Source organism: Seriola aureovittata, chromosome 22, assembly GCF_021018895.1.
Source record: "Seriola aureovittata isolate HTS-2021-v1 ecotype China chromosome 22, ASM2101889v1, whole genome shotgun sequence".
NCBI lineage: Eukaryota > Metazoa > Chordata > Actinopteri > Carangiformes > Carangidae > Seriola > Seriola aureovittata.
In genome coordinates, this window is record NC_079385.1 from 17,839,100 (window position 1) to 17,982,425 (window position 143,326).

The 143,326-nt window shown below is 43.1% G+C and overlaps 6 protein-coding genes across 15 annotated transcripts in view; 2 read left to right on the top strand and 4 right to left on the bottom strand.

The window, feature by feature from the left end:
- Positions 1 to 4,689: 4,689 nt before the first annotated feature.
- th2 (tyrosine hydroxylase 2) lies at positions 4,690 to 10,803 on the bottom strand. Its single transcript, XM_056368099.1, has 12 exons — positions 9,745 to 10,803; positions 8,550 to 8,724; positions 8,239 to 8,327; positions 8,074 to 8,141; positions 7,938 to 7,988; positions 7,697 to 7,842; positions 6,898 to 7,033; positions 6,730 to 6,799; positions 6,583 to 6,639; positions 5,729 to 5,824; positions 5,491 to 5,624; positions 4,690 to 5,090 (listed from the first exon to the last, which is right to left on the bottom strand). The coding sequence occupies exons 1-12, from the start codon at positions 9,973 to 9,975 to the stop codon at positions 4,925 to 4,927; spliced, it is 1,419 nt and encodes a 472-aa protein (XP_056224074.1). The 5' UTR covers positions 9,976 to 10,803; the 3' UTR covers positions 4,690 to 4,924.
- A 149-nt stretch (positions 10,804 to 10,952) lies between these two features.
- pah (phenylalanine hydroxylase) lies at positions 10,953 to 24,695 on the bottom strand. The gene is made up of 13 exons (XM_056368100.1): positions 24,538 to 24,695; positions 23,024 to 23,143; positions 18,711 to 18,894; positions 16,636 to 16,724; positions 16,009 to 16,076; positions 15,012 to 15,208; positions 14,273 to 14,408; positions 14,112 to 14,181; positions 13,914 to 13,970; positions 12,823 to 12,918; positions 12,209 to 12,342; positions 11,999 to 12,114; positions 10,953 to 11,514 (listed from the first exon to the last, which is right to left on the bottom strand). The coding sequence occupies exons 1-13, from the start codon at positions 24,607 to 24,609 to the stop codon at positions 11,471 to 11,473; spliced, it is 1,383 nt and encodes a 460-aa protein (XP_056224075.1). The 5' UTR covers positions 24,610 to 24,695; the 3' UTR covers positions 10,953 to 11,470.
- A 2,403-nt stretch (positions 24,696 to 27,098) lies between these two features.
- LOC130163822 (uncharacterized) lies at positions 27,099 to 90,757 on the top strand. Of its 9 annotated transcripts, none has more exons than XM_056368239.1 (18): positions 27,099 to 27,212; positions 27,811 to 28,099; positions 33,760 to 33,915; positions 35,613 to 35,810; positions 45,525 to 45,590; positions 51,696 to 51,879; positions 53,771 to 54,223; positions 54,533 to 55,012; positions 58,772 to 58,924; positions 62,459 to 62,659; positions 64,709 to 64,785; positions 66,307 to 66,412; positions 72,617 to 72,832; positions 83,367 to 83,437; positions 84,087 to 84,197; positions 84,307 to 84,404; positions 87,526 to 87,595; positions 88,535 to 90,757. In XM_056368239.1, the coding sequence occupies exons 6-18, from the start codon at positions 51,750 to 51,752 to the stop codon at positions 88,805 to 88,807; spliced, it is 2,439 nt and encodes an 812-aa protein (XP_056224214.1). In that variant the 5' UTR covers positions 27,099 to 27,212; positions 27,811 to 28,099; positions 33,760 to 33,915; positions 35,613 to 35,810; positions 45,525 to 45,590; positions 51,696 to 51,749; the 3' UTR covers positions 88,808 to 90,757. The 9 variants fall into 9 exon arrangements, 8 of the variants coding, with proteins under 8 accessions (XP_056224214.1, XP_056224213.1, XP_056224215.1 ...); XM_056368238.1 differs by having other exon boundaries at positions 27,117 to 27,408; XM_056368240.1 differs by having other exon boundaries at positions 27,117 to 27,408; positions 35,616 to 35,810.
- A 2,818-nt stretch (positions 90,758 to 93,575) lies between these two features.
- Positions 93,576 to 94,212, bottom strand: ascl1a (achaete-scute family bHLH transcription factor 1a). Its single transcript, XM_056368047.1, has one exon. It carries the CDS (start codon positions 94,192 to 94,194, stop codon positions 93,589 to 93,591), a length of 606 nt encoding a protein of 201 aa, XP_056224022.1. The 5' UTR covers positions 94,195 to 94,212; the 3' UTR covers positions 93,576 to 93,588.
- A 160-nt stretch (positions 94,213 to 94,372) lies between these two features.
- On the top strand, positions 94,373 to 107,600 carry itfg2 (integrin alpha FG-GAP repeat containing 2). Of its 2 annotated transcripts, none has more exons than XM_056368045.1 (12): positions 94,373 to 94,508; positions 98,806 to 98,901; positions 98,997 to 99,038; positions 99,136 to 99,313; positions 99,437 to 99,576; positions 100,342 to 100,490; positions 100,572 to 100,666; positions 100,803 to 100,856; positions 102,004 to 102,095; positions 102,567 to 102,684; positions 103,596 to 103,769; positions 107,442 to 107,600. In XM_056368045.1, exons 1-12 carry the CDS (start codon positions 94,398 to 94,400, stop codon positions 107,507 to 107,509), a joined length of 1,317 nt encoding a protein of 438 aa, XP_056224020.1. In that variant the 5' UTR covers positions 94,373 to 94,397; the 3' UTR covers positions 107,510 to 107,600. The 2 variants fall into 2 exon arrangements, with proteins under 2 accessions (XP_056224020.1, XP_056224021.1); XM_056368046.1 differs by lacking the exon at positions 94,373 to 94,508 and adding an exon at positions 97,883 to 98,322.
- A 10,729-nt stretch (positions 107,601 to 118,329) lies between these two features.
- nrip2 (nuclear receptor interacting protein 2) overlaps positions 118,330 to 143,326 on the bottom strand; it is a 27,332-nt gene continuing 2,335 nt past the window's right edge. Inside the window, exons 2-6 of the mRNA XM_056367844.1 lie at positions 130,505 to 130,819; positions 125,582 to 125,664; positions 124,823 to 124,929; positions 122,299 to 122,351; positions 118,330 to 121,146 (exon numbers count right to left, since the gene is read on the bottom strand). Coding sequence (XP_056223819.1) covers positions 121,030 to 121,146; positions 122,299 to 122,351; positions 124,823 to 124,929; positions 125,582 to 125,664; positions 130,505 to 130,819 — 675 coding nt within the window. The 3' untranslated portion in view covers positions 118,330 to 121,029. The remainder of the gene's footprint in view (positions 121,147 to 122,298; positions 122,352 to 124,822; positions 124,930 to 125,581; positions 125,665 to 130,504; positions 130,820 to 143,326) is intronic.

Below are 143,326 nucleotides of genomic sequence, written 5' to 3' on the forward strand. Positions count from 1 at the left end.
AGGTTAACAGGGTTGTATGAAATGTAATCATAGGAAAAACCCTGGGAAGCATTGGGAGTCTGAGGCCATTTCAGGTCACCTGCCACTGCATGGCATGTGAACTGAGCGGTTGGTGAGGATGCAGGGAGAGGAGGAGATGCGCGTTACCTTACCTTGGAGGATAATTATCAATGCTCCACAGACCAAACATGGAAGACGAAGGGTGATTCGGCAGGAACTTGTAACATCCTCCGGTAAAACAAGGACTCATTGTACTGTCACAGGAAGGCCACGTGTGAGAAACCACCATCTCCACTTTCAGTCGTACGCCGGCTAAGCTGCACAGGGCACTCATTTAATTAACGTGATCATGAATCATCCGAGGTGACAGCTGATCACTTGTTTCCACAGATGTACTTAATCTTCAAGGGTGTAGCGTTGGATGAATGTGCATTCATACTTGAGTGTCTAACAGAGCCGTTTATTGTACTTTATTAATGTATATGTCAGACGAAACACTAGGTCGTATTGTGCAACGATGTCTCTGCACGACAGAACGGAGCGAGCACAGGCCGTAGAGACCTCCACTCTTTCAAACCAGTTCGTCAACCTTGTATATTTCTTGGACAGGGCGCGTTAACCGCCATCCACAAAGCATAACATGCTACCGCTCTCCTGGTCCACTCTTGTTTGAACAAGTCCAATGTGGTCTCCACTCCCTGCGTTTGCTGTGCTTAAGGTGCAAGTGGTGCTGGAGCAGCTGCATGTAACACGGGAGATGTCAGTGTCTGAGCAAGAGGCTGCCATTTTCATCTGTGCACACTCTGAGTGCTCTCCAAAGAGTATAAAAGCAGCCATAGAGGGCACTGGAATCGCTAACTGAGCCAGTTTCCTTTTGAGACATGCGTCATGAATCTCAGTGGCTTCACAAATCCCAGTGACTCAAGGACACCATCTGATGGCCGACGAGCAGAACTGCATGAAGATTTCAATCCATTTTATCTGTGAGGTGATTTCTGCAACATACGATCTGTCTTGGACCTCTTACAAACTCACCTCTTTCCTGGAAGCACGTCCGCAGATGTCACTGCCCCGGGCCTCGATGTTACCTTTGATGTAACCTGAATGAAGCTATTGTGCTTCACAAACAGTTTGATCTCTTGCGGTAGTGGTGTGTGTGGACTAATAACAAACTGTGAAATGGATGAAAGAGAGATCAGACCGCCTTAAAATCCTCACCAACTTTCTCCTAATCTCCCCCTCAGATAGTTCTTCTGCGGCCCTGCCAACTTTAAGCCCGGGGCTCAACAAAAAGAGAGCAAATAAAAATAATGAGGAGCATGATATGAGGGGAAACAAAGAAAGAGATTAGAGCTCTTTGAGGCCGGTGTTTGATTTAATCTCACGGCTGGTTTGTTTGCGATGCTTTCCCAGAATGAAGTGATTATGTTGATCTTGATGAGTGGAAGCGACTCGGCCCAAAAGTGCTCCATTACTACTCTCGGGTGGAGTCTGTTGATCATCTAAACAGTAGATTCGCTCGTCAAACACTTTTGGGGAAGTTGAAGGATGAACTAACTAAAACTATATAGATCAGTTGCAGGCTATTAATAAACGACTGCTGGTTCGCCGGGTGTTTATCCTTCCCCAGTATGACACCTGTTTGTGTAGTTACCCCTCCAACTGAGAAGAAACCCCTGAGGATTTATTAGTGACAGTCACTGAATGGTCTTCCTGATGAACTACATTGAAAGTGGTCATGTTGGAGGACATTAAACGGAGCTGAAGAAGTTAAAGAGATGGAAGAATAATCAAGAAGTATAAACACCATATGTTTGGAATAGTTCAACATTATATTAAATATGCTTATTTGCTTTTTCCCCCCTCAAACCTTAATGAAGGATGATGATTGATCTCCGTGTCTGTGCAAACGCTTTTAAACTGGAAACTAAAGTGTTTTGCCTGACGAGGTTAAACATCCAACCAAAGGGACTTTTCTCGATCTGGCAACCAATGATTTCTCACTAAGGGATAGTTCGTTTTCGGAAATATGCTCCATTGAATCTGTTTCCGAGACCGAGATTAGAGAAATGGTTTGATTCTCACGAATTATCGGGACGGATAGTCGAAGCGTGTCGAACCTAATTTACTAATACAGACCACCATCGATTCTAAAGCTGAATATATATTTAACACAACATTATCTCATTTGTTTAACTTGATGTGAAACTCGTGATTATATATTTATGATTTGCTGATAAACTTTCTTTTGGTCTCTCGTTTCTTGTCAGACTGAAGTCAGGATGTGCCGTGTGTTTGTCGGAGCTTAGTAAGACTGAAACCTCCAACACTACACCTTGTTTAACACCTTGTTTAACACCTTGTATCTTGTTTAAGCCTGAACTGCTGTGAAGTTAACGGTGTCTTTCTAGAGGAGCATCCACCATCCACTGATGGTTGTTCTTATTAAAGGAATATTTCTACTTTTTTTTAGGCTCACTCAAAAGAGAAGATTTATATCGAGCTCATGACTGTGCTCTGCAGAGCTGCAGTCAACACGTGTTTAGCCTAGCTTACCGTGAAAAGTGGAAAACAGCAAGTCTGGCTTTGTCCAAAGTGAAAAAACTCACATACCAACACCTCTTACTTGCTTACTCTTTTGTCCCCAGTGGGAGATAAAGCTGCAATAAGCTCCCTCCATCATTCCCTATCCTTGGCAAAAAAAAGTTCAGCCTCACCACCAGTTAAGTTCATCTTGGCTACCTCGTCAGTACCAGTTCTGTGCCAGGTCATTTTGGTCTTCCAGGTTTTATTTTGCCTGGAGGAGTCCGTCCCAGCGCAGCCTCTGGGATGAGATGTGCGTCCAGTCGAAGCACGTTGCCCAACCAGTCAGTCGACCCTGCCGCACCTCAGAGATGGATGTTCTTGCTTTTGTCGTTTCTGTGTAATTGCGCTGCTGTGATCTTTTCAGCCCACAATCCTTTTCACATCGCCCAGGTCTCCCGCCGGCTTTCAGAACCAAAACGATGGGACGGACTTGGTGTTATTCTTAACATAGATGGACCTTTGGTTCAGGCTGAAGTGCTTCGACTTCCAAATGTTGCAGAGCTGGGAAAACATCCTGGCCTAACCCCAATCTTGCTTTGTGCGCTTTGCCCTGAAGGCCGCCTCGTTATTACATTTGTTTAACGTGAACACGAACAAAAATGTTGCCAGCTGTTGGAAAACTCCCTCTAAAACTACAAATTGTCATATTTACATTTCTCTTTTTTGTGCAAGTTAAACCACACTCAGTCTGCCTCTTCTCACCTGTTCCCTCGAATGACTGAAGCTGTTATACAAAGCATTACCAAATGATTTGTCAGCCATTCGCAAAACTATTAGCTCCCTATCAGGCCTTAAATCTTCAGATTTGCTCACACCTCACAGAGTGTCTTTCCCTTTCTGAGTTCTTGGGCCTGAGGGCAAAGTGAACCCCGTGACCCTGCTTCCAGCTCGGAGGAGCCAACCAAGCCAGCGTAGGGATGGGATGGCCCTGACATCAATAAAGGAAACACTTATGGTTGGAGTCAGGATGATACAGCGTTTGGGATTTGCGGCGAGTACGCGAGGCACAAGAATCTAGCTGGATCCCTCACTGGTCGTCCTGTTGCCGTGGCGACCCGCTTTTGTTTAGCGCTCAGCAGATTCGGATCCTGGCGGTGGTTTCATGGGGATTTGTGGATTTGAGAGCGCTGGACGTAGAACGAGATACAAGGAATTATAAAGTGTTTGACTTTTGGTTGGAGAGAGAGTGTGCATGTATGTGTGCGCGCGTGTGTGTGTGTGTGTGTGTGTGTGTGTGTTTGTATGTCCGTGTGTGTTTGTGCATGTGTGTGTGTGTGTGTGTGTGTGTGTGTGTGTGTGTGTCCCGACTCACTTGTCAAGCAGTAGATCACTCTTTCCCTCCACTTGCTTTATCCTTCTCTCTCTCTCTTCACACACAATTTTTTCTACTCCGCAAACACAGGTTTTCCCAGGGAGGCTGAAGCGGGGCTTGATTTACTGTAGAGTGGAATTATGGGAAGGGAAAGCTTCCCGATACAAGGTGGCCGATGGGAGGGTTTGCCAGCCACCGTGCCGATGGTGTTGATGCTTTATGAGTCCTGCAGATGGAGATGATTTGTCTTTTTCGAGGGAAAGCTTTGACATGTGCGGCTCTGATATGCATTGTCGCCTGTGTGGAGATCAAAACGCTGGACGTCCGTCAAAAGAGCCCGAAAGCCAAATCCTCCAGTCGCACGGAGGAAGAGAAATGAAGAGAGAAGAGCATCTGTCAGCAACGCGGCCCTGCGGACCGTACTGTGGTCGGCTGTGAGGTTCTGGTGACCTGGCCCTACTGATGTGCTGGGCCTCAGTGCTGGCTCTGGCCTTGACCAGCAGAGGGAACATGATACTTAAATCATTCATAATTAGCTCCTTCCCTTTTGCTTAATAACACATGAAGATAAATGGGTTCCAAGAATTTTCCAAATGGAAATAGTCGGTTTGGAATTAAAAGCTAGAAAATGGCCTACAAGCCCTGCATTGTAGTGGTTCTCTCTCTCTCTCTCTCTCTCTCTCTCTCTCTCTCTTTCTCTCTCTCTCTCCTGTTCCTCCTGCAGGACAACACTTAGCACCTTAATTTAAAAAAATATATATTTTCTGTTTCTGGAATATAAAACGTTCACATTTTGAAAATAAACGTTTATTTCTTTTTACATGATCTGCACTTTTACATAATACATTATACACACAAATAAATGGCCCTGTGGAAACTCACAAACCTGACTACATTGTGATTCTCTTTATGTGCTGTTCATAATGGTCGATCTCATATACAACGTTTACACAGGCCAAATGTCTGTCCTTCGTGTTTGCAAGTGTCCGTCTGTCTTTATCTCTACAGGAAGTCCGGTCCTGGTCTTTAAGATGAGCTGAGCTTCTCCAAGGCGCCGTGCAGGGTCTTCAGGTCTTCTCTCATCTGGCTCAGAGCGTTTTGGATCTTGCCGGGTTGATCCAGAACCTCCAGGCTGCAGGTAAAGGGGTCATAGCGAACCGCAAAGGGACGCTTGATGGTTGTAGAGAACCTCCTGTGGGAGTGAATGAATGCACATGGATTAGTATTAAAAAAAGATCGATGCTCCTTTGCATAGATTCTGCAAGTCTTTGGATGTTTTCATGGTCATGAGCTCCAAAATCTCCCTGTGGTGTTCAACTGATTTTAACTGGTTGAAAGCTCCTAAAACTAGTAAGTGAGCCTTTGAGTTTACATATACTGTTCCTAAAGGTTAAGAATGAATTTCTCAGGTAGGAATATTAAGTAAAATATTTTAAATACAGGCATTTCTCCTAATTAAGTGAATGATTAGCATCAGGAGTAAGTTATTAATCAGTGGTTAAGGTTGATTAGAAACACATTTTGTTGTAATATAAGGGTGGAAAGTTTAACAAACAGATTTAATGTGATGTTTGTATGTAATGAGTAAATACCTCAACTTAATCTTTGCATCCTCAAAGCTCTCGGACACAAAGTAGACAGGCTGGAAGGTCTGGTCCTGGTACGGCTGCACCGCCGTCTCCTCTGGGTGGAACGGCTTGTACTCTGGCTCGTTGGACAGAGCGTACTGGAGGAACAGGTCAAAGGCCGTGAGCGCGCCAAGCAAATAAAACGAGGAGAACAAGCTGCAAGTAAAAATAATCTGTGTGTGAACGGAGAGATGGCACTTACAACCAGCTCTCCGTAGGACGACAGGAGTCCAGCGCCGTAAGCTTTCACTGCTCCGTTCTGCTTGCAGAGGCCAAATTCCACAGTGAACCAGTACAACTACAATAGGAGAACACAATAAAAAAAAGCAGATAAAATTATTTCCAGTCTGCCTGGACGAGGATCTGGTCTCTCTTTTGATCTGCGAACACACCGGGCATGTTTTATTTATAGTAACATCTTTTATAATTTATGTACAAGCTGAGAAAACCAGGTGAAAGTGGTGATGTAGAGATTTAACGCAGCATCTCTTTAATGTCTGTCGACCATAAAAACTGTTTTTTAATAAAATGTTAAACCTTTGAACTCAGTCATTAAAAGACTTTAAATGAAAAAGGCACAAAATTAAATTCGGTTTAAATCACTTTACATGTGAATAGACTGCTGTAGTTGTATTTCGTACATTTTTTCTGCCATATTCTTTTGTATAAATACAGAAATTATATTTTTCACACCCTCAAACTGTTCTATAATAATATCTTGAGAAATTATCACTCAGGATTTGTGCATTTTTATAGGTTTCAGTGTAATTTTTCTTGTCTTTTGGCAGCTTTATACTTGATAGGATAAATCAGATTATAGAGTAGTTTGTGCTGAAATTAGCACACCATGAATCACCGAAAATAAACCTGAACTCAAGGAGGGTCAACATAATGTGCAGTTATTAGCTTTAGCCACTAGATGGCACTGAATATCCATTAAAATGCACAAAGTGAGTCACTTCCAAATGTATACAAATGTAAATTCCTCTTAATTTACATGTAAATTTACTTATTTATGGCTGTAAATCTGCTTTTTAAAGGATAAATGAAACCTACTGTTGATAGTTTCTCAATGTCCTCATCTGAAGCTCCAAGTGAGGCAAGTCCAATCTCCTGTAAATGTTCAGATGAATTAGTATTAGAGGAAATACAACTAAATTAAAGAGAAATTAAAGAAGATACAGCGCAGCACAGTCCACCAACCTGCGAAAACTGGGCGAATTCTTTATCTGACAGCATGGGAATATGGCCGAGAAGTTCATGACAGCAGTCTCTGCCAGAGCAGATGGAACAGAGTCAATGAAAGGGGAAAGAGACTGAATACGTGCATCAATAAATACATTTAAAAAGAGTGGATAAACAGTGACTCACGGCTCAGGGGAGTGCATGGGTGCAGAGGAGTGTCGGATGTACTGTGTGCACTGAAACACCCTGAAGGCCAAACTGGCGAGGAAGTCTCTGGCCGACAAGAGGCCGGCGACCGGACGCAGCTGGAAACCCGTTTTCTCTGCAATGACCAGGGAGGAGAGAAAGTGTCGGTGCGAGAGTGATGGAGCTCAAAGGCTGAAGAGCTAAAAGATGAATGAAATATAGTCTAGTATCTAGAGTGTAACACTACAATGACCTCAGTGTGTGTTTAATGTCTGTCAGGCAGATTCTTTTTCAGGTTTTCAGACACCTCTAATTTATTATCGCTCTCTTTCTTTATAATAAAATTAATCTTATTTGCAACAAGTAGTCGATTATTTGATTCAGTCATTAGACAAAAAATAATCTGGCTACTTTAATAGTTTTTTAAAAGCAAAAAAGCCAAACACCTGCAGGTTGCTGCTTCTTAAATGTGAAGATTTAATGCTTTTGTTTGTCATTTATGACGGTAAACTGAATATCTTTGGGTTTCGGACGCTTGCTCAGACAAAACAAGACATTTTAAGATTATTATTTTAATTATTTTTTGATATTTTATAGACATATCAACTAATGGAGAAAATATTTGGCCTGAAATGATTGTTAGTTGCAGCACTATCTTCTGTCTTTTGAAGAGAGTAAGCTTTCTTAATTCTTCTTTTACTATCTCCGTAACTTTTCACTGTTAGATTTTATAGACCAAAATGTCTCATAATTTTACTTTATAAGTTTCTTTTCATTGTAGTGTGTCTGTATTTGTCACCTCTCAGGAAGGCAGACACCTCTCTGAGCTGAGGGATGCGGTCCTCTCCGTAGCCGCACTCTCTCTCCAGCTGCTGCAGCCCGTCCAGGAACTGACGACAGGCCAGACTCGGGTAAATACTCCGCAGCTGCTGGTAAACCTCCCTCCTTGAATTTAAAACACAGTCACACCGTGTTATCACACCGTTGCAGCCCTGAACCGTCGCCCACAATGCATCTGTAACTGTGCACTTCATTCTCACCATGTGGATACTTCTTCTGCTGTGTACTCCACCGTGGGTAACGGGTCCCCGCTGAAACAAAGACAATTCATTTATGACGGGATATTTTAATGATACTCAGAACACGGAGGGACTTTCTTTTTGAGATCCGACTCACTGTTTGTATCTGAAGGCGAGTTCGGAGATATAAGCCCGTCTTTTCCTGTATTCTGGATCACTGAATCCCTGCAACAACAAAAAAAAAAGGATGTTAAATGAACATGAATTGGCTGTAAATGTGAGTAAAACTGTGATATTTTGCAGCAGATTTATAAACACTCACCGGATGGTCCTGATCCATGTCTGGATCAAATTTGGTTATTAGCATGTTGCATCTGTCCAGGTCTTTTATCTGTCGGGGGAACCAGGGAACTGTGATGTTGATGGGAGGAAAAAAAAAAGAAATTAATTAGCGGTTTTGTAATCGGCCTGGTTGCATCTTATTATCATATGGAAACATTCAAAAGGAGTATTCAATGAATAAATGAGGCCAGGAACATCGCACACGATATACTCATCCGTACGTACCTCGCAAGGAACTGTAATAGTTGTAAAGACAAAACAGTGAGTGTGATAATAAAACCATGCACTTGCCTTTTTCCTCCGGTATGGAGCGAACGTCATCAACCACTCTCTTCAGGGAGTTGATGAAAACGTCCAGGTCAGAGCTGTGAACTTCACACTTCATGAAAAACTCCAGGTCCGTCGTGCTGTTCTTCGACTTCCTCCCCGGTCGACTCTCGATGTGGAGAAGTTTAGCTTCAAACGTCTGTGAAGAGCAAAAAAAAAAACAGACAAAAACAATCAAATACAATCACTCTTTCTGGTATTTTATTCTTTCTAACAGGTGATTTGCTGCTGAGGGGAAGTAGCTGCATCTTGTAGTTTAGTTTTTGTCATTAGTCTGAAGAACTTCATGCATTTTGTTTTAATTTCTTGAAATCCAAAGGCCTTATGGGAGATAAAATATTCTCTCTGCCTTTTATTTCACAACAGTTTTATCACCTGGATCAGTTAAGCAATATCTTGTTGATTGGCTTGTATTTTTGGATGTTAAAGCCTAAATTGATGCAAATTAGGGCCTTTTTTTTCTCCCCGACTCGTTCTTGAACCACATCCATAACCTGCATCCATAAAACAAGATTGGAGCTTTTAACTTTAAATGCAATTTCTAAAAATAGAAAACAGAAATCAGCGTTTTAGGGACTTTTTGTGCCTGTTTTCTCAGATGAAACCACATCTGGATAAAACACAGCTGTATATCATGCTCTGTTTTTCTAAAATTATGATCAGCTGAGACACAAATTGTTATTTTTTTGTAAATTAGCTTTCAGATTAATAATTTGCATATAAAATATATAATTAATTTACAAAATATTGTGAATTATACAGATTACAAACAGTGTATAAAATAGTTTAAATTAGCTTCGACTCGACTGGACATACACCAATGATAATGATCCAGTAACATAATAACACTGACAGTTACTTCACATTAGGAATTCACATGCAAAACATTTAATTATCTATATTCATTTTTTTTTAATTAGCTCCTCCATGTGACAGCATCAGTGGTAATAATAATAAAATATATAATATTTCACATTCACAAAGGCCATTTCCCCTCATAATTACTTTAACTTTTAATACTTTAACTAAGTTTAAAATAACATTAACTCAAGTAAAATCAGGAATGCGGAACAGAGTATTTCTACAGTGCAGCACAGTTCAGTTTTCCTGGAGTAAATGATCTGAATACTTCCTCCATCTTTGTTTATTTGGGGCTCACCTCGAATATTTTCCCGGTTTTGAAGAATCCCGCGTTTTTCTCGTTGCTGAGAGCGAACAGGACGTTCAGAGTGACCCTGCCGTCCTTCTCCTCGAACACGAAGCCGTCTCCGTACCTGGAGGGCCCCGGGGAGCCCGCGGAGCCGCTGCCGCGCTCCCTGCGAGCATCCTCGATCAGACTCTGCTTCCTCCCGCCGAACGGCGCGGCCTGCACCCCGCCTTCCGTCTTCATGTGTGCGCGCTCTGCTGGAGGCTTCACGGAGACTCCGGAGCCGACGGTGCGTGTGTGCCATCACCGGTGCAGTGGACAGGTTTAAATACCCTGTCATCTGAGGGGCTTTATGGAGATGAGTTGCGCAAGCACAGCACGTGTGTTTGGCTTTTTGTGGGGCATGTTTTGCGTCATGATATCACATCTATTTATGGGACAAAAACAGTGCTATTAGGAGGGAAAACAGCCCATAATAACAGTGGTTGCACAGAAAATGCATTAGGGATCGAAATTTTGTGAATGACAGATGCATTCAACCAAAAAAAGGTCATTATGAGTTACATAAATGTTACATGTCCTATTTATAAAAGAATACTCAATTCCCTGACCTCATTATCTGCTTTTTAGTATTTTGTTGATGATATATGATGGATTTCTAAATGTTTATCAGATGCTCTTTATCAATTAGAGTTGTGCAATAAGTATTCAGGTCACTTACTTTAGTAAAAATCCTGCATTCAGAATTAGATTTTCATTATTTTAATTTCCCAGGGTCAATGCACATTGACCAGCATCAATATAAATGTACCAGTGTTAGCCAAAAGATATTATATTAGCCTTTAAAACAACAACAAAACAAACAGCATGTGCAGTCCTAACAGCAGGAAGCAGCTGAACAGGATGAACTGAAGCAACAAAGCAAAAATAACTTACTTATGTGAGTATAAAAATGTCAGCCACTAAATGCACTTCAATTCTTGGATCAATATTATTGTTGCAACATGCAGGCAGCTGTTTAATATTATAGTTAATGCAGTTGAAAGAAAACTACTGTATGTATCGTCGGGTAGTTTAATGTTTAACAATGCATCCCGTCCTATTGTGTAAAATTGAAATAGAAAAAGTAACTCAAAATTGTAGAGCGCTGTTAATTTTGTAGAAGAATATTAATAGATATATGAAAAAGTGATCAGTAGGAAAGCATTAGAAGACAGAGCCAGAGGATGAAATATTCATTTATTTCACATTTCATGCGTATACAAAACAGCAAAATGAAAGCTTAAGTGACAAAAATGATCTCAATAGACTTTTAGGCTTGAAATGCATAGAAAAAAAATCACTTATTGCAGTTGTCTTGCATTATATTAGAAGCAAAATTGTATGTTTACATATTTGGATTTAAATTCATTGAGGTCACAGAGGAGATGTTGATTGTCAAAACCCTCTTATTTTGAAAAGCATGTATACATTTATACTGTAATAATGTCGTTAAAGAGACATTCCTTATTGTCCTGCATTAGCAACAGGCTACACTTTATTCACTTAACTAAAATACACAGAGAACGCATCTTACTAATTGGATAACAGTAATAAAGCCATTATTTGATTTGCATATTTGCTTTAATACAAAGAGAGCTAATTTGCAGGCATGCTAAGCGTAACAGTAAGAGGCCAGCAGTCTAATAAATGAACGACTGTTCCAATGAAAAAAAGATGCTTCAGATTACACGTGCAGTTACGCTAGTTTCCGCAGGGCTTCACACAGTTTCCCCATTTCACCTAAAACAAAAGAAAAAACAAGAGAAACAACCCTTTATTGTGATTCTTTGCTTCATTTCTTATTAAAACACGAGCATAACACGAGTGTAGACGAGCTTTTAAGAGCTGAAGGGGGTCACATGATAAATCTGAGAGGTGGCGAGAGGGTCAAAAGGACAGGGAGGCAGAAGTTAAACATTCATGCTACACAACTTATATTTATATTTTTAAACATTTCCATAATTTTTGCAGTTTTAGCTCTAAAAATTCAAAATAAACCAGTGTTTTTGTACTGTCTTGTTGTTTAATAATATAAAGGGGAAGTGCCGTCTAGTGACGACACTGATGACGAGATGCAGCGTTGTGCGTTTCTCTTTGCAGTAATCGCAGCAGCGAAAAGAAACAGAACCACTGCTTTCAAAATCAATACATTTAACCGAATTAAAGGGGATTGTGTCGTTCAGCTTTGTGCACAAAAAATAGCTGACGTGAGTGTGATACATACTACCAATGCTGTCGGCCAGGTTCTTGAGCTGCTGGGTGTTATCCAGCACTTCGATGCTCTGGGTGTAGGGGTTGTAGCGCACTGTGAAAGGCCTGGGGATGGTGCCTGCAAATTTCCTGTGGAGACAAAAGTTAAACAGGTTGAGTGTTAAAATAAAGTTATGGAACAGATACACTTCAAAATATGAGTAAGAAACAAAACATTTCTTACCTCACTTTCTCTTTGGCGTCTTCAAAGCTCTCAGCAACAAAGTAAACAGGCTGGTACTCTGTGATGGGGTATTTCTGGAGGCTGGTCTTGTCGGGGTCAAAGGGCTGGAGTCTGGGCTTGTCTGTCAAACTGTACTGGAAGAAAACAGCGTAAAAGAATATATTCAGGGATTTCAATTTCTCAATGAGTGTGTCTATTCCCGGCCGTCAGGACACAGGAAGTGCAGCAGGATTTGGGGCTCGGCTTCTTTCTCTGTTGATGTGACTCGGCAGAGTGCACATCCTCTGCTGACGGCGGCTGATGTAACTTGTGACCTCAATAACGAGCATGCTCGTCGTTCTCTCTGCCCCCACTTACCCAGTGAACCACTTTACCCACACCCCGCCGGGGCTGGCGGGCCGACTCCCCCAGTGACACATTAAACCTGAATCTGAGTGGACCACTAACCCACTGCCTGCACCGCTGCGGTTGTGCAACAAGGTGAACGTGTTATAACAACAGATATGGGGTGGGGGGGGTCAGCAGGAGGGTAGGCAGCACTAAAAGCGATGTACATATTGTTTCCCTGTCTTCACGGACTCAAACACTTGCATCAGCCCCCCTCCTCTCCTTACCTGCAGCTCTCCAAACGATGAAAGCAAGCCAGCTCCGTAAGCTTTGATCTCTGAGCCCTGCTTACACAGGCCAAACTCCACAGTGAACCAGTACACCTGAGGACATGAATAATACAATCACAGAAATATGATTCATGCAACAAACCCAGGCAAGAATTCACAGAGACAGTGATGGTTGATCAACAATCTCATGTACAAACCCTAAAACTGAAGGAGCTTCAGTGTCAGATCACCTATATAAAAATATAATATATATATTTTCTTGCGCTACGTTTCCCTGCATATAGTTTCTGTTTAATGCACAAAGGTTTTAACACACCTGTTTTAGAGATTACTGAGATCACAGCGTTAGCAGGTCACATTAAAAGTACAATCATTAGCTTATGGTGGCTAAGGCTAACAAACTTGAAGTAAATATTGCTGTATAATGGTTTGCTGACTTTTGCTTCTGTTACAGTAGCTTAGCATTTTAGCTTTAGCATTTTTCATTGTCTCCGAATTGTACTTTGCGGACGCCGTTCAGCAAAAGTAACATAGTGTCACGTCGTCTCACTTTAAAGGATCAGTGTGGAGGATTTAGTGGCATCTAGTGGTGAGGGTGCAGACTGCACCCAGCCGAACACCCCTCCCCTCGCCCCATTCAGGAAATGTAAAAAAAGCAAAAGCCTCTCTCTAGAGCCAGTGTTTGGTTTGTCCGCTCTGGGCTTCTATAGAAACATGTGGTTATACACTAATGAAAACATAATTATGAATGTTATATTATTAATTATATAATATTAAAATATGGAGCACCTTAACTATCCTGATGCTCGACGCCACAAGAGATAAGTGAGACTTTCTTTTCTTTTTTTTTTTTATTTGGGAGAAACAACCCTGTAAGACCCTTTAAAACCCTCTAATCCTACTTTGTAATTAAAATCCCCAAATTAATCACACAGATATTAAAAATACATCAAATACAATAATTTCAAAAGGAGTTTCTCTGGGCGTCCTTGACATGAAATCACCTATTCTGGTCTCATTGCAACTAAGTTAAAAATAAGAAAGTTCATATAGTGTTATTATTTCTCTCACAGTAGCACAGTACTCACAGTAGCAAGTTTCTCAATGTACTCATCAGGAGCACCAAGGGAGGCGAGTCCAATTTCCTATACAAGCAAATAATTCAGAAAAATAAAAGGTTACAGAATTTCATGCGTTACGTGGATATATTCAGGATTACGTAACTGAATAAAGCAAGTGCTGTTTTTAATTACTTTTAATTACGCTGTGACGGGACATTTTATTACCTGTGAGAACTGGGCAAAACTCGGGTCAGCAAACAAAGGAACATGTCCCAGGAGCTCATGGCAGATGTCCCTGTGTCAGAAACAAAAATTACACTTTAATTATATATAAGTTGTGTATTTTTCCTTCTTTCACAGATTGGGTTCAGACACTAAACACTCACGGCTCAGGTGTGTACGTGGGCTTGGAGCCGTGACGGATGTACTGCGTGGAATGGAAGACGCGGAAGGCGAGTCCGGCCAGGAAGTCCCGGGACGAGAGCAGGCCGGCCACCGGGCGGAGCCGGAAACCTGTGCACGCTGCAGGAGAGGGGCAGACAGGTGAAGGAGAAGAAGAAGAAGAGGGTGAGTGTTTGGTTGTGTTGAGTAACAGTGGTTGGAGAGAGGAGGGAGGGAGGAGGAGGAGGAAGAGGAGGAGGAGGAGGAGGAGGGAGGAAGTACAGTGTTTGAATAGATTCTGGACTCCTTCATTGGCACTGAGAGGTTTCCAAAATGAATAAGTAAATGTTTCATACAGTGTATCATGGCAGGAAGGTAAAAGGGACATAATAGTTTTTACTGTAAACAGGTGAGAGGTCTGTTGGCTTCTACTTGTCAGATGAGTGATGTGACTTTATTCGATACATGAAAATACAGAACACAATCCTGCATATGATCCTAGACTCATTTCCATTGCGGTCCTGAGGTTTCTGGACTAGGAGGCAGGCGAGAGGAGGAAGAGGAGTGACATGTATAAGCTATGAAATGAAACCAGTTACATGTTGTAAGTAGGCTCTGCTGTGGACTGTTAAAACATTCACATGTAATCCAATAAAATTAATCACAGCATAAGCACAGAGTTAAACAGTGTAACACATATTAACACATATAAATGTTGTAGGTCGATGACAGCGCAGCACTTACACTGCAGGAAGCGGGAGACGTCCTCCAGCTGTGGGATGTTGTCCTGCCTGTAGCCGCAGTATTTCTCCAGCAGGGGGAAGACGCGGTTGTGTTCGCGGCAGGCGTGGGTCGGGTACAGAGTCTTCAGCTCCTTGAACACTGTGCCCCACGTGGCCTTCTCCTCCGCTGTGTACTCCACTCGAGGGATGACTTGGCCACTGGGACAGAGACACGAGGTTGTTGTATGTTAGTATTAAGACCCTTCTGTCTCTGGCAGTGATCTATGCTTTAGACTTTCCCTAGAAATAAACATTAAATAAATAAGTTATATATTGTAATACTATATAAACAGTAAAAAGTGATGAAGGGTAAGTACACACATAAAGATGTATTTTCCCTTTGAGAACCAGGAAAATTGGATTAATGTGGTGAACAGCTCGTTAAAGCACCAATGTGCAGGATTTGAACGTTTCTGACTTTGGCGACTCCTAGTGGTCGTTTCAAAAATGACTGTTGCACTAATACACAAACTGTTTTCAACAGATATATTCATAATATTGTCTCATCACAGAAATAAAATTTACATATAAGGGCTTTAAATTTAAAAAGCTGTAATTGTTTACAGTGTATATAAATATGTTTTTATCGATATCTGTGACCTTTTATAACCTTTTTAATGTAGATTTGCCCTTTAAAAAGCTTATAATGCCCTTTATTTCCACACAGAATCACGTCCTTGTTTGTCAGTATTACACAGCGATGTAAATGCGTTTCACAGCTTGACGCTCTTTGTTGTGCCTGTGAACAATACTTTTCAATTACACACACAAAGACCAAGGTCCTTTAACTCCACCGTTGGCCTCTTGTAATTTGTTTATGATCGTTTTCAAAGGGGCAAAGGAAGGACAGAAATCAGCCAGAAAATCCACATTAATATTTAAAAGAAATTCCTGTTTTGACTTTTGTAAAAAAAAAAAAAGCAAAAAGGGGGAAAAAAGAGATTTTTAAGAAGAGTTACTGTCTGTAGTTGTAGGCGATGTCGGCGAACTCCTTCCTGCGGGCTCTGTAGACTGGATCTGTGAAGCCCTGAACACACACACACACACACACACACACACACACACACACACACACACACACACACACACACACACACACACACACACACACACACACACACACACACAAAGGAAAGCCATGTTAGATCTCATGATCGCAGCCTGGCCACTCTCAGCTAAATCAAAGAGAGGAAATCCTCTGCTCAGGCTAAACCCTGTGGCCTTTGACAGCATTATGCACTCCGTCTCTAATAAGAGCACGCAAATACATATTCAAATGAAGCCTTTGTAGAGTGTTTTTCAGCTTATGATGAATACATTTTGCTTTAATGGCGGTGGCAAAAGGGAGCAATTATCTATAATTATAGGGGCTCAATTAAAGCAATGACATCAATTTGTGTTTCTAGATAGTTTCCATTAGAATAGACGGCAGAGTGCGGCCTGTCATCTCTGCAGCCCCCGTCTTTAATAAGACGTGTGGGCGTGAGTGGACACGTATTCACACACAAACACACACACACACACACACACACACATGCAGAGGCAGGATGTGGCACACAGACAGTGATGGATGAGTCAGTCTTTACCGGGTGATCCGCATCCAGCTCGGAGCCGTAACTGAGGATCTGGTTGGCGAATCGGTCCAAGTCCTGGATGTCATTAGGGAACCATGGCACTGGAGGATAATAACAGTTATTAAACATCGATAATTTGTGTTTTTATTCAACATAGTGTTTATTCAGGTCAAATCAATTTAGCATTCATTCCACAAACACTGTCCAGAGGGAAGAACATGTAGAAATCATGGAAATTTCCAATGTTAGTAGAACAATAAAAGTATTTTAGGCTTGAGTTGGTGCTAATTTATCTATCCCATATTGTGCAGATCTGAAAAGATTAGGCGATTAAGTCACAATCAACAGAAAATTTTAATTATTTCGATGATTACTTAATCGCTACAGTATTTTTTCAAACAAAAATACCAACTGTTAATTAGTCCCAGTGATGCTTCTGTCTGTTTTATATCATTGCAAACTGAATCATTTTGGACTTTTAATCCAACAAACAAACAAGACACAGACGTCACTTTAAAGGCTGGTTTCATTATTGATTAATCTACTGATTTTTTTTTTTTGATTCATTGATTTAGGTGATGTCTTCAACTGCCTTGTTTTGTCTGATCATCAGTTCAAAGTTTATTTGAGTTACAATCATATAAAATAAAAAGAAAAGCAGCAAATCTTCATATTGGAGACGTAAAAAACAGATACATTTGTTTCTTTATTTCATCTTAAAAATGGACAAATGATCATTTGATTATCAAATTAGTTGCAGATTATTCTCAGATTATAATTTTTTACAGACCAATTAAAAATCTGTGTGAACTACATCCTGAATATTGTGACATTCGTGACTGAAATGAACGAGCAGATGATGTTTTGCCTATAGGATTTTGTCCCCAGTGCCGTGGCATGTTGACACTCAACAGAACAGTACACGAGGGGCATCTGCTAGTTCATATGGATTTATGACCCTCAAAAAAAACACTGGGGCCCAATCATTAATCTACATTTGTGCAGTGTGGTCTACCCCGAGGCCCCCGGGAAGACAATAGGCTCCTGCCAGGCTCCTCTATAAACAGGCTGTCTCCAAAACAGGCCGCGACTATCCCCTCGTCCACTTGACCCTGACCAGTAGACCTCGGTGTCTCTGTGGGGGTCAAAGGATGATCCATGGTGGCCCTGTCTGTCTCAGCCCGCCGTGACCTTGGCATGTTCTGCTTCCCCGTGTTAGTGTGCGGCCCAGACACAGGGCTCCTCTGTTCACGCCAGGCCTGTTGGTCCTCAGTAGCTAAACTAATGTCATTCTGGAAACAACTAATAAAGGGGATCTAGATGTGGGCGATGGGCCATCAGTCTCATCGGCGACACTGTCTGTCCATGACTAAGTCTGGCTGGGGGGTGTGGGGGGGGGGGGGGTTCATAAACCTCCAGCCAGCAGCCATCACTGTGCTCCGTTGATAAATGGATCGTTTCAGCTGCGTGTGCCTCTGGGGGGTGGCAGTGTCGGCCCACCACTTTGACCCAGACTGAAATATCTCCAAACTATACCTGCTAAACATGTTAGCATGCTGTTTTTAGCATTTGGCAATGAGCTGCTAGCATAGCTGCTAATTAAAAATATAAATCAGTGACATCAGCTTTATCAAAAATCCACTAAACCCTGAGGTATGAGTCTGAGGATCTAAAAACATTTCAATACTCCTAAAAGTTGAGGAACAATTTGGAACCAATTATTTGATGACAAGAAATTATTATTTGGTCAATATGATACATCAGATGAGATAAACTCTAAATGGACCAGTTTTTTTTATTTTTAAATGATGTTTAATTTGAGATGTGAGGACAGTTTTGCTTGATCCATGAACAGTGATGCAAAGTGTACGTTCAGCATTAGTTTAGCATTATCACGAAGAGGTAAGAAATGAGCAACGTGAGTGACATGTCACAATTATCCTCCTGTGTTTGAAAGCACAGACAATCGTTTCCAACTCTCCCCTCACCGCATGTGCAGCTGCCATTTCTACACATCTGGTGTTTGTATTATTTCGAGGTTTCATGCTTATCTTGTCCTCACTGCAGCTACACACACAATGTCTGACCTGTATCCTTCTCTTTGTTGCGTGACAGCTCGTGCACGTGGCCGCTGATTTGTGTGCGCAGGCCGTCAATGACCTCATCCAAGGCCTGGGAGCAGGTGGAGTCCACGCTGATGAAGAACTCGTACTGGTCTTTGTTCATCCGCGACGGACGGGACTCGATGTGCATCAGGTTGATGCCCTTGTCCTGCAGGGAACAGAGGCACAGAGGAGACTGTGGTGAGAGCCCAGTTGATGTTTGTTGTTTGGTTTTTGCAGAACTTATTTTGTCTTCTCTGTGTATATTTCAGGTAATTTTCCCGTCTGTCGAAGGCAGAAGGTTCAAAGTAAACAAAGATAGTGCAAGTGCAAATATTTTTTGCTGCAGCAATAACTTTGTTCCACCACTAGAGGGCGGTGTGAGGTTGTTAAATTGATAGTTATTATTTATCAGACTTAGTGCAGTCCACTCTGACCTTGGGTAAGAGCTGCCTTGAACTCTCTCTCTGCAAACTGACACTGAACTGCAGGGACAGGACTTGCATAGTAAAGGTATTCAGGACATATTGTACTGGTTCAGATAAATCCCCCTGCCCTGCCGGTGTTTAGCTCATTTCTCACTCTGCAGCATGAACACAGGACTTTTGGGAAGTTTCCAGATTTTTTTTTTTTTGTTTGGACGTGATTCCGATGTCCAACGTGATCGTTAAGTCGTAATTACCATCAAAAATGTGTTTTTGTTTATGTAACTTTTGGGGAGGGAGAGGGAGTGTGTTGTTCTCTGTCTACCATAGGCTAAGTAAAGAGGAGGGCGTGAGCAGCCCCCCCCCCCGTTTTCTCCCATCTGGATCCCATTCGATATATAACAGATTTTTTTAAGGCCCACGCTTCCCCCTGGGGGTGATCCAGACACGACCAAAGACAGTGTCCAGGTTGGCATTTGAAAGAAAAGATGAGTCGCTCTTTGTGATGTAATATCATCTTTTCACAGTCAGTGGATTTACTGTTGCTTTCTGAACATATTAAAGGAGAAACAACAATGTTTTCCAGTTGAACATTTCAGTTGTTTGCCTTCATTCCTGTAGCTATTCCCTATAAATTCAATATGATACATAAAACCGTTTTTAAGACCTACACTGAATATATTATGAAAACAGGTCTTTAAAAACTAATGAGGTGAGCTCAAGTAAAACCCATTATCCATTAATGATTTCCCTTTTAAGTTTTAAGTTTCAAAAGAGGAGATTTAGTCTAGATACAAATAATTAGACTAAACTTTGAGAGAATTACGACACACATGGTGCAAAAGGGGCTGCAGAAGATGCCTCCTAATATTTTGTGCATTCTTTGCATTAACATTTAAATTCTAATATGTTTGTACAGTCAAGTTTGTTCAGTGTCAGGTGATTTTTATTTATTTAACTTATATATATAAGTTTTGGAACCAAAATGTGCTTTTTCTGCACATATAACATAAATATTTCAACGTAGCTTAACATAGTCAACCATTAATCCTAAACCCAGTAACATGTAGGGGCCGTTTGGTCAGGTTCAGTACCCGTCTGAGCCGTCCCTCCACTGCAATGCAGGTGACATTAAACCCTTTCCGTCGCCCCGGCTGAGATGCGAGGTCAAGGTCGGCCCGTGGCTCTGACTCGTCACATGATAACCACGCTGCCGTGTCACATGCGTGCTTTGAGTCTCAGGCGGATAAACAGCGTGGTGGGCTTTTGGTTTGTGGCTTTCTGGATAAAATACAGAGATTTGACATTCACAAGATTTGACGACGAGCACATGATAGGTGCCACGGCTGCTAGGCTAAACTTTAGCACACGGTCGGAGAGCAACAGGGAGAACGTGCAGTGTGTTCTCTTCAGAGCTGTGTTGTCGGGGTGGGTGGGTGGGGTGGGGGGTCAGCTAATGTTACAGTGCCGTATGAGGGGTGTGCTGATGGTTTGGGGATCATTTAAACAGAAAGTCTGGAAATGAGAGGAGAGTAGAGGAAGGGGGGTGGGGGGGGTGGAGCAGGGGGAGGATCGGGAACGTGGGAGCTCATAGGTTCAAAGACGATCCTGATGTTTGCTGCTGCATTTGGTGAACAGCATTTGGCACATATTTGGTATTGATCACAGTCAACCCACTCACAATCTGCTCCTCCCCTTAAGAAACCCACATGACTGAGGAAAAGACTTTTTCTCTTTAATCTAAAACATTTTGTTTTGTTGTTGTGTTGCATGTTTTTTTGGGGGTTTTTCTTTTTGACTGTGTTCTTGAAAAATGTTCGGGAGTCATACTTTGCGCTTCGCCTGCAGGAGGAAGAGCAAACGCAAATCTTGATAGGGCGGCGATGTTGAAGATTAAACCGTTGGTGTTTACTTCGAGGCAGTCACGTACACACAGGTGGTTTAGATCGATGACACAGAATAAAACACATGACGCACACTGATACGTTGACCCTCTTGTGGTTGCAAACATTCAGATTCCAAAGAAGTGCAACAGGTACTTCACGTTTCACGTATCACTCAAGTTTTACCATGTAAGCAGCATTTTAAAGGGCAATAACATAACCCTAACGATGTCATAGTGATGTCATCAGGGTGCGCTCGACTCGGACTTGAGTCTTAAGTTGAAAACTTTACAAATCAAAAGCCTGTGTTACAAAGTCGAGGTGTAACATTTAGAAGATGTGGGCATTAATGAAAGACATTACTGAGTTGCATTATGGGAAACGTAGGACACACATACTAGCGACTAAAAGCCAGAATATCTCTGAATAGCTCTGTTGCTTCAATCTTTATTGTTCTTCTTTTAATCTGTTTCTTATGAGTCTCCCAACTTTATAAAAGTGCATTACTAAATAGCTGGAGTGGCCCTTTAATATTATAGAGGGTTATGGTGGGAATGTTGTAACTACTTTATATCCTATTGAGTTGTTTAATCTTTAGTAAAATCAATATTGTTTTAACATTATTTCTCGATACATCGATTAATCGTTTTATCTATGAAATGTCAGAAAATACAAAAAAAATCCGGAGAAACTTGGTAAAAAATTTAAAAATTGATATAAAAGAAATTGAAAGTTTAGCATTTTTTTGTTGGAAAAATGACGATTAATTGATCATCAAAATAGTTGCTTATTTATTTTCTGTTCCTCGACTAACTGATTGATCGACTAATCGTTGCAGCTCTATACTTAGTTCAATCAGTTCGCTGTTTCATTGCTGCGGGACACCTGGAGGAGCTGGGTTAGTGGATCAAAGAGCCACCTGTCATGTTTGCACACGACTGATACACAAACAGCCGAGATAAGCTCAGTTTGTTTAGTTCCCTTCTTCAAAGGGTCGAAAAAGGTTGTGAAAACTACACAAAAACAACTACAGATAAATCACGTATAAAACCTGCTTCCCTTCTGCCCGAACTCAGCTACGACTAAATGTAGTGACTATTAGAATTATAAACTAGATTTTGTGATGCTGCAATATATTAATATCAAAATGCTTTAAAATATTTCTGTATGTGGAGCTTGTTTAACGTTAATCAATAACTTTTTGAACCTGAAAGACCCGAGGAAGCTTGAGCCCCTCATCGTGTCATAAAAAAAAATTGCTCAACATTTTATATAATAAATTTTTCCTGAGGATTAAACAAAAGTTAGAGGTTCTGCTACATGGATTTTTATTTGCTTTTTTCTGAGCCACATCAGCCATTTACAGTCTTTATGCTAAGCTAAGCTAACTGGCTGCTGCATGTAGCCTTGTATTTTTTCCCAAAATGTTGAACCTATCCCTTTAAACATTCAGCCTGTTGTTTGTCATTTGTTTTGTGGATTCTTCTGATTCAAATGCATTTCAACTTTATTTAAAACATTGTTGTTTGGTTCCATAAACAAGTCAGTTTTAGTCATTTGAAGATGTGTTTCTGACCACAGCCTGGAGTAGTTAGTTTTACCACGTGAAGACTAAAACCACCCCAGCACTAAATTAACATTCCTACATTCTCTGGTTGTTAACTGCAGGAGGAACTGCTTGAATTTCTGCTCTCAACATCCTGAAGAAACGCAGTTTGCGCCGCATCACCTGGGGCCGACTGCGACTTATTTCATAGCCTGGAGAGGAAGAATAGATCTAATGATGATGGTTGAGGACATTAAAGTGTCATTTTAACTATGTGTGGGCCCAGACCAAGAGTAATGGCCGATAAAAAAAAACAGTCTCGTGCTGTGCGCTCATGACAGTCATGAGAAATTTTGCTGCTGATCGCTTGAAGATCGGGAGAAGCGTTAGGGCTGAAGGAGCGACTGCATGTTCGTGCGCTGTTACTGGAGAAATGGGGTTTACCTCAAAGAGCCGCAGGGCCTTGGCTAAAGCTCCGACCTCCTCTTTCAGGGAGAAGATGCAGGAGATCACCTCTGACTTCTTGTTGGTCTCCTCCTCCAGGTACATGGAGCCCCTTCTCTTCTGTGGAGAGAGACAGAGTAGAGGCTCAAAACAAAGGGCTTCAATGTGGATTTATGCTCAAGTTTATGGATTTTTAGATCGTCACACACGTAACGCTAACAAACCCACGCTAAGCTTTCATCACCTCACACCTGCACTTTCCTAATCAAGATGATCCGTAAATCTCAGATTTTCTTATCACTATATTGCTGTTTGATTTGGCCTTGGCTCTCCTTGTGTGTGTGTGTGTGTGTGTGTGTGTGTGTGTGTGTGTGTGTGTGTGTGTTTAAGCGCAGCCATATGTAAGAGAGAGAGCATGAAATCCATTTGAAAGCCACGACACTCTGCGTTTGAGGTGTCTGATCATAAAGCTTGAAGCCCCTCACACCTTTAACCTTTAGACGCGGACCCCGGCAGCGGTTGTAACGCTGGCGTGACCACATGCTCCGCACACCAGAGGATTTTTAACGAATAAGAGAATGAACATTAACACATGCAGACTTTTTTCTTTTTTTTCTGCAGGTGCGTCACAGAGGAGCAGAATATCTTACAGATGCAGAAATTCCTGCACAACCCGGACGGTTATTTATTAAATTTAAAGTTTTTTCTTGAAACAAATCCACTGACAAAAAACCTTAAATACTTTGTTTGTCTTGACTGCTCGAGTACGGTGAAGGAATTTCTTCATGTTTAAAACCAGAGGGCTTTTACAAGGGCTCCGGCTAATGATTAATTTCAGTATTGATTAACTGAATAAACGTTTTTTTTTTGTACAAAATATCAGAAAATATTGAAAACTGCACAACACAATTTCCCCAAACCCCAAATTAAATTAATTAATGAGCATTTTAGACAAACAAAGGCAGGAAATCCTCATATTTAAGAAGCTGGAACTCGATAATAGTTGGCTTTTCTGCATGAAAAATGACGCAAATTATCAAATTATTGATCAATCAAGTAATTATTTAATCTCTAGCTTTTATAAACATTTTAAATTTATATCCGTCTGTCCAAATACCTGTGTAGTAGTCATACCTATGACTGCACATATTGTCCATTTGGTCATTGACATCAGCTGTTTGTTGTTTTTGCCTTCTATTCACTGAGGCACCTTTGCGGTTCCCTGCTTTGTCTCCTGTTGTACCTGGAAAATTCCAGCTATGACTTTTCTTTGTTACTGTTGCTGCACTGATGTGATTCAGTAAATGAAAGATTACATGCAGTTATTTGCTTTTTCTGCTCACAGTGCTCATGTCATGACTAAAAACAACACAAATCAGTTGATGGATTTGCTCTCGAAAACAAAACAAGAAAAGTGTTGGGGAAAAAAAAAAAGCAAATGCAAAAATGCAAAGACAGTTATAAATGAATGAAGCAGATATAATAAGATGTCCAGAGTCAGAAAGCAGATTTACCCGGATGACTTGGTCGTCTGTCTCCGCCTCGGGGCCGTAGTTTCCATTGACTCTCTTGTACGCAGCTTCCATCTTCTCGCTCTTCAGGTAAACAACCTGTGTGCGCTGATGCTGAGCTGTGAGCTGTGGTGAAGTTTCTGGGAGCAGCTCCTGTCTATAAAAACCTCCCCGGTTTAACGTGGAGCCACGTGACACCACCACTCCCCCCCCCCCCCCCCCCCCCCCCCCCCCCGCACCGGTCTGTCACGGGATGCTCGTTGTGAAACTGATTCACAACGGCGCATCTGGTTCTTGTTGTGCACCGCTGGGTTGAGATTGCCCCCGGGTCTGCGAACTTTCTTTCTCTATTTGTTTGTGTTTGTGCGCTCGTGCTCGTGCTCGTGACAGACATGACAACAGGTAGATAAGCATAGAAAATGTGGGAAAACGCGCTGTTATCGTTGAATCGTTGAATCATTGGATTCTCGACACTGTAAAAAAAACGGTCAAATGACTGGCAGCAGCGGAAAGTAAAATATCCTAATTCAAATAAAGTGTAAAAACAATAAATTTATATAAAGTTTCATTAATATTTCTACAGAGAAAAACTGTTATTTTACAGATTTTTCACCTTTAATAAAGTGACTCCACTAAAGTTTTTTGCAGAGGAACTTTTTCCTAATAATAAAATTAAGTGTCAATCAATGAAATATTAACACATTCTTAATATTGTAAAGTAAACCTTTTGTTTTGGAAGAGAAAGTAAAAAATATGTGTTTAACAGATTAAATCATCTCAAACTTCAATTTACAGTATTTGTGTTAACATTGAATCTTTAAGTTTGTAAAGTAATGTTAAAACCTGAAGCACAATCTAAATACAATATTTAATGGTTCAGATTCAGATCAATTTTCTTACATTTCTTATAAAATATAATATACTCAAGAAATGCAAATTAAATTGTTAAGTCTCTGTATGTAGTCTTTTAACTAAAGTGGGGTTGGAAACTTAATTACAAATAACATACACACCACTATTGACTTTATAACACTTTTATTTAATATATTCAGATGTAAATTTACAATATCAACCAGTTATTCATAAATTCTTCAGAGCCCCGGGATGATCTGAAAAACTAAAACTGGCATTTCTCCATTGGTTTTCCTATAATGAGGAGGTGATGATGTCACCTCTGAAAGAGGGGGGCTGTGGAGCTGAGGGGGGGGTGGTCTGTTGTTTTTTAGCTTGTATCTTCCAATTCAGTTTTATTTTGTTTTCCACAGTATTCTCCATATAGTTCTGACAACATATGTGGAAAAACATTATACTATCTTTTATGTCAGAATCCCAACTATACAGTGTATTAATAAGTCAAATCAAAACATGCCACAAAGGTCAATGAATCTTTACCAGAAGTGACGGTGGAACGCAGCAGATGAAGAAAGATCCTCCTTCAAACTGCCAGTAATCAGCTGGATCCTTGGTGCATCTGGGGGGAAAAGAAATAAGATGTTGTTTAATACTTTTATCATTATTATTATCATCCCCATATAAGATGTTTTTCCCCTCATTCCAACAGATGTTTTGACTCCTGTCATCAATAATGAAATGAACTAGAGCTGAAAACTAGCCGACATAACACAACTTAATATGAACAAACACGGCACACACGTCCGCTGCTCTGCTCTTTAACAGCGCATCCAGACACAACAGTTCACTGTAATAACGGGATCGTTTAGTGACCGTGACTTACCGACATTGACAACCGCTGTCTCTGTTAACACTAAGTTTGGTGATGTCTCCTTTGCTTTGCAGAACTCATTTTAAAACACGTTATAACATGTTTTCCCTCGGTCTATGGTTTTAATACAAGCGGTTACACCACACAGTTAGCTTACACACAGTAACTTCAGCTAATATTACAAGCTTTCTCCTCATATATGTGATATTTACCAAATGTGGACATGCATGCAATTACTAAGATTATTTTAACACTAAGATAAAAAGTTTACCTCGAATTATGAATGCTAACTGTGTCAGCAGCGACTTTGCACCACGTATCCAGGAGCCTGCTGCGGTCAGGTAGCCGGTGTAGCCGGTGTAGGCGGCCGTGCATAGCAAAGACTCTCTCTACAGTTGTTCTTGTTATTACAGCCTGTTGCTGCTGATGGATTACTTGTCCTTGTTGGAGCAGAGAGGAGGAGCCTCCGACTCCACGGCTTCTCCTATTGGTGCAGCAATGACCCTGTCAGCCCTCACCACAGCTGCTGCCGTTTCAGCATCAGAGGAAGAAAGATTAAGAGCCCGGCCGCACATCATTAGTGGCGGCTGACATGATAGGCAGCTCGCCTATGTACCGCCTTTGTTAACATTTGTGTGTAATTTGTGATTTGGTTTGAGATGCTGGTAGTGATTGTTGGGGACTGGGCTAGGTTTAAAATTCTGATTGTGCATCACACCCTTAGAAAAAGACTGTTGGACACATTAGGAACAGGGGTGCTGCTTCTTGTGTTTCTGGGTTGGTTATTGCATTGGTTTTATGTTGCTTCCCTTTTCCCCTAGCTGGGTCGTAACATAAAGACTGCCGACATACGGTGACTGGGGAGACAGCTCCATGACTGCCATACCCAAGAACCAAGAAACCAACATGGCAGTAGTGAACTGAAACCTGGCTCTGTCAGTAAGTGAAATACTCGGTGAGTAAAATTTCCCGGGCTGTTGTATCTTTTTTGCTTGCAGAAATCAACTGCCTGGTACTGGATGTGAGTCTCACAGCGTCTGAGGTTTTACATACTCAGCAAAGTGGTTCCGCAAAGGGTTTATATCTTGATGCTTCGTGTGAATAGTGCAACATCTACTGGCCTGAATGCAAGTACAAACGTCAAATTGAATGTAAGTATAAGGGAAAGCATGATTGTCTTTTATATTCCAAGCATAGATTTATATACTGTAAAAGCAAATAAAAATGTTTTGTATGCATCAAATGTGTCAATATCAGTCAAATTAAGCTCAATGTCTTTGTTTTAAGTAAGTGTCAAAACTGTAAGTTAGTTTGCAATGTGGGCAAAGAACATGTAGCTTTACTTTTAAATGTCAGCTTTTGTGGTTGTGCTGTTAAGGTGCAATATAAGATCTGGCCAGAACTTTAGTTTTTAACACGATCAAGTGTGTGAAGCGGCTACAGTGATGATGTCAAGATTTCCATCTGTTGTATTTCAGTCATCTACTGAAATGCGCATGCGCACCGGCCATCACCGACCTGTCTTGTGTTGTAATACCACTTTGTGACGCTAGACGCTGTGTGAGTCAGTGGCGCGGCAAGTCTGCCCTCAGTCCCACGAAGAAGAACAACTTCCGGCAGCGCTTGAGGATAGCATCACAGAAACACAGGAATGGCTGAACCTCCTAAAAGGCGATATTCATCTGTATCCCGAAGGACCGCTCCCGACAAGAAACCACGTTCAACGGCAAAGAAAAGAAGCAACACGAGTAAATCTCGGTGTGGCTTTACGCCGCTGGAGACGGCTCCTGAGAGGAAAGAGATGCGGTTTGATGCCGAGCTCGCAACTTTCCTGTTAGCCCGGTGAGTAGCATCAATGTTAGCTCTTTAGCTAAAAGTATATTCAGTGCAACGATTGACAAACCGTACCGACAAACATTTCAGGTGGTGATATTGACGTTGTCGAAGGACGTTTTAGCGGTTAGTAGCGGTTGTGTCTGTTGCTCTCGGCTGTTGTACAGCTAGTGACGTCAGTGACTTTAGGCTCATTTTGTAACTGATGACTGTAACTTGAGATTGTATGGACCCAGTAGACCGAGTGAATACACGTCGATAACTTCACCATGTTGTAACCACTTTACATTACTGTAAGGAGATGAGCCATGATTGAAAGTGCACTAAGTCTTGACATTTCTCAGATTTCAGCATTCGTCTGTCTTTATCAGGACCTGAGCCAGTCATACTGCTGATTCTTAATAATGAATATACCACTGCCTATATTGGATATGTATTTTACAATATATCCGTATTTGTACTACTGAATTTGTTGGTTATATAGTGTGTGTACATTGATTTCTTATCACACCTCTAGTTGTTTACCCTTCTTTTTCTTGCATTTATCTCATAATATTCATATCTATCCTCATAATTTATTATATACACACACATAACAGTAATTATACATGTACCTAGGCTCAAATTAGGGTCAAAATGATTTTGAGCTTGTAAAGTGATGTTCACAAATAATTCTAATGTTTGTAGTTGTTAATCAACCTTTGTAAACCTGTAAGATAAATCTGCTTTAAAAAATTCAAGTTTGCATATGTGAAACAATTGCGCTTGTGTCAGAGAGATTTGTATTTGTTGAAAGTCTGAATCAAAACTCCACAAATGATCAGTGTTGAGGTCGAACAAAGACACTGTAAAAGAAGAAATGAATTTGTCAACATCTGTGTCGCGATACAGAGAAGAAAACTGTAAAACTCTGGTCAAAAGTTCCCACAGTGTGTCACACACTGGGAATGTTGCACACTGAGTTTTGCAGTTTTCTGCTTTTTATCTCTGTAGACAGACGTCCACAAAAGCATTTCTTCTTTCCCTGTGTCTTTGTTGTACCTTACCACTGATCATTTGTTCAGTTTTGATTCACACTGTCTCAACAAACACACATCTGTTTGTTTTCACATGCACAAACTTGAATTTCTCATGCAGATTTATTTTCCAGGTTTACAAAGTTATATTTACAACTACAAATATTGCTCAAAATCATTTTGAGCCTTATTTGAACCGGGGGCTAAGTCGTTCAGACAAGGCTGCAACTGGGGGCAAGAGCTAGCTGCCTGGCGGCTAGCTCTCGCCGTAAAGTCTAGGCAGGAAGACAACAGCAAGAAGCGCCTGGGTTCAGCTTCAACCCTGGTTCTTTCTTGCAGTGTTGCATGTTCTCCTCGTTTGTTCCAAGGACTCTGATTATTACTTGCTTCAGTGCCCTGCCCCTTTCACCAGATCTGAATCCAGTCGAACACCTTATATATGTGGTCGAACAGTAGATCCCCCAGCATGAATGTGCAGCTAAAAAATCTGCAGAAAAGATGCGATGTTATCATGTCACAGAATCCCAAAGGAATGTTTCCAATATGTTTTGGAATCCATGGCATGAAGAACTGAAGCTGTTTGAGAGCAAAGGGAGGAACTACTCAGCCTCAGTATAGTGTTCCTAATAAATTGATAATAATTAGTGCAGCCTGATGAAGCCTCAGTGGTCTTCAGGTGCCACAGACATCAGTGGTTAACGCATGACGGCAGCACTGCAGCAGTATGGTGTTAACCGACCACCTGACATTGTGTAACAGAGTTTCCTGATGTTCTGGGTGTTAAACAGCAAATTTCATTTATTTGAAATGTGAAAAATATGACAATAAGCAAAGGATTTAACTTTTTTTTTTTGTTGGTTTGTCAAAAATATCTTTGATCTTTGAACTTACTGACCTAACCCGCTTATCATTTTCCATTTTGTTATACTTGACAGAACAACCCACCAGTAAAAACGCATCAACCTGATTAACTTATTATAGTGCACCTCCAAGGTGTTCAATGCAATAACAGCAGTAATAAATATACTTTAAATATTGGTACGAATACATATGAGGAAATTGTAGAAGGAATTTAGTTTTTTTTCAAACTAACAATTATAACCAGGATCGTAGTCAACCAGATTTTTCACATTTTATAATTATATAAACTTACAGTTTGACCATAATGCAGTTCCAACTTCTCCACACTGAAAACTCTTCAATCTTCAAAACCCTTTGTGTCATTTAAATTTACCATGTATAGTTTGTGTGTAACATTACTGCGGCCATTAAAATCCTAAAGATACTGAAGTCATCACCTCGGTATCCTGAATCAACCTCCAACAAGCTGAACACATGACCAAACGAAAATCTGCCATAATAAACTGTTAATTAGAACTAATTAAGAATGAAATGGTCGTCAGTTTCAAGCAGCTTATCGTCTGTTCAGTCAGGCACAAATGACAGTGACGTGACCTTGTCTCAACAGGATCATGGGATGAAAAGACTCAAAATTATTCCAAAAACAATAATAACACCATTGATATAATAATAGTTTTTCAGTTTGATTGATTGATGCAGAGGGGAAACTCAGCGTCTGCCACTTCCAGACAGTTGTGGAGGCCACAGACGAGCAGTTCTGCCCTTTTTAGACTGTGAATTTACCCGTTTGTACCACAAGGTGTGGCCAAAATCCACTATGATCCAGGTGGTTTCATCAGTTTACGCTGAGTTCAGTCTGCAGCGTGTCTCTCATGCATCATCAATCCCAAACCTTAATCTGACGAATGCTTGTTGAGCTCTTACAATCAAAGTTACTTCTAGCAGCAGTTTTGTTAGAACATGTCGGCCATGTCATTTTGAAATACGAGGCTCACTGGGATCATGAGAGCCTGTTAAGTTCTTACACTGTCACTCATTGTTTATGGTGTTGTTGGTGTAGCTTGTGATTGTCAGTCTGAATTAACTCAGGAAGAGTAAATGCTGTGTATCTTGTGTAGCCTCCTCTGTGAGGTCGGTAATTATGCAGGTAATATTTAAAAAATACCTAATGTGAAAAAAATAAGTGAAGGAATGAAGCTGCTGCCATCATCACACCTGACAGTGAGAGGAATCCACAGGTGCCACATGAGGGCAGTGTAGGGTTGATAATACAGAGAGAACGTCACCAGTCCAACACACACACACACACACACACACACACACACACACACACACACACACACACACACACACACACACACACACACACACACACACACACACACACACACAGAGAGAGAGCAGCACTTTGAAACATCCAGCTGTTCGCCAGTTGAGAAAAAGATTTCTCCGAACAATCTCGTGACAGAAACTGATCGTAGCTGATGCGGTTAGATTGACTTTTTAATATCATCCTCAACTAGATACCTTACTAAAGTGATCCACACAGCACGTACTCTGCTCTACTCTCACAATCAAAAAGGTAAAAATTTAAAAAGAGAATATAAAAAAAAAAGATCTAAATAGACTTTTTGTTGTAAAACATGGTGATCTTAGTGAGCTCATTCAGTATGGACTTTCATACACCGTACATCAGGATATTAAGGAATCGAGTTTGACAACAAGTTTGTGTTCAACTTCTGGAATCCTTTTATAGGTCGTTCAGTATTTGCATATATTTTATATGGTGTGTCCTTCTGTTCTGCTGGGGGTGTTATTTAATGGACAATTAAAGCTGCACTAATCAATATTTTCTTATGTAATGTTTGTAGTGATGAAACCCCCCCCCCCCCCCCTTCCCGGAGAATTGTCACCTACTTCCTCTTCCTCTCTACAAAAACATTTGAGCATCTTTCAGCTAATTGTTGCCGGTCACAAAACCGACTCCAGATGAACGTTGCTCCGGGTTTCGCAGCTTGTCGCTCGGCCACAAGTTGCCTGCGAGCTGCCGCTAATTGAAATGCACACATACTGTAAGCGTACTGCAGCAGCCACCAGGGATTCATAGAGGTTTCCTGTGTTATGTGTCGTCTCCACTGCTCGGTATTTGTCAGATGGACCCCGTTTCGGGACGTGATGTCACGTGAAACTCCCAGGGTTCCTCAGTGTCGGACGGAGAGCTCCCCACTGCGTCATCTACTGTCATTAATGGCGATGGACACAATTGCTCATTTATCACAAGAAGTGGTGCAGTGTGCGTCCCACGATTGCTTTTCTCCGTCGGGCCTCCGTCTTATTCACACTCACACTGAAGGTCCATTCTCACTCTAATGACCAGCCAGATGCGAGTCACTCGCACTGTCTGATGTGTTCAGACTGCAAGGAATGAGCTCTTTTACATGCTGCAGCTGTCCTGGTTTAAAAAAAAATTATCTTTTTTTTTTTTTTTGCCTTTGTCATGATTATGCAACTCCAGTTTTTTTTTCCCCCCATCATTATTGAGAAGAAGTGCAGTTGGAGGAGGGAAGCGACTCCGGCACAGAGCAGGGCTGTGCAGGATGGAGTAGCAGGGGTGCTTAGAGATGATAATCGCTTATAGAGTTGTGAGGTTTCTAATTGTGCTTTCATGGGACATCGTTGATTAATGGACTAGTTGACGGACATCTTGTGATTGTTGTCCACATGTGCACTGTCCACAGGGGTGCTGAAGAATCCACTCCAGCCTTCCAGCAGCATTGTGGAGACTCTTTTCTGAGAGAGGAGAGCAAGAGAAGAGGGTGGGAGGGGGGGCAGAGGGAGAAGGAGTGGGAGCAGAGAAAAAGAGAATGAAACTTTGAGGCTTTCGGCAGTGCTGTTGTAAAGGGGAGTGAATGAGTGCGGGGGCCGTGCAGCCAGCCACATGGGCCGTTCTCACTCGGGATAATGGAGGCCTTTCTGTGGTTCTTAACCCCCTTGTCGCACGCTGGGAACGGGCAGCCGTCCGCCCCGTTGCTGACAACAGACACGCTCAGACACGCTCACCCGCTGGATAATTGAATTTTACACCCAGGAAAAAAGTCACCTCCCTTCCCCTGGCCGGGCCCCCCCCCCCCCCCCCCCTACACGTGGCCCTGACAGGAACTCTCCCAGGATCAACATCTCATCCAGGGGAAGAGCCGTAAATTGGGCCCCGGTGTCAGAGTGAGAGAGGGGAATATTAAGAGGTGTCATGACGTGAAGGCGCACTTCACACGTCATGTAGGGCTGGAGATGTTTGTCAGGTCAGTCCACCGGTTTCATCCAAACTGAAATAGCTCACTTAGTACTGGATCGACTGGCCAGGTGTCCAGAGGATGAACCCTGATTGGGTGATCACCTGACTTTTCCAGACATTCATACCCCCCCCCCCCCCCCCCCCCCAATTTAAATGTGATCTTATTTGATATTAACATGCTATAAATGCTCTTCTGGGGCGTCACAGCTGTTTCACCCTCTCTGCAGATTGTGGAACTCATAACAAGGAAGTGTAGTGTTACTGGCGAGTGACTGCTCTGTAATTGCCGTTGGGCTTCGGCTTATTGGTTTCCTACACAGCAAGATGAAGATTAGATTGGTGTGTTGTTTTCAAGAGTTTGTTTAAGGGGGAAGACCTGAGGCCCCTAACTGAAGGGGATTACATGTTAATGTGTTGGTGGTTGTGATGTAAAGAGACAGTGATCCTGACCCTCCCTCTCCCTCTCTCTCTCCCTGACGGCGGCTTCTCCGTCCCCTCAGGCTGATGATCTCGTCGGCGGGGGGACCCGGGTCACCGCCCTCCCCGGCTCTCTGACCAAACACAAAAGGTGTTTCCTCCCCGTGTCACCCTGGTCACTTTCACCTGTCACTCAGACTTTCTCCGTGTCACCCAGCGTCTGCGGAGGGCGGCTCCAGGTGAGCATCTGAGTGTGGCCGACGGCTCCTCGGGGCCACACCGAGTCCCGGGGGGGTATTTTGTCCTCACATCACCTGGAAGTGTCAGACGCCAGGGTAAGGGGCATACGTAGCTACAGGTTGCCCTAACCACCTGATGGGTGGAGCTTATTGTGGCCTTATGCAACCTGCAGGCTCCACTCATTAACATGCACTTTTGTGCTTTTGCATGTATGAACACGTCTGTGCGATTGTTGCATCTGCAGGTTGAAACTTACACGTTTCAATCCTGATTAAACATTTCATCTTGTGTAATTCCCGCCTTTGAAATTCAAATGTCCCGATTTCAATAGAGATTAAATTACTCTGGAGCACTGGAGTAAGTAGTGGAATATCTCTGGAAGGAACTCTAGTGTTTTTCTTTTCCTACAGTAGCCAACCCAAGAATTTACACGTAAACATTTTACCTCATCACTCAGTAAAACCTGTTAAAAGCGCTAAACCTGTTAAAACCCCCCCCGCCTCACTCATCAGGCGTGTTCCAACTCCCGTGTGTTTGCCTTTGAGAGCTGTCCTCAGGTGTGTGTTTACCCAGCCGTCACTGGCAGAATGTACAGTGCTGTGTAGGTGGAGGAACACGGAGACTTAATGAGAACTCTGCGACTGACTGACGTTCACGCTGCTGCCCGTCGCACGACACCTGATGTTCCTGTATGGACTGCTGAGAGCAAACACACACAGCACAGGACCGTCACTCTGCAGCTGCTAATCATGCTTGAGTTTGACGAGTCATTTCCTCACTGTAGATAAATGTTTTTTCTTTTTTTATGATGGATGATATGAATCTCACAGAGATGGTGAAGGAGGTAATAAATTCCTCTTTACGTCACAGAAATGAGTTTAGCTCATAAATCATGACCCCTACATGAAAATGTATTAGTCTCCTTTAATAGTAAAACATAACAGGTGTGAAGTTTAAATAACCAGGGTTCAAAGTCAAAGTATCCTCCAGTAAAATACTAAATCCCAGTTTTTTCCAGGACTTCCAAAATGTCACTTAACTGGCTCTTCTACCAGAGAAAACAACAAGAAAATAAAAGATTTTAACATTATTTTGATTTTACTTTACTTTTATAGTGAAGACAACAAAATGTAACGTGCAATAACAAGAGTAACGGCATGAAGAGACTCAAAGATGAACAATAATTCAGACACGATGTAATAAGATTTCTCCAAAACGAAAAAAACAATTTATGAAATATAAATGAAATGCACTTCCATAAAATGGTCAAAATTAAAGCAGCACATGACGAGATATCCTGATTTTATTTATTTTTTTGTCCCTGGTTTGGGTTTAAACTCCAAAGATACTGGATCAAACAATTCCCATAATGCACCTGGATAGCATTGTTTCATTAGACACCGTCCCTGCCTTCAAACCCCACTCACATTAAGCTGAAGCTGAGATGAACCTGATGAGTTATTGCAGCTGTTTTCGGAGTAAAGTGAACATCATGTGTTCAGTGCTCCTTTACAGACGTCTCCATCAACAGGTTGTATCGGAACCACTTCCTCCAAAACATATATTCCCTTTATTTAAAGTCCTCCTACGTAATATTTCTAAGTAAAATGTCAGTATGTCTTTTGTTTTATGTTGATGTGTATCTTCAGTACATGTTAAGTAATGGGCAAACCCCTGTTGTAACTCTCTCTGCCAGCAGAGGACGACATTCGCCTTTCTCCCATCAGCCCCTCTACCACCCCCCCCTCCTCCAGTCAACCTCCTCTCTGTCCCCAGCGACGGCCCCTCCCATCAAAGCCATAACCTCTCCTAATCCCCCCACCCCTTGTTGCCCTGGAGACGGCTCAGACGAGCAGGTGATGCATTGACAGGGAGCAGATGGTTCCCTGTGGAGGTAAGCATGGCTGAACAATGCTTCCATATTCATCATAAAGTCTCGCTAACTCTCTGTCTCTCCCTCCTTCAACTGCGAGCACACACATAACTTCAAAGCTGAATGAATCATGCTTTCACTGACGCAGGCACACAGATATTGATGATTGAAGCAAGCTAACAATCTTGATGGCTCTGTCAGTGCGGCGGGGGCTCGTGCACGCCGAGCGAGGTGATAACGTCGTGACAGGTTATGAGACAGAACTTGTGATAAATAGGCGCCGCTCCTTTCAGAGGAAGCTGGTTTACAGTAACTCGGACGGGAGGCGAGTAAAGTAAAGACAAACAATAGGGGGGTTCCTTGCCTCGGCCTCCCTGCGCTTGTCTTCTGCAGGTGTTTTCGGGCTTTTCGCCGCAGTAACTCACTCCTCTAAAGAAGCTCCTTCTTTAGCCCCTGTCTCCCCTGGAGATAAAGTACAGACACCCCACTCTCCCTGTCTTTCTTTCAGCTAACTCCTGAATAATCCAGCAACAATACAGGGCTCTGAGGCGGTGTGCAGCGATTCGCCGCAGGCCTGACTTGTTTTCGGGGTGCAGCAGGGGTGGGGGAATGGCATTATGGAGATCAGCTAATGCATGTAAAACACTGCATCCATTTTTTTTTTTTTTTTTTTGTGGAACAAGTGGTAAAGAAAAAGTGTGCAGCACAATAGAGGCTGTGGAGCGCTACGCTTAACCCACCACACCTGGAGCACACAACAGGGGGTGAGAGTGGCAGCCCACCTCTCTCTCTCTCTCTCTCTCTCTCTCCCCCACCCCAAACCCCTCTAACCCCGCCTGCCTCACCCATCATCAGCAGCACCACAGCACCTATCAATACAGGCTGTAAGGAGCTTGGTTGGGCTGCAGGAGGGGGGGGCTGCCTGTATTCACGGCCTGACTATGATAAAGACGCACAGTGAGGAGCCATTCAAGAGCCCTGTGCCCATAATGGAGTCACTAATAGGTGCCTATTCAGCAAGGAAAGTGTTTTCTGGGGGGAGAAAAAAAAGTTTGGGGGGAAGCAACAATCACTTTGTCTGCTGCCTTGTGTATGTAAAATTTATGCAGCGCTCCACCCCTCCACCCTTTTCCAACTCTTTTTGCTGTCTTTTTTTTCTTTCTTTAAAGAGCGTCACCAGTGAATAGACTACATGCATAGTTTGGAGTCTTCCTTTCATCCTTACTTGAAAATAAATTGAATGGTGTGTTCTCGAGTGAGTCCAGTCCAGCGGCAGGGATCACAAAACAGGAATACACACTCTCTCTCTCTCGCTCTTTCTTTTTCACCTCCCTCTCCTCCATGAAACTGTTGGCCATATGCACAGGTGACCAACTCTTACATACATCTGTATTCTTTAGCACATCTGCAAAATGCTGTATGCATTTGTGCTTGGATTTAACATCACACTGAGGTGGAAGTGCCATTAGTTTTTAAGTTTACTGGTATGTGTAGATAAAGGTACTGTGCAGAAATCTGAATGTAAAATTCAAAAGCAATTAATCAAAGTTAAAAGTTTGTAGTGAGGAGTTAAGTTTAACCAACACAGTAACATTTAAGACAGTTTTTGTATTGCTACATAGCTAACGTTAGCATTAACAGCTGTTTACTTTACCAGTCTTGCAGAGATCTTCAGCCGTCGCTGTGTTTACAATACAAGAGGTTATAATACGTCCACTGAGCTGCCACTTGTTCTGGGCAGACTGGATACTACAGTGACTCGGTATGGGAAAGTGACGGGCCGCGGCAGGCGGGTTACCATGCCGTCTTAGAAGCAAAACAAAAGGGTGGTTTTCCTTCTCTGGTGACAGCTCTTGGTGAGTAAAGGAAGAAGGAAGTTTGAAGTTTAATGCTGAAATCGCAATTGTTCTAGACTGGTAAATCAACAGCTGTTAATGCTAACGTTAGCTATATGTAGCGATAGCAAAGACTTAGAAATAGCTTCTTTAATTATAAGCACTTCAGCTGTAAATATGCACAAGTAGCACTTCTAATTCAATCACAATAGGAGGCTACGGATCTGAAAGAACAAACAAACATCTCAACCTTTCATCTGTGTCAGAAAAAACCTGGTGCAGGTTCAGCAGCTTTCACAGACATTTTCCAACTTGGTCAGACTCTCAACGCTGTGAGAACTTGTTGCCTGGACGATACATTTTTGTAAAAAAATTTTTAGGCGTGTGCAGGTCTGTCATAAAATCTATCAATACACCGCACCAGAAAAATAATGAATCGATATCTATATCAGGATGATGTAATGAAGTTTGATATGTAGGAGCCCAAAGATACAGCAGGTGTGGCCCTTGGCATTACATCCATACAACTCTTAATAATAGTGAAAGTAATGATTTATTACTTGTTACTTGCTAATGTTGTTACACGCACATATAAGTACATTTTCAGTATCTGTCAAACTATTAATTTTAATGTGCAAAGATTTAAAATACATCTCTGGCTGATGATCAGGCCTGAACACTCCTATCGCCGATAGCAACTGTATTTGCTGCTGACCCCCTCCCTTGGTGCCGAGGCACCAGGGGAGCAGACCTCTTGGATGAGCTGACTAATCATGAAATGCTGGGACCATATTGAAAAGAGGGGACATGAACTGAGAAATGCTGGGACCATATTGTGCTGCGTGTCAAAGGGCTTAGCTGACAGATTGATGAGATGCGGAAATAGCGGAGGTAACTGGGGGGTGGGAGGGGGGGGGGGGGGGGTCCCAGCATGGCATGGCAACCAGTAACTGGAGTCAGAGCAGGACTGCCTGCAGGCCTACCGGGCAGAGCCGGCGCAGGTCAACGCTCTTTGATTCTGGGTCCCGCAGCCGACAAAGGGCAGCACGCAGTGGGCAGGGCTGCTTTCCTTAGAACAGCATGAAAGCCCTTGTAATGGTATTTTTATGTGTTTTGTGAGAAGCTTTGTCAGCTTTGTGTGCTGATGTATGTGTTTATTTGTGTGTGTGTGTGTGTGTGTGTGTGTGTGTGTTTGTGCTTTTGCAGATGTGTACCATCCAAATTAACCTTTCTTGACTATTTTTTAGTCTAATTGAGAAAAAAGCTTGAAATTAAAACAAAAAAAATTCATCTTTAAAGTGTTTTAATTTTATTTTAACAGAAATATTCACTGTGTTAGCCAGGTGTTTTTATCAGTTGTAAGTTTTTACTTTTTTCTTCTTCTCTAATAGAGAGAGAAGATAAAAAATTATATCATATTAAGAAATAATCATGATCAATCTACTTGTATGTGAAAGCTGTTGCTTATAGTGATGAAACCACAGAAGATTTTCAGCAGCGTTAGTGTTTTCGGCTCATTGTTTTGGTTTTCCAGCCCACAGCTTTACTGTTATGATTCACCGCTGTCATAGTGTGATTTTTTATTTTTTTAATGTTCAGCAGGCGCCGGAAAAGCTCTAAAAATCTAGATATTTCCATTAGTTTTTATCGTACTGATTATCCAATGCTGTAAACAGACGTGTATTAAACATGTTGTAAAAGATACAAAGGGATTGAAACAAGGATCCACTGACTGACTCTAAAAGAAAAAAAAAAAAAATTCACAAAATACTGCGATTTTCAACCATATACTTCCGCTCACACAATGCATTTTCTGGCAGTGTCTTAGCAACTGTTATTGTGGCATCTGGATTACCCAAAGTGCACTGCAGGGCCCCCGTAGAGTCGAACAGAGGGAGATCTCAGGCAGAGTGTGCTTCAGGAAGGGAGGAGGTCATGTCACAAGTTGTGTTGCTATAGTCGGTGGATTTTCAGAATAATTTAATTAAAGAAGGCGCTTTGTTTTTGCAAATTTTGCAGAAGACAAATGTCACAGGATTTAAAAAAAAAAAAGGGGAAAAAAAGAAGTTGAAAGTAGTAGATGTAGTAGAAGTGGGGCATGGGTTGTGTGGGGGTGGCTGCCAAGTGTTTGGTCTGGTCACCATGGAAAACACTGACTGACTGCTCCTTGGTTAATGTTACACCAAGAGCATATTTACTAAGATTTTCCAGAACTACAAATCTGAGGATGAAGAACCTCAGAACCAAGACACACTCTAGATAATGAGCTTTGATGGCAGATACAGATAGAGGGCTGTTCAGAACATGCACACAGTAGTGAGGTCTGATTTGTGGAATTGATTGGGTCCATTGTTTCCACAGCACTTGCCACTATATGCCCTGTAATGTAATTAGGGCCATGAGATTTATGCTGCTGTATAGCAGCCCAGAACCTGATCCATGTTGTGTCTGGAAGTCGGGCTGAAAAGCCTTCTCTCTGTCCAGCTGGTCCTGATTTCTGCTCTGGCCTCTGTCACTGTGTGGGGCTACAGTGCTGTTCACTCCTTAATTGAAAGCTTTGGTTTGTTGAAGGCCTTGTTTTCATGTTGCATCTGGAAGAAATATGGAAGTTGATGTTCATTATTTGCCTGAAAATTTGTAGCAAACTCAGATGGGAATCTTGTTCTGTGCTTCTGTGTTTGCCAAGGAATCGATGTGCATGAGAGACTTGCACCAGTTTAGCAGGATGGTAATTATTAACAGCCATAAGCTGTTTAAATAGACTGCATTTTTTTTGCCTCCCACAGAGAGGCATTGCCCAGTTCCTCTACCCTTAAATCACTCAGCTACAAAGACTGAAGGTATACAGCAGAAAACGTGGAGACTTCAGGATTTTACTGGTGAAAATGAGTGAAATGAAAGACTAGAGCTCGTTGAATATGTCTGCTGTCGACAGAACAGGAGCACTGGAGCGTCATTGGGAAAACAGACGTTCCAGAAATCAGGATTTCAAGCGTCCTTTGAGACTTCTGGCTCGGCCCAGGCATCCCGTCAGCACGAGCACCTGGTCGCCTGACGGCCCCCGTTCTGCACAGCACGCGCACAGGGTGAGTCCCTCCATGCCCACCCAGCTCTTCCTAAATCCACAGCTGATGGGGCCTACTGCCGCCACCGCCCACAACTCCAATATCCCAAATGAAAGACACGTCAAACGCTGCTGAATGAGCCCCATGTAGAGAACATGAGAGAGAAGATCCGTAAGACCCGGAGCATCTGTCCACCTCTCTGACACTAATGAATGTTAAGTAGGTTAGCTGCTGGTGTGTCACTGTCCCACAGGTCATTGTGACTGGTGGTGGCAGCGGGGCTGTGCTTTTGTCAGGGTGCGCCAACCCCCTGTGAGACGTCTAAAATGGCTGGGCCGCTTACTCCTACACACAATCCCAGCGCCAATAGTTGCCATATTGATCCTTCTTGCTTGCAGATTAAAGCATAAAAGGAGCTCTGTCCTATCAGCAGGGATCCCCACTGACTCCCAGAGCTCATTTCAGGGTCACAGAGTCCTTGCAGCCCCCTGACCCGGACCCCAATATGAACACACACAAACACCGGTGCATGGCAGGAACGAAACCTTTCCAGGGATGAACTCCATTAAACAGGATTGGTCGGATGCTCACATTCATGGCTCATTATAGCTGACCCCGGGCTTTCTCTTTCTCAATCTGGGTGCTCTCCTATTCTGTGTCTGACTCTAACCTGGCCAAAGACATGCTGAGGTGGTCACCCTCGCCTTTTGTTTGCCATTGATAGCTCGGCCGTTTGCTTGATTGTCTTCTGAACTGGATCTCCTCATCCGTTGTGTTGCGCTGCATTGCCGAGTTCCTGTGGTGTGCTTTTAAAGTTTTGTCTCCGCTTTAGGAACTGTGTCGCTCTTTTGTCTCAATCTTAGTTGGTTTATAGACGAATCCGGTGGCTGGTCAAGTGGTGCTGCCATTGCTGTGGTGGCAGAGTCCAACCGAACACATTAACATTTGGGTTATCGTGGTCGGCTGTCGTCGTCCCCCCCCCCCCCCCCGAAAGTTCAGGATAGTCCTTGTGAATGTGGGAGTTAAACATTCTCGTTTTTAAAAATTAGTGATGATATAGACTTGGGGAAAAAAAACATCACTATGTATTAAATGACAACGTGACAATGTGAAAAGGGGGACGCTTGTAGTGATGACTCCGCAGATTTATTATCTGAATCTGCAGCTGATCTCAGCTATACAGAGGTTTCCATGCCCTCATAGCGTCAGTTTCAACTGCAGGAAGTAGCTGGTTTCAGTAAAAACAACGATAATTATGTGCAGAATTAGCGAGTAGTTCGAGACTAGCTGGTGAACATAGTTTAGCATTTAGCTAGAGAGCCAGATGTTTCTTCTCAGGACTTGGTAGAGACCAGAAAAAACAGAGAGCGAATCCTGGACTAAACATTCATCAGGTGGTTAGAAACTCCACTCCACACGTATGGCAATGTTTCTCTGTAACTGCTTGGTGTGTAATATATTTCAACATTTAAGGGCTTAAAAAGTAGAGGCAGCTTGTTTACTTCTGTTTGTTACCCGGATTGATCTGCATGATGTGTGTTAGTGCGTCCTTGGTGCTGACCTCACCAGGATGGAGCTCTGATCTCCGGCTCCCTGCTCCCTCAATTAAACGTTGATTAAATGCCTTTTAATGTGCCCTGACTCACAGACAGGGTGTAATCAGGTGAAACAGAATTAATAAAGCATCCAGTGTCGTGCTCAGGAGAGAGGGAAGAGCTCCCCTGAGAAAGACAGACAGATGGCGGCAGGAATCACCAGAGAGAGGAGAAAGCAGAATGGGAGAGGGGATAAAGCAAAGACCAGCCACCACTTTGGTGATTAGCTCCAAATTGGTAATTTGATCCAGCCCCTCCCACCTACTCTTTATTGATAAGAAAGGCCATATTTGACCATATTTCCCCCTGCTGGCTCAGACCAGCAGCACAGCACTTCCTGTCCTCTTTGGTCCCGCCAGCCCACGCCGTTCTGCGCTCAATGGATCTGACAGGAAGTACCCTGAGGTGGAGTTTGCGTGGAAAAGGGGGGACACACGCCGTCGACACATGCACTCTGGAAAGCCCATCTGCCAGGAATCTGCCTAATCTCATCATCTGAATTGAACAAGGAAAAGAGGAGCAGCAATCACTTTAGACAAACCCTCTATGGGATTATGTGTTGTATTTGTGATGATGGGTCAAACCATGACATCAAAGGCAGAGCGAGGCCATTGACTGATGCAATTTTGTTTGAGCTAATGGAGCAGCAGCTTTATTATTGGCCTGGCTTTTTGTTGTATATTCATGTGTCATCAAACTAACACAATCATACTGTATCTGTTGAGATTGAAAGTTGAAAGTCTTGACATTTGAAACAGAAGTTGAAACATCTGGATCTTCATCAGCAAATGGGGTTTTTCCCAGTTGTAATTGCAGATGTTCAGATTTCCATTTCTTATGAGCACGCTGAGGACTTTTCTTCTATGTGGGCGGAAAAACTGAGACTGAAAGTTCCCTTTTGATCTTGGAAACAGTAGTTTTTAGAGATTTGCGATATTTAATCTTACATGTTCAATTTTACATGAGCATTTTTTTTTCTTTTTTAACTTCTCGGAAAAATGCTGCAACAAACAAGAAGTCAGCATCTTAAAATAAAGCAAACCCCTATATGCTGAGGTAGATGGTGTGATGAGATAGAAAGCTCCAGTAAGTAGACCTAAAATAAACCTTTTGATGAAATTGTTTTGTCAAATACAATAGCTAGTTTCACAATGTGTAATTGACAGTTAGGCCTGTAATCACAGTACTGTTATGGTTACTGCTACGTCTCTCAAGCTTTCTGTTCTCACATGGCACATATGCAGTTGCCATTTATAACGGCAGCAGATCAAAGACACAATGTCGTTGTTGATTTCAGAAACAGGTGGGCAAAAGCAGTCCTCTCATCTCTAGCTGGCAGCCATCAACTTTGTTGGCTGAAATGATGATTACAGGTAGCAGATTTTATAATTTCACTCTTTAGCTGCTTAGCTTACATACTTGGACAAGCAAGACAGAGGTTAGATTTATACTTTTTATATTATTATTATGTCGTTGGTTTCATTTTAAACAGTAAAAGAGAAAATATCTATCTTGTGTAAGGAGTGTGGTTGCAGTTACTAGAGTGTAAACTTGTCTAAAGAGCAGACCAGTGCAGCTAACGTTAGCCTACACTCAGATAGCATCCAGTGCTAGCTTCCACATGGTAAAAGAAATGCTACACAGTGGATGAGTTTTCAGTAAGGGGAAGGTTTTTTAAATTTATTTAATCTGTTGTCAAACAAAATGTAGTTTGGTAATAAAGAGTTCCTTAGGCATGGCCGTAACGCTTACTTAGACTACGACTGTAGGTAGCAAGCTAGTTAGCAGGGCATGCTAATGTTTGCAACTTAGTGGAGAAATAGCCTACAAATGGGTTTAGCAAATTGTCAACTGAAAGTTGCAAGTGTAGAGTTGCAGTTCACAATAGTGAAAATATAATACTTAAAAAACATTTTTTTTGATTAAAAATTTACGCAACGCTTTTCTCCTTAATTTCCTCATTCATTTGAATTTTGCCCTTTTTTCTTTTGCCTTATTTTCTGTTTCACTTCCCATAATTTCTCTACTTTGTTTCCACAGGCCGACCCAACCCCCAGCCACTTCATCCTCTACTGTCTGAAAATGTACTTGATTTCACATTCAGCATATAATTAGTAACAACAAGGTCACTGGGCCACAAGCACCCATGATTTGCAGGGAAATTGGTTGCTGTTCCCTGACGGTTCATTATTGGGCTGCAATTAAGTCTTCTATTAAGGATGGAGAGCTTGTGAGGTTTTTCCGCCATAATGTGCATAATCATACGTGATGTGCTTTGTTAAATACAACAGGTACGGCCTAAACGCAGCCAGCAGACAAAGGCGGTGAGATGGCCAGACCTGATGCTGGCCTCTAGCCTCTCATAGTGGCACTGAATGGGTTTGAGAGTCTGGCACAAGCTGGCAAAAAGCTTCACACCAGTGCACTCCAAAGGAAAGGGAAACACACACACGTATACACACATCAAGCTCCATTGTCCTCTCACCCTGCGAGCCCATTTTGCCCCCTGTCACCCACTCTGGTCTGGGGTTACAGCCCATGAATGAAGGGTGAGTCCTGGGAGGATCTGCTCTCTTGCTCCCTGGAGTGGACGGGCTCTCGAGCTGACTCGGTGCTTCTGGGAGCTGAGAGATGGATGAGCTGCTGTGCTGACTGCTGTCTACTGGCCGGTGAAGTGTCTCCATTGATTGATGAGTTAACACAGTGACCCCCCCCCAACCCCCCAACCCCCTGCTCCGCGGGTCAAACTGATGCACCCTGACCATAGGACCACCACACTCCTGAGGAAGCTACATGTTAAGAAGAAAAGGGGGAAGAGATAAGGAACAGACGTGTGTGTACACTGAGCAGATGTTGGAAAGTGGCTGCGTGGGAGAGCACACTCCATCATCGAGTCCTCGGCCTCGGCTGCAGGAGCTCAAACCACTGGAGGTGTTTCACAGCAGCTCAGTAATCAAGACAGAGGGGTTATTAATGCAGTGGTGGGGGTTTAAATGTCTCTGGAGAGCCCTCTCACTGTGTGGCTTTATGTTTGTTGTGCCAGGATTCAGTCATTGTTCCCAGCCTGGCGGCCCACGGAGCAGGAGATTGAGCTACTGAAAGCAGTTCATCTATGAACTCTTTTGACTGATCAATCTCAATCTGGCTCCAATAGATCTGTTTTTAAATTCCCATCTGTAATCAATAACTTTTTTTTTTTTTTTTTTTGTACTTATTCGGCTTCTTTTCTGTTTCTTGCAGAGACCCGTTTATGTGTCTTTTGTCAACAAGGCCATCTTGTGGGATAGAGGACTCTGCCACTTCACCGTGAGTGCTCAAATTAATTCAACAACATTTTCCTTTTTTCATTCTCATCTTAAATCTCTCTAAACATTTTTCTGTGAGGTTTGTATGTACGAGTTCTCCCAAACACGAGCGACCAAACTCTCTGGACTGAATAAACCTTTTGTTTTGACCTGATACGCATCACCTGGTTTGATATAATGTTGGATGTTTTCCATGTCATGGATCATAAAGGAGAGGAGACCTCCCGTGACAGGTGATGACCCACTGTCAGGTGTTATAACAGAGGATGTTCACCTGCATAAAGATCCTGAGCCTGTTGTTTTTACATAGATTTATATTATTTAATGTTTTTTATTTTAGTTGATCTTAGTAACATTTAAAATCCAGATTTATAAAGCTTTATTATTGCTATGTCAAACAAGTGTGTTTCCCTTGACTTATAACAGATCTAGATCTCTTATGATTTGACTTTGTACCCAAGAGAAACAGCTGAAGACGAGAAAACTGATGAATGATACAAGTTTTCTTAAATCACTCGTACGAACCCCTTAAGAACAAATCTCTTTGTACTAATGATTTTTGCACGAGGCCCATCGCATTTAGTTTCATGGATTGATCCATGCAAACTCCCAGAGCAGTCAAAGGGTTGCAACAAGTCCGTCAGATATATTTACAATTACTGATTAATCACTGATAACACTTTATTTTAAACACCCCCCTATTTAGCATTTATAAACAGGTTATAAACATTTCATTAATGATTAATATATGACACAGTATAATGTAGCTGTAGGCAGCTAAGTGTTTATCAGTTAGTAGTTAACAACTAAAACGCCTCCTGTGGGAACAATAACCGATAAACAATGAATGACAATATAGTAACACACATTTGTAATAACATAAAACTAAAGTTGTAAATAAATGTATGTAAACAAATAAATAAATGTGAACAAATGTAAATAAATACTGTACATTATGAAGAGTTAAAATGTCCCTACAGCTGCTTCATAGATACATTACAGTCTGTTATAAGTCGTGAGATGTTTATATACAGTTCATAAAGGGTTAATAACTAATCAATTAGAAATATCAGCCCATGTTTGTTGATAAATGACACAAATGATTCATCTGATATTAAACTTATGTGTAAAGTTCAAATTCAGTAAAACTTTTCAAAAGTTGAACAAAATCCCAATATTCTTGCCTAGTGAAAATAAAGAGACACACACACACACACACACACACACACACACACACACACTCTCCTTTCTCTCTCCTCCAACACTCACAAGTCTCCACCTCTCCCCTTTGCTCAAAAGAGTCTGGGAGTGGATGTGCCACAATTAACAGTGGGGTTGCCATGGGGACAGCAGAGTTGTGTGGGCTGGCTTCCTGTCTTGGTCTCTGGTTAAACAAACAAGTAAAGTCGGCAGACAAAGACGCTCGCCGGTCCTTACAGCCTCATTTACATCCTCGACTGCCTTCAGCACTTCTGCATTCAGCGAGTTCATCAGGGCCTGGCATCGCCCTCTGCCACCCTCCGTTTCTGCTGCGCTCCTGCTATATCTAATAAATCACGGGGCGGCATTGTGATGGTAAAACTGCCCCCGTCATACGGTGACACTGCTTTTACAACGAGGGTTTTCCCCCCCGTCTAAACAGACAGGCGGGCGACAAGAGGCTGTTGACCCAGCAGTCTGCTTTATATAGGCAGCAGAGCTCCCGCTCCGGTCACCTGGGACACGAGCTGCTGTGGGACGGTGCAGGACGAGAACGCACAGGTGCCCAAACAAGGCGGCGGCGCCCGCAGGGTGGAAAACATCTTTATTTACCTGTTTACCCCTCTGCTTTTCGTGGACAGCTTTAGTTTCAAGTTATTTTGCATACAAGATATTAGTATATGGATAGTGGATACCAGTGTTAACATTAAAATGCTGTTTACACATTAATGCATCAGTAATAATCCAATAATATAATAAATGATGACTTTATCAATGATTTACTGATACTTCATCGATCAGTTTAAGCCATTAAGAAGAATAACGTTTGGTTTTGAAAATTGGATCCTTTGATTGGATTGTTATCTGGACCGAAATCATTTATCAACAACTAATTGGCATCAACCACTGAACGACTTGAAGGATTAAAACATGTATGACTTGATGGGTTATTAGAAAACAGGAACTCCATCAGCATTGATTAATGGATTACCAAGTTTTTAACGGCAATACTGCAAAACAGGAAGGATCAACATTTACCAAAGGAGATTTTCAAACCTAGGCGACCTAAAGGTTTATAACTGATCTGTAAAGCATCATTTAATAATTTATTGTACATTAATAACGCCATCAGTTGTGACTTATAAACACCTTGTAAAGGGTGGTAACAGAACGAAGGAACACGACTTTAATTTGTGTTTTTACACTTTAGCGTTGCTACTTTTACTCAAACAAAAAAGTTCTTCCTCCAACACTGTAAGTAATGCTGTATCAGCCGTCATGCTGTACTTTGCTGCGTTGGGTTGTGTTGTTTCAGGATGTGGGGGGTTTGGGATGGGGGGGTGTGGGCGGAGTCGATAGGCCCTCTGGGGCTGCGTGGGCCTGTAAAGCGGGGTCATTGTCTCACCATCGAAAGTAGAAAGTTGCTCTGAATGCTAAGCTGCATCTGAGCCTGGCTTCTGACACGAGCTGATAATCAGATTTACTCCCCTGAATCCGCCGGACTCCACAATGCGCCCCACTGTCGTCGTCCCCCGCTTTGCCTCTCGCCGGCCCCCTTCGCCAGTATCCCGACCCTTCATCCACCCCTCCCTCCTCCCCCACAGCAAAGCTAATTACACCCCGCAGAAACACAAATCTCCATGATTTAAAAAGTCACTTTTTTTTTCTGGGGTTTAACCTTGTTAGGGCCTAAGCCTGGCTTTCTTGTGTATCAGCTCTGTGAAGAATTCTCTGTTCCTGCAGACACTGGGACATAGACACACTTCTGTCTTTGCTCGTAGTCGTCCGCCTGTCAGAGGGTTCACTCGGAGGCAGTGTAATTAAGTGTGTGTGTGTGTGTGTGTGTGTGTGTGTGTGTGTGTGTGTGTGTGTGTGTGTGTGTGTGTGTGTGTTTAGAGGTGAGGGGGGGTGAAGGAGCACACGCAAGTCTGTCCTCTGCAGGCCATCTGGGACTCTGACTAACTAATAGACTTCCTACATTCATTGAGCAGTGCTACTTGTACATCTCAATCAGGGAGCTGTTGACCACAAACAGGCCCATAATGACATTAGCCAGTTCTGGCTGTGTGAGGACAGCGTGTGGGTTGCCTGACGCCAGGAGGTCAGCCTGTTTCCTGGGGGCCTGCAAGGGCCCGAAGGAGCCCACACGAGTGTCATGGGTGTCTACAGAAACGACAGTATTACCTCCTGTCACTGCTGGACATGTCCCGCTCGTTGACAGGTTACAGCAACGTTAACTCCTTTTCCAGTCACGAGCCGTGCAGCAAACCAACTGTACTTCTGACTTCAGTCGTTGTGAATATGAATTTGAAGCTGGATTCTCCAGAAACAATATCCACCCTCTATTATTAGATTCATTTGTAGTAGTATAACCATTGCATTTCCTGTTCAGATGACGTTCGGGACGAGCATGAAAAGATGCATACATTAATACCATGTACAGTAAATTAGTGAAGCTGGGTTGGGACTCAATTAGAGGAGAGCTTAAAATATTCAAACATGGAGTAACGTGTGATAAAAATATGACAACAAGCTAAAGAAACATGGTAAAATCACAGTATCAAGAGACAATCCCATTTCATTACATTATTTCTGTTGTGTATGATGACACTGTACTCAGCATCATTACAATGATAAAGTCAAACAGGGGAAGAAGTTGCAGCTTCAACCTGATTAACAACTTTTTTTGGAGGTAAAACTGAAAGTGAGCTCACCCCAAAATGTCGGCAGCGTGCGAACAGCTACGACACATACGCTAAAGTAGTTTTTTGCCCCATCAGTCTTCTTTTTTTAGCAAGATTCAGGTTGTCATGTTCTCAGATCTTACTATTATATGGCCACAACGTAGAAAATAAGACCCAAATTTAACAAGATCCAACCAGATACGAGCTTGGAGAAGATGAGGTAACACTTTACTGTAGTCACTACTTAGCGTTTCGTAAGCAGTATGTAAACCTTTACTGGTTTAATGCAGACAGTGTAAACGGCTCTTTAGGGCTCGATCTTGCACAGAGAACTCATCAGCGTGACCGTGTGCGATAAGAAACATCAATGTGTGTGTTTAAAGGACACGCGGCTTTGTCCTGTACGCGATGTGCGATTGCATTGGCGTGTATGGATGCATTAAAAGAGCCTCTGCGTGGGTTGTAATGGCGCAGACCTACGTGAGACGTGCGTGCCCAGACCCGTTCTGCAGAAGGTCACGAGTTTGATAACAGCAGCTGAGTCTAGCCTCACAAAGCCCTCCTCAGCCTTTTGACGGGCCTGAGCGACAGGTAATGGGGAGGCCGTAGGGGAGGAAGAGGAGCGTGGAGGAGAAAGCCCCCCCCCCCCCCCCCCCCCCCAAACACCGGCTCTTGTTCTGCCGTTTCTACCTCACTTCTCCCTCTTTACATCAGAAGAATGCAAATCTTTAAAGCCTCCAGATCTGAGAGGAGGGAATCAGTGGAGATGGTGCAGGGATTTAAAAGCTGATCCTCCCTGTGTGAGTCACAGACAGTGACCCCACCTTCCTCCACCATCTCCACCACCCCCCCTTTTTCACTCTCTGTCTGAAGGTCTCTTGGTTCATCATTGTACTCAGACAGATGTTGTATTTCTGCGTTTTCTGTTTGTTTTGATTGTGTGTTAAAAGGGTGAGGAGCTGAACTTCAGATGCGGCTTAAATCCAAGCCAAATAAAAGCCCCGCGTCCTGCGGGCCGTTTATTACAAGTGTTTGCTCTCTAAAGGCCAGAGACGGACTGAATGAGTCACTGGTTTTTCACTGGCTGGCCTCCTGCAGGCGGTCGTCCGTCTCTCCACATTTTCAATATTGACCGTCCCGCCTGCTTTTACCTGCCGTGTCCCGACAGTGTACTCTGGAGGGTTTTATCACCCTGCAGATCATGTTCTGCCTCCTTCCTTTCAAGCCGGCGGCAGGTTGTGGTTGGAAGAACACAAAGCTGGTGTCACTTTGTGTGCCGAGCAGGAGATGTGTGATCTGTTTTGTCAACACAAGGGGGCAGCGGTGCTACCGTGCATCATTTGAAATCTCCCTCTACAAACAGTACAGGCCACAGCAGGGTTTTTCATTCAGGCTTTTATTTTGGCGATGGCATGGCACACACTTGTTTTCCACAGTGACTTTTGTCTTGTGTGTTGATTAACTGTCAATCACCACAGGCTGTTGAAAGGTTAGATGGGAGAAAAACATCTGTGTTTATACAAACATGTACTTTATTAAAAACATTTTTTAATTTTATATTAAGTTCCTTTTTATTTTATTTAGTCAACTTTCATTCATCTTTTAGTTACAGGACATTTGATATATATATTTTTTTGTAATTTATTTTGATTATTTACTCATTTTTTGTTCTACTATTATTATTATTATTATTATTATTATTATTTGATATTTTTTTATTTCATTTGTAATAGGCTGTTTGGATTGAATCTTTTAAATTGTCAGATCTATCTTGTATAAATAATACATTTAAATTTACTTTTTATAGTTGTTTTTTTTCATATTTATTATTTTAATGTACTTATTTACTCATTGTATTGTTATTTTCTTATTTATTTGTTAATTTACTTATTCTTAATAGTTTTTATTTAGATATTTATTTATTATAGTTCTACTCAAATTTATCTTTTTTTAATCAATCTTTATTTATACACTTTTTTTAATTGTAATTTACTTTTTTCCCACTTTAATTAATTAATTAATTAATAATTAATTTAGTTATTGTAATCCTTTTTTATTTCATTATTTTTTCCTCTTTATTAGATTTTTTATTATTTATTCATTTATTTTATAATTATTTATTTGCTGTATCTGTTTTTATTTATTTAAAACAATTACAAGCATTTGTTATAGAAAAGTGAAAATATTATTTGCCCCACACTAAAGTTTTTTTCTTCTCTCAGGCCCAGGCTCGTCCAGTTTGTCGTCCCTTGCTGTGTCCGCGCTTCTTGTCTCATATGAAAGCTCGTCCTGAAGACTTCAGACCTCCTTGTTTCCTGAGCACCAAGTCCAGAGTGCAGCCTCCACCCCAGGGGAAGACGCTGCATACACACATCCTCGCTGCCCCAAAGACCCAAGCGCCGGAGGGTGAGGCTTATCAACAAAACACCTGGTGCTTTCACACCACCAGGAGGAGGGCACTGACTCCTTTGACTCCGCAGCCCTGCTCATTAACAATTTTTCTCGCCTTTTCTTCTTCTCCTGGAGCAGTGGAGGTACGGGCCACCAAGCTCGTCGTTAGCTCTTAATCTCCCTCTGTGGTTGTGTTTGGTTAAGCGCAAATCTTGGCCGTCCTCTCTGGCAAGGAAGTGCCCACAGCGCCGCCCTCCTGGTGGTCCTCTGCTGGGAGTGAAAGGCCCGGGGCCGGGAGACCTGCCGCTCCTTTCAGAGCCCAGCCTCTGATGTGAAGGCATTTCCCCCAGCACACACCTCAGCTCCCCAGCAGGGCGCTGCTTTCAGCGTGCTGGGGTGTGTGTGTGTGTGTGTGTGTGTGTGTGTGTGTGTGTGTGTGTGTGTGTGTGTGTGTGTGTATAACTGAGGAGGGGGGTATTTCTCAGCACTGGGGTCTAATACTAATTATTCTACCATATGGTGGTCGGCTCCCTCACAATCGCCCTTAACCCTGCTCCCTGAAGAAACGTGCTGCGCCCAACGCCGTGGCTTTGCGCTCTGACACATGTCATTCATATGCACATCAGCACACACACCAATACACACATGCACCAGTTCACGTACACTTGTGTGTGTGTGCGTGTGTGTGTGTGTGTAACAGATGGGAATGGCAGGGCATTGTAAGAGGAGGCAGTGCAGAAATGTGCTCTCCAGTGTGTTCTCTTTATCCCCCTGTGCTGACTCCTCTCGGCGGCAGACCCCCACGAAACAAGAGCAGATTGTCTGACACCCTCCACCCCTCCTCACGCCTCCCTCCCTCCCTCATGCACACACGCACACACACACACACACACACACACACTGTGGTCAACAAAAAAAGAGAGAAAGGGGTGTGAAACGGCAAAGAGGGAAGAATGGAGAAGGCGAAAGGGAAATGGGCGGCGCTGGATGGAGTTGATGCTTGAGGAAGAGAATCTCAGAGGGATGAAAGGAGGTGTTCGTAGTCAGGAACAGGAGCTGGAGCAGGGGAGGTGAAGAAGGGAAGATAGAGGGATAAAACAGTGCTACAAGTGGTTTACGTTTGCTCTGTGTGTGGGCATTTTTATGCATTTTCTGACAGAAAAGACAAAAAACAATCTTGAGCTCCGGATCCTCAGATGTTTTATATATATTGAGAGCAATCATGAGAGATCTGGGAACTTGGTTATTTTTCTACTATTTTCCATCATTTTATAGACTAAATAATCAATCAATTAACTGGAATATAACCAACAGGTACATCTATAAGATAGATGCCTCTGCTCTTCTGTTTTATTACTGTAACTAGGCAACCAAGGCTTAAAGAGTATGCATCTTCACCTGTATGAGCAGATTTAAGGTTTCTCACAGAGCTGACCCAATAATAATCTATTTGTAATTCACTTACATGTAATTTGGTTCGTCTGTCATATGAACATTTTACCCATGAATTCAAATGAAAGAAACAACCGATCTGGCAACGCGGCCGCTGGCGTTCCTCGAGCACTTGCTGAATGTGTTGATAGGACACCTGTGGCTGACATCATATCATGATAAACGCGGTGTGGATGCGTGCTCCGCTGCCCTCAGCTCTGATTACTATTGTGAACGCTGAGTTGGGAAACAGGCAGCTGCTCCAGTGGGGCGATTTTTCGCTGCCTTTGTTGGCGGCTCGTCCCACCCAGCAGGGAAACAAGTGTGTGCTCCAGGACTGAGGAAAAGTGGGAACCAAAGTTGTCACAAGCAGGCTTGACCGTTCAGAAGCCACGCCCACATTTAGAATCACGGAAAATCACCTTGAATGAAACACTCACTCACTTTGTTTTTGTCTTTTGTTTTGTTGTTGAAGGATCCTTCCGTCTCAGTCCAGACAGGAGAAGAAGTGCTGTGCAGAACGAGAGACGGCGCTCTGCTGTTGTTGTTCCATGTCCTCTTCTCCCCGCCGCCCCACCGCCATCCACCATCAATCCAACTCCCCCTCACCACAACACCCTGCCCCTCCACTCTGGAAGAAAAGAAATCAACCCGAGCACTGTGCCAGCATCTCCCTCCCTCTCTCATCCCGCTCCACAGGAGGAAGATGAATCTCAGGAGAGGGAGAAAGCAGCACGAGCTGCTGCGGCGTCCGTCATCACGGAGCCGCACCGGGAACTGCTGCTGCACCCCGGGGCCGCTGGGTTAGAGCACCCGGCGTCACCGACCTCCCTCTCCCAGGGGTCGCTCTCAGATTTAAGTCGTCCACCTTCCAGTTTATTCAGCCGGAGCACCGACCTCACCAGCGGCAGGAGCAGCATCCTGTCCGGTAAAACCTCTACAGTGACGGTGGAATTACCATCAGTGGATCATTTTAATAATTGATTATATTTTTAATAAGGAAAAAATGCCCTTCACAATTTCATTTATGATGATGTGCAGAAACATCCCTATATCTTAGACTCAACACAAACTGGAGAACACATAAGTTTTTCACTCAGTAACATGCAGATGTTTCAGCTTCCACTTTAAAAGTATTAATTAAGACTTTAACAGGCAATAACTCAATTATCTGCTGCAACAGGTGGGTGTGGTTTGATCAGATTTGATTGACAGACTTCCTTCTGTGTTTTTGCAGCAGATATCAGGGACTGGGACTCAGAGGGAGGTGGTTGTTTCCGCCCTCCCCAGCCTTCTCCAGTGGTGCAGTTACCTCTGGCCTCTCACCCTCCAGCTGGATCCAACCCTCACCGATCCCCAACGATCGCCAGCGCCAACCCTCCTCTCTACGAGCCGCTCTTCGGCCGAACCAAACCGCTCTCGTCTCGCTCGGCTTCAGGCCTCCACCCTGATTCGGATAAACCTCTGAGCAGAAGCACAAAAGCATCAGAACATCTGCACCCAGGTGCGGCGGTAGGTCCTGGTCTCGACCCCTCTTTGGACTCTGATCATGGCCGTGTTACACTGACTTTCCCCTCAGCCACTTGGTCTTCCTGCCCAAGTCCCCAGAGGACCACTCCCCGCTCAGGGTCAGGAGCAAAGCTGACCCCTTCCCCTGCAGCGAGCGGGCTGGAGAGTCATCGCTGGCCTGTCCTGCCGCCCATCTCCCCCGTCAGAGGTGAGAAATGAGCTCTGCCAGCCACACATGGACCGTTCGCACCCCCCACCTGACACCCCCACCCCGCCTGGCGCTGTGCTCCTGCCCACGTTCTTACACCCTGATTGTCCTGAACATGGTTGGACATCCACCCGTAAACAAAGAGCCCGGGGCCAGACACAGTGAAATCAAAGCCTGCTTCTATAGTGAGGCGTTCAGATGCTCCTGCCCCCGTCCGCACATTGTGAAAGCGTTGCTGTCAGCCTGTTTTTTTCTCCCCCCGCCTCCTCCCACCACGTAATAAATAACGCAGAAAGCTTTTCTTTTTCCTCTAAATCAGCAATAGAAAGGAAGGCTTTTGATGAAAAGCTGGTACCGTTTGATTCCTTGTTCAAAGGCATGAGGGCCCCAACAATAGAAGGCGAGGTCCCTACCTCGTGTGCCGTGGCTCTCAGGCCCCGGCTCCCCCGTGCCTTCGCTATTCTCTGGACTCTGAGAGGGAGACGTGTAGCCGATGGTCATAAATCCACACTGACCACCGCTCGCTGACGGCAGAACACTGAGGAGCACCGCCACAATAGAATACCTCCGCGGCTTTCCTGCGGCCACTAATTTACCGTTCCCAATGGGGATAAAGGACGGGGGCCACTGACATCTGACTCCTCCGAGAACTTTATGAAAGAAAGCAAACAATGTGGAAATTGTGTAGGGATTTTCTCTTTTCTATCAGAGACATCTACTGTTCTCTGTGTGGTGCTGTCCTGCAGGGGGGCCCATGCTGTATCGGAGCACGCTGTTCTCTTCATGGCAGACACAGAGCGAGTGTCACTGGTTCATTTATTTCACCGCAGATGGAGGCGATTCGAGCTCAATGCGGCCTCAATGCTGCGGCGTGTAAAGCTTAAAGGATAAGTCTGGGTTTATTTCAGCTCCTGTCTTATTTTTTGGAGTCGCGGCCGTCATCATCATAACACTGTTCTCAGCGAAGTAACTGCTGACACAGCGGCGTCGCTAAGGCAAGATGCGCAACAGGTTGTAAACACACCAACCTTTCACCTAAAATCACTTTATTTGAAGGTGTTTGCACCAAAAATGTTTTACTTGAGCTCGGTCACGCAGCCATACGCCCCTCCTCATCTGGCACTGTCAGACAATCTCAGTCCAGACTCTTCTGCTCTGTGGTTCCCTGATGGGGAAACAAGTTACCGAAAGGTAATCAGGAGAAGAGGCGTCCCTCTCTATCTGCAAGAATCTCTTGAAGCCTCATCCCGTCCGAGAGCTGCCCCTCTCCTAACACCCTCGCGTGACTGACTAGCGCTTACCTTGTATTTTCGCCGGTCTATAAACTGGGATTGGGTTCATCCAGCTCAGATTGTAGTTCATGACCTCTACATCGGTTAATACTCTCTGACCAATCAGTGTCTTACAGTATCACCCAAACGTATCAGGTGCTAGCTACAACTTCTTGCCCGATGGAAACCACAAAAGACGAGTGAAGTCGAGTCGAGCTGTTGATCTTCTGAAGTTAAAGAAGCTTCAGCACTGAACTCTCACTTTGTACCACGACGTCTCCACTGCAGCTTTCCGAGAACATGTTGCCCACTCGATCCGTGTCACTCAGACCGCTGACGTCTCATCCCGCCTTCAGATGAAATTAGAGGTCATTTTTTTGCGCTGAACAAGAGCTGGAGATTTCTTCACCGCCCTCCGCTTTTAGAAAATCGCTGTGTGTTGTGTAAATGTTGCTTTAGCTCAGGGGGATTCTTGCCTTGTCGCACTGACTTTGAGCTGTCTTGCCACGTTCCCAGATCTCAACAGCTACCTTGGTGTGTACGTTGTTATTGTCACTATAAGGGACGATGGCTAAAACTTAATGAATCAAGACCCAGTTGATCTTTGAAGAAGTTTTATACAGAGATGTTCCTCTTCTTCTGTCTTTGAGAATTGGCTCAGTAGATGAGGATGTTGTGATCAGGTATTATTGTAACCCTGTGTGTGATTTCTGTACTGTATATGCTTCCAGAGGCTGATGGGAGTTTCCTCATCTCACTCAGCCCTCTGTGACCCCCCCCCCCCAAACTCATGGTTTTTCTCAGATCCCCTACAATCCACAGACTGACCCCGGGCCGACCTCTTTTGAGCAACATCTCTAGAGTGTAACTGTCCCGGACAATGAGGTGGGGGCACCGGCCCGGCCCGGCCTGGCCTCTCCACTCGGTCCCGGCACTGTGACCAGGAAAAGAGGGCCACCGGCACACACACAAGGCCTTGTCTGTCTCTAACTCTGTGGTATCACACTCGGTGACCTCCCGCCACCACCCCTTAACCTCCCCGAAAAAACTGGCCCTGACTCGGCGCGGCCCTCGTCGGCTGAGAATGACAGCTGAGTTGACAGCAGCAATGCGCTTTGAAGTGTCAAGTCAAGTCCCTCCATTGTCTCCGTGAGTAGAGCGCCGAGCCGCTCAAGTGCACAATAGTGCGGCGGTGTGTGTGCGTGTCACCGCTCTACTCGGCGTGTACATTTATACCCGGCCGTGTGGGCAGACGCGGAGGAGCTGAGTTTGCCTTTTCCTTTTAGAGCCTCTGTATATATTATCCTTTTGTCCGGAGGCCGAGCTGTTCTGCATTTCTAATGTGAGAAAAGCCTCAACAAGCCTCTTTCAGGACGATGACAAAACACACCACCCGGTGAAACTGTTTCACTCGCTAATCCTCTGATTCCTAAACCAGGCAGGGTGAAATAGTTTTGTTTTGATGGTTTGAGAGGAGATAAGTAATAAGTGATTAGCGTGACACTTTTTGCCATTCCTTTGAGTGAGGTCTGCGGTAATTAGAGCTTAAGGGCAGAGCTTCTTGCTCTGTGTTTATTGAAGGTGAGATGAGACTCCTTTCGCCCCCGAGGTTCCGACTGTAACGCCGTCCTCTTGACAGACCTGAATACCTCACCTGTGTGGCTTCTCTCCTGGAGGTCCCGGGGTTGTTTTGTCCACTTGTCGTAGTGTAAAACCTGGAAAGGCTTTAACTAAGCCCACAACAACATCCAGCCCAGATTTATAGTCTGATATCAGCGCATCAGACAACGTCCCCCAGGAGCGTTTCCTCTAGCCGCCGGCTTCTGTGCTTTTCTTTGTTTATTTACATCTCATTAGTTCCCGATCCGGACTCCATCCCCGAGCTTTACTGGAACCACAACAAGTGGAGAAACTGAAATTTGATGCATTACTCTTTAGCATATATATTGAGAAGAATCTGACACATTTATAATGACATTTATTATTATTTATGATACTGACTGTTTTTTTTATTTCGAGTGCACTGTAGAAAGTTTATTATATTTTGAAGAATTTTGTGTTTTGTGAAATCTGCCAGTGGAGTAAACAAACAATAACTTGCAAATCAGCCAATTACAAGACAGTACAGGCAACGTAAGGTCACCTAGTTTTCCCTTCAGCAGTTAACCCTTAAGTGCCCTTTAATAAAAACGCTCAGCAATGTTCCCTAAAAGCTTTATTCCTCAGGCTCTGCAGCGTTTGTTTAATCTGTCATTTTAAAGAAAAATAGATTCAGTTAGTCCAACTTATTCTGCTTCTAGTGTAAGAAAATATAAGATTTAATCATGATTCAGTTGTTTTATTATTATTCATACACTTGTTTGCTGTATCCACTTATTTCCTAACGCAGCAGCCCTCTGTGCCCACGTGGATCATTAAAGTTACATCTAATCCTCATCATCATCATCCAGATTACCATCATAACACAACTACGCCCACTCTGTTGCAGGACGCTGTGGCACGGCAGCGTCACGCTACTCGGAGCTCAGCTGCAGTCGGTCTCATGTGTTTGATGAACTGGAGGCCATCGCCCCTCGGTCTACTTCCTGTCCATCTCAGGACCCTGCGTCAGACTCCTCAGGCTGCCCTTCACCTGATACAGGTACAAACACACACACAAACACACACACACACACACACACACACACACACATCACCCCAACAAGCCTGAAACTAGCTCTTATTATTATCATGAAAAGCTCATTATAATATTCCCATCAGCCTCAGTTGTACTTGGCGTTTAATGCTAATTTACAAATTAGCTCCTTTTTTATTTTGTTTTTTTTCTTTCTTCTTCTTTTCATTTTAAAAGAATGTCAATAAAATAAAAAAATAAATAATAATACTCATCAAAATGCCCAAAGTGTTTTTGTCCAACACATGAAAATATTCCATTAAAAAAATGATAAAATGGAGGAAAGAAACGAATCTTGCAATTTCGAGTCAAAATTTAGAGACTGTTTGGCTTTTTTTTCCTTTATGATTCAGTTTTGTCAATTCATTTCCTGCCCATCTTCTAGTCAGTTTTAGACTCGTTCATCTTTAGATTAAAGTTAGATTATTAAGCGTATTTTCTTTTTTAAATTTGCAATGAACAGATTAAAGTTTCGACTTTATTTTGGCTCCTTCTTCATTATGTTGTGGCAGAAAGGAAAAGGTCCATAAATACGTGATTGAAAGTCATGACCGCCAACATTGTGTTGCACTTAATGTGTTTATTTGTTGTTTCCATCTCTGCGTGGCTCCATTAATGTCTCAATTAGCCGTGCTCTCCTTCCTCTGTGACTCCTGCCTGGTTGCAGACAGGGATGGGCTCGTCTGAGCACTCACTGTGTCAGGTCTTTGTATCAGCCCATGTTGGCCAACAAAGGCTGAGTAAATGTGGTGTGTGTGTGTGTGTGTGTGTGTGTGTGTGTGTGTGTGTATGCCTGTGTTAGATAGCATGTGTAAATGTGTGTGTGTGTCCTGGAGGTGGTTCAGTGAGCTGGGGAGAGAGACGTTAGCCAATGAAGACTTCCTCCACCTCCTTCGCAGCCCGCTAATCCCTGACAAGGTGTTTAACCTGCTTGCTTGACCCCAACCTCGGTCTGAACCTGGCGACCTTTGCCCCGAGGATGCGGAAGGATCAGGGCAGCCGCTGCCACAGCAACCGCAGCGTGATAACATCAAGTCAGGGCTCAAACCCAATGCTCTGCCGAACGCGAGCTAATGCTCCAGACTGATTTTTATCAGAGACTGACAAAGCGCGATTTACATCTGTATAGAATGAGGCTGATTTAAAGCCACAATGAGCAGGGATTTTATTGAGAAATGCAGATGTCTTATCAGGTTAAATCACACAGTGGCAGAAATGAAGAGGAATATTTCATTGTCTGATGCACGTGGGGGTTTTCCAAACAGCCCTGATATTTTAAATTATTTAATTAAAGCTGCTCATTCGCACTCGCAGAGAAACACTGAGCAGACACACTGTGTTGTCACTTTTCAGATGTAGGAAGCTTCCTGTTGTCTTTTTGTGTCTCGAGGGTCATTTCTTCCTCACCAACTGAAACCATGCAGATTTGTTGGAACTAGAAAAGACACTGGGCCGAGCACAGACCTCCACGAAGGCCCAACAGTTCTACACAAGTCTGCAGCAGATTATACAACCTCACAGATCTCTCTGCCGTTATTATGTCTGATTATGTTTTTACATCAAGATTTAAACATTTATTATTGATGAAGATTGTTTGTCACAGTGTTTAGGAAAGTGATTTCTTGAATCCGCCCCTTTAACAAGATGGGCACCAGGATTTTAATGGGGTCTTCCCCCGGGGCCATGACACATCCCTCCAACGAGTTCGGTGCAAATCCGTTCCGTACTTTTTATGCAATCCTGCTGACGAACAAACGAGCAGAATTTACCTCCATGTTGGAGGCAGCAAAGCCAAAGTAAATCTCACAGACAGTTTGAAAACGACCTGATAATAATCAGACCAGATCCAAATACGGTTGACCCAAACAGAGAACACAGACGCCGGCAGGAAAATGACTGAATCAGACTGAATGTTCTGGGCTGCTCTGAACCCGAATGGACCCATGAAGAACTCAAGTCCACAGTTGCTGCTGAAATCAAGTCTTTCTTGACTGTTCTCCGTAAATCCGTCACTGCTTGGTTATTTATTACCCAATTCTGGGTTTTTAATCGGCTCCTTACCGACCTATCAGGCGTCAGAATGAGAAGCTGGTGCTCTTCTGTCTCTGTGACCCTGTGTGGGAGGTAACCAGCGTGTCCAACACCCTAATCACCAGAGTAGTCGTTTGTTATCTGCCACCAGTGTTTGCTAAGTGTCTGTCACTCTTGCGGCTACTTTTGGCTAATGACGGACTAATGCTGGGCCTAACTGCATGTGTGTCCCGCCACATTATGTTACAGCCGCAGTTATCCCAGGGATTTCCTCTCAACGACTCCTTCGTTTATCAGCCGAGGCAACAGTTCCTTTTTCTCACCTCAGGGATTATTTTACCAAACATCAGCGCACCTACAGACACCCATAGGAGTCTGACCGGCCAACTGAAAAACCTGCACAGAAGGGTGTGTGTGTGTGTGTTTGTGTGTGTGTGTGTGTGTGTGTGTGTGTGTGTGTGTGTGTGTGTGTGTGTGTGTGTGTGTGTGTGTGTGTGTGTGTGTGTGTGTGTGTGGGAGAAGACTGGACACGTTGCATAACACAGTAAAAAAAAAAAGTTTCTGTGTGTGAAAGCTATTCTAATGTAAAAGGGGATATCGAGGCTTTTCTGCAGCTTTTTGGGATGTTGCTGGGAAAGAGAGTGTGTGTGTGTGTGTGTGTGTGTGTAGCGGGGCTACCTGCAGCGGAGCGTGTTGTGTGAAATCCCCTCGGAGAGGAATGGCAGCTCCACACCCAGCCAGCGTGGGCCGGGGATTTGCATGGGCACTGAGCCACACTGTCACTGATCCGCTTTTAATTGGGTGTGACGATGAGAACTTTGGAGCTCGAGAGAGAGAGAGTGGGGGGTATGAGTGGGGGGGGGGGGGGGGGGTGGGGGGGTGGGGGGGGGGTTGGAGGTTGTGTGGATAGAAGGCAGGGAAATTTACAGTCATTTCATAAACCGGTTCAACAAGTCGTTGATTACAACCTTGAGTGATTATTTTCAAAGGTCAACAGTTGTAAAATCTGTAAAAACACGTTTTTATATTCGTGGGCTTTGATTATGTAGCAGATATTTTACAGTGTATATATACTCTTAGACGTGTGTCTTAATACATCTTATTAAACCAACGGCTGGAAAGGAGTCGGCTCGCAGACGTCTGATGCAGTTGCACCTTCAGTAACTGATGAAATAATTACATAAAACGAGAAAAGCAAAGTATCTGAATTCCACATTTATGCAAGTGCAGTGACTCTAAAGGGTCATTCAGTCTCATATTAAAATCATTTTCCAACAGAATTACGATAATTCATCTGGTTTATATTTCTAATGAATCTGCAGGACAGACCCATCAGTGTCTGTTTCCTTTTATGTGTGACTCGTCTTTGCAAAAGCAAACCTGTCGGGCAGAACTCAGAATATGTGTTTTGTGCTGCAGCGCTGCAGGATATTTGTCTAGTATTTCAGACTCTGTTGCCTCCCCCTGCAGAGCTGTCTCCTGGCCTGGCAGCGCTGACGGTGGGCTGTGACTCAGGGAATCTGGGCTCCCTGTCCCGGGTCCAGCTGCTCCTCTTGGACCGACCGGAGCCTGAGACCCTGGAGAGTCCCTGCGATCCGGAGGAGGAGCTCTCATCAGAGCAGGACTGGATCAACCTGAGGATGCAGTACGACCCACGACTGACCTCAGAAGGTAAAGCTCTTCACGACAGAGATTCAATAGTAAAATTCCACATTTAACAGTCAAATCAATAAAAAAATAAAGTTCTCCAAGCAGAACAAATATCCGACTCTCAAAGTTAAAGCTCTTAAACCTTATGGGAGATAGTGACGTCCATGGGAATTTGTGGGGAAGCAACATAAACTCAGGCTAATTCCTGGATTAAATATAATCCTGCAAAAACACCCAGATACACTTTAGACAAGTGGCTTGTTAATACCAGATGGAAAAGGAGCCAAAAGAGGAAAATGTAATCTCAGTTCACTGGGTCTGAACGTCCCGCTCTGACAGTTTGAGTGAGATCGTTTGATAAGCAAAAACCGTCACTTTAATAACAGGGAGCAGTCAGACAGGTGTGTGTGTGTGTGTGTGTGTGTGTGTGTGGAGAAAACACATGAGCCAGACTGGGGGAAAAACAAGACTCTGGAGGTGTGTTTTCTCAGTCCGTGGCTCGGCCTTGAGAGTAAGCGATGCCTTTATGGCGGCGAGCAGCTTGTCTTTTAACGAGCTGTGATACCGCCTCTCATCTGCTCCCTGGCGTGCCGCGGCGAGCTCTTAACTGCTTTTCTTCAGAGGTGTGGCAATCGAGAGGAAAGGTTTATAGGGATATCAGGATGTGCCATATTAATAAAGATCAAACCGCTGGAGTGGATTATTAACTGGGAAAGTCCGACTAAGACAGCCGGAGACACTTAGAACCCGAGCTTTGCATACATGACAATGGATAAGAAGCTGAGCCGAGTGTGTCGTTTAGAGTCTGATAACAACAGGGAGAGGGAGATAAACACAGTAGATGTTTAAAGGCTCAGTTCAACCAAATTAAAAAGAAACATCTCACACGTAAAGAGTTTTCCATGTGTTTACAACATGGACAAAACGACTGCGACGTGGTGCCGTCACGCTATCAACCACCTCGGCGAATATTCACTCTGACGCTCATTCGCTTCGACTGAACTGACACGTTCAGGAATAGATTTGCTGTTTCCTACAGTCACAGTTCACCTTTGTTCAGTGCTCACCTGCAGGGTCCATGTGCTGCGTGTACGGGAATGGAGAAGTCATTATATCAGCAATCTGCCATAGTCCTGTTCACAGTATTAGACCTCAAGACTAACTAAGTCACGAAGATGTTAAGTTACAGTTATATCCTTCATATTAATGCACCAAAGTATCAATAATGTAGATTTTACTGCATAAAAGTATTTTAAAAACTGGATATTAATGTAGCAAAGTATCAATAACCTGGATATTGAAGCGTATTGAGTGTGAAATATGGGTTTGACCGCAGTAAAAAGGGCCGGTGTTTTTGGAAAGAGGCGATGCTGTTGAATATTTTAATGTAAATATTCACCTTCACTGTGACAGAAGCAGAAATCTGAAAACCCGTAATAATAAAAGCAAAACTCCGCGCCAGGTTACAGATCGCTTTTTGTAACTCTGACAAACTCTCCACCAGCAAAGAAGAGAACAGGTCACCGTGGCTGCTGTTGTTATTTTTATTCATGCATCTGTGCCACTGCTGTTTACAACAAGAGAAAATCTGAATCTCTCTCTCTCTCTCTCTCTCTCTCTCTCTCTCTCTCTGTCTCTCTCTCTCTCTCTGTCTCTCTCTCTCTCTCTCTCTCTCTCTCTCTCTCTCTCTCTCTCTCTCTCTCTCTCTCTCTCTCTCTCTCTCTCTTTCTCTCTTTCTCTCTGTGTCTGCAGAACAAAGTTTGCACCTGGCACGCTGCTGTAGACAGGTGCTCCTCTGGGGTTTTGTTGCTCCATTTTTTGCCTTTATTTGCTCAGAGATTAAGAGCCATAATTGGAACTAATACACTACATTACTCATATCTGTGCACACACACTCAAACACAAAAGACACGTGTGCATGTAAGTGTGCGCCGGGGGGCTAACATTTATGTACACCCGTGCACGGACGCACACGGCCGCTGCCGCCCGCCCGTCTGCACCACAACTGCACACACACAATTGCCTCCTCTCCCTTTAAGCTTGACGCTGTGTCCTGTGTGGTTTTGTCAGGTGTTGTGAGGCCCCTCACAGCTGGCAGCATCTCTGAAAGGTGTGACTCCGCAGGGAAAGTCCGGGAAAACAAATCGGTGAGTGCCGCTGCCCCCTTTTGCTTTTCACTCTCTACCCCCCTCCTCCGTTCATCTATCAGATTTCCTCCAAAAGCAGCGCTGCGGCTTGTCGTGAGCAAACACTAAATCTTCCAGAATCAACTCCTATCAGACAATGACCCCAAACCTGGTACACACAGTCTCCCTCCCACACAAAGACCCCCTTTTATAAACTTGAACTGGCATGCATTTATAACTGTCATTCCAGTAAAACGAGCTAAATTGTTGTTGATAATTGAGACACAATATAACAGAGGGCACGCGGCGTGCAGCAGGTGTGTGGTTAATCAGTCACGGGCTGCAGGAGGGCGGAGGGGGTGGGGGAGTGGGGGGGGGGGGTTGACTGTACGGGAACAGGCAGCCTTTTACACCAACTCATTGCTCTTGTCGCAGGGGGGTACACTCGGCTAAACGCCCGACACGGTGGGATTCTTTTGGAGGATGCACCACCACCAGGATCAGACAGGGGTTGCGGGGTGAGGGGTCAGGGGGGTAAACAGGGCTTGTGCATGCTGGGCTGCAGTGGAATGGACGCAGGTGCTCCACGTGATCTACGATTAATCTCCCCTTTATGACGGATGAGAGAGAGAGCCCCTGAAAAGCATGAATGAGACTCATAAGCCCCCCACAATTATGCCCAACCACAATGAGAAGCTGGAGTGCTCCGAGCAGGATTCATACCACCATTTGCATAACACACCTCGCCGGAGAAAGTATTCACACACTGGATTATTTATAATGGAGAGAGGCTGATAAACCAGTGGTATGTTTGGAGTCGTAAAGTGGGAGGAGCTGCTGGTATTTGAGACTTTTCATTGAGTCGATATGTTCCTGAACCTGGAAAACATGGGGAATCTCTACAGGTTTATGTTCAGTTGTAATTATTTCAACTTCAGCTAAAGTTCCTGCGGTTAATAGCTTTAAGTAATTAAAGTACCTTAATTATACATTTCCGTCAGAAAATGTAAATATCTACATTATTTGAAGGTGTCAGCGTTTCCACAGCCGTGGAGTCTGTGTGACTTCTGTCGCTGTTATCTGATTCAATGAAAACTGAAGACTTTCTGCTCCGTTTCATATTCAAAGCTTCTTACCATCAAACCACCGGAAGCCTTTTATTGTGCTGCAGGGAGTGGCCAACTGCTTACTCCTCATTCAATAAAATCTGAGCCGCATCCAGATCTGGATCTTTTTCTTTTTTCTTTTTAGGAGTGGTTTTGTCATCAGACCAGTTTGGGTCGTTGACTTTTGAACTGGAAGCAGCAGAAAGTTCCTGATTTTCGGGAAAACAGTTGCATCACAGAATCCGAGCGCTGCTCCTCAGGGCATGTTGCAGGTGTCAAACATGATGACTTTGTTTTTTTAATCAGAGAACCAGATATTTGTAGATAAGGTAGTTGCTGAGAATTAGACCGGGAGACTTTATTTAATTTGCTAATTTAAAGCAGGAATTCGTTTGATTGACTTGTGGTTGAACTGTTTCTGTCTTCTTCCCCGCAGCATCAGTCTGACGGAGGCTCCGGCTCGCCATCTTCATGGATCATAGACCAGAGTCCATCGTACGACATGTTCAGATCCTCGTATTCTCCCTGCCCGTCCAATCACAGTACTGTATTCCTCACATCTACGCAGAAAATATTCATACTACATGATCTGTGTGTGCTGCTATGACATACCACGTCTCTGTTGAAAACTGGCTCTCATTTTTAAGGGCCTATAACGACAATACTTAATCAATACGAGAGCCTGTCTTCGCCGCGAGCATCTGATCCGGTAAAAGCCCATTCAGTCCCTGTCAGCTCTGGTTTATTAGGAGCCATTGTCTCCTCACTGTCAGCGCCGTGTTTGGCGTTCCCTTGCCTCCGGTACACTTAAGCCCGCTAATCCTCCGCTAGGGCCAGCTGGTTCGCAGTATCACCTTCACCTGTGTGGCCGGCTTGTGTACATTCATGAGTGATGGGTTCAGAGGCAGCGCTTACTGTACAGACCACAAACACTGGAAAAGCTGGCAGGAAGAAAGGTCAGAAGTACTGTCACCACGTGGAAACGGAGAGCCACCCTCGAGCTAATAGATGACTCTTTTTCCTCCCACCTCCATTCGACCACGTCTGTCAGGCTGTGATCATGTTCTGCTTCTTTCCCCGCTGGGTGACTCACTTGTCCGGTATCAGTCATTGTGCTATAGCACTAATGGTCCGTGGCTCGCCGTGTTCCTGGAGGATGTTACAAAGGCATCCATCATACGAGAGATTGATAAGAGGGCCGTGCTGCAGCTAACCGTTTAGACCGAAGGATATCAGTGATATGTCTCTGTAATCCTCCGTGTCTGATGTCGGGCTGCTGAGCTTAATTATTCACTAAGTGTTTGTGGTGTTTTTTGGTGAAATACATGCAGGTGGAGTGGAGGAGGATGGAACTATAAATCAGGCTGTGCTGTGAAAAGTTTTGACATCAGTTTTCACAAAACTTGCAGTGGTAATGATCCTGTTGGGATTGTCCTTATATTTTTTTTAAATTGTTTTATATCCTAAAACAAAAGAAAAAAACATGGCTCAATGACAAAACATAGATACATAGATACTAGATACTTACTTATGACCCTCGCCCCCCAACCCCGTATCACTACCCTCACCCTCCCTGCCCCATACCCCCATAACCCCACCCTAGAAGGTTATATATAAGATCTTAGGTGCTGAAAGGAAGCACCAACACACACCAAAATGTGTTATGTCACGGGGAGTGCCATTCAGCCAGTGTAATAATATCTTCTGTAGTTCTGGAGGAACTTTCCAAAACATAAATAAGTCAAGTGATGTCATCAGAGTTATCTCAGCTTTGGCTTGAGAGCGACAGATTTAGACAAATGTGGTACAAAATGTTTGAAATATGCGGGCAGTTACCCGTCAGGGATACCCGGGGATATTACCAGTTCAATGGTCAATATATCATTAGAATATCCAACGTTTTTATCTACGAAATATAAAAGGGGGACAGTCCTGATTTTATGTATTATGACCATGGTAACTGTTGTACGACTGATAAAACGACAACTACCTTTGAAGCAGTCACAAAGACCAATTGTCTATTTTATTCCTCAACTATTTATATTCCTTTAGTTCGTAAGTGTCCACAGATAAAAAGAACCAAAATCATTTTTCATAAAAGTATTCCAGGATATAAATATTGTCATGTGAAGTCCATTTCTGTCAGACTTCTTCTTCTTCTTCACTTCTTCAGACGTAACTTGGGGGACTTTGGGCATGTTTTGTTTTAGTTTAGCCTCATTTTTGAAGCTCTGTTGGCTGAAACAAACGCAGCAGTAGAAACTGTAGTAATTCACAGTTAAAAACAGGGACTTTTACAGGGACAGCTCCAGCCGGGGACAGGCCACTAAAAACGGAGATATCTGGTCACCTTACTCTCTGTGTTTAACTGGATTCTTTCCAAATTGTTGACTCTCCTGTGCAACATGATGCTTGATTGTCAGGGAGGAGCGACCACACCCATGTCGTCGCTGTGAATGGGTTTTATACGATTTAAGTGCCCTTTTTTCTGTCTTTTTTTTTTTAACAGAATGATTGATTTATTAGCTTGTTAAATGTAAACAATGTACCTCCATTGTCACAACATACAATGAGTAAAATTCCCTCTAGCTTTAAAATGCAAAAATGCATTTTTTTTTAGCCTGTTACATTTTAAAACAACAACTTTCCCCGTTTAACTACCTTGTAAGAATTAGACAAACATGAAAAAAAAGATGTCACCTAGAGGATTTGGGTGATGGCTTGTGCGCTTTGACCTTTTAGAGGCCAAAGGCATGGTCACCCTCTGGGGGGGAGGGGGTCATCAGCAGGGCGTGGAGAGGTCACGCCTGAGGTCACGCAGTCTCTAAAAGATGCCCAGTGTGTGGCATGTCTTTGTGTGGATAGGTGAGATTTGGTTCCCCTGGAGGTGCAAGCAGTTCAACCATTCAACAGGGCCCCTAAGTAATGGAGGGAATGACCTCATTTTGACTCAGTGCATCTGAGACAGTTGAGAAAATGGGCTTGTGGCACCATTTGCATGATGGGTAGTTGATCTGTTAACATGAGCTCGGTGAGTTAGGGAAGACAGCCAAGTGGTGAGGTAAAGATGATGCCCGAGGTTAAAGGGACAGGTGCATGCCAGAAAGTTACTTATTATAGTTCGGCAGTTTGCATCAAAAATTACAGTCCAACCTGAACATACAGTTATATTTCTATTATTCATTGTAACTGACACTTTCTGAAGATTTAACTGTCTCCAATTATGTTGCATGTTTACTTCCGACTCCAGAAGTTGCTTGAGAATCATCATGTTTTGAAGTTTTCTTCAGTATCAAAGCAATCCAATAACAGTTATCTGTATGTTGATTAGTACCATTGCAAAAAGGAACTATAAATAGTAAATTCAATATATTTTTTATGGTCCAATTTCCCAAAATGGAAACAGTGTAATTCAATGACTCACTGGCAACATTTTACTTCCTGTATTCAACGACCTGAGGGGTGGCATAAAGCTGGGGATCTCACGAGACGTACCCTGAATAAGTTAGACCTCAGTATCAGTCCAGCTCTGACAATACTGTATGCTGCATTTCCCATAATGCAACTGAATATCATCTTTCCCCAGGAAGGGGTTAGCTTTCAAACTTCGAAGCTAGTGAACCGACACTCATTTAAATTTTTTCTGACGCCTGTTCCACATCAATGAATCATCCACCTCTTTGGATCAATTGAAAATGGCCGCGTGATACTGTGATTAAGCCGAAGCCATAAATCGGCCTCGATAAGATGCTGCTGCTGCGGCTCCCCGGAGAAGCTCATGATAAGACCTTTGTCCGTTTGCGCTCATCAGGAATTCATAGGTAGAGTAATCCCTCCCCTCATAATTGTTTCATGACTGTTTTCACCCGCTGCCCCGGTCACTCAGCGTTCACCCCGGAGTTTAGCATTCAGCTGCTACTGAAGATGTTAGCGTCCAAATGAATGTGGCGACGAGCGGGGGCCACAAAGAGCACTAATCTGAACTGACCCTGGTGGATTGTTCCGGGAAAAGCTGAGGAAACTACGGCACAGATTAGGCCTCCAGAAAGACAGAGATGGCGCAAGCAGAGATTAGTCGTGTACTAAGCAAGGATCGTTTCCCCCCAGAGGACCACACACTGACAGTGTAGCCATGTCACCATTGTCTCTAAGCCACTGCCACTGTGGACTCGTTGGCTATTGTCTCCGAAATCCTCCAGCGTTTCCCCAAAAAACCTGGACTCAAGCCCTTTGATTGGCACTTGTCAGAGCTGATAGAGAGGGTGACGTGTTGGGAAAGGCTTCGATAAAGGAGGCCTGAAAAGGAAAATCCCCTCCCCATGAATAATAATTTGGCGAGGATTTTCCTTTTTACTCCGCCCCGCTCCTATTCTGCCATTCTTTCAGCAGATAGAGGAGTGAAGGCTCTGGGTGGCATCAGTGAATAGACCTCGGCACGCTAATTGTCTCGCTGATGCTCATCCCTTTCTCAAACATGCAAAGAAAGAGATACAAGTCCAACCTTCTTGCCTCTGCCTGGTGCGCTGGATGTCGGACCATGCTGCAGGGAGGAGGGGGGGGTGGGTGTAAAGGGCACAGGCAGTGTGAGTTGTGGGTGGTGAATACGTGTGTGTGTGTGTGTGTGTTTATTGTCTTGGATGGCCTTTTCGAGATCAGCGAGGGGATTTGACTTGGCCGCTCGCAGCCAAATCCAGCTATCTGCTGTGTTCAGATGCTGCGGTTGGTATGGTAACCTGCTCTGTGTGTTTTTAGATGGGCTCTTGTTTCCAGCTTGAACTGACCAGTAATCACTGTGCATTCATGGATTAGGCCGTGTTGGAGGTTAGGATAGGAGGGTTTCAAAAGGAGGAAACCAAATCCTGAATAATTTTAGTCGGAGGTCAACCCTGCTTTAAAGATTGTACATTATACAAACAGTCTGGACTTACAGATTTAAACCGCTGCTCAAATAATTGGCTGATTAACTGATTTCTACAGTCAGTATTTTACTATCAACATTTTATTTGATACTTTTATGTGATTTATCATTAGTTTAGCTGCTTGAATGTGAAGATTTTACTTTTTTTTTCCTATTTTATACGATTGTAAATTAAAAATCTTTGGGGTTTAAGAGTGATGATTTGACAAAAGAAGCAACATCGCGTCGGTACAGTGGCGCTGACAGCTGAGCACACAGCTAAACTTAAGAAAATGCAAATAGACAAAACACAAAGCAAACAAAGGAAAACGTCTTTAATGATTTGACATGAAAAAATGCACAAAAAACATAGACATCACAAGCAAATACAGAGATGCTGCAATCTGCACAAAATTTCATGTTGCCAAGGTTGTGGCTAAAAGAGTTAACAGCTCCGTGACTTAGCATGATGCAGCTACCTGGAGTTAGCTTGTTCAACGTCAGGTGCTTGAATAAAAACGACAGAACTGATAAACCTCATAGATTACTCAGATTATATTCCACGGAGCAGAACAGTGTGCACGTTTCTATTTTTCTGGAGTATAGCAGATGTTTGCAGTAATCTGACATCAGAACCTTAAACCTGAAATAAAACAGCACATTTGTTGTCAGTGTTCAGTGTTTGAGTATTTGCGTGTGTTTTCTGAAGTTGCGGTGCACTGATCTCTCAGGGCCACCTGCATTAGTCTGTGATGATGAGCATTTTTCACCAAGTAATCATGTAATTGTAAAATCAGATAACAGACTAATCTCTAATTAAAAGAAGTTTTGACTTTACACGTGATGCATTTGAATGAAAAGTTTTCGAAGTAATATTCACACGTGACATTTATTTATTTATTTATTACGACATCACTGTCGATATCCCGGACATTAGGTTTGTGTTTCCTCTGGAAAAAAAACACAGAAGAAATGATGAATCTGTTTCCCGAAGACGAACACATTTCTCCTCCTGTCGTCCGCTGCGGTGACATTGAGACTGGAGCGGGACGAGGCGGCCGACGGCAGCGCGTGATTGTGTGCAGCGTGGCGGAAGAGACGGCCCGTCCAATGAGACGTGGCTCCATCAATCTGCGGCGCTGACCTCTGCACGCTCACTGACAGGATAAATGAATCCACGCCTGCGTGTTTTTGGAAGGTTGCCTGTCAGCTCCTCCACCGGTCAAGCTTTCTCCTCCTTAATGAATGCAGCCATCTCCAAATGTATCACGTTTGAATTATCGCTCATGCGCCAACACAAGTAACACTCGTGTTTTTAAAGTAGGACGAAGAAAAGGGTCCGAAACTCTAGTGGAAACTGCTGTAAGAGACAATCCCAGCCTTCCTTAAGCTCAAGTCTGCATTGATGGAGCTCTTTGTCTCGGTGCTGCTACACCAAGAAGTGTATTCTGTGGACTTTGTATTCAGAGATAATGGGACTCTTAATTGGCTGGTCGGTGACAAAATGGATGGCTGTTTAAGTTTCAGGGAGAGCGTCCGTTCCTTAGTGAGACTCTGAAAGGGCTGAAGGGAGATGTGACTGTGGCATTTAGGAGAACAATGTGATGAGAATTGGTGTTTATTAAAGGACCAGAAATGGGTTTTTAGAGCTTTTTACTAAGTGGCTACTTCCGTCGACGACCATGAATGCAGATGTGGGTTTTTCTTGTTCAGGACTGTGTGTTTACACTGGAAAAGTTAGTCCCTGTACTAAGGGATAAATACGTTTCAGACAGAGTAACAGACACCACCATATGCAAGACTTCCTTCCATTTTTAATGTATTTCTTGTTGCATTTTCTCTGCTCCAGGTTCCAGCACAGATGAAGGGGGCCCCACCGAGGAGGAGCCCAATTATCCAGGACAGAGGGGCCAAGTTGAGTCCTGGCACGGAGGGAGGAGCCCCGAGAGTCTCGAAAGGAGGATGGACGAGAAGAAAACTAAGGTGCTGAACATGCTTTCCAAACTGCAGGACGACACGCCTCGCAAGAAAGGCAGCAGCAAAGGCTGCTCCAATTTTGAAGACTGTGAGTTTTGTTTTGAAATGGAAATTATTATTGTGTAGTTTCAAATCATTTTTAAACCCGGTTCTTGCTGTTAGTTTTTATTATGAAGTTTGCGTAGCAGGAAGAACTGTAGAAAACAAGTTTCATCAAAACAGTAAAAGAAAGGCGTGCATGATTTTACTGGTAAAACTGCTGCTCTGAAGTGCAAAGGAAATTTCATATGAAAAAGAAAAGCAGTAACTTTTTATAACTGACAACTCAAGGAATAATCAAGCAGGACAATATATGGACAATCAGGTAATAGATAATGAAGTAAGACATAATGAAACACACTGTAGAAAACTTAGAGCGACCCAAAGTCAGATTTCCATGAGAAAAGAATTTAACCTCAAAAGAAATAAAATAATTAAAGTGAATTAGTGAATCTTACAGATCTCACAGGATTAAGTCACAAATTAGCAAACTCATGGTCCTCGCCCCCCCCACTTCAGATTTACACATGAAAACAACAGTCCTACCTGAGCATCTAATAATCCTGTCCGGCGGGGGGGGGGGGGCAACACCTGCAAACGCCATATCTCATGATCATCTCAGAGGACAAAATGATCATCAGCGTGACGGATTGTGCTGCGTTTCGGTGTCTGGGATGAGCTAACTGGTCTTCCTGGATGTTATTTCATTATTTCACCTGTTTCACTTGAAGCAACAACAGCGCCCCCCCCCCCCCCCTTAGGACTTTATTAGCTCTGCAGTGTGGACAGTTTTGGTCAGAGTTGCTCATTAAGATGAATAAATGTTAGGAAACAGGCCCTGGTTGAAACTGCCAACTCTCTTCTTTGCATCGTTTTTACATAATAGACCATGTGGGAAAAACACAAACACCCTGACACATTTACCAGACCCTCCTCTCGACTCGGAAAAAAATTCCCCTCAATTACAGCACTTGATTTTTAGAATGGCTTTTTTTTTTTTTTCCCCAAACAGGAGTTTAGCCAGGAGTTCTCCAGTTTCCCTCAAGTGCCTAGTTTCTGGCATCCAAGCCTTTGTGAGAGCGCTGGGGCCGGCGGGTCCCACAATAAGCATCCACACCTAGGGTCAAGGTTGAGGGGCCGGCCCGGCGCAGAGGTCGGTCAGGTCAGAGTTCTCCTGTGAGTGCTGGCACACATGAATGGGACTGATTGGACAGGTTTGTTCAGACGGTAATCAAGCAGGATAAAGAACGCTGCAGCTGGCCTCTCCATTCTGCAGCAAGGTTATTGCTGATGGACAGGAGTACGGACTGTAGTGTGTGTGAGTGTGTGTGTGTGTGTGTGTGTGTGTCCTTGTACTTTTATTCTTGTGAGAATAAAGTTGAGTTTTATGTTGACACTGTGACGTCTTGTCGGCTGCTCTTTGCTTCTTTAATATTTTCACAGCGACAGTTCAAATGACGAAGGTGTGAGAGACGGCGCTCGTGGTCATTTACTGACTTTCAGCTCATTGTTTATCTGTGCAGCCACAACTGTACCGTCCCGTGTCTGCCTCTCTCTCCCCCCCCCCCCCCCCCCCGCTATTTTTAAGCTAAAAAGCTCCGACAGCCAACGGGGCTCTGCCTGCTCAGCATCAAACAGACACAGTGAGAGACTAGCTGGTGAACGAAGTGGAGCGTTTAGCAGCTGATCCAGATGTTTGAGCTGGCGGGGAGAGCTAAGAGGAAGTTGCTCCTTAACTGCTGGATGTGTAAATACATTTCCGTTTAGCGTTTAGACTGAGACGATGAAACTTCCTCTGACAAATGAAAAGCTGAATTTGTGGCTAATGTTTGGAAAAATGTTCTTGCAGTTTGATGTCAGATTGCTGACTTCATGACTCCTCTCCGCTGGTTCTATTGTTGAACCACTGTCACGTGGTCACAGCGGCCACTGTTCAGCAAACAAGCGAATATATCGGCTCACGATGGAGTTCACAGTTAGAATTAGGTTTGTGCCATTTACAGTAAACAAGCTCCTCTGGAGGTGAGCACGGCTCAGGAGATGAGAATGAGCCAGAATCCCTTTGAATTAAGAAAGTTAAACAATAGATGTTGATGAATAATTTATAATTGACTTTCACTTATATTTATCTATATATTATCTCATTTTGTCTTCCATATCTGATCAGTTTCCATGTATTGATATCATATGTAGAGCTTTGCAGTTCGGGTTAACGAGGAAAAGTTTTGGTTGAATTTAGGTTTAAAGGATTGGAGATGAATCCGTTGGCGACACTGGCGGTAAAACGATGTTCGGTGTGTCTGAGGTCAGCGCTTGTGTTTGTGGGCGTGGAGTGTTTAAAGAGCGAGTCCTGGTAAAATCTGAGTGTTCGCCAGGGGTCCTTTTGTTTAGTCGTGTGTGAGTCCTCGCACATACACACAAATTTTTGTGTGTGTGTGTGTGTGTGTGTGTGTGTGTGTGTGTGTGTGTGTGTGTGTTTGTGTGCGCTCGCTACCTCTCCTCCAGACACTTGTGACTGTGGCTCCTCATTAGGCTCTGAAAAGGACTAACTGGTCATAATTGTCTGTTTTCGGGCCAACACTGACCACTTGCCAAAGGATTCCCAAAACAGAGAGACTTTTTTTTATTCCCTCTCATTTCCTGTTTGTTTGTCAACCACATGCTGATGACATTTCCAGAAACATCATCTTAAAAAATTAATCCAAACAATAATATTCAAAAATCTAATATATAGTGGCTCTAGGGGCTTCGTTCAACATCGTTGTTTCTATCTGTAATTACATTTTTTCAAATTTTCATATCTTATTGAGATGATTCACAGTTGTTATGGCATATTGAAGGAATGAAAAATGTATAATAATACATAAGATGTAATAATACACATTTTTAATACATAAGCAGTTATTGTATTTGGCTAAACGGGAGGAGCATGAATATTAAAGGTCTCATATAGTCCAAAGGTCTCTGTCCATGTGTAGTGTGATTATAGATCAGGTCTAACTTCTATATTAACACTGTGAAAGTATCAAAGCCTCAGTCCACAGAGAAATGCACACAGCCTGTATTCAGACACTGAGCCTTAAAACCAGCCGTCAGGACTTCCTGTGACTTTGTGATGTCACAACAAAGCAGTCACCGTCCTCAGCAATGCCCCAAGCCCCGCCCACCTGGACCCACCATCCAAACCTTGCAGGATTTAGTTTCTCTTCTTTACCTGAAATCTTTATTTGATCTCAGCAAAAACAATCCGCCAATCAGAAGACAGCCTCAGAGCCTCCTCTCTTCTGATTGGCTGACTGACCTGTTGTTACTAGAGCTCCAGAGAGAAGCCTGAGAGAGGAGATGTAAAACTACACTGAGATGGTTTTTGGTTCTTAAAACCACAAATATATCTTCTTATAGATCAACACTTCAAAATAAAACACAGGAAAAGTGTAAATATGGGACCTTTAAGTTAATATCTTTAACAACCGGATATAAAGATAATATAATTATGTAATTACTATTGTTAATTTGGCCCATATTGTCTCCCTCTGTGTGTGGATTTTATGTATGTTCTGGACTCGATTAGCTCCATTAATTTCTGCCTGTGACGCCCAGCGGGGCTGAACAGACTGTAAGTGCGTGGAGAGCAGGGTGACACTGATGTCAAGTAGCTGCCGTCTCCTTTGTGTCGCCATAGAGCAGCAGCTTAGCGCCTGTTAACCAGCGGCAGAGCGTGGTGTCGGGGGCTCTGCGGGCCGAGGTCTCTGACGAATGTCGGTGTTGATGTGGAACACCTGCCGGCCTTGAAGCCGGCCTCTCTTTGACCCCGCCCACACAAGGGCACCCTACATTACTGTCTGATACCTGTGGGTGGAGGGGAAGCCTGATTGTTTAAAAGAAAAAGAAAAAAAAAAGGTCTCCTAAATAAACAAGAAAGACCAGTTGCTTCAAAGAGAGATGGAGGGAGCTTAAAGCGAGAGTGTGAGGTGTTTATGAATATGTGTGTGTGTGTGTGTGTGTGTGTGTGTGTGGTAGGATGTCCGTTGTGTGCGTTCGGGTACAGTGCCTTTATGTAACCCCTGTTTGCTCAGCCTCTGCTCTGGAATACCTCTATGTATTTACCATCAGTCCAGAATGACTGGGCAAACAAACAGCCCGCCTATTGATGAGCGGCGGCGTGGAATATGCCTCGCTGTATTCACGAGAGAGAGAGAGAGAAAAGGAAGGGGTAGAGGGAGAAAGAGCAAAGTAAATCTGTCAAAGAGTCTATTATACGGTGTCCAAACAGAGAGCGCTCCTCCACAATGGCCTTATTAATGGCACAATGTCAAGGAGCGGCGCGGCAATAATAGCGATGATTTTGCTTTGTGAGGTTATCTCTAGATCTGGTGTTTCAGTACAGCAGATGATTTGGATGCATATCAGTGAGGATCTGCAGCAGGAGCTGATTGGTGTGTGTGTTTGTGTGTGTGTGTGTGTGTGTGTGGAAAGTGTAAGTTGTGGTTTGTGGTGAGGCTGGTGGCGTGCAGCCAGACACAGGAGTGTGGCCGCTACGTGTGTCTTTGTTTGTTTTCCTACCAAAGCTTTAACCCACACACACACACACACACACACTCACACACACACACACACACACACACAAGTGAGGGGGAGGAGTCGTGTTTTCATGGAGCGAACAACAGCGCCTGCAGGAGAATGCGTCCAAATTCTGTCACCCTCTTTCACGTTGTATTGCCCACTCAAGAGAAAAGCAGCACGTGTTGCCGAGTCGACAGTGAAAAGATTTTTAAAAGTTTTATCCGGCTGCTGCAACAGACTGAATATCTGAATATAATGATTTATCGGAGCTCTTTTCTGAAGTCTGGTTAAGATGAAACCACTTCGTTAAGGTTAGGGAAAGATCGTAGTCATGGTAGAGAGAAACCAGTAACTGCTGACAGGAGAAACCGCAGTTTCCGGTGTAAAAGCTTCGTACCTTCTTGCGTCTGAGAGAAGGCGGCCGTTATTCACATGTCTGCGAACATTGTAAGTGTTTGAACAAAGGAACAATCCTCTTACAAGAAGTTGCGTTTCCTGGAAATCTCACCGTACAATTATATTTAATGGATAGAAAATAAATGAACATCTCAGACAACAGGTGTCCGTTTAATGAAAAACCGTCCCTCTATCTCGTGTTGCCAAATTCTGCTCTGAAAAGACAATTTTTACACCAGTGCAGAACACTGAATATTACTGAATGTTACTGAATGTTACTGAATATTACTGAATATTACTGAATGTTACTGAATGTTACTGAATATTACTGAATATTACTGAATGTTACTGAATGTTACTGAATATCTCTGAATACTCCTGCACCAGGCCTCAGTATTTGTAAAACTGTGGCTCTTCTGTGGTAACAGACAAAATAATAGCTTCTAAAACAAAAAGGTTATAACCCACATTAATGATTTACATATGTTTTCTCTTCTGCCACTTAAGTTTATGCAACTAAAACAACCTGGTAAAGATGAAGGCTGTGGTGAAAAGAAAACTGAACGACTGTTCCTGACAACAGCTTCAGTCATTTGCTCAAACACTTCAAACCTAAACCTTTGTTTACAAGCGACCTCTTGCAGTCACAAGAGTTCTTACTTTCCTCTCTGGGCGGCGAAGGTGGAGGAAGTGAGATGCTTTATTTAATTGAAAACATATCATTTATTTTACTGATTGATGCTGAAACAGCTGCAGTTTATCACCACAACAGAACTGCCTTTTAGTTTTCATGCTTCTCCGTCCAAACCGAGCTGCAACAGCTCGGACCACATGCATTTCTTGCTCCTCTTGTGCACACGAGACTGTTTTATCTGCAGAGCTGCACCGTCCCCTCCGCTGTTTTTCCTGCAACACTTTTATCAGATAAGCTTTTCCGTCTTTGCCTTTGATACGGCGGCTTCACAAAGCCGTCGACAACACCTCGCTGTGTATCTATTGTGAAACGACGCCCGCTCGACCCGGTTCACAGGTCTGCTGTCTGTGGCGCTCAGGCCTCTCAACGTCCTTATCTCGCGGCGCCACGCTTCATATTTTATGGCTTTGTCTCTCCGCGCTGAGGCGCTCGATTTACAGGATCATCACATATTTAAGAGCTTAAACCCAAAACCTCCCGTAAACCTATTTCTCACAGACTCTGCTGCAGTTAGAGATCGGTTTGTACTCTGTTTATCTGTGTGTGTGTGTGTGTGTGTGTGTGTGTGTGTGTGTGTGTGTGTGTGTGTGTGTGTGTGTGTGTGAGTGTGTGTGTGTGTGAATGCTGTATATGTGGGGCATGTTGCACTCTGACATTCTCCAGCTACTAAAAAGGGGGTCACCTACTCTCTGCCGCTGAATGTGACCTTTGTTTAAAGGAATTATGGGATACTTTATACAGAGTTGATGATGAGCAGAAACAAAAGTCTGGGATTAAGCGGGAAAGAGAGCGACAAACACGTTAAAAGCACAATAGAGCCCTGTGTGTGTTTGTGTGTGTGACACCCTTTAGTTAGTTATAGAGGTGCTTGTTTTGTGTGTAACTGTAAACTGTGTTTTATTGTAAGTTAAGGCATCAAACTGATCAGCAGGGCGGGACGAGATTCAAGACTATTCAATGATAATAATGTAAAGCTGAGTTTCTGTACAGATTACAAGTCACTGTTTTGCTGTTTCCGTTTTATAAAACTGAACACAAGCAGTCGAACCAGAACGTCGCCTGAATGAAACAAAATTATGATTGAAAGTCCAACTGAAATTTGAAATCTCCTCAGTTTTTGTTTTTGGGAAATACGAGCTATAAAGATATTTCAGCTATTGAGAACATTTATCCACATTTCAAAAGAAGATAAATCATCTTCTGGATGCACTTCAGACTCACAGCAATGAGGAATCCTACAGCCTCAACGCTTTACTCCAGGGTTCAAATCGTGACACTGAGCGACTGATATACAGCGTAACGTAGAAAGTACTCAAGTCACAGACGGAGCCGAGCAAAGATGTCACTATCAGATTATCGTGGCCAAAAGAAATCTTTTGATCATTTCTGGGCAAAAAGTGAACGTGGTTTGATACTTTTTTAACACCTTGTTTTGAGAAATATAAACATCTTTTTCTACACAACCTTTTTTTTTTCATTTACAAAAGAAAACAACTTCTCCAAGGTGAAATGTTTTCTTATGTCAACTCTAAAATTGGCAAAATTGTGCTTTAAATAAGAAACTATTTGATCAAAAAAAGAGTAAACAAGTGTGAATGTGCCCAGATGTTTGACGCCAGCGCTCAGTACCTGATGGCTTTCGACCGGCCTTCGTCGGTGCGCCGAGGGTTTGATCCGAAGGGGCAAATATAAATCATACACAGACGAGTACCATAGTTGTCAGTCGAGCGGTCGGCAGTGTTTTTCATCTGTCAGCTGCAGACATTGAAATTGACGTCCAAGTGTGTGTTAAATGAGTTGTGACCCGCGGCTGTTTGCAGCCTGCAGACCGGTGCGCGAGCAGTGACTGCGAGAGAAAAGGAACAAAACACAAAAACAAACGCCAGTGAAAGAGTGAACCTCCCTGCTCATCATCATCATGGCCCCATTCTTCCTCTCTCAATTGCAACTGAATCGCCTCGGTCTCATTACAGATTATGGCCTCTGCAGAGTGACTCTCCCCTTTCTCTCGCCTTTCTCCACACAGTCCCTCTCTTGATTAACATTTTCTGCTAGGCTTCACACCAAAAGCACAACCTGTGCGCTTTAAAGGCAGGGTGGAAAAAAAGCCATCAAGCGCTGGAGTGGAATCAGATAAGGCTATCAGGCAGGAGGCTTTACTGCCTCGGCTTTGTCCCGCTCCTCCACCCGCCCTCGCTTCCTCCCTCAATCTCTCACTCCACTGCACCTTTTGTCCGGCTGATTCCCTGACGGAGCTCCCCTCAGCCAGGGACCCCCCGACCTCCTCCAGCACCACCGCTGCAGTGTGTGTGTGTGTGTGTGTGTGTGTGTGTGTGTGTGTGTGTGTGTGTGTGTGTGTGTGTGTGTGTTGCAGAGAAAGCAGCAGTGCAGCTAAGAACAAGCAGGGCTGCACTCAGGGCTGATGTTGAGGTTGAACCCACTTCAACTCTGATGTCTTTTCCACAGTTTATCCTAATGACCCAACGTCATGATTTATAGGAACAGTAACGGTGTAAGATTGATCTTATTTTAAAATATATTCTCCTCAAAATAATAATTTCACCTCTTTTTTTTGTCATTGTTTTCCCAGTAAATCACTGATAAAACGTTACCTTTAGTTCTCTGAAGCTCAGAGTGGGCTGCTCCACCGTTGCCGTCTTGGCAGCACCTTTGTGCATACGCTCACCCACCTGTCACCCAAAGCGGCACGCCCTCAATTATGCAGAACTTGCGAACGGGTAAATTAAGATTCCTTAAGATTACAGTTGGACATTTTAACATGTGAGTCTATGGGGACAGAGTCACTGCTGGAGCCAGTCGAAGAACTGCACTTTTTGTTTTTACCATTTTGGCTTCAGTTTCCAGCCTCGGATGTTGCCGCTTGGTTTTCACCCATATCTGTTTATTTATCAGCAGGGTTGTGCAACAAGTACTGAAATGATTTGCACCGGATTTGATGGAGGGTTTGGTCCTGGGCCGGAGAACAGACCGTTCAATTTTGGTGCAGATTTTGATTATTTACTATGGATTTGATTTTGTTTTCTGGTGTATGTTGTTTGGCACAGTTTTTATGTTACTGTTGGGTTACTGGATGAAAATAACCACTTTTTCTTGGGTGGTTTTCTACCAGTGGGTATGGGTGAAGTTAACCCATGATTGCATCTGTGGTGTTTGATTGTGAGAGATGATGATGAATTTAAAAGCTCGCCACAGACTCACCTGGATGCTTCTGATCAGCGAGTCCAGAGCGGAATGAACCACCGTGGGACACTCTTAATAAATATTTTGGTATCTGTGTTGCCGGTGTCACTGAAGTCACCACGGGTCAACAGCTAACTCTCCTCCAGATGGCCACTGAACCCCAACCTCCGCCGGCGTGCCGCACAAGCTGCCGTTTCACTCCAACAGACCGACCCGGCGCGCTGATCCAGCCACTGTGTGAATGCGTGGCGTCTTTTTGAAGACAGAGGACTTTAAATCCCCGCCTGGGTCTCATGCGGGCCGAGCGGCGGCTGCGTGTGCGACTCCAGATCCTCGTCCCGCAGCTTCTTCTCAGCAGATATTTGCAAACAGATGCGCGAAGCCGGCCTGCAGGGTTTTTTTTTTTGATCAATCAAGCTTTAACAAGTCAAGTTGACTAGATACGAATGTAAGGTTTTGCATGTGAAAGGACGAGGCTGCGGAAGGCCTGGTTTTGATTAGGCCTAAGCTGATAAATGGCAGATTCAAACAGCCCCCCTGCTACTGCGGAGAAACCCCAGAGGTCCAGGGGTTTAAGTCCAGACTGATATCAACTCTGTTGCTCCTCTTTCTTCTCCGAACCAATGAATAGATCCATTATTCAGTAGACTCATTCTCATCTCCTAAATTGAAGTGGCAGCAGCTTAAAAGCCCCTATTTTCTAACCCCCCTTTTTCCAAATCTTTCTCCCTCACAAATTTGCCTACTGAAATATTCATGGGTGTGGTCAGTCTCCGTTTGTGCCCCTCATGTCATCATCATTTTCATATTTGAGACTTGTGCTATGATTACTGTAAAGTCAGGGTAATAAACTGCTGTTTTTTTTTTTATCACAAACATCAGTTAAAAGTCTTTTTTTTAGAGAGGAAACTTTGAGGATTATGAACATATAAAGTCACAAAGTCGTGAGTTTTACTTATAATGATATAATATTAATGATAATAAAAAATTAAAGGTCTTAAAGGCACAAACTTGAGCTCAGGTGTTTCTAGACATTCAGGTTGAACTGCAATAAAAAATATTATCTGCCAATTATTTTCTTCTCTTTAAAATTCATGTGTTTCATTTTGTCTAAATGTCTAAAACCAAAAGAGATTCAGTTTCCTGTCACATAAACTCAAAGAAGCAGGAAATCCTGTTATTTGAACAGATGGACTCAGAGAAATTTTTGGCATTTTTACAGGGAGAAATTGACTTAAACAGCTGATCAGTTATCAAAGTTGTTGCTGTTGTTCCTGATGAGGCAGAGTGATGTAGCTCATGTCGAGGTCCTGACTGCAGAGCAGCGTCTCCCGCATCAATTCATCCTGCAGCCAAGTGTCACTCTAACCCCCCCACCCCACCCATCCCCCGCCCCCCTCCCTCCCAGATCAAGGCCAACTGGATGCCCTGTGAACCGCTCGCCCTGTTCGCCCCCCCCCCCCCCCCCGCCCCCCCGCCCTGACCCCAGTGCGACCAGAGGAGAGAAATATTGCTCTAATCCAGTCTGCACACACAGAGCCGCCTGATGTTGTTGCTCAGGCTGGAAATCTCTGTCGTACATCGTATGAAACGTCAAACACAGAACAAATCAGCGTCTTGTAGACTGACTTTTTTTTTTTTTTTTTTGTCTCTCTTGTGCAGCCAGAAACGACTGTGAATTCAGATTCTACAAACTCTAAACTTTGTCTTTGTTTTCTTCTCGTTCCAGTTGAATTTTTGGCAAAGTATTGCATTTTCAGTCAAGAGAAGCTGGACGAGTACAAAAGAGCTTTTCAAGCAGTAAGTGAAAAGGGATTTAAAGCCTTTATATTCAGATACTCTCTTCTACTGTAATATGTTCCTCTCTCATGATCATGACAAGGCTGCAACTAATGATTGTTTTATTGATTGATCCTGTATTTATTTTCTTACAACTTTAACATGTGGTGTACAAATTGTATCCGTCAGTTTCCCAGAACCTAATCTGACATATTTAAATGACTTGTTTCGTCCCACGAGAGTCCAAAACACAAAGTTATTCAATGAACAATCAAAGACAAACCAGCAGGTATTAACATCTGAGAAGCTGGAGCCGGTGACCTTCTGCCATTTTTACTTAAAGATGACTTAAACAATTAAGATGTTATTAAAATATTATTATCTTTCTTCACCCCGGACCCCCGAACACGGGTCCCAAGATATATTGAAACAATCAAGAGACGGTTTAAGGGCAAAATAATAAAATTCATATCGACAAAAATCTCATATTAACGAGGATTTCCCGGAGCTTTCAGCTGCTTCTCATGGTCCTCAGATCTGAAAAGGGAAGGTAGGACCAAGGTCAAGAGTGAACTTTGGGAAATAGTGGAGACTTGATGATGATGATGATGATGATGATGATGATGATGATGATGATGATGATGATGATGGTGATGGTCTTTCTCTGCAGGAGGACAGTGATGGTGACGGCTACATCTCCTGCCTTCAGGTTCTACTTGCTCTTAAAAACATCATCCCTCCCGAGCTGCTGTCTGACGAAGAGGAGATCTACGTCTACAGGGTCAGCCGCCACACACACACACACACACACACACACACACACACACACACACACACACACACACACACACACACAGCAGTCACAGTGTTCATTATCAAACCTTTTCCAGATCCTGGAGATGGTGGACTTCAGGGTGACGGATGGGCTCGTGGACCTGAGGCTCTTCGCTGTGATTGCGAGCCTGGCGCAGAAAATAGCCGCCATGGAGTAAGTGACCGTCAGCGGACACACTCCTCGCTCCTCGCTGAGGCCGGGAGAGGAGTCACTGACCTCCCATAAATAAGAACAAGTGTGTGTACGCAAGTTTGTTCCAGTGATTTTGTCGTCGTGTGTGGGGCTCTCTTTGATCTCCTTCTCCTTGTGTCTTCAAACATTTTATTGGACTGCAGAGAGGTCAGAGTCACAAGTTTAGACGTGATAACGACACATGTGACAAATGCATGACAGAAAAATAATCTTTTATTGAGCGAAAGATGCAGAAACATTCTCTAAAACGTGAGGATTTGAAGCTGTTCTTTGTCACACATGACGGTAAACTAAAGATGTTTGAGCTGTGAGGATGTTAACTTTTATTTTTCACAATTTTCTACATCATCTAATAAAGTCACGGCTCGCTGCAGCCCTCATTTGAACCCTGTGCCGACAGAAACCCATCACCGTCCGACTTGAACTCGGCCTCAGCGCTCCTTGTCTCTCTACATTATTCCCCATATGCTGCAGATTCCCACACACAGCGCTTTTTTTTTCCCTCCTGCCCTGGGGTTTACAGCTTCCTGCAGACAGGAGTGTGTGGAGCCAAGCCTACTCCGGAGGTCCCCGAGGGTCAAGGCCTGCTCCCAAAGCCCTCGCCCTGGAGTGAGAGCCTCCTCTCAGCGAGGACGGGGCCGGGGTCACGGGTCCTCTGATTTACGGCCAGCCCTTTGTGTTGTGTGTTAGAGGAGGCCTGTAGACTGGCTGCCGCGCTGGCACTGAAAGACCAGGGTGTCCGCTCTGTATAGAGGCAATTATAGTAATGATAATGAATGTCCATATTAAACCTCCTTTCACAAAACTCCTTTCTGCAATTTAAATAATAAGAAGAGAGAAGATCAGCGTTCATAATGCTGCCTCCTAAACAAGGAGAAAACAATAGCATCCTTCTGTCATCTCATCCCAACTGAACTAAATTGATCCTCTTACCTGTTTCTGCTAATCCTGTTGTCTCTAATCCGAGCTTAGAAATGAGCTGCAACAGTAGTTACACAATCAGCCTCTGATCAGCCGAGGCTTTGAAATCTGAGGAGGTGCACCCCACATTTCTACTGTATATCTCCCAGTTGTACCTTTGCATTAATTGCACCCTTCGTCCCCCCTTTCACTCTCCTCTTTTCTTTTCAACTTCTAATGTCACGTCTGTCATCTCCCCGGCCCCTCTCGTTGCCTCCCTCCCGTCACCCCCCCCCACCCCCACCCCCACCCCCACCCCCACCCCCACCCCCCCCCCCCCCACCCCCCCCACCTCCCGTGCTGTGCTGTTTTGGCCCATGACTCAGCCCATCTGTCCCTGTGTCGCATTGTGCTCCCCCGACAAGTCCACCTCACACAGCGCCACATTCCCTCAGGGCAAGTCACATGACCTGCCAAGAAGTGCATTGCCATACAGGATTCCCAGACGGCATCAGTGGAGCCGGACGCTCTCGTCGCTCGCTGCTTGCGTTGGACTTTGCGAGCATGCACGGCTGAGGGTTACCGTAAGTCTCCTGGAACTCGGCTGCACTGAGTGAGTCAGTGAGCAACGTCGTGTGTGTGTGTGTGTGTGTGTGTGTGGGGCGGGGGGGTGAGACAGCAGAACTTGGATTCACCACCCGCCACATAAACTGTCTGACAACGCGAGTCCCTCCTCCTCCAGAGAGTTTCCTCGCAACCCAGCGTCGCCGCCGCAGCAGCAGCCCGCTCAGAAATCTCCCTAAACAACTCTCAGTTCTGTCAAATCAAACTAGGTCAGAGTGTGTTTGCACCCCCTGCCTCACTGTATACCAGCTCCCCAATGACGAGACCGCCAAAATGTTGGCATTACGTAAGCGAGAAGTCTGCTGTGCTGGCCACAGCAGGGTGCCAGAGGAGGGCCGACAAAAGAAAATGGGTTAGGCTGCTATTATCCTCCCTGCAGTCCGTCACCGGTCCCCCAGCCCCACGTTTACGCTCGCCATTATCACGCCAGTGTCCTTAGCGCACCAGCATTTGGACTCTTTTACTGCAAACCAAGTGCAATTAATGATCATTAGCTGCCCTGTCTCGCTTCATCCCCATCAAGCCCCCCCCCCCCCCCCCAGACCCTTGCACTGTGGTTGGCGCACAAGGGCCAATCACGGCACTGGGATCGCTCAGGCGTGCATTGCACTCGATGGCCCAGCGCTTGGCCATTCTTCGCTCTAACAGGCCTTTGAGCGCGCGGTGAGGAGGGGCTCATTAACACCGGGCGCTCGTTAGGGAAGGGACGACCGTCGCTGTGCCACACGCTGGACAGGAGAGGTCTGTCCCAACACAATCGCTCGTGTCTCCCTCTAATTATCCAAGTGGACCTAGATTTTGTCGGTCTGCGAGCGGTCACATTGCACCAGAGTGTGCTCCGGTCGCTCCTTCCCCTCCCTAAAACCTCCACACTCACCCCACTCACCCTGCTCCACCCTACTCCAGCTCACTCCCCCACCACCACCACACACACACACACCCACACCCACACACACTGTCCCAAAACCAGAGCAGTTTTATCCGTTACTGTGGCGGGATGTCCCCGTGTACCCACGCATTGTTTGGCAGCTAGGCCGCAGTGAGCAACCACAATGGGCTCAGAACACTTTACCATCACGTCTCTACAAACACAACATCGCACGGGACGGACCCGCCAAAAATCACCCGCCACGACCACCAGATTGTCCTCACGCTGCCCGCAGTGGCGACCGGAGTAAACACCAACAGATTTTACACTGATGACAATCATGAATGAATTTTGATTATTGATTATTTGTGTTGTGATGTAAGTCCATTCCTCTGATTTTACACCTCAAGATCATTATCTCACTTTGGGCTCGGAGAAGTTATAAGTTCTAACAGAAGCTGCTTCGCAAACTGAGGTTGTGGAGTTTGAGCTGCATCATGGGAAGTGTAGGATCCAGCTTGAAGCAGTCGAGGGACTACAAGTCAAGATATCTCGACCTGTGCTGCCCCAGGTTGAACCATTCAAACTGGGGCAAGACGCCCAACTTCATAAGAATGTAAATTACTAAATCAGTGGAATACTCTTCTTGTGTTCAGGAATTGATGATGGATTTTTGTTGCTGTCTTACAGTGAGTTCATGCGATCGCTCGTCAGCAGTATGGACTTCCGCTCCCTGGAAGTGAGGGTCTTCAAAGCGAAGGTGATGTCAATACATTTCCTAAAATCCTACACGTCTGACAGCTTATACAGTGAAACGAAACCCCTCCACACAACATGTCTGTGCCCTTTAATTTCACAAGGTGCACTCGATTATTTCCACGCAACGTCAGATTAACTCTCACATTAGCCACATTCACGCCACAAACACCACCTCCGCCTCCCTTTCATGGCTCCGCGGGTATAATTATAATGAAATAAATACTGGTAAACACTTTGAAGAGCAATTCCAAAGCATGCTTTGTAAAGCTAGCTTCTTTTTTTTTATGAGAGGCACTCAGCCCTCATGCATAGAAATGAGGAAAGCAAGCCAGAGAGAGAAAGAGAGGGGTGCTTTTCCCTTTTCATAGATTAGCACAGGCCTAATCTCATTAAAGTGCCCAGCAGTGAACATGCCGTCCACTCCGCCCAGCCCTGTAATCAGCCTGAGACACACGGCTCATCTCAGATGGACCGGGACCAGCCTACCAGCTGGCCGCTCACAGGCAGGCCCGGCCCTCATTCATACAGGGAAGTACTGAGCCACTGAAAGGCAGCAGGAACATGAAAGCCGGTGGCCGTGGGTGTGGAAACTGAGCCCTCGGCCAGGTAGGGGAGGCTGTGTAATTATAGAGCTGTTAGGGATAGGGTTGTTAACTGGAGATGTCGGTGGGGGGGGAGTGGGCTAATTGCCAGAGGGATTATTCCCCCCCTCCCCTCCCCCAACAATTATTACCTAGGCTGCATCAACTGTGCAAACAGGTGCACTCAAACAAGACTAGAAAACAGGCTGCGGTAATATGAGGCTGCCCCAAAGAGCAAAACACACAAAAACACACGAAGCAAACACCCACACACTCACAACTGTGCCGAGAACAAGTCCACAGCCGGTCCTCCTGCTTTTTTAACCTTATTGATGTCTTGATGTTCTTGACTCTGGCAGCAACTGTTCCTGTTCCTCCTGGAGGAGCAGCGAGGAGACGCAGGAGCGCAGCAGGGATTCATCAGCGCAGAGCAGCTGCTCCTGGAGCTGAAGGCCGGGGGGATCCATGTGGAGCAGGAGGCGGCCATCAGACTGGAGCTGCAGCACATTCCCCCGCTGGACCTGCTGGACTTCCTGGCCTACCTGCCCCTCTTCATGCTCATTCACAAGTCGGTCATCTCCAACCCTTTCAATGACTCCGGCACCTCAGCCACGGCTCAGTCGGCCCCGTGAGGCTCAGGTATCGGCGCCACTGCCACCGCACGCATCACTGCTGTAGTGAACACAACAGGTTACATTAAGGGGAGTGAACTGGGCACTGAAGTCATTATGCGAAGCAATCAGTGCAAACATGCTGTTCAAAAGCCAGTGATCGCTCTTTTTGTTTCTAGCACTAGACGTGAATCAACCTGAGATCTTCACTTAATTTACATACTAACAACAAAAGACATGAATACACGGTGAACAATAATTTACCAAAGCGTCACAGTAAAGCTCTTTTGTACATTTAAAAGAGCTACATACAGGTTTTGCTATTGCTACATAGCCAACATTAGCATTAACAGCTGCTGCAAGTTCATTATCAAACTTTTTTTCCCTTTACTCACTAAGAGCTGTCTCCAGCAGTTGTGTTTTGCTTCTATAACTTCTTTTCTTCTGCTGAAGTTAGCATGCTAACCAGCTAGCTCCAGCTCTGCCGGCCCCTCTCCTCACTTTCCGATACCGAGTCAGTGAAGCGTCCAGTTTGTCCTGAAAAAGTAGCGCTGCTCAGAGGATGTATTATACCCTCTTGTCTTGTAAATGCAACAATGGCTGAAGTTCTTAGACTGTTTCAGCTCCGTATCAGAAACGATCTCCATCCAGACTACCTCACCTGAAAACACACACATACCTGAGCAATCACTGCTGATTAATGCTAATGTTAGCTATGTAGCAATAGCAGTACTTACAGATTGCTCCTTTAAAAAATTTAATTTCACTACAAGTTAAAATTGCAGTGAAATCAGCTGACAAAGGTGGAGCAACACCTCATGATACTTAAAGATGTTTTTGATGACACCCCCCCCCCCCCCCCCCCAATCCAGATGTGTGTAGATAACGCTACAAGGAGAATCAGTATTAAAACGGCCTGTCACAGAACCTTTCACAGAGCTGTGAAGTGCTGTCTATGGTGCTGAAATGTTCTGCGGCTGTGCACGTTCTCATCTGTCACTGCAACGAGTGTTGACTGAGGAGCTGTTATACAGGCTGGATTAGAGACGAACTGTGAAACGTCTTTTAGAAAACTGCAGTGACGCTCTGCTGAAGGGGAGTGCTTCATGTGAATGTGCTGATGCAACAACTTGCTTGTTGTTGTGGAGTAAAAAACAAAAAAAACCAAAACAATATTTGAGCAGGTAGCAGCAGAGACTGTTGCCCTCGTCTATCCAACCTAATCAACACTGATGAATGAATGCGGTTCATACACACCGGACAGAGGAGGAAAACATGAGGGGCTCTGACAGGCAGAGACCCAGGACTGTTAGCTCAGGGCCGTCCTGTAAGCAGCATGTCATCATGTAGAGGAAAGTGTAACTCTACAGGCTGATGTTCAACCTGCTTTTAAAATGAGATTCTGATGTTGATTAAAAAAAAACCAAACAGATAATTATCAGTGCTCCTCTTTGATATCCTCTCCGTTCGTCCTTATCTTACTGTCTCCTTCATCAGTGTCACGGCCGTGTAATTAAAACACAGCAAGAACCTGACAGGGCAGTTTGTGTAAATCTCACTCTGCTGCTAAAAAGGTTCGGGAATTAGTTTCTTAAAAACACCAAACTTATATAATATATAATAGGTTTGTTTGAGGTCTAGAGAGCAAACGATGTATTTACAGGTATTTACTGTTGCATCAACATTGTGCCACCGGCGGAAGAGAAATAAAATTTCATGATGAGAAATAAAACGTTTGTTTGCAGGTAAAAATAAACTGGCAAAGATCCAACTCTGTGGAAGACGTGTTTACCCACAGTGCATGTTCATGTGTGGGTGTGTACACGGGTGGAGGTGTGTTGTATGTTTCTGCCTGTGTTTAACGTTGCCTCTCTCATATTGTCTTTTATGTGGCACCTCAGAGTTTTCAAGATCATTTTGTTTCTTGTCTGAATGAACTGGAATAAATAAATTATGTTGATATGAATCTCACGACTTGAGAGTGTCCTGTTAAAAGCCCAGTTAGTTACTTTGCTATATAAATACATTTCAGGTATATTCACATATAGAAGAGGCGAGTATGAGTTTAACCTTTTTGTGTTTGTCACTTAATCATAATTGAAAATATACTTTTATTTACTGAGTCATGGAGGCAGGTTTTTTTTTTTTCTTTAGATTTTATGTTAAAAAAATTACCTATAATTTCTATCTATTAATTAATTTCTATCAGTATGAGTATGACAGGGTCTTCCAGTCAGGTTGAGAGCAGCAGCAGGTCTCAGTTCTGGAGGTTGGGCAACTTGTTTGGACGGTTGATTGTTTATTCTCAGATTGAATAATAATTGAATGAGCCTTTAGGGAACCACATTAAGCAAACTTTTAAACTCAAACAAAACGTCATTATTTTTCTTGCTGTATTTTATGACCGATGAGACAATAATGGTGAAAGTCTCAGTTAAATAACAATAATACATTTGCGAGTATTTTCTACTGTCACTAGTTTTTACTACATTCCTGTGAACCCCCCCCCCCCCCCCCCCCCCCTCTCAGGGCCCCCTGGTGGTCCATGAACCCTCCTTTTGAGAACAACTGATGAGGCGCGCGCACATCTTGTACAATGAACCCTGAACACAACACGAGCTTGTTTCTCTATGTGGCTCAAATGTTTTTATTCTTTCTCATGAGAATCAAAGTAATAAAAACGTTTTATTCGACATTATTTTTCACTGCAGTAAAAAAAGGTGAAAGAAACAGCAGCAGCCAAAGAATCTCACCCGGAGCCACACACAGGATTTTTTTTTTTTTTTTTCCTTCCCAGGTGGTGAGTGTTGTGTGTTGAGCGGCGTGCTGCTGTCAGGAGGCACACGCCATCAGCCAGTTCAGCTCCGTGTCTCCACTCGACCACCACACACAAACCCCATTCACTCATTAAACCAGACACGCGTCCCGTCGCAGCCTCCGCCGTACCTGTCAAACTTGGTTTTTCAGAGACAAAGGCCCCTACCTCAAAATCTATGGCTGGCAGCTAAAGTGTAATCACGCCACTGACATTCCCTCCATCTGCTAATTTAAAGGTCAGTCCTGATAAATAAATATTCTCGCTTTTTTTTTCTAAATCGAAGTTTCCCTTGAAGCTGGGAACTACGATGAAAAAAAACAAAAAACTTTTGGTTCATGCACGTTACACAACATTTTGCATCCTTTTCCTCCGATTAGTTTTGTGAAAATTATCATTATTTCTGCTGGTGTTTGTTCACTTTAAGTTCCTCTTCTTAAGAGAAACTATCAGCTCTTCATCAGTACTTGTGTGTCACAGCTGCTGCTTGTTTGGCTCAGAGATTCACAGAGAAGGGTTCATTTTTATGCACTTGTGCTTCCAGATGTGCTTACTGCGCTTTGCACGACTGGGATCTCCTTTGTATACACTCCATATAGTAAAAACACAGGGGAGAGAGTTGGACATTTAGGGATTTATTGTGGGGATTGGTGGCTAAAAGCTTTAAGCAGGCACCGTGTGTGGAATGTCTAAAGAGGAGTGAGAAAATATGGTGCGTAAAATGTGCGTAATTGTGCGTAAAAGTGGGTTTTCTTTCGCCTTCTTGCCCCTGCAGTGCAGGCTGTATCTTATACTCTAGCTCCATCATTCCCTCTCCCTTCCCTCTTCGTCTAGCTGCTGACTAAAGACACTGAAAGCTGCAAACAAGTGTCCACCCATTCTGTAAATACACCCAAAAACAAGACATGGAAAGAAATTCAGTAGCAAATGATTTTATTCTTGGACTAGAGTGTAGAAAATATGGTTATAAGACTTCTTTTTTTCCAACATCTGTTTATGTGAAGACAATATAGAGCTGGCAGTATAAAGAGACAATGCATGGCCATTGCGCTCTGTTTGGACAATAGCTGCATAAGTTTTGATCATCGTGAACTTCATGACATAATGCAATAACATGGTTTTGCTATTAAATAAGACACATTGGTGCTAAAATAAAAACGTCGGAGTATCAAACTCCATCTGGAAACCTCATGAACAGAAGAGCCAGAGAATAATAGACTACACGTCTACATAGGCAGGAGGTATAGAAGCAACTTCGCAAATATATAGACAAAATATATACAAAAGGATGTGTACAAAACATCTATAAATCTCTTACATACAAAAATATCTTAATATATTTCAAAAAAGCGTTTGATATAGATTTTTATAGAATAAATCCGCGACTTGGAAGCATTTTCTGAATTAAACGTCTGAGAGGTTTACCAAAGGGTTGGTGTTCTGTGATTGGATTTAGCATAGTTGAAGAGCGACGTATTAAATAATGTTTTTAATGTGCTGCTGAAGAGCATGAATTCACTTTAGGGTTGTTTTTGTTTGTTTGTTTGTTTGTTTGTTTGTTTGTTTGTCATGGGCAAATGCACAGAAGCTTGGATTCCCACGCTGTCAGGAGACCCGTCTTCCTTTAATCCTTTGGCGCTGATCTCTGGCCTGATTTTTCCCCAAGTTTTCAGGACGTTTCGGCCGTGTCTGTCTGTCTGTCTGTCCGTCTGTCTGCCTGTCTGTCAGTCTTTCAGTCTGGGAGGACCGGGCGTTAAGGACGCAGGACCAAAACGCGCGTACAGTGCATCTTGTTCTTGAGGACACCCAGCCTCCTCCGGGCCCATCCCAAGCGCAGACAACAGTGAATTGAGTTGATCCATATTTTCTGCGGAGAGAAGAAGAGAAGGTTAAGCGACTGTTCGGGGTGTTAGACATGGATGTTCATATGTGTATCTGTAACAGTGTCTGATATTAACTTGTGCGTCATCTTACCTCATACAGATGCTCAGAACCAGTTGGCGAAGTCGAGCAGTTCTTGCTCCTCTGGACTGAGGGGGTCGTAGGAACCCTCGTCAGATGAGTAGGAGGACACCGGGGAACCTGCCATGGAGTTCATGTCAGCGGAGTATCCCTGCGACATGGTGGGCGACAGCACGCCGGACTGAAACGCCGCACTCACCGCGTCATGTTCGTCCAGCAGCTGCTGCAGGGCGCGGATGTACTCCACCGCGGAGCGCAGCGTCTCCACTTTGCTCATCTTCTTGTTGGCGGCGCCGTTGGGGACGTGCTCCCGCAGGGTGGCGAAGCCGTTGTTCACCAGCTTCACCCGGTTGCGCTCCCTCTCGTTCCTCCGCGCCACTGCGTGCGGCTGCTGCTGCGGAAGAGTGTAGCCGAAACCCGCGAAATTCAGCCTCCGCTTGCACCGCAGCAGCTCCGGGGAGGAGGAGCGTTGCCTCTTGGGCTGCTTGGACATTGACTTCCCGCTGCTCTGGCTGCTGCCGCACGGGCTCAGCTGGATGCTCTGCGCCGCTGCAGCGGCAGAGAAGAAACAAGCGGGCGGCATGAGCTGCTGCTGGCTGACGTTAATTTCCATCTTGGCTGTGAGGTTCATTCCCAGTAAAGAAAAAAACACGAACTTATAAAGAAATCACCAACTCTCGCGGCGGTGCGCCCCGCTCGTGCCGTTCACGTGGTGTAACCGCTTGACGCGCACTTGTTTCAGTGGGGGCAGTCAGCTGGGCTGCTGCCTCGCGCGCTCCTCAAAGCTGCTCTGAGTCCTCAAGGAAAGACGCCACTGCTTTTCAATACGTTTGGATGGGGGACTGGCCACGCCCTCCGGTCGCGTGGATCCACCTTGGGCTCCTGCGCCGGTGCATTGCGCGCGCCGGACGCGTGCCACTTGAAGCACTAAACAAACAGTCAGCGGTGAGTTTTTTTTCTTTCTATCTATCACGTCAGTAGGTGAGCGACCACAACAGAGAGGGAAGTTTCCAGCCGCAGAGGATCGTTCAGGACCACAAGTGCACGCGGCGTCCGTGCGTGATGAAGTGACTCCAGAGTTTTGTTCCAAAACAAACTCATTCTTTGAAACTGGTGAATGAGAATCACTTGGTTTCCAACTTTTATTTCCTAGTTTTGTTTTTATTTTATCATCAAATATGAAGAAAAAAAAAAGCTCCTGTGGCTGTTTCTGGATCTTTTATTGATTACATTGAAACTTTGACCAAGTATCAGCTCAACATATCGAACGTTTTCAAAGTTAAGATGAGAGCAGGTACTTTCCCGCCACTTGGGTGAAGCACCTCCAGTTACTGTGAAGGAAGCCTGGTTCTCAGTAGCGCTTGTACTTTCCAGTCGTCTTGTGTTGGTTTGTGTTTAGAGGAACATGTTGTTTATAAAAGAATCATTCAGTTTTCGAGTGAGACGTTGTTGAAATGAAGGGACCTGTAGAAATATGAAATAAGAAAATATCGTCAGCTCTGGACCAGAGCGTGGTGCTGAAAGAGAGCTCACCTCCCCGCGAACCGTCCACAGCTCTCCTCCTCGTGCTGGAGCTGCTCTGAGAGCTCTGCATGTAAATCAGCTGCTGCAGCGCAAGTCTACTGTTATTGTTCGCGTTACAGACGCGTCTGAATGCCGCTCATTTGAGGGACCATTGTGCATCAGAGGCCGAATTTTCCACTTTGATTAGAGCAGATCATCAGCCGCACACAGGCGGAACGGAGGGGCGCAAATCTGCGGAGGGGCCCTAAGAAGCAGCTCGGAGGAGGCATTGTGTATGATTTGATACACCCGGTATAGTTACAGTAGCGTGGACGCGCTGTGCTCTGCCGATTATTGTCGCTTTGAAAAGTGAAGAATATGAAAACACGTCTTTCAGCGCGGAACAAAACCAGGGCCAAACTGTAATACCCTCTCTGTTTGTGTGTGTCTGTGTGTGTGTGTGTATGCGCGTGCACGCTACATGTGCATTTACCCACCACAGAGTGAAAAAAAAAGATTGGTTTCAGTTTGTGCAATTTTTCAGTTTTTGCAGATGGATATCTTCTCTCTCCGTGCTCTCTGTCTTTCCGTGCGTGTGTGCAATTCATTTGTGCGTGTGCGGTGTGTGTATGTGCAATAAAACACAGATTAAACAAAAAATGAACACTGGTTTTATACTTGTGCGCAAGTTTACAGTTTTTGCACTTCTCTGTCAGTGTGTGTGCGTGTGCATGTGTGTGTGCGCACCAATGACATCCCCTCCTCCCTTCCTTTGTTTCTGTGCGTCCTGAAGAGGGGATTGTAATAAATTGTGCAATTTTTCTGCGTTGGCAGTGGCATTCAGACTCAGGTTTGCACCCCAGCCCCGCCCCCCAACACCAATACTTTCTTTTCTTTGCCTCTCCCCCCTTACCCCCTCTCTCCCTCCTCCTCCCCCCTCCCTCCCCATTTTTTTTTTTTTTTTGGCCCAGCAAGAGAGTTTAGAAAAGAAGCGTGGGTTCTATTCAGCCTCCCCCTGCACCCCTTCGCCATCGCCAGGCTTTCTGAAACCTATCCATGCCCTGTCAGTGCGCTTCCAGAGTCCAATTAGCGCTTTGTGAGGACTCTCCCTCCCTCCCTCTCTCTCTCTCTCTCTCTCTCTCTTCTCTCTCTCTCTCTCTCTCTCTCTCTCTCTCTCTCTCTCTGCTGCTGCGGCTCTTCCAGAGGCTGGGAGGGCGCTCACTTTACTTGAGGGGCTTTCCAGTCATAGCTGAGTGTAATAATTAATATGACATCTGGGCGCCCAGTTCCCATTTAACCACTTTCTGTATTTTGTCTTTTCTTTAGGGAGAGTTCTCTGTTTGGGAGATAATAAAACAAAAACTCATAAGCACCCATGATAATCTGTGTGTGTGGCGTGAGGGATTATTTTTCAATTTGTTTGTCATTAAAAACAGTTTTTCTCACAGTTTTGTGTTGGTTCCGCAGGTGCACCAGTAGCAGTGGATCCATGTTTGTATGAGACTTTTAAAGCAGAAACAATCTTTTTTATTAACATGCAAAATACATATTTTAAAAAAGCTGTTTTAGAGTAGTTAGTAAGCTATAAACGACACTTTGATGTAAAACTGACACGAATAACACAGTGTAATAGCTACATTTAGCATATATGAACATTTCAGCACAGACTCTTCAGATATGAGGAGACATTCAGACACTCAGGACCAAGACTTAGACTAAACGTTACAGCAGAGTGAGTGAAATTTCTAGTAAGTTATCACCCATTTCACACAGAAATGGCAACTGCATATATTTATGTTTATAGCCCACAAATAACTCAGATTTATTCAATGTGAGAAGAAAATGTAATAAAGTCAGAAGAAATAAAGGGAGGATGAAAAGAAAGAGAGAAAAAAAATATATATATACAATGCAGCCGCTCTCACACTCACAATAACTTTATGGCATTGATAGAATAGATTTCTGTAATGGACTTCTGCCTCCTCTGAGGTATTTGCTGCCGGGGTTGATTTCACTCATGAAAAGTTGTGATAGAGCAGCGCCCTCCAGAGGACAATAATGGCACCTTAAAAATAAAACAATATAAGGATGGTTGTTAGGTTTGCTTCACCAGTTTTTTCTTATTTGAGAAGCAATGTTTGTGGGATAACACTGATCATCTCTAATTAACTTGAAAACAAACTTTTTTATCCAATGGGTATTTCAGACAAACTTCCCCCAGTAATAGATTACATATGGGATAGTGACAAGGTCTGATTCTTCTGCACCGGGTTGATGGGCTGCATAAAAACATACAGTACTGTATGGGCAGTACCTGATCTCAACTTCATGGAGTCAGTCTGGGATCACATGAAGAGACAGAAGACACTTGAGGAAATGTGGCAACTTCTCCAATACGCTTGGAACAACTTACCTGTTAAATACTTTGAACACTACTGGTGATAAATAAAAACAGTTCATTGTATTATTTTTTAAAAGCATCGTCAAATTACTTCTTGGACCTAAATCGTGTGCACAGCATTGTATTTTTCCTGCTATGTGATTCAAAGGGAGTAAAATAAATGTTTTTCTTTTGGTGCACTTACACTCTACTGCCGCTAGGTGTCACTATTCTGCCGCCTATTGAATCAAATGACGTGCTAATCAAGCTTTATCAAATCCCAGTTGTTTAATTGTTGTTTTTTTCTTTCATATGTATAACTGTGATACACATTCACAAAAAAAACATGTAATAAAAGTAAAGCAAGTAAAAATCTGTGCTCTAGTGACTCTCGAGGAGCCGTGGTCAGGTTTGCGAAACAGATATCTTGTCTATACTGAGCTTCCGTAGGCTTTCGTTCACATGGTTTTGTTTACTACGAAGTGGCGTGTGTGTATGTCAACAGCTAGCAGCTGCACACCTGTTTCGCCATGACAATATTTGTAGGTTTTTTAACTTAAGTCGACGAAGACGTGTTTTAAAAAGCAGTTAGTTGTGTTATATCGCACTTTCTACGCAAGGCTAACGTTAGCTTTAGCGTCTCCGCCTCGGCTTTGGAGCGCTGACGGTAGCTAAGCTAGCTATCAACACACGAGCTAAGAAGTTCCCCAAATGTTTAGGGTGACTCTGCGGTTTTATATAGGTTTTATACGCGGTTTAATTTAGCCAGCAGTAGTAGCTATGCGGTCTTTAAACTATGCCCAGCGGGTCAGCTTGGATTTCACAGGGACTCTGTTTCCTCATGCGATCTGTCTGGGAGACGCGGACAACGACTCGGTAATTACACTAACTTCACTTTTTAATTCCAGGTTAATCTGTTCACAGCTCATGAAAAATTTCTCCCAACAGTCTGTTACACCCAGAGCTGCGTTAATATTTCCTCTGAATTCGTGGTTGTTTAGCAGTGTATGCAAACAATGAAGAAAATATGTCGATTGAGTGAATGCAGATTTAAGAAAATGCATGGGAAAACTTTACACTGCAAGACTTTTGAGTGCTTCCTGTTTTTGATATTGTTATTGCCTTCTTGCAAACACACCTGACACAACATTGAGGTGTGCATATGCTGCTTTATGGCTTCCCTTCCACAGTTTATCATTTGTTTGGAAACCAGAAGAGAAATTAGATGTTGTCCAAAGCAATGTACAGATCCAAACCATGATTAACAACAATTTTCAGGTTATTTTTGCACAGTGCTTTAACAGCTGTAGTCGCAAGATACTATTCCTTTAACGAGATGTCTGTCTCCATTCATTGTAGTTGAACGAGCTGGTTGTAGGAGACACCAGTGGAAAGCTGCTTGTGTATAAGAATGATGACTGCAAACCCTGGATCACCAGGACCTGTGTGGGCATGGTCAGTACAGAAACAACATCACTGGGGTTAAAAGCTTGTGATTTCACACAGTGAGTTTGCTTCTCTTACTCATACGGTGTGTCTTGGTTTTCTAGCTCACCTGTGTTGCAATTGGAGACGTCTGCAACAAAGGAAAGGTAAGGAAGTGAAATGGTAAACGAGTGGCAGCACCATGTCACGGATCTTCAGGTCGTTATGTTTCTAACATTGTTTTGTTTTTTTCCTGCTTGTCAGAACCTGGTGGTCGCTGTGGGTGCAGAGGGCTGGTTCCACCTCTTTGACCTGACAGCCGCCGCTGCAAACAAAGCAGATTCATCCAGTCAGCATGAATTCCTGTCCTCTGACGACCAGAAGCCCTTCTTCACCCAGCACATTCCCGCCAACACCAAAGTCATCCTCATCAGTGACATCGGTAAATGTTTAGCTCTGTGGTCACGTATGTGCGTCCTGTGTATTGTGCTTTCGAGTCTGACTACTGTGTGTGTGTGTGTGTGTGTGTGTGTGTGTGTGTGTGTGTGTGTGTGTGTGGCTGCAGATGGTGATGGACGCTGTGAGCTGGTGGTGGGCTACACAGACCGGGTGGTGCGAGCTTTCCGTTGGGAGGAGCCGTCTGACGGCTCAGACCTGGGATCTGCTCAGCTGGTTCTGCTGAAGAAGTGGCTTCTGGAGGGGCAGGTAACACTACAACTTTACAGAAAGTCCCTCAAGCTGAATTTTTATTTTCAACAAGCTGAATAACATTGTTTAGCTTGCAGTGATCTAGATTTAATTATAACATTTATTATTACCAGTGGTATTCGTGGTTATCTCTTATGATCCACTTTAAGATTCCTGATAATCCCAACATGTGTAAACTGAACATCACTGCATCAAGACGTTATGTTTCTAACACAGATAGGACACACGGTTTTGTACAGTCAAAGCAGTTGAAGGAACAGTTCTACATTTCTTTTAGAAATATTTGTTTTCTTCTAGATTTCGATCAGACATGTTCGTGAGCTTTAAAGGTGCTTGAAGACACGTAGAGAGCTGTTTCCAATCTTTATGCTAAGCTAAGATAAGCTAACTGTCCACAGGCTATAGCGTCGCATTTTTAACGCATCAGATTCCCATTTAACTCTTTTCATTAAAGCTAATAAGCATAATTCCCAAAATGCCAAACTATTCCTTTCCTGGATAACCACCTTTCCCCATAATAACATTATTCATCTGGCACTTTTCTTAACACAGAGAGTAATACATTAATTCAATACAAAGAATAAAATGAGTTAAAATAGAAAAATATAATCTAGGAAATAAGGTTGATGCTGACTTTGTACATTTTACAGAAATATAATCTTACAGAAAAAAAACATTATAAAAAGATAAATTCAGTTCAGTTGTTATTCAAGTGTCACACAGTTGAAACCTCAGAGTGTAATGATGTCGTCTGTGCTGCAGGTGGACAGTCTGTCGGTGAACCCAGGTCCGGAGGGTCTCCCAGAGCTGATGGTGTCTCAGCCGGGCTGCGGCTACGCCATCCTGCTCTGTTCCTGGACGCAGCAGGACTCCTCCGGCTCCGGAGAAGACGCCCCTGCCACCCCGGGGAGGTAGACCCTGTCGTGACACTCGTGTCGATTTAAAGTGTCATTGGTTACAGTGACTTCAAGCTCTGATTTCTCTGCTCGCAGCGAGGGGCCCTCCAGAGACGTAGTTCTCCATCTGACCACCGGGCGGATACACAACAAGAATGTCTCCACTCATCTCATTGGCAGCATAAGCAAAGGTACCAAACAGTCAGCTGGTTTTCTTCTGCTGAACACCAAGTTAGTTTTATCCTCTGAAGAAGGGATGTAATCATAAAACTAGATCTAAAAAATGTGGAGAGTAAGTTTTGACGCCTGATCCCTGTTTTCCGTCAGGTTCAAAAGAGGAATCTTCTAAATGTGGCCTCTTCGCTCTCTGCACTTTAGACGGTAAGTGCAGGAGTTTGTGACGGTGGATATGATGTCATATGCAAACGTTTGTTACTAACTTAGTAGGGAAATAAACACATAATGCACGGAAAATGTTTTGCACCATTCGCTGACAGCCTTTCCCCGTGGGGTCCATGTCGTGCTGATGATGCAGGGCAACGGTCATCAAATGTCAGTCTCTGTGACTTCATCTTTACTCGTCCTTAAAAATCCAGTGTGAACATGAACTGGAGCAGAACTTAACGCAGAGAAGGTGTCGTGTTTTTCCTTCTTCTGGAGCAGATGTTGAAGCAGCCTTATCTAATCAGTCAACACGGGGGGTTTCTTTAACAAGGTAAAGGGTGAATTAGTGTGCGCCATATATCTTGAGAGTCTCCTGCTGTGTAAGGAGCAATATAAGTGCCACAGGTGGAGTGCTGGACCCCGCAGCGTTGGTCGGTGGCTGTTAGCTGATGGAGCAGATCCTCCTGGCAGCAGCTGATAACTGGCAAACAGCTCGCACAGCAGCTGGAGAGTCGATCAATATTTAAAGAAGAGGGGATCCAGTGGGATTATCATCGCTGGCAGCTTTACTTACACAATCTCTCTCATACCGACACCACGACGAGCCAACTGAGAGAAAACACATCATTTCACCACGAGGAGTTTTTAAAGTTATAACCACAAAATAGTAAGATATTACAACTACTATTACTGGCTGTATTTCAGTTCTGTTCATCATCATCATCATCATCATCTCAGGTATTAGTTTTCAAGAACAGCACAGTGTGAAAGTGTCAGCACTGATATTCTAAGTCTCACATTATTGGCACAAAGATGTGACTGAACTCGAGGTTAAACTCATTGTGTCGTGCTCTTAGTTACAGAATCTTATTTGTCTGTGGAAGAGATTCTTACTTTTTCATTTCTGCCGTTTCCCTTTTTATAAAAAGTCGGACACAAGTTATTTTCTTTGTGAAATGAGTGAAAAGCAAATTTCTCACAATATTTCTCAGGAAGCAAATTTGAACAGATCTGGAGTATTTACTGATTTATTCTTTATTTTCAATAGCAGTTAAACCTTACTTTCTTTTTTTCTTTTTTTTGAATAGTCAGCACTGTCCTTTAATGCTGTTTTCACATCTGTTTTTGTCTTCACATGTTTAAGGGACCCTGAAGTTGATGGACAGCTCGGAGCAGCTGCTGTGGTCAGTGCAGGTGGATCACCAGCTCTTCGCCCTGCAGAAGCTCGACGTCACTGTGAGTCTGTTTCTGTAGAGCTGCAACCTCACCTTTGTTTTTATTATCAATTTATTGGTTGTTCTTTTTTTCCATTTAATCAACAAATTTAGTTTTCATTTAAAAATAATCAAATGTTATTTAAAAAGTACCTTTCAAAATAAAGTTACAAAGTGCTTAACATCAGGCATAAATGTACAGAGAATAAAAGCAGAAGAAAATATCCAATAATTAAATAATAGAGAAAGATAAAATAAACAAAACAGGTTTTTAAAGATCTTACAGGGCTAATCCGAACGCCTGCTCCTCAATCAGCCTGTAAAATACACAAAACTCCACAAGAAAATACAAGTAACACAGTAACAAAAAACAACGCACAAAACACACAGTGATACAGGAAAATTTCCAGATACATCTTGGATAGAAGAAACCTGTGTGTGTATGAACCAAACCCGCCCGACACCGAGCATGTACATGTCTGTCGGCCTCCAGGGCGACGGCAGAGAGGAGGTGGTCGCTTGCGCCTGGGACGGTCAAACCTACATCATCGACCACAATCGGACGGTAGTGCGGTTCCAGTTCGATGAGAACGTCAACGCTTTCTGTGCCGGTGAGACGCCTCATGTTTCTCTCCCCTTAATGTATCAGATTAGATTTAATAGTGCACGCTTCCCTTTTCTACTGTGGATCACGGCTTCCCATCCTTTTTTTTTTGCATCATGGATAATTTTGTTATTGACAATGACAGTACAGATTTAAAGGCGAGTTAACTCATCATGTAGATTCAGGCACAGGTGGGACTCGGACAGATAAGCCTGGATAGGAGAATGAGAGAGGCATCAAAAACAAAACTAGAAACTGAAGCTTCACCCTCTCGTCACAGAGAGTGATGAGGGAAACTGCAGCATAGATTTCCAAATTCAAGACTATTACCACTAAAATAACCTTTAAATTTATATCATTATTATTCATCTTTCTTTTTTTTTTTGCCCAATCATCCTGAATCCTCATGCCCCTGCAGCAGATGTTCAGAGGCCTGTCACCTTTCTGGGTTTGGCTTGAATTTCTAACATGACACCACTAGGTGGAAACATTGAGCTGCAGATTCACTCTCTCTTTTTTTTTTTTTTTTTTTTTGCTCTTCCTCCTCTGTCCTTTCACATCTCTCTGCAGGGTTTGAACAGGCCACAGTTTATCTGAGAGAGCTAATGTGACATGTGCTGTAGTAAGTGGATTAAAGAGACAAGAGACCTTGATATTCCCCATTCCACTGAGTCGTGTTTTGTCGCACCCAGAGAGTGTTATGTGCATGAAAAGAGTCCACCACTCCAATCTGCTCCCTGTCTGCTCTGTGCGATCATTAGAACAGATTAGACTGGTTTCTCTGTTTGTGCAGAAGCTGGATTTAGCACAGAGTCACACACTAGTAGCCATGCAGCAGAGGATTGCTGCTGTTGGGCCTAGCTGTGTGTTATATACATAATTCGAGGGTTATTTATGTGTTTGCGTGTGCGGTTGCAGGTCAGTACACATGTAAGGAGGGTAAAAACACCCCCTGCCTCGTGTATGTGAGCTTCAACAACAAGATCCACATCTACTGGAAGGTGCAGCTGGAGCGCATGGAGTCCACGAACATGCTGCGGGTCCTGGAGGAGAAACCCGAGTTTAAAAACCACCTGAAGGCGCTGGGAGTCGGTGAGTACAGCAGACACGCCGAGTCATTAATTAGGAAGCTGATTCAGTCCCCCCCGTCCCCCGTCCCCCCCCCAATTAAATTCACACTGACGTCTCCTCTGTTTGTTGTTGTAATTGGACGACGGGACGACTGCGACTGTTTTGAAGTCAACTCGTCTGCCATTTAGCTGCGACACTCGGACCCGAATATTAATGACGAGGGGAGAGGAAAATGATGACACGACAGACTTCACTAACAACATCCTGCTTGCTGGCGACTTTTTAAAAGGGCTTCGTGCAGGAGTCACAGGCACAAACAGAATTGTTGATAAGTGGAACAGACGAGTGATTGAGGAGAACACGTCACCATTTCTTCTTGAGTTTAAAAACAACAAACAGAATTCACAAATTGTTGTGACTGTGTTTACAGCGCAGCCAAACAAACTCGCACAACTGCACTTGCGATATGATGGCGTGCTGCATATACTCCTGCTTGTTTCTATTACTGACGATGCATTTCCTGCAGCTGCTTCACAATAAAAGACTCCCTGTGTTTTTGTTAGTTGGACGCTTTTAATGTAAAGCAGCAGCAACTGTCAGCAGTGACATAACGCAACTCTGACACGTCCTTACGCTGCAGTCAGACAGAAATCTACTGGGCAAAGTTTACTTTAGTGGTTTGGTGAGAAGCAGCCCAGACAGGAAGGAGCATATATATATATATATATATATATATATAAACAGCAGTGCACAAAGTTGTGAATCAGTGTTATCAATCACTTCATTGTCATTAGTCACATCGTGTCTGCTGCCTGAATTATTCCACAGTGCAGCTACATAAACAACATTATAAACAAATACTCTTTCCTGAATGAGAGGTCAAACAGCGCTGCGTGTTTTCTATATCAACCCGTTATCATGGCAGAAAAATACAAAATATATAAAGAGGTGATAAAATACATTGAATATTAATGCTATTGCTGGAAAAAAAAACAGGGTTTGATATATTTAAAATCTAAAAGGTGGCAACATGTGCACGTACAGGAAGAGGCCAGTGAGGGAACTGATTCAGAGAGCCTCTAATCCAATGCTTTCCTCTCTGCCTCCAAATGTATATAAATCCACGGCAGGTCAGTGAACAGAGCTGAGAAGACAAGGATGCCGCTCTCTGACTCTTTGCTTCGTATCTGAAATTTGTGCCTCTGCAGTTCAGGCACTTTCCCAACACAATGTTTAACCAAGTCAATAACTTGGGTTAATGATTGTAAATGCGCACAATGGTTATTTATTTCCTGTTAATTTCCTTTGTTAATGTCCCTTTTGTGGTAGAACATTAATCTCTCCTCCGTCCTCGTGTGTTCTCGGTCTCTGTGCGTGTCGGATATAAAATGTTTTCACAAGAGAGGGAAAGGCTGATTAAATTACAAATTAGCCCGCGCCTTTCGGTCTGCATGGATGACCAGCGAGTCGAGCTCCTCGTGTCAGGAAGGCGCTGTGAAATGAGTGGAAGCCTGTTTAGTAAGAAAAAGATGTTCACAAACAGGATTTGCTGGAGCATTGTAATCGCAGATGAAAATGCAAGTTCCAGCTGATTTTTATTTATTTTTTTTTTTTGTGCTTGTTAGTGGGTGTTAGCGTAGCTTCCTGCTGCCTGTGTTAATAATTCAACCTCTGGGCCTGTTGTGTTTCTTTCGACGATGATTTCACAGGCGTGTTACCCAACCCGCCGTGGAAAATGTCTGATGTAGCAGCCTAGGGACAAGGAAAGAGAGAGAGAGGAGAGGAGACATCCGAGGACAAATAATAGTGTAAAAATATGTTTGATATGTGGAGTGTGTGTGTGTTTGTGTGTGTGTGTGTGTGTGGGAGAGGATATTTGGCTTTGTGTCAAATCTCTGTCTACCATTCAGGCGACCAAATTGCTGTCAAAAAATAGCTTGAGGTTCATTAATACAAACGGAAAGCGAACAATAAAAGTCACGGGAAACGAAGGTGGAAAATCCTACTGTAGGTGTTAGCTGCGTTTCGCTGCCTCGCCCTGACCTCCTAGAAATGTCAGCAGCCGCTCTCAGCCTCTTCCCCGCTGTTCATTCGCCTTAATAACCGCCCTTTAGCCAAAGGGTGATTACCAAGAGTCTTGTCAGTTCTCCATCGCAACGTGAGAAGGTTTCTAAATATGGACAGCTCTTTCTACGCGCTCGTTGCCTTTCAATTATTGGTGATTGAGGAAGTTCAGTCATCTGCTAGTTTTTCGACTTGAGAAAATGAGCGTGTCAGAGATAGTGCTGAGCAGAGCCAGGTAAGCAATGACCTGTAAGCAGGTCCTGTAGGCAATGACTGACCACAACATTAGTGCCTACAAAAGTAGATGTTTAGCCAGGGAATGAGATTCACTGTGGATCCACTCTAATATATTAATGCTGGTAGTTTCCTCAGTTAATCTGCAGCTGCTTCACAGTAAATGATTCCAGTGGTACATGAGGCCTAATCCATGAGACAACCAGTGTCTCTTTTGACAACATTATTATTATTATTATTAATAATAATAATAATAATAATAATAATAATAATAATAATAATGATGATAAACTTTATTTGTATAGCACCTTTCAGACGACAAATGTAGCACAAAGTGCTTTACAACAAAGAAATGTGTTACATAAGATGAATATAAAAATGTGAAAAGCATTGAAGTAAAATGAAAAACATTCATGTAAAATGAGATGGAATGATAATAAAATAATAAATAAAACAATAAATCATCAAAATAGAATAAGTTTTTACATAGAAAGACATCAAAGACAGAACATTTGTCCTCGTGCATATAGTGTCATGCATAAGAACAATTTGTGGACCCACTGGTAAAAACAACGCTTCGTAGTGTAACTCGTGATTAAAACCCCCACAGGGTGTCTAACATTTCACTTCTTTTGTTATTCAAAGTCAGCTGAAACATTTCTGAGATGAAATGCATGAAAGAAGAAGGTGCTACTGGTTTTTACTGTGAAGCAGCTGCTGCGCGTGTTCAGCTTGTATTAAAATTAGATTCACATTGCAAGAGAGGTAACGACTTCACTATGGATGTGACGAGTGATGCAAATGCAAAAAAAAAAAAAAGGGTGAAAATCAATCCATTAAGTAAAGAGCAGGACTGAAGGCGGGAAATAAACGTCTGGTCTGCAGGAGCTTTAAACAGCTGAGTGATGAAGGGAGCGTCTCCTCTCTCCTGCACATTACCAACGTATATTTGGGTCAGTCAGTTGAACCTGACAAACAGTACAGCACAGGTGAAGGTGGGCAGTGTCGCCTGTTAGCATGCTAACATTAGCAACTGACACAAAGCACAGCTGAGGCTCATGAAAATGTGGTTTTTGCAGTTATTTTGGACAAATCGAAACTTTGACCCGATGAAAGCACGAGAGGAAAAGTTGAGGGATCAGAGTTGCTACAGTTCATCCTGAGGGGAACATGAATGTCTGCAGAAAAATTCCTGAAAAAGTAGTTGAGACATTTTGATCCCTAGAGCATCTAGCATGGCTAAAGAGAGTGAGTGTGAGTGTTCACCTTCTACTTATATTTGGATATTTTCTGGCTTCCTAACTGTTAAGAAAAGCCCTCATAATCTTTATCTGGTCTCACACTGAGTGTCCCGTGTCAATGGTCGTTGTCACATTTCGTGTTTTCCCTCCACAGACGCAGAGGACACGGCGACAGTGAGATCACTGGTGGCAAACATCCTCTATAAGGATTCACAGACGTAACACAGTGACACATCAACACGCTGCCGTCTCTGCTTTCCTCCCCGACTGTAAATACTCTGTTAATAAACACTGACTGTCCGTCTCCCGTGCAGCCCGTCTTGTTATTTGTGTTCCCTGCAGAAAGACGCGTCAGGTTCAGGTTTCGGATCTGCTCGCCGCTGGCTGTAATCACAGATGTACACACTGCCTCTCGTCGTTGGTATTCTGCCTCCCTGGGTTTCTTTACACAAAGCTGAGAGAGGATGAAAAAAAAAAAAAGAACAGACACAATGCAGGAGGAACTCGATGCAGTTTAACCTGCTGTTTTCACCGGCGAATGTGCGAATCTTTCGAGCGGCGGAAGCATTATTCTGCTGTCAGTCATCGCTGACTAACTGATGAAAAGAGCTCTCCCATTGGTGCCTTCTTCCTTTTCAGGCCGTGCAGTCTCTTTCTAGTGTATCTAGTGCATCATTTTGAAGATATAAAGCGCCAAAGATATTACATAATGCAACATTTTGTTGCATAATGAGGTTTGCGCGGCGGTATTGTTTGTGAGCCGAGCAGCAGAGCGCCCGCAGGGTGTGACGGTCGGAGGCACTGGGGGGGGAGAATCGCCCACTGCTCCCAATAGGAGGATCTTATAACCTCCTTTGCAGACTGCCTCTCTTTTTCTCATGCAATATAAACGAGTTACGTTGGTGTTTGTGTCTGTGTGAGCGACGGCGTCGGTGTGTGGAAGAGTAAACCAGGCTCAGGTGTCCCGGCAGGCCACAGCCTCTCATCTCTCTCCTGTGTTTCTGCCCTTTAGAGACGTGCTCAGGGAAGGTTTTTCCCAGAGGACCGAGCGCCTGAGAGCAGAGCTTCGGTCGTGTTTCCTTTGCCTTCACTCGACTTAAAAGTGAAATCCTCCTCATCACAATTTAACTGTTAAGTAATAGCTATTGTCAGTGTATTTATTTAAAGTTGTCCTATGAAGGTGTGGTTTTGTTATTCTCACAAATTAGCTTGTGAAATCCAGATATACCAAATGGTCGAAAGTACCTTTCATGGCCTCTCATATATTGTTCCCATGTGTGGTAGCTAAACATCTCAAACCAAAATGGGCTTTAATCTGCTGCTGTAACAGCCTCCAACTACATTTCTGGACCTGGCTGCAGGGATTTGCCCCAATTCAACCACAAAGTTCAACATTTCATTTATACTTTATTTACTCAGCAAGTCATACTGAGATCGATATCTCATTTACAAGTGCGACCTGAGTACATAAAATAAATATTAGTAGCAGAGACGCAGAATTTCAATGATTTAAATATACATTCATATAGACTGTGATATGAATAACATGTTGGGCGTAAGGCCTGGCTTGCGTTTGTGTTCCAGTTCATCCCTGAAGCTGTTGCTTGGGGTTGAGGTCAGTGTCTCTGTGCAGGATAGTCAAGTTCTTCCACACCAGACTGAAAAACCGTTTCTTTATGGACCGGGCTTCGTGCACTTTCGGGCACTGTCATGTCGAAACAGGAAATTGCTGCAACAAAGTTGGAAGCACATTATTGTCTAATATATCAGTGTTTGCTGTAGCATTGAAAAACTTTTTTTACACTGTACAAATTATTAGATCGTATCTGTATCTCAGTTGTTTTAAATACCGACTGATCTTCTGTTAATCTCCATCTCATGTTTTTTGATTGCCATCGTTTTAATACGGATATTCAATTAGGGCTAATGACGTTTGGCCCGTTTAACCTCATCAGTCAAAGGTCAAGCGTCCCGGATATTTTTGTAGGTTACATTGTGATTCCTAATGATCATGATAATTGAGTGTGTTCATGTCAAGCAGTCATTTACATCGGAGGATGAGTCATGATTAAGTTAACCTCAGAAGATATTGTAATCACAGCAATTCCACTTATATCACAAAATCAACACATCCTCTGTCCAGCTGCAGTTTGTCCTTATAAGTGGTGAGCATTCCCGAGCGGTGAGATCACACCCATTCATCTTATTATGACCATTAATGGTCAAACAGGAGCAGGCCGACATGTTGCGTTGTTGTTCTTATGGCTCCTACCTCGTCCACGTGGATTTCGGTCAGTTAGTTTGGGCTCGGCGGTGTTAAAATCAGCCGTTCGTCTCCTGTTTCCAGTCTGATTTCCCACAGGAAATGTCAGCCTGTTTAGTATGCAAAGTCCTGCCTGGTTTCCAGGGATGGATCCTGTGTGACTGTGACTTTTGCTCTGATATTTTCCCAGGCAGGCCAGACATAAAACAGGGATCGGACATGTGACCCTGGGACATGACCACACAGGGGTAATGACCTTGTCGTGATCTTACTGACCTTATATTCAACTCTTCTGGCCACGTCGCTTCTTCTATTTTCTACAACTGAAGCCCAAATTTCCCTTTTTTAGCAACAAAACCATCATCTGGAAGTCGGCCCACAATGGTTTATCCCCTCTGGAGAGTTTGTTGTTATCCATGTAGGATTTTTGTATTTACTTCTCTAAGGAGTTAAGAAAAAGGTCGCCGTGGTACTAGAACATATTTCATGGAGGAAAATGGCATACAGCCTCCATTACTGTGGATCCTATTCTTGGGTCATGAGCTCTGGGGCTCATTTCAGTTACTTGTGGAGTAAATGTCAGAGTCTAGATTTCAAAAATAATTTTATTATTGCCTTTTGAAACTACACAGGAGTGGCTGCTTTAAATAGAAGCAGGCCTCAGTGAGGAGACCAGAGCCTGAATATTATGTGGTAGCTGTTGGAATATAATCCTTTTTTTGATATACATTCTTATCATATTTGTTATATAGTTTTTATTACGTTTTTCTTATTGTTTTTTGTTCATTTTTTATATTGCATATTTTATACTTATATTTTATTATTTAAATATTCTTTTCAGATAGATTCATTTTTTCTTTAAGTTTTCTTTTATTTTGTATTCATTATTTTTCAATTTTCAATTTAATTAAATTTTTTTAATTGACATTGATATTTATTGATAATCAAATTAAATAAAACATTTTCATATGTATTTTATGTTTTACTTTATTATATTTTTTTGTTCATTTTTCAATTTTATTAATATATTTTTTTAATTTTGAGAATTAATTCTTTATTTATTTAACATTTCCACCCAGGCTTAGGGAAAATAAGTGATCATATGTGGCTAAAGATCAATTTCTGACATTTACTGAGCGCTTTGTTTATGAGGCCACAACCTGAAAAGGTTGAGATGTCTACACCACAGCTTTAATGTCTATAAAAGACCAACGCCATGAGACATGTTAGTGAGTAATAAACCTGTCATGAGGACCCCGTTTACACAACGTGACAACATGTGACCACACTCGCTTGAGGCTGACCACCAGATACTCTCCGGTGAATGGATGCTAGGGCCGTGCATGGTATCAGATACATAAGCATTAATTTTAGGCAGCGTGAAAAACCTTTAATGGACTGAATATAGAGGGAATTATAATGATTTGATCCAACTTTAAAGGGGCTTTTAAACTTCTTTTCCAAAGTCTTGAAAGCTTAATCTTCTAAAAAGAAATGTAGCTGCTCAAAATGAAGAAAATCCCCTCGGTGAGCTGAACATGAACTGACAGGCCAACCCTTCCTAAAGCGCACACACACACACACACACACACACACGCACACACACGCACACACACGCACACACACACACGCACACACACACACACACACACACACACACACATACACACACGCACACACACGCACACACACGCACACACACGCTGCGTCCTCCCTTCCTCCACTACCTCCAGTGTCAGGCCGCAGTGTAGCCGGGCAGTTGCTGTCAGATCTGGAGACATATACAACTGTTGGCGCTCAGACAATCTGTCGTCATGGCGTCCATGTGAGGAAGTAAGAACACCCACAAATCGGTGGAAGAAAAGCCGGTGGTGGTTCTGCTGTCGCTGTTCCCGCGAGGTCCTCTCTGCTGCTGGAGGACCTAATGACACCATCGCCCCGACTGCCTTCACATTTTGTTGGTTAAAAATAGATCTCACATTAGGTTGTTAGCACTGTGATCATCTGCTGTCAGGCTTCATCATAGCTCTCAAAAACAGTAAGAGTATAGGGCCAGCGAATGGTTAGTCCACTGTTTTTCAATTTTTAGACGAATCATTTCATCAAAAATATCTGAAAACGGTGAAGAACGTGGATTATATTCTCCCAGAGCTCGAGGTTTTGTTTGACCAACGGCCCAAATTTAGCAGATTTTCAGTTTACAATGAGCCGATAAATGACTGTTTGGCATTTTTACTTGATAAATAACATAAATGATTAAACATGTCATGGCTGTGTGGACTGAGCGCTTTCATACTTTTACAGTATTAATATAGAATCTAGAACCTGATCTATAATCAAACATCTACCTTTATACAATATGGGAATTTTATCGTTTGCTGATCTTCATCATGAGGCTCTTCTAACTTCTTCTTCTATTTAAAACTGATGCATCCAGCAGTTTGGTGTATTTTTGCTACATGAAATCTTTATTCCAGAAGCTCGAGTAAGTAAATGTTTTATGCGTCAGTATTAGTACCAGGATATTGCCATTCATATAACTTGATCCTCATCCATCTAAAGACTTTTTCCCTCAATATTAAACCCAAATTTAATTTCAGAGAAAACTCTGCAGCCATTGTGTTTGATCGCATAAAATCCGGGGTGAACCAGACTTAGACGGCTCGTGATCCATTCACTCGCAGAGTCTCGTACACCTTGAATACAATGCTGATGAATCATAAATGCCAGAGATGGCTGTTTTTGCTTGATTACATGATCATAATTATGCGCGGGGCCTTTGAAAGAACATGAATCAGGGATTTTTTCTTCAGTTAAAGCTCATCTTCAGACCTCATAACGCTGCAGGAGGTGGGAGAGATGACAAGAACACCTGAGAGTCTTAATGCAACAAATCCTGTTTGTGAGGCTCAACAGTGTCTGAGCTCGTGTTAAGAGCAGGAGAGTTACAGTATAATATGTATGATATTTTTTATTTTTTACTACATTGTGATCCCTCATTTTCCTCTCTTACACTTCTGTGGTGAGAGGTTTGTTGGGTTTACGCACAAAAACAACCTGTTTTGTGTTCAGTTACTACTTTTGTGAAGGTTAGGGGACATTAGTTTTCATGGTAACATTAAACCATTGTCGTAATCACTGTTCTACTTAGATATGTTTCAGCATTTGAGTCTTTTCATGGATTATTTTTTTTATTTTTCCCAGCAGCAGAAAAGAATCCGGTCCTTCAATCCACATTTTAAAGGAGGGGGTTTGTCTAGTTTCTAAGTATTACTCGCTGACCCAGAGGCTTTTCTTTAAAAGTCAGATTCGTTGACATTCAGTGGTAAATTTTCCAATATAGCAGTGAATAGATCAAAATAGAAGCTAATGTCAACTGATGGCAGGAAACGGGGAACAAACAGCAGTCTCCCATGTCAAAGTCTGATATCTTGTTCACCCATCCATCCCCCCTGGCCTACTGCCGTTGTGGACTTTGTGGCTTTATAATAGTGTTTCACTGCATCTGTCTTTGCTCGACAAGAGACCAGAGGTTTTTATAACTTTAGTGTAAAAAAAAAAAATGTTGTTTCTGGGGCACTGATGCTCTCGTTTTCCTTGGTGGACGTCTCTTTTATCTCAATGACTGTTTGAGACCAAAAGAGGTAAACATGTTGAATATTTTACGAAGAAGCAAATATTAGAGAAAAGACAGAATGGTGAACGCAAAGCTTTGTTTTTGTTTTCCTTCTTTTGCAACCCGATCAATAATCTCACCACCCCGTTGGAGGAGTCCCACCCTTTATTGGGAACCCGTGACCTAGCTATCAAACTGTTTATAAAGTAGTTCAAATGAACTCCAACTCCACCAGCTACAACAGTCAAAGTATAAGTTCAAATATAATAATATGTCATGACAGAGGCTTTTAACTTTTACTTCCTTTAGAATTTGCTGATAATACTTCCCACACTTTAGCCTTTGCCCTCAGTCCTGGTGGCACGGTGGGCGGTGGGTGGGGTAAAGTGGATCTGATCCTGACTGACAGACAGCTGGACCCCCATCCTCAAAACAAGGGGGGGTAGGGGATTGACATGAGCTCCATCACGTTCCATCAACAGCTCCAAGCCACTGAGGGGACTGACACCACTGATTAACAGCACCCAATTTTGCCTGCGTCAGGCTTAATTCTGCAGCGTTTCATCATCCCCTCATGCTTGCTGGGGGATGGCTGCAGCCACCGTTTTATCTCAGCAGATGCACGGGGGGATTGCAATCTAATTTGATGCTTGATTATACACAGTAGTCTGCAAGAGTTTGTTTTTTTTTTTTATGTAAGAAAATGTTATAGCTGCAGTTATAAGTCCTAACAGTTTTGATCAGTGGAACAGTATGCTTCAAATGTGACTGAGTAATTCTTCTTTTTAACGCTCGGTGTCACTTTGAGATTAAACATGAAAGGTAGTCTGTGAAAGGCTGACTAGAGAGAAGAAGAAAAAAGAACATCTTAATTAATCCCATATCGTTTTTCTGCATGTGGGCTGTATTTTGGGATGCCTTTTTTTTTTTTTTTTTAAAAGATGCTGTTGGGAGCCAGTTATGACAGGATTTTTTTAATACAGAAAAGAAAGAGAACAAGAACATTTTCCCAGAGAAAGACCTTCTGCTAGATCTTTGCAGAGCTGCCATCAACTGTCAACCTGTTGTGTACCTTTGTTCTATTGTGGCCACCAACAGTCCAGAAACTTTACTTCTTCTTTAACTTTTACTTCTGGGTGTGATAGAATATACTGTTAGCATTAGCACGCTAGCATTCTAGCATGTTATGCTGCTAAAGCCTTAAGGTGCATGCTAACGTTGGCATGTTGGCATTTACGTGCTAAATATTTTAAATAAAATGTCGGCATGTTAACCATACATCCGAAAGTGATGATACAGTCTCATAAAGGTGCTATAGAGAGGAATTAATGATTTCTTGCAAACAAGTGATGCTGTAAACTTGGTCGTGTAGTGATCAGGCTACTTGGTTGCTAAGGCTAATTGAACGGTCTACGGATAGAGAGTGATGTGTTCTGTACAGATTATAAAGCTCTTTGAGCCAAAGTAGTGATTTGTAATTTTGGGTTAAATTAATAAAAATTGACTTGACTGGCTTGTGGGAGCATTTGGCGTCAGGGAAGGTAGCTAGTAACATGCTAGCACTAGCCTGCCAGGCTGCAGGTGGCCACATTGTGCATATTTCCAACATGGAATCTGTTATTCCTTCACATTCTGTTGATAATCATAATTAATTTTTTTTTTTTTACATAGTGCCCCTTTAAATGCTTTCATTTTCTCATTATAAACCCTCTCTGCAGGTTCTCCCACTCACTGGAGCTGCATGTTACATAACAGCTGCCTCACCATAGAGGATCTGGTCTGATCAATATGCCCCTCACAACATCCCTGCCTCACTCTCTGGGGTTAAGGCTTGTGGGTCATTCCCACTGAGTGACTATCCTGCAGGGCTGCACTGTGCGTGTACATGAGTGTGTGTGTGTGTTTGTATCCCTTCACCAGATGGCAGATGATACAAAGAGGGAGGCCACGCCACTGATAGAGACGGAAGACAGAAAAAGACAGAAAGCTATTTCTGGTGACAGGCAAAGTAAATAATGTCTTCTGTGGCCTGACTTCCAGACAGTCTCGCTGGTGTGGGAGTGAACAGGCTGTGATGAGGTTCTGGATGGAGGAGTGGGCTGTGCGCTTTTATCAAGGGTCTTTGACAAAGGCAAAGTCCTCCTGCCCACACTCGCCACTGCTTCTAATCATGTGAAGTGGAGCCGAAATCCCAAAAGTTTCACATGCAGGCTTAAAAACGTTTTCTTAAAGACACAATGAACTGATGAATGAAATGTCCATTTTACACTCATGACATGTACGCTGATGTTCTACTTTTTTTTAATTTATTGCCAGGAAATACCTAAAAAAGATTGACATTTCTGATGATTTCGGATCTTGGTTGTCATGGTTACAATAAAAAGCAAGCCGACTGTATCGCAGTTCCCTTTGCTTTTTTTGTCATGCCTTTAGAGCGCGGTCGTGACGCCGGTAATGGCGTGGTTAGGTTCAGGAAAAGGTTCGGGATTTGGGTCACAATAAGCACTTCTTCAATCTTTGACAATCTTTGTTGTCATGGTTACAATAATAACAAAGCGGTTAACTTTGTAGAAAGGATATATACGCTGCTACTTCCACATGGGAATTGAACGCCCGCTTGACTTCATGTCGTCTAACAACAAAACGTAACTATGGGTCGTAATAACCTGCCGCTCAAACCACCTATGGGCTTGTTTTTTCTCTTTTGCACTTACCTGACCTAAAATTCACCACCTTGAAAGAATAGCTAACCATGACACTTTACTGTGTCACTGTGACTCTGCAGTTACTGCTGGCAGCAGGCAGATCTGTAAAGAGACAAATCAACAATAACCATAACTCACATTACGGTATATTTAGCCGTTTCATTGAATCTGTCGACGACCTTCCCCTTGTTCTGCTCCTACGCCTGAGGTACACCAGTGATTATCTATAAATGTAATTACAGGGGTGGCTAGGCACATGGGCAGTGTGCTATAGGTCCATGAGGGCTGTGCCACCTCAGAGAATTCACTCCTCATGTGTACAGAGAGGGGAGATCACTATGTTACGCTGCATGTGTGCTTTCAGTCCTCCGGGTGGATTTATAGTTGTCGTTCTCAGCTGCAGATCAGTGTGCTTCGTCTGCTGCAATCTCTAGTCAAGATGTGCCCACTGAATGAGAGGAGCGTCTACATGCATATTGTATGAGAGGATGAAATGCATTTCAGTATGCAACACCTCTACTGCACAGACAGATCCAACAATTGGCCGCTGCCTATAGTTCAACCAACGGTAAAGAAGTCAACATGTAGCCTCTCTCGTGTTTCTGTGAATGACCACGAGTGTCTCAATCGATCGCTCTGTGGTTTTGAGACAAAGCATCTGCTGTGCATTTGTATGGAGGCGCGGCTGCAAAGAGCAAAACAGCGACCACATGTGTGTTTTCTGTGAGAATACTTGATCTAATGGTACTTTCCTACCGGAGGTGTTACCTGCTGCAGTGTCGACAGGATGTGGTCGTGCAAAGTGACTCAAAAACGAGTGAGGGGGGGCAGATTGAAGAGGATCTTCTCTAACAAGCTTTGTTGTAATTTCATGTTGCTGTGATGTTCTTTCCCCGTGTTCCCCGGCTTACTGGCGCTGAAAGCTGTTGCATGAAGCGTGACGAATAAATAGCATTGCCTGACGAGATGAATGCAGTTTGCTATTTCGAGGGGAAACAGCCAAGTCTTAACACAAATGAAATTCCAATCGAACGCAGATGTGAACGAAAATGTAATGGCAGTTGATGATTCCTTCAGTAGTGACTGATTTTTCATTAGCTGAACACCTCTGGGTTTGCCATCTGGCCTCATTAGTTCTGCTGTTTAATATTGATTTTTCTGTACTGGTCGCAGTAATAGAGCATACAGCATAGAGGGAGACTTTGGATTTGAATCAGACTTGAGACTTTACATGTAATTTATGAACCTCAAGACGCGATTCAAACTTTTTTGTATTTTCACTCTAGTCTCACATTTGAACATGTTAAATTTAGATTTTCGAAGACAGCAATAAGAAGACTTTGTTTTGAACTGGGGCCACTGCAAAAAGAAATCTGTTATTCTGTTGATTATTTTTCTTATTAATAATATAAAACTGAGAAACCCAACAAAGCCTCATATTTCTGCATGTTTGGCATTTTTGCTTGATAAATGAATTGATTATTAAAGGAGCTTTATGTAGGTTTTTCTATTACTATAAATTCAATGTTAGCATTAACAGCTGTTTACTTTCATGTCTAGAAGAAATGGAAAACAACCCACTTGTTTTTCTACTGAAGTTAGCATGCTAACCAGCTAATCCAGGCCCACCTTCTCACTTTCCGATACCGAGTCACTGTAGCGTCAAATCTGCTCTGAAGAGGTAGCGCTGCTCAGAGGACGTATTATAACCTCTTGTCTTGTACACGCAACAATGGCCGAAGCGCTCGGGCAAAACTGGTACGTAAACAGCTGTTAATGCTAACATTGGCTATGTAGCAATAGCAAAACTTACAAATAGCTCCTTTAAAACAGTTATTCAGTATTCAGTTATTAGTCCTGTGCATGGAAGGAAAGCAGAAAGTGAAATGTACAAATTCTTCATCATGCTGGTCATGATTCAGAGACATGAAAGACTTTCATCTTGACTTGCAGTTTGCTTTGTGGAGACCTGAGACTTGACTTGGACTCTCCCTTCAGGACTTAAAACTTGACATGCGACTTGCTCTGACACTTGATTGGGACTGTCCTCCATTCGTGGGATTGAGGAGGGCACTTCAGTCAGAGGGGAATCTTCAATGGTCACAAAGGTCAATTGTCGAAGCCCCCTGGTTCTGTGGGAACATCTGCTTTCTTTGCTCTGACATGACACGATTCTTTATATAGCAGGATACCAGTGAAGGGCACAAACAGGCGAATTTTTGCTCGTACAGACCCTGGGAATCAATGTGAGGTCCAATAAAACTAAAAAAGCGGCTGCTCTGGCTGCCTTCTCTCTAGTCGAGCCCTCCCTGCTGAGTCACATTATTCAGACCAGACGGAGATTAGTGATTTTAAATGGCTGCCATTTTACATAATGTCGGTCTACATTTACAAAAAAGGGCCAATGACTCCTCCATGCTGTGTGAGGTAATATCAAAAGTACGAATACAAACGGAGCTAGCCAGAATACATATTTTATTAGGCAGAGAAAATACTGTTCAGAAGAAGAGAAACACCAAAAATAAACTTCTGTCATACATCGATTCCTCTCACACGGCGTAGGAAGGTCACTAGTACATCAAAGAGAAACAAACATTGCCAATCTACATGTGGACAACCTCCATGAAGAGGTCAGATGGATACTCGTAGCACAGTCAGAAGCACGGCACGGCTCAGGTGTCATTAAAGCGGAGCATGATGGCCTTCGGTAAGCACATCTGAGGCAGCTCTTGATTCTCCGCAAAATGAAAACACAAGAGAGACGAGAGAGAAAGGTGGCACTGTAGTGTGGGGAGTTCTTATCGTTTTCTCTCGCGACGGGCAGATCAGCAAAACATGAGGTGTCAACATGGATAATAACGTCAGCCCAAAAAAAAGGTGGTAAATACATAAAAGAAGACCGGTCCTCTGAATAAAGAGGGAGATGAGCTTGAAGAGGGGCCTTGGCACAGAGTGCAGCCTCAGCCGAGTGATTAAAATCTCCTTGAAAGAGGCAGAGAGGGAAGGCCGCTGGGGTCGGCTTTTGGCAGCTTCTTCTGACCAGAGCTCGGTGGACCGGTTTGGGGGAAGATAGGACTCCCCCCACCCCCCCATCCCCACCCCTCCCCACACACACACACACACATGTGAAACCGAAGCCGTGACAAGGCAGAAAAACCCTGCTTCGACTCCTAACACACATACATGCACACGAAAAAGCACACACACACACACACACATCCAGCCCCTTCAGACTTTCAACGTGACACAATCAGACTAGTACACAAACATGCAGACTTATACAAAGGCAGAACTTTACAAAGTCATGCAGATGGAATGTTTTGATATTCCTGTCGCTGAGTCTGACTCAAATATGTTTGGCTGGCTGACCTGAAGTCTATTTTTATTGGAGGGGATTTATGGGGAACTACTGCGATTCAGTCCGACAGACGTGTGCGTGTGCTCCCGGAAAATGTAACCACATCAGTCTCTTTGATAAGGAAAGAAAGAGCTAAAAGGGGCTCCACAAAGCTGAATATAAGTACCTCAGAAACTCTTTTTAAAATTCTAGATGAGAACCGGTCCTTGTTTCTTAAGGAGGTAGCCTGATCCACACCTAATTACACAAGCTGACTTCTGAGGAATTTCCTTTGAACACACTAGCAAGGGCATCCTGAGTACCGTTATGCTGATTATTAAAGGAAATGACGTTTGACATTTCGGGAAAAATTCGCTTATTCACATTCGTGTATGTTGATGTCGAGAAGATTGATACCACTTTCACAAATGTCTGGTGAATATGATGTTACAGCCAGCAACAGTTACCCAACGGTAACACAATACACTACGATCTCACTTATTACAGCTGAGTCCTGATTCAGCGGCCGCATCATTCAGAGGCTGCATTTGAAGACGGGTTGCGTCTCAAGCGGCGCGACCGGACCGTCTCATTTCGGATCGGCCTTCGCTGTCTACGCAAGTCCTTTGTAGCCACCGAGGGATGCGGCCCCTCAACTGGGACACGGCTTATGTCTCGTTTTATTGTGACTCCATACGAGGAGTGTTTGTACCGTGGAGGGGGGGGGAATACTTCAGCTGTTGCCGGTGGTTAAGTGGTAAGACCGCAGAGTGGCTAAACTAACTAAATTTCCAGCTCCTGTTACTTCAAGTAGAAGAAGTACAAATGGAAACTGACCTAAACATTAGTTCAATTGTATGAAAAATATTGTCGCTGCTTGTCAGTGTTAAATGACATTTAGAACATGATGATTGTTGTTGTTGATGAAGGCGTACTTGCTCATCTGATTGGGCTGTGGGAGTATGTCAGACAAAAAAAAAAAAAAAAAAGCTTTAGGAACCACCGTTTAAATCAGGAGAAACACTGAAATGGAAAAATGTCAAGTTGCGGTTTTATAGGCCTTACTTTGCAGGACTGTTTCTCTGCCTGGAGCAGTGACTTCCTGTTCTCTAAAACCACAAGTTGGCACTTTTACAGATTGTACAGATTAAACAAACAAGATATAACACGTTCATCAGCGAGCTTTAGAGGTGCTGGACAGCACCAGGCGATCCGTTTAACCCCTGTGTCCCGTCTTCATGCTAAGCTAAGCTAACTGGCCGCTGGCTGTAGCTTCACATTCACCTCGCACATGAAGGTGGTACCGACTTCATTTAACTTTCGGCAAGAAAATAAACAAGCAAATCTCCCGAAATATTAAACTAATCCTTTAACAACATCTAAACTGAAATGATTTAGTTTTACAATTACAGCCAAATCACAAAATATTCCACTAATGTCCACTTCATATAATTATATAACGGTTTTCCCTTTCGGAGAGCGTCAGTGCACCCAGGCAGCTCAACAGAGGAAGTGGTTTGAATATACAATATAATCATAAAGAATGATTAGACTCTCAGAGATCGGATTGTCTCGTAACTGGTAATCATCCGCTCTGTAAAGTAGACTAATTTAATATAAGAGATAATCATGGTGAATGTCTTAATTCTACAAACACAATGATGTAAACTCAAGAACGACGGTGGCGAATGCTCGTCCATGTTCTGGCAGTGTGAGACATTGTGATCGGATGGTCCAGACACAAACGGCATCGCGCCACTTTGCTGCAGCCGGTCGGGATTAGAGGAAAACGATCGCCGCCGCCGTCGCGTCGCGTCGGGCTCACAGGTTCTCGTTGGTGTCATGGTGGCACTGGCTGTCGGTCGAAGGGTTCAGGAAGGGCAGCTCCTCGCCGCAGCCCTGCAGCTTCAGGACGCGACTGCTCAGGTCCAAGCAGCACTGTGAGACGACACACATAATTACTGCACTGAATAATTAATTACAGCTTCCCAACCTTACATACATATTTTCTTATTAATAACAATGAAACAAACTCTTTAGCTTTTTAGACGTCACCTTGGGAAACTTTAACCTTTTTTTCTGGCATTTTATAAACCAAACAATTAACCAATTAATCAGAAATAGCCAACATTAAGTAATGATAATTGTTTTTTGCACCTGCAGCCTAATCGTCACACCTGCATACTTCTTAGATCTGCCTGAATCTGTGCTTTCACGTAGAGGAAGTCATGTGATCAAATGTTAATATGATCATTTCCACTGAAGCAGCTTTAAGTTGCAAATAATAACAAATGAAACATTCAAAGTTGTTAATTATTTACATTCCTCTGACAAACTTTAAAATGTAAAATACAACTTTACACTATGAAATGAAAATGCTTGATCCAAAATAATGTTTTATATCCAAATTAATTATCTTGCTGCATAAATAGAATTACTTAACACAATGATTTACGACTATATTAATATAGTTCTAATATCTTTTAGCAGTCAGCCAGAAGAAATGAACAATAATTATGCTCCATTCCCTGTGTTAAACAACATGTCAATAAACTCTATCACGGTTTATGGCATTGATTATAATCCATTACAATGTTGTTTATGAAATTTTACTGTGTAAACTAAGTATAGGAGGGAAAATGTTCATCTTACGTTACAAAATACCTTGAAGCCTAATTTACAGAATTAGAGCTCAGGTTTATTTCACACCCTCCAGTCTCACTCTAATTAGCATTAGTAACACTGGAATAAGTGAGAGCGCTGCCTCCAGATGGCCAGATAGTCTTTTTCATGGGATTTAAATTGCATTTCTCAAATGTGCAAATTCAAAATTTCACATCACAGGATGTCCTCACTTCGTCCTTATCTGGGTTTTACCTGCACAGCGGGCAGCAGATCGAAAATAACACTGCTCAGCCTTTCCCCCTCAGATAGCACCACATACACTACACCTCCTTCTAAGAATTTGTGCTTGTGCATTTCATTTTCTCCTCCTTCCCTTTCGCTCATTTAAAGCCACGTGATCATTTGAAGAGAAGCTGCCCGAGAAAGCATCTGACAAAATATTAGCAAAGCAAATGAGAAACTTACTTTGAGTTCCAACAGAGTCTGAAGACCCAGGCACAGCTCAAACGCCTCATCCTCTGCAAGTGCAAAACCAGGAAAGATAAGGGCAGAGGAAAAGGAGAGAAATAAACTGAATTTTATAACTGCTTTAGGAAAACCAGTCCGATTCCCATTCCTCCTCATCTGAACGTGCATACATTAACCTCGATCCGGGTTAAATCATCCACACAACTAAATTATTCCCTCTTATATTAATGAGCGCCGATAAGCACACGAGCTTGTGAGGGTGGCTGTGAGTGAGAGTTTAATGTCCATGAAAGAGTCAGGCGCTGAATCACAGTCATTATTTATTGCTGAGGAGAAGGTCCAGTCAGAAACTACAAGATGAATAATAGTGTGAGGTCTTGTTCTTTGTATCTCAGGTTGCACTGATTGTTCTCGTAACAGCCACCAGGATGAATCTTTGGAGAAGGGCATTTTTGACGATGTGATGGCACAATAGTAATTCTTTGATTTAATGTTTTTAATTTTATAGGATTAGGTGAGAAGATGGATATCACTCTTATATAACGATTGCATGCCAGTATAAAAACTATAAACATGGGGAAAGAGCCTGGATGTGTCCAACGGTAACAAATCCACATATCTGCACCTTTTAAAGCTTCACTAATCAACACATTTTATCTGGTTTGTTTAACGCATATATTAACCAGAGTTTGTTGACAGTCTTTATGCTAAGCTAAGCTATTTGTAGGAGCCAAAATGGTGCATATTAACTGTGCTGTTTATTCGTTTAGATTGCACACGTTAATCGGATTATCGCTTCCGGCAGCGGATGCGAGTACAAACGCGTCGCAGTTAAGAGCCGACTTAGTCTCTTGCAGCTTTCTTCAATGGACAAACGTCTCCTGGCTGCAGCTTCATATTTACAGGCCGGATGTCACAGCGGCATCGATCTTCTCATCTCACTCTCAGCAAGAAAAACAAATAATGTAGAGCTATTTCTTTAAAAAATACACTGTCAGTCTTCAGTAACCCTAACTCCTAAACCCCCTAACCCCAACCCTACGTCACGGCAAACAGTATTATAACGATATTCATCCAACTTTATTGAAATACTTCTGTTGGAGATGAAAATAAAGACTCTTCTGTAAGACTGAAGTACCTCCAGTTACTTTGTGAGGATCAACAGAAGTCAGAGCTCTGAGCAGATGCCAGACAAACAAATATTTCTGTAGCCGTAATGATGGAAGTATAACTGGCAAACTCTTGCAACTGAGGACACTGCTACTATTAAACTGAACGACGTGTTACTGGCATTAGCAGAGAAAATATCTCAACAACAACAACAACAACAACAACAACAGGATCTCTTGTGAATCGCTGATGTTAGATTCCCTGCCTGAATTATTATTCCAGTCTGGCCCTGACTAGCACTTCCCACTACCTCCCCCCTACCACTATCACTGTGCTGGGTTCATGGTTCTTACTGAAATCTGTGGTCGTCACGGTGATGACGATGTCTCACGATAATAAAACTGGTATACAGACGCATATCTAACTCTTTATTGTTAGCCTTCCCTGGGGATGGGGGGATACAGGAAGTGATATTTCTGACACATGAAGAAAACCAGAAACCCAAACACCAGTGAGCCTCAAATTCAAGTCAGACCATATCAGTCAGTTGAAGGAAAGTGTCCTTAAAAGGAGAGCAATCCCTTTTCCTGACAAAAATAAACTCTGCTTTTCCCATGCAGGAGTGCAAGTAGTAGATAAGTAGTAGTAGTAGCAAAAAAAAATGTGGCAAAAACCAGCAAAAACAGACATTTATTTGACTGAAAATATTGCTTGATGTTGCCATGACACTGTTGTTGACCTGGCTGTCCTTTCACTAGAAGCTCATTTCTGCTCAGATGCTTTAAGAGGACGAGCGTAGGGCGCACCGACTGAATGTTAAGCACCGACACGAGCACATATCCAACTCAAAATCTCCTGTAACAGAAAAGAGCACAGCAGGTGAACGCAGACTATTTTTTCTGCTAGAGTCGCTGCTGCATTTATGTTCCTCGCCGGTGTCTTTTTACAGCGGAAAATCCCCCTTCAACGTTCGTGAACAGCAGTGACCACTAAGGTAAAAACACATATCAAATATCGGTCTGGCTCTACCATGCGGTTTAGATTCGTGTCTCACACAAACTATATGATGGATCCCCATGAAATTTGGTAGAAATATTCACGGCGCCCAGAAGATAAATCCTCATGACTTTGATAATCCTCTGACTTTTAATTTAGCGCCAACTGCAGGTCGAAGTTTTCACTTACAGAGGGAAATATTGACCAGATGGATTGGCACAAAATCTACTGACTTAGTGTTGTCTTGACTTTTTCCTTGGTTTTGTGTTAAATGTCTTATTGGATGGATTTCCATTACGGACATTAATGTCTTAACTTCTCATTTAGTGCTCTCATCCGGTCAGAATTGTAATTTCTCCAGCACTTTGGCGACATTTCCCTTCGTGATCCCTGTTGCGTGGTCTGATGTCCTTACCTTTAACATAGGCTGAACACTGGACCGTCTGTCTGCCCAGCTGCAGCTGCAGATCCGTCACTGAGCCGCTCACGCCACATGGTGAACTGTCCTGACTGGGCACCAATCTATTCATACACAGAGAGACCAATATGGTCACCAAAAAAAAGAAAACACTTCAATAGTTAAAACACAAATGTAAATCCCCCTCAGTGTCTCCCATAAATACATTCCCTCTTTATTCTTATTTTTTCATATTAAAATGTCAATTGAAAGTTTGTGCAGTGGGGGATTTATTAGCCAGGACTTTGAAGACAAAGATTGCACCGGTTATAGCAGCTTTTACTGTTTAGCCTTTTACCTTTTTTAGAGCTGATGTGAAATCAAGATGAGAACAAAATGTCACATCCTTTTCACACTGCACAGACACAGATCTAAAGACTGGGCTTTATTTGGCATTTTAATGTCTCTTCTTAAAGATGAAGGTGATGTGATGTCAGGTCTTTAAGGATCTGGTTCTAGAAAAAACCCGTCTTAGCAGCTTATAGACTGTCATCATTAAACCTCTCCTTACAGCTTATTTTTTCTATCCATTTCTTTTTCTATTGAATTGTCTTTACTTTCTGTTCCTATCATTCTGTCTTTATACTTCTCCTTCAGTTATTTTTAGTCTTTTTTTTTCATGCTTTTGATTGTCTAAAATACTTAAAAGTATGAAAAGAGAGCAGGTGATATATGTGCTGTGAGTGTGTTTGCTACTTAAAATAAGGTGTTTCTTACCCCAGCCTCTGGCAGCAGGAGGAGGAGATGTGGTTATGTTGGCTGCCGGTGTTAATGGATGCCTTGACTTCAGTCTCGCAGCACTGTGGGGGAGACAGGGGGGGGGATTTTGGTGTCACAGTGTGATTTTCCACTTCAGCCTGACACCGCCGTGTGTGGGGAAACAATCAGTCTCTACACACATGAACACAACTGGGGGGGGGGGGCCTTTGAAAACCACTGATCTCTTTTCTTTTGAATAAATCCAACCGGCTGCCGCACGTTTGTGAAACTGCTAAACTGAAAAAATAAAGTCCAAAGCGACAGTTAATCAGCTTCGCACAAAACAAAACAAACCTCCCACTGGTGGAGTGTTTCCAAGCCGGCGCTCGTTTTGAGTCAGATGTTATTTTGTGGTTGTAACTTGATCTGTATTGATTCTGTGCTGGAGTTTTAAAACTCTAAATGCTGCAGGTGTATGGTTGAGCAGCCTTACACTTAATAATCAAGTTAAAAATAAGCTAACAAGGTTATTCTGTAAACCATCACACACCACTTGAGTTGTTGTTCTTTTTTTATTTTGTGCTGATCTGTTGAGTTCAGTTTGCTGACTGTCTCCCAACAGGATGCTGATTCTTTAGTTATCTCAGTGCACTTTGATTTTTCAGACTTAATGATCTCAAATGCATCACTACAGCATGAAAGACCGGCCATGTGACTCATGCACATTTAACTGATTGGTCAGTCATGCGATGTCATGTGATTCAGTTTATGAACTCAGAAATCACAGTCGGCTACAGCAGCGTGATTATTTATATCTTTAAAGTGGTTATTATCAATATTTCATAACGATAGATCAAATTATGTGTGAAAGTAGCCGCTCATAGTGATGAATGACTCAACTGTGTAGTTCCCCTCAACTCTAGGAAGCGTTTTTTTTTACATCTTTCAGCTGATTGTTTTGGTTTTACAGCCCGGAGCTTTACTGCATTGATTCACTCTCACCACTCATTGCATTGTTTTCAACAGAAGTCAGTTAATGTCTGGAAAAAAAGCTCCAAAAACCTACAGTATACTGGCTGCCCTGCACCAAAACAACAGTCATACCACAGTTAGCAACTAGCACGTGAACACAGTGAATCATTTCGCCGCCAAACAGCCGGATATTTGCCTCAGGAGTTGGTAGAGACCAAAAACAGCTTAAAGAGAGTGAATATTGGATTTATATTATTTAGATGACCAGACACACAACTCCAAATGAATGATAACATTGCTCCATAACTGCTGGTTGTGTGACTAGGCAGCTAATGAGTTCACTATGTACAGGTCAGTTCTCAGCTTGTTTCCACCTCAAAAAATCAATCAGTGCTGACATTTTATTTTCTTGCCTAGAGTTAAAATGAAAAGACTGTCGCTGTCATGTCTGTCCACGAACTAAATATGAAGCCAGGAGATAATTAGCATAGCGAAGAGCTAACTCATAGCTAAGAGTTAGCATAACTTAGACTGGAAACAGAGAAAACAATTAAACTGGCTCTGTCCAAAGTGAAAAAATACTCCTACTAACACCTCTAAAGCTCACAAATGAGCAGATTATCTATAGTTTGTTTACCCCCCCATAGTATTTATGCTAACCTAACAGTCGCTAACGCTCATCAAAAAAGCAAATAACTGCATATTTCTTTCAGATTTTCCAGTGAGTCAAATAGATTTTTACAGTACAAATGCTAACAGGCAGATTGTCCTGGTTTCCACTGACATTTCTCTTTTTCTTCCTCTTCTGCGTCTCACAGTTGCTCTGCTGCCTGCAGGGCACTTCATGTCACAAAGACATGTTTCATCTACAGCGCAGCAGATTGTGGTGGTTTATGGGACCTCTTGTCTGTAGCGCTCCCTTTCTATTCGGCATCCTGTCACTTGATGTCATGCAACATGTACACAAGTGGGAACATGTATAAAACAGGAAATAATACAGGAAGAATGAGGAATATACTCAGGACATATGGCAGCTCTGCATGTATGTGATATAAGCATCATGATGACACCAACGTCACACTGTTTAACCGTGTGTCAGACCATGCATAAATCTTTCCACTATAAAATGCAAATACATCTCAGCTACTTTATGGTCTTTTATTCTCATTTACTTCCAGAAACACTGCAGCTCCAGCAACAGGTTATTTCGTGTAGTTTAAATATATTTTTAGGAATTACAATAAATTAATTGTTAATGTTTTTTATGCAAGTTTCAGCTTCTCAAATGTGAATATTTTCAGTTAATACTGTGGTAAGTGGTATGTTTCAGGTTTGGGACTGTTGGTTGAGAACATCACTATAGGCTCTGGGAAGAGGTGATTTCCACCTTATATATACAGTAATATTATAATCAGCCAGCTTTAACTGATTCAGTGGACTTGAAAATTCAAAAAAACAGAACAAATAACCCTCAAAATCAAATCAAAATATCTATTGGATGTATTTTTTTTATATTACAGGTTAAAAACAGTAAAATAAATCAGAGTGTTGTCCAGCACCCATCCTGGTTCCAAAGAACATATCTGTATATCTTTCTCTCCCCCGTCATCTCCTTCATAAATCAATACCTCACCCACTTGACCCGAGGATATATCCCCCCTCGGAAATAAACACGTTGAGTTTCCATGAGCCTTGTTTTGATCCCTCACGCTCTGTACAGACTGAGCCCAGTCCCCTTTGTCCTCGCAGGCACACTGCCTTATCAGCAGCCCCACAAACCTGCTCCTTTGTCTGTCAGAGCACTGAAGTTTAAAAATAGCAGCCGAATGAGAAACTGAGGAACACTTTGCATTTAATAAGTTGATGATAAAACCGAGCAAAGCACAACGAGTAACGAGGGGGGGAAAACGCTGAATCTAATAGAATAGTGAACTACTGATTCTAAATACTGTCCCGCAGGACTCACAGGAGCTGCGCCACATACTTTAAACACCACGGGAATACGCTTTGTTTGATCACTGGATTGATTTCTTTCAAAGAATTAAAGATGGCTCCATCCTCGGCTGTCATGCTTGGCTGTAATTCTCTAATATCAGAATCTAGACGTCGCCTCTACGGCCCCTGGTTACAGGTCGAGTGTTTAATATTTTCATCATCGATAACAGGCAAAAATATATTGGCAATTTTGCTCGATAAACGACTAATCCATTATCAAAGCTGTTGTCAGTTAATTTTTTGGTTTTAAAGTCAATACAGAAAACCCAGATGTGCGAGGGAAATAAACCCGCCCTCTGTATTTGTTATGTAATGTAAATGATTATATACTGCTGGTCCGTCATTCTCAGCAGATACTTCATGTTGAATATCGTGTCGTTCAGCCTTAACCCCTTAAAATATTCAGTATCAACCTTCCCTGGTTGTTCGATATCGTAAATCAGTGCTTTGTGTGACCTTTCTGCATACATTAGTCATTGTCGGGTTGAGTTTGTTGGATGTGGGACCACAGGGTGCATCTCCGTGTGAAACCAGACAGCCATTAATGCCTAATGTGTTTCAGAATAATTGTAAGAAAAGACAGTTAATAGCAAGCTTGAATACTGAGTCACTTCATGCATAATGGTGCAGTTTTCTATTTTGTTTTGTCTGCTAATGGGGTTGTTTAAAATGCAACATGGGCTTTCCCCTAAAATACAAATTAGTGTTCAGAGAACCACCTGCCATTTCTCTGTAAGTCGTGAGGTTAGGGGATCAGATTGGAAATTGAAGATATCCCAAATACACACCCCTTATTTTAACCCTTAACTCCTTAATAAAAGCTGAAAATAATACCAGGTAAACCCTGACTCCTTTGTAGCTTCGTACCTCTAATACTAGATAATCGCCGGGTGCTGAGTTCGCTCTAGTGTCTTCTCAGAGTCGCAGCAGTTTAATAACTTCAAAATACATCTTTGTGTCATCCTCTGCATCGTCACTCATTTACCCGAAAGCAATGTCAAGATCTTGTTTCGCCGTACGAGCCGAACAGAAGAACGTTAATGTGAGCACCAGCTGATAGTGCTGTTGGTCACACTGTCAAGGAACCAATCGTCATCGAGGATCTGCACGTGGCACCTGACAGCAGAGCTCTGCAGAGTTTCCCATGAGAGCTGGTGGATCACTGCAAAATATAAGCGGAGGCCCTGAGACGCCAAGGCTAGTTTAAAGAGTAGTATTCGCTTTATGTGAGTATTGATCCTTAAGGCTACAAGGGTCAATGTGGGGCACAAGTGTGGTAAACTAACCCTAACCCCCACAACCGTCGTCCGCGGTATTTCGGGTTTCAACAAACATAAAAAGTTGCCTCAGTTAGCTTAATGAGACTGGCAATAGAGTGACGGTGATCTACAAGTGGGCCGTAGTGAGGAGTTATCCTTAAAGGGGAAACAGTTTTGGGTACAAGAGGCCAAAACTAGGTCCCGAGTGAGAGGATGAACTATAGTCGGACTGGCCATCGGACGTATCGGGGCAAATCCCATAGCGCCGCTGCATTGGTGTGCCAAGTTTTTTACTGGCTGATCTGAGCAGATAAGATTAACTCTCAGTGACCGTGTGGGTTAAACATGAGTTTTCAATAAGCTTCCGTGATGCCAAATATATTCTTAGTTTTTCCCAACTCTTTTTGAGCTGACGCCTTCACGCTTTGCCCCGTAACATGACATCTAATCTATCCGAGGTCCGTGTGTACGTGGTTGTACTTTGGGTCACCGTGACTCCGTTATCTGTTTTTCTGATCCAGTCAGACAACCACTGGGTGCTGCCAAGCCTTTGCTGTGCTGTGAAAAGGAGACTAAATGAAGAGCAGGCTCTAAACGATGAGTCATGGGAGCAGATAGTGTTGTCTTTGTATCGTCTCCTCTTTTCAATTTTTGTGCAGTAGTAAAAAGAAAAAGCACTGAATGTGGGTGATGATAGACGGGCCTGTCGCGGTACCTTGCACTGAACAACCAGAGCTGTGAGGAGGGTCGAGTCTTCCGTGCCCTCGGTCTTCTCGGCCGTCTGTCTGGCTCCGGCTTCGCTGCTGTCGTCCTCCTCGTCCGACCGTAAGCTCCTCTCGCTCTCCTCCAGAGACTCCCTCTCCTCTGTGGAGTCGTCGGCCGTGCTCTCGCTCCTCTCCTCGGCGTCGGCGGCTCCGTCCTTGGTGTCGGCCAGCGGGGACCGAACCCTGTTGCCGGGGTCCCGGGCCTCCCCTCGCAGCCGTGTGATGTTTCCCTCCAGCAGGCGGCGCTGGACGATGCTGTGAGGTTGCTAGACAAGGGGGGAGACATGAGAGAAATGGATGTTAGGTGGAAGGATTTTTCTCAGGAAGATTGTGCAAGCGGGTGACGAAAGCTCAGATGTGGGTTCTGCCCATCAAAAGGGCTTTGGTGAAAGTCGATACTGAGAAGTTCAATGATGCTTGCGCAGTTGATTCAGTCATTTTTCAAGAAAATTGGTTTTACAAAAAAAATGAGGGTTACAGGGTCTCAAATGAGAGATTTTTGCGACTTTTCTTGACCTTAAAATGAAGTGAAAATGAATCTTTTCGGTCTGTAGACTCGTGGTTAGACATTTGAAGACACGACCTCAACCAAGCAATTCTCTCTCTTACTATTCAACGTCTTCCCCCGAATGACAGACGTCTTTTCTGAGTCTCTACAGAGTGAATAAATCTGTGAAACACCACAGTGTTGAACAATGTGATGTGACAGCTGTTGCTCCCTCAGTAAATTCAATGTGTCATTCAATAAGCAGCGTGTGCTTGTCTACGCTCCTTTGCATGGTGAAAAGATAAATATTTAAAGAAGTATTATCTTAACAGACTATGTTACAGATAGCTAGTGACGCACCACGAGCGAAGATACATTTAATCAAATATAAAACCCCAAAACAAACAAGAGATGTAGGTCACTGTGTTAAAGGAGCATGTCATAACTAGATCATCTGCACATTCAGTAGATTATTAGCAAACAGACAAGCTGCTGTTCAAAATTAGCAAACCAACATATTTGCACATCTGTCAAATCCTTCTTTGCGTCTCGACCAGTGACTGTATTGATTTAGAGATACGGGAATAAGATCGTTTGTTTTCATGCGTCATTAATAGTCATTAGCGGTTCCCAGTCTGGCACCTGTGTTATTAAAATTCGAGCCCTTGCCTTGACATTTTCAGACACTTCTTTCCTCCTTCCACCTTCATCCTTCTTTTTTCCTCCACGCAAATAACACAGCGAGATTTAAATTGCTAACTTTAACTCCAGTGGAAAAGAACAGCTTTTCTAAACCGTGCAGCCGAAAATGAAGGTCACATTATCGTGTAATGAAAAGACGATTCAAAGGGCTTATGTTCATACTTTCAGGTCATCACTGTCAGAAGGAGACCAAAAAGAAAAAGAAGAAGGATTTCTGCAATGGTTTTGTTTTTGCTCCACGAGCCTTGTGGCAATGTGTTTTTGCTAACACACACACACACACACACTTTGAGGGTCACCTGGGTTTTTACATTCGACAGTTTCACACCCTGGAGACTCAATACACGAAGCACTTGTGGAAGACAATGTGTTGACAAAGTGTTTTTGTTACGGCTTCGGAGACGATATCTCTTTTCTTACGTACAACGCGAACGTTACAATTCTGCTGTAGATATTTAATACTTGTGTGTCTGGATTAACGGCAGGTTTCCACTGTTTCAAAACAACATGTGGCCAGTGAGTGGCTGTTCCTCTCTGGATCATACAAACAGTAAATTGCATTTAAACCGTCTGTTTCTCCATAATCACATTGCTGTTCTGCCAGTACAGAGTCTGAGTTCAGACAGCTTGAGACAGCAGGTCACCCGACACCAGCCGAGTCTCCGCATTAATAAAACACAAAGCATTTGCTTTCCTTTCAAGGTTTCTCTGACTCTAAAAATCACCAGGATATTAAAAGATGTTCACGTGAACAAACATGCGTCATGAAATAACATTAAAGAAAAAAACAACTGATCCGTCATTTTACTGAGAGGGAAAGCAGGTTTCAGTCATCAAAAGTCATGGCATCAAATATCTTTATTGGTTTTGAATATAAGCTTCCAAACTAAATGTAAATATACTCAATTCTGCCGTTAGAACAGTCTTTGATTTTATCCTTCTCATTTAGCCACTTGTTAGCAGCCACCCTTTTCTAAGCTTGTGTTAACCACTGACCTTATTTCAGCCATGCAACCAAAAACACACTCAAAACTGACAGTGACTTTGAGACGAGGGAACTCATTTCCGGGTTTTTGCAGCGGCTTTACTGGAGCCGATTCATCTTATAAACATCAGGAACGAGCTTCATCTTTTCATAAAGTCGGCCCGGAGTTGCAGAACGTAGAGGAACAGACGCCAGAAAAGGAAATGACGGCCATGACTTCATCTCTCTACAGGATTTATCTTGTTGGGAGCTTTGTCTTTTTACCAAACGTCATGGAAAACTCTCCTCTGGAGCAATACTCGCCGTACCAGCCCACACCGGTATCTGGAGAGCCAGTTTAAGTATCTTGGGCAAATGCCAGTCTCATAAAGGACATCCCCATCTGCTTACCGCTTGTTTTCCTCCCCTAATACAATCACCAGGCTGCTGCGCCTGCAGTCTGACACTTTTATAGAAATTGGTTTGTTTACCTACTTCACAATGTTCACGTCGGAGAAAACGACCCTTTAAACGTCGCTGTTACTGTACGTGATGGCAGGAGCTCCCTTCATGGTCCATCAGTGCAGCGCGTGTCACTGTCACATGACCTCTGAGCCCCCGTCGACCCGTGCAGCGGGACGTTACGGGCCATCAGGTGGGAGATCCCTTCGCTTATAGTGCGGGGATATTTTAGAGAGAGCGCTGTGAGTCAGCCCTGGACGTGCCATGTGTTTTTCAGATGACACATTACTGGACGATGGCGTCGTGCGCTGTCATCATCATCCAGAACAAAACGTTATTGGTCATTATCTGACGTTCTTCTCTGATTAACATGCGCACAGCAATGCAAGCTTCTGCTGTTGAAAAAATATATAATAATAATTCCTGAGCTGAATTTGAAAGAAGTGGAGGAGGATTTCATGGACCGGTGAGCAAGAGGAAGAGAGAGAGAATAGAGAGAGAGAGAGAGAGAGAAATAAGTAAGGAAAAGGAGTCAGGGCCCCGAGAGAAGGAGGCGGTATAACCTTACGATGGATGTGATAAAGTCATCTCATGCCTGGTCACGTCTGAGAGTCGCTGGTCTTTGCTCTGCGTTATCTGTCACGTGCTTCAGGAGCGTTTGATTGTCGCACTTCCATCTGTGGATCTGAAGCTCAATCCGACACCTCTACAGATTTTTTTTTTTTTTATCTGCCCCTGAGGTCAAAGGGAGAATTTATAAATCAAACATCTACTGTAAAATAAAGAGAACAGGTTTCTGCAGTCGACTGATTTCTTTTCCTTTAATTTCTTTCTCTTCTTTTCTTTTCCTCTCCTCTACCAATTTCCTACAATTATCTTTTCTCTCCTTTCCCTTTCCTTAATTTCCTTTCCTTTCCTTGTTTCCTCCCATTCCCTTTTATTTATTTTGTTTGACATTCTTTCCTTTCCTCCTCATTTCCTTCCATTATATTTGGTTCCTTTCCCAATTTCCTCCATTTCCTTTCCTTTCCTTTCCTTTCCTTTTCCTCTATTACCACCTGTTCTCTTTCCTCTCATAATTTCCTTTCCCTTCCTCTCCTATTGCTCCTATTGTGTCCGATTGTCTTCCATTTTCCATTTATCTCCTTTTCTTTCCTCATATACATCCTTTATGTTTTTCCTCTCCTTGTTGCTCCTCTTCTCCCTTTCTTCCATTGCTTTTCATTCCTTCCTTTTCTTTCTCTTCCCTTATCCCTCCTCTCCTCCTCTCTCCATCTGTCTTTCCATTGCAATCAATAAAAGTCAATATTCCTTCCACTGATTCCATCAAACCAACCATAACCCTGAGCCTTGGATAAGTGACGCTAATCTCCTCTTCCTCTTTCCTCTCTGCAGGAGCCTCCTAAAACAGGAGCTTCCACATCGAGCCTCTCCTCATTCGAACTAATCAAATTCAATCAGGATCTCCACTTTGGGCTCAAGTGCCTTTTCTATTGTTGTGTTCTTGACTTTAGCTTCTTCCTGCGGCCCGTCAGGCCTGTCGTCAGCTGATCCGTTTCCCGCCTCAGCTCTCGCTGGATTTATTAACGGCAATTATGCTCTTACAAATATGCTGCTCGTCAAAGAGGATGCAAACGGGGCAGATCAAGGTTTATTTGCATATAGCGTGTGAATCAGCAAAAGCATGGAAAATATAATTTTAATACAACCTCTTATCAGGTCTCGTTTCACACCACACTGTTTTTATTCAGCAGGCAAAGGATATGATGGCGGGAAATTATGTCAAGCTCTAATAATTTGGAGAGGAGGCGGGAGGGAATCCTGAGAGTTTGATTATAGGGCTCTTATATTGAGAGATGTTTTTCTCATCAGACTGCAGGGAAGTAAAATCTGATAGGCAACGATCACAATGTAATTTCAGCCTCGTTCCTCTCTCCCTGCGAACCTCTGATGGTTGGCGTCTGTTTCTGCCGAGCCCTGGCCGCTCCGGGGTCGGCTGCAGAGCCAATCATTTTGGAGCAACAGCAAAGCCGCAAGCAGGCGGCACTCGGTGTTGCAACGCTTGCCCCCGATAATCTCGCACTTGATCTTTGAGTACATCTTAATATAGTGCAGAGAGTTTTCAAACTGCGAGGAGGGGGTGTTTTTTACTGCAGAACTTGAGCTTGAGAATCATCAGGTTTTTCACTTTTCTTCTGTATCACAGTAAAACCGGTGAGAGTTGTCGGTGCGTCCATGTGTACGTTGCAAACGGGAACTGCTAGTAGCTAATTCAGCGCATGTTTAATGGTGCTAATGGGAAAAATATAAACAAATATATTGCCTTCAAAAGCTGTACAAGATTATACTTTCTGTTTAAATCCTCCCCCCAAACCATCATGGGAAATGTGGTTCCAAAACTTTAAAGATGACAAGCCTCTCCCCAGAATACATTAACATTAACTTTTTAGTTTTTTTTTTACACATTGCTAAGTGAGACGGGCCCCACGGTGTCAGACTCTGAAAACTCGTTATCCAGCGCACCTGCTTCAAACCGAACTGTGTGCAAAGCCTCTTGATGAATCATCATGCGAGGCGAAGTTTCTTCCCTTGTGACACATCCCGAGGTTTCACCACATTTCTCACCTCGTTTTGTGCCGACTGCTTGTTAACGGGCAGAGAATATGTGAATTGGCATCAATCACGCGGCGTCCTCGAGGACTCATTGTCATGAAATCGAATGAAGACGTTAGGCAGCCTCGTCCCGCGAAGACTTTATCTATTACACACATTACAACCTGCTGTTACGCTTCATTTGGCTGTAAGTTTTGTTTTGTTTTTTTTTATTGTTGAACCAACTGAGGTGAAATCTGTTTGCTCATTTTCCGCAGCATGCAGAATGATTTTTGGACGAAATCACTTTGAACGTTCATTGCTCCTCACTGTGTGATACTGTGTGCAGCTTTCACCGAGGTTTATTCTGCCTAACAAAGAATTAACAGCATTTATTTCATACTAACTCCATCAGTCTGCATTTTCCTCATGAGATAACATCTTCCACTCTTTCTTTTCCACGAGAAGCTCACAGCGTTCGTCGAGAGGAGACGGCGCACTTAGAATCATTTCCTGTATCTGTGTCACATGGGTTTCCCACCCTTTTTAGGACATTAACTTTATTCGAGATCTGTTTCTGTCTCAGTAATACAGATAAGATGCAGATAGGGCGAGATATTAATATTAGCTATTGTCACATTTTATACCAGCTGCCCTTGTGTTGTTTCGCAATGCTTACTTAGGAGACAGGAAGTGTATACGACCCCTCGAGAGTCTCGTTGACTCGCTGACTAACGTTGTTAGCCATTAGAAAAATATGGACTAATCCATAATTGCACAATGTTCATTTTCATGCAACAGAATATTAACGGAGGATTGTTGCAATGACTTGGGGTAAAATCCCGATCTGAAACTGGTCGCCTGTCTCACAGACGCTGTGCTCCTTTGTGTCTGTTCATACGTGGTCTGTTGCTGATTCTGCTGATGTGGTTCCCGTGGTGACCCCTGAACACTAACCAGTCCAGACCGGTCCTCTGCCAGCGGGACGGACACAGAGAGAGAGACACAACTGTTAATGACTGACGCCAGCGCTCTTCATCCTCTCTGTCTCTCTTCCTCACTTTCATTTTCTCTCTATGCTTCTCCCTCTGCGAGTCAGATTAGAGGCTAATTGCCATGTGGACTAATTATCTGACTGCAACAGGCTCCTCTCTCTCTCATCCAGCCGGTCACGTGAGCTTTGTAATGCCCTCTTTCTCATTCTGATGGCGGTCCCAAGCGGCTGGCATCCGCTCGTATCGAACCACGAGCCTCTGGCAGCTTCATCCGCCCGTCCACTTTCACCTCACTCTCATTTTACATCTTTGTTTTCTTACGTCGCTCTCTGTCCCTTCAAATCCTAAAATCCCCCATGAAATATAATTTGCAGGTAAAACTCAAGTGGCTGAAAAGCCTTCGACGCCGTCCGGGCCCGTCTGATGATTTGGCCCCAGCACGAGGGTAATTGCATTTTGTTCATTGTTAATTAATTAAAAGTTTTTCATTTTCCAATCTATAAAAGAATGTTTTTATCTCACATTACTGCTGACAAACTATTTATTTGAATGATCCATGATGGATTCTGAGTAAAATTCTCAGTAAAAATGAGCAGACGAGTGACGTGTTGGTTCAGTTGATGTGTGAAATGTCTGCTTTGTTGAAATGGAGTTATTACAACCTGCACAAAAAGGTCATTTAAAGATAAAAAAGTGGCGTAGATGATGTCTGCTGTACGAGCCGCCTTGAGTCACGACGGTCTCGTCAACTGCGAGGTGAATAATTACAGTCTGTGTGGATCCAGTTTACAGGACTGCTCATGAATTAGTGAACAGACTTTCACTTTCTGTCCTGTCTGTGCTCAAAGTGATAATTAAAGTGGACGTCTGCACTTACATGAACCATCTGTCACTGGCAGTCCATGTGTAGGTGTATGGGACAGCATTTATTTTTTCAAAGTATGCATAATGCATATTGACATGGATAATGATGGCGCCCTGTAAGTGGAGCAAGGTTTTTTTTTATTATTCTTGCTCAAGTGTTTTGAACGTGTAGAAAAGCTGTTTATGTACATTGATATTTAACTGAAACTGAATCATCGAGAATCGAAATGAATCAGACTTTGTGAACTGAAGCCAAAAATGTCAAACTATTCTATTAAAATCTATTTTTTCAAATCTAGATTTTACAAAATGTAAATTTTTAGGGCTGAAACTCATAAATCATCCGACTAACTTCCAAAACTCCTTACCGTTTAAAGCTCCTCCAGTGTAAAGGTCTGTGTCCATGTGTAGTGTGATTATAGATCAGCTCTAGCTTCTATATTAATACTGTGAAAGTATCAAAGCCTCAGTCCACAGAGAAACACACACAGCCTGTATTCAGAAACTGAGCCTTAAAACCAGCCGTCTGGACTTCCTGTGACTTTGTGATGTCACCGCCCTCAGCTATGCCCCGAGCCTTCAATCAACAAAGAATTAATCAATAACAATTTGAACGTCAGTTGTGTAAGTTGTCGATCAAGCAAAAATTCCAAATATTTGCTGGTTCCAGCTTCATGAGAATTAGCGTGTTATCACAATTTCTTTTGCTATTTTGTAATATTTTATAGACTAATCAGTTGATTAATTAATTTTAAAGATAATCAATGGATGCACCAATAATTAAAATTATCATTGGTTGCAGCCGTATTCCCCAAATCTCCCTTTCAAAACTTGCAACTCCAGTTTCTTTTTGCTTCCACACATTTGCGTGAACTTTTGCTAAGAATTGAAATGATTAAAAACACGAAGTCACACCTCGTCGTTCACGACAAATATTTTCTCCTGCTCCTCTTGTTTCCTCCCTCTGTTCCTCTGCCAGTATCATTATGTGTTCTCCCCTCTTCTGTTGCTGGGGTTTGCTGTGTCGTTCTTTGTTTTTGCCGATGTATATTTAGCCTCCTGTCTTCCGACACAGCACTGGGGGAGCAGCTGAGGGAGTGTTGCAACCCATCCACAGCTCCAGATGACACAGAGAGAGACAGGTTCACACTAACCCCTCTCCAGCCCACCTAATTGTCCCGGAGCTAATAATAAAGCCGGCATCTGAACCGATTTAACGCGGTTTGTTTTGGAGGGAAGAAGGCGCAGGAAGAGACGAAAATCCCGGGAGGCTGGCGATCACACCGAGTCGCATTGTCGTGTTTGCTCTTCACTTTGAAGTGCTACTTTGCCTTCTGGGGGGAATAAACAATTGAGTTTGGCAAGTGAATCAGAATGCATATGAATATAAAAGAAGCTGTTCCAGGATGTGATGTACTGTTCACCATCTGTTTCTACAAATCCATGACTATGAAAGGACAGGAGCGCAGCGAGTTCACAAAACACAGGTCTGACAAAAGAATAACACCTCTCCACATTGTTTTTTTTTTTTCTGTTGGTAGAAATGTTCTTTAAATGGCCAACAGGGTGTTTTGACTAAAATTGGACGTAATGTTCAATAAACCAACTGCACTGTTCCCCTCTTTTCCTCCTGCTCTGCTCTGCTCCTCCTAAAGCACAGTTCTACATCCAAGCCCAGTTCTGTAGCTTTTGATCATCCTCAGAAATACCTGGAGACCTCAGTGTCTAGAGTAGACAGGTCTACACACACACACACACACACACACACACACACACACACAGGTTGCAGACTCGCTCAGCTGTAAGAGAGGGACATGAGCAAACGGACAGTTAAGCTGCGGGAGGAAGAAGAAGAAGAGCGAGGCTTTGCAGCAGCAGAAAATTAGACCGATATGAGATTTTGAAGGGCAATTTTTATGAGTTCAAGCTTCCAGTAGCCAGTGTTTTACCTTTTCATTTTACTATTTTAAAACCATATATTAACTAAATTTCTCTAAAATGTAGTTTGCTCATGACAGAAAAATCTTTTTTTTTTTTTTTTTTACCAAAACACTCACACTCAAACTTCTTCAGTGAAATCCAAAACAGCTGATGTCATTTTTAAAAATATTTCTAGTGCAGTGCTTGATAATATTCAAACATCGATACTTCTAAGTTGAAATAAATGCATCAGTTACTCAGTGTGCGACTTTCTATTCTCCATTTCCTTCTAATAAAATAGCAGTTATGACCTAAAAATCTAGTTAGCAGCTGCAAGAGTGACAATATTTGAAGTTACACATTACATATAAATCATCTATCTATATCACTTATTAACTGGGTTTTTATCTGCACTGAATGTCTCTTTGTCCACATTTGTCTGGACCACAAACCTCAGTGTCAACAGCTTTAATCAGAGCTACTTTCCACTGAGGAAATAGTTTCTATGAGCAGAAAAAAAAGATGTCTCCAAACCTCAGAGAGTAAAACCAAAACGACACGTGACACAGTTTAAGGCTTCAGACAAAATGTGTAAGTTGAGATTGCAATGCTAAAGCTAAAGCTAAAAAAACTCTCTTTCCCTTTGAAATGTAGTGGAGTTAAAGTATAATTTAGCATAAAATCATATTACTCAAATGAAGTGCACGTGCCTCAGAATTGGACTAAGATGCAGTTTTGGTGGTTTTGTTGTTGTGTTTGGGTCTTTTTGTAATTTGGGTGTAGTGAACCTTTAAAGCCAACATTAAAGTCGACCTTTTGTTAAAGTAAAACCAACCAAAGTTTCACTAAAGAGTAACATCATGGAATCACTAAATCATGTAAAAAAACAGTTCATCCTCCACATTTTGGGCATAAAAATGTAAAAACTTTAAATGAAACAACTGATTACATGTAGGGAGCTTCAACATAAATGATGGTATTGTCCTTTAAAAATTCTGATTTGCTGCATGAACCAACCTCGTTGCTTTCTTCTTCATGTGTTATTTCCCTTGTAAAGTAAATGTTGAGTGTGTACAGTAAAAAAAAACAGTGAGGTTACACAGTGGTTACACAATAACTCGGTCGGTGATGAGCTCAGGTGTTGATGTAACTGGGCTCAGATGTTTCCAACTCAATCTCCCAAACACACACATTCACTCCTGTTGACTCTCCTTACTTCCTCCACCCATGCATCTACTCCACGCTCTACATCGTGTTATATAAAAACTGCTCCACTAAACCGTGCGTCCTCCCTGACCCCATCTCCCGTCGCCTCTTTCCTTCCCCTCCATCGCTCCTGTGTTAGAGCTGAGGATTTTTGCCCTTTTCATGTTCATCGCTTCCCTCACTCTGCAGCACAACATGGCCGGAGTGATGCTGATGCTGCTGCTGCTGATGCTGCTGCTGCTGCTGCTGCTGCTGCTGCTGTTGAGAGTGAGAGGACCTCAGGCTAAAGAGCAGCAAAACAAATTCACTCTTACGTAATGGGCTCGGCTGCTGAATTACACACCAGGCAGGACAGGCCAGCTAGCAGAAATTAACAGGGAGAAAGACGAGGTTACAGCTAGAAGATCTGTGCATGGTTCTCTTTAGCAAGTGTAAACACCAAAGACTGTGCACCGTTTTTACTGATTTGAAGTGAGCGAGCGTGTATCAGCGGACTGTTAATTTGATTATTTAAAGGGATAGCTCACGTTTTTTGGGAAGCGTGCTTAATTTGCTCTTTTGCCGAGAGTTAGATAACTGATACCACTCTCGTGTCTGTGTGTTAAGTATAGAGCTGGAGCCGGGTGGCGATTAGCTTAGCTTAGCTTAGCATAGACCGGAAACAGCTAGCTTGGCTCTGCCACAAAGTAGAAAATACACATACCAGCACCACAAAAGCTCAATAATTAACACAATACAAATGTAAAATGGACAAGCTGTCTTTCGCTAAGAAATAGCACATAACTTCCCGTAAAACAACAACATAAACATTTTTGTGTTGCTCTAATTGTACAGATTAAACAAGCAAGATATAGCATGCTAATAAGTGACTCTTAGAGGTGCTGCTCAGCAGATCTTTATGCTATACGCTAATCTTCTGCCAAATCTTCTTCTCATCCAACTCTCAACAAGGGTATTTCCCAAAATGCTAGTAATGACGTCGGTGGGGCAGTGGAATAATTTAGGAGTTGAAGTCTACACCTTTAAACTAACTCTGTTATGCCTTTTTTAGATAATTAAGTTAATGGATTTGTCCTGTGAATTCACAAATACTTGAACAATGAATCCTACAAATAATACAGAAAAGCTGAAATATAAATGATGATTTATCCCCCTAAGATCAATGTCTGACATGTAAAGGTATGACCTTTGTTTATGAAGGTCACAAAACAAAAGGAAAATGTTCAGATGAAAACAGGATATACAGTGGAGGAGGCCGGTTTTTAGTCAGACAGCCTACAGACAAACAAATGGATGCGACAGCCTCATCCGGATGATCTCATCTTTTGTCTGTAAAGGTTCGGTATGTGAGCCACCTCAGAAACACATCATGCTCTCTTTTCATTTAGCCCATCGTTGTCTGTTCGAAGCCTGAACGATGCGCTCTCTGCAGAGAACAGATACAGACATGACGGAGGACTGCTGGCAATTTCCACTCCTCCCTCCAGTTCCCAAAGCTGTTCTGACACCGAAAATCACTTGTTACAGATGCCATGCAAATTGCACTGTTCTCCCTGTGGCCACGTCTGCGCCACAGATTGTGTATTGAGATGAGCTTCATTCTGTCTTCAAGGAGAAGATAATTGGTATTCTGATAAGAGCGTTTTCAGGCCACTGCAGGAGATATTGAATCTCAGGCGAAACATTAAGCTCCTTGAATCTAATAGAGTTTTGGGGAAAATCGTATCATGACTTAGATTACTTTTTCGTTTTATCTTTTATAGTGTTATGTATAATAGCATTTGATTCATCTGTGTCGCATGAACCACTCTGGCTGTCATCACAGGAACAGGTTATCTACAGCCATGCTAGCATCGCTGATTTAGAGCTGCTAGCAAAAAGCTAACGTCAGCATGTTCACAATTGCAATCCTAGCATGTTGATGTTTAGCAGGTATAATGTTGTATCTTCGTTTCATACAGAGCCCCAAACTCCTGGATGATAATATATTTTTAAAAATAACTTGTGTATCTTCAAATTATTACTTTGCCGCAGCTACTGTTGTTTTCTTCTTCTCATTTTTTGCCTGTTTGATTCTTCAGTCTTAAAAAAGTTCCCAAAACGCAAAGTTATGTCTTCAAATTGCTTGTTTTGTCTGACCAACAGTCAAAAAACAGCAAGATATTTTATTAACGATGATATAAAACGTCAGAAAAAGTTCTCAAAGATGATAAATGGTGCGCACAAATAGTAAACATAACATGCTAGCATGCTAATGGTTAGCAGGTATAATGTTTACTATGCTTTGCAGCTGAGGCTGACAGAAAAGTCATTTGTTTTTAAGGTATTTGGACTTGATGATGGCACTAGATGGACCATAGTTACTATGATTAATCCTGAGGAGGACGTGAATGTCTCCATGAAATCTCACAGTAATCCATCCAACAGTTGTTGAGATATTTCAGTCTGCAGAAGTGGTGGACTAACGTTTCCTTCAATAAAGCCTTGGGCTACAAATCTACAGCAGAGAAATTGGTATTTATAGCTTAAATAACATCTACTTACTATTGCCACACTTGTGGTTTTAAATTATGTGTCACAC

Coding starts and splice junctions, on each gene's coding strand:
- th2 (XM_056368099.1), bottom strand. CDS start 9,975: ATGAAGACGGAAGGCGGGGTGCAGGCCGCGCCGTTCGGCGGGAGGAAG. Junction 5,825..6,582: donor ACATTGAGAAACTATCAACA/GTAGGTTTCATT, acceptor CTCCTATTGTAG/TTGTACTGGTTCACTGTGGA. Junction 5,625..5,728: donor CGTCCTACGGAGAGCTGGTT/GTAAGTGCCATC, acceptor CTGTTCCTCCAG/TACGCTCTGTCCAACGAGCC.
- pah (XM_056368100.1), bottom strand. CDS start 24,609: ATGGAAGCTGCGTACAAGAGAGTCAATGGAAACTACGGCCCCGAGGCG. Junction 14,182..14,272: donor CCCACGTACACACCTGAGCC/GTGAGTGTTTAG, acceptor TTTCTGACACAG/GGACATCTGCCATGAGCTCC. Junction 12,115..12,208: donor GACGCCAAAGAGAAAGTGAG/GTAAGAAATGTT, acceptor TTGTCTCCACAG/GAAATTTGCAGGCACCATCC.
- LOC130163822 (XM_056368236.1), top strand. CDS start 42,465: ATGGGAGAGGGGATAAAGCAAAGACCAGCCACCACTTTGGTGATTAGC. Junction 83,438..84,086: donor ACAAAAGAGCTTTTCAAGCA/GTAAGTGAAAAG, acceptor CTTTCTCTGCAG/GAGGACAGTGATGGTGACGG. Junction 87,596..88,534: donor TGAGGGTCTTCAAAGCGAAG/GTGATGTCAATA, acceptor TGACTCTGGCAG/CAACTGTTCCTGTTCCTCCT.
- ascl1a (XM_056368047.1), bottom strand. CDS start 94,194: ATGAACCTCACAGCCAAGATGGAAATTAACGTCAGCCAGCAGCAGCTC.
- itfg2 (XM_056368045.1), top strand. CDS start 94,398: ATGGGGGACTGGCCACGCCCTCCGGTCGCGTGGATCCACCTTGGGCTC. Junction 94,509..98,805: donor CACTAAACAAACAGTCAGCG/GTGAGTTTTTTT, acceptor CATTCATTGTAG/TTGAACGAGCTGGTTGTAGG. Junction 100,667..100,802: donor CATTGGCAGCATAAGCAAAG/GTACCAAACAGT, acceptor GTTTTCCGTCAG/GTTCAAAAGAGGAATCTTCT.